Source organism: Pseudonaja textilis, chromosome 3 (genome assembly GCF_049901715.1).
Source record: "Pseudonaja textilis isolate UNSWEBS1 chromosome 3, rPseTex1.2, whole genome shotgun sequence".
NCBI classification, from domain to species: Eukaryota; Metazoa; Chordata; class Lepidosauria; order Squamata; family Elapidae; genus Pseudonaja; species Pseudonaja textilis.
Window position 1 is genome coordinate 90,901,531 of NC_141992.1, and position 144,179 is coordinate 91,045,709.

Here is a 144,179-nt window from a genome sequence, read left to right on the forward strand (position 1 = left end):
CTAAGAAAGTGATGAATATACAACCTTCCCTTGTGTTTAGATCAAAGTTCATCATTGACTGAATTATTTCCTAGTAAACTTTGCAACTGAAAATCAGCTTTTTAAAAAAAAAAATCTCTTCTCCCTCCTCATTTTGTTTGTCTTGAGAATTTTAAACACAGCAGGAGTTGTCTATTGTGACTTTTACAATAGAATATAATTAATCAGACCCTTGTTATTTAAACTTACAATATTGTATATTAAACTAAATCCACTGATTTTTTTTTTTTAATTTCAATCTTTGTCCTACCTCTTCTTCCTTCTTTTCACAGCTGTCTTGTACAAAATATCTTATCCTTAGAGAAAACTAAACCAAAATATGTTGAATAGCTCTACCTTTGTTGTTCATTTCAGGCTACGATCATGTAATGTTTCTTTGTGAGTATTTTGCTTCTTACTTCCTTTATGTAACTTTTTTGCCAGATTATAATATGTTTCTATGTAGATAAATTGACTTTCTTCTTTTTCATTACTATAAATCTTTTCAATTCTATTTCCTTTTTTAGGGAATCATATCCACTTTAAGCTATTCCTTCAGCTAGATTCTCTTATTAGGTTTTAATAAAATATGATTTCTTGATCTCCAAGACATTATTATTTCAGTTGTATACATCTGTCCCTTAAAATGTGGTCATTTTTTCCTTATGTTCCTGTTACTTACACTAGTCTCTAATATTTGTCCAAAATATTACTATTAGACACACTACTGCCAAATATAACAAACATTTTTCATTCCTGAAATGGCACAATCCAGAAAGTCAGCTGGGTCTTGATTTTCTGAAAGCTATTAAGTGCATTCCAGGATGAAAGGCTATTGAAACCGTGGTTTATACCTGCACCTCAACAGTACTATTATAGTACTGACTTCCTAACCACTTTTTTCTTCCAATTCTACACGGAAATTGTAAATCATTAAATGTTGTATGTTTTCCATGCAACAATTTTCTACCAAGTTTTAAATACTGTCTGCAAAAATAGTCAAAAGTACAGATGTGGCAATTGTCAGTTAGACCAGCAGTTGCCAACCGGTGGGCTGCAGCCCACTGGTGGGCCATGGAAAAATTTTGGTACCCCCAAAAGCAATTAATCTTGGCCATGCAGTTGTTTCACCTGCCGGCTCTTTGAGGGACCCCGAAGTCAGGTCCCTGAGATGCATGCACTGACCAGCTCCCACACAGGGCAGCGGCGGCAACAACAGTCGCCACCCCCAATGCCCACTGTTAGCTCTCCCTATTAGTTCTCTAGCTTTGAATTGCTCCCACCTTCCTTTCCTTCCCCCTCCCCCACACGTGCAGGCAGGAAAGGAAAGGGAGACGGAGCCACATGTAGCTCTCCGTTCTTCCAGCCCTTGCTGTTTCTCCCAAAATCGAAGCCTCGGAGACATAGCCAAAGTCGCTGCAGCGGTAGTGTCCTGGGTTGCCTTAGCATGCTCAGTTAGTTAAGAATCACCTTACCCAGAGAAGGAGGTGCTGGAGGAGGAGGAGGAGGAGGCAATAGTGGAGAAGCAAGCAACTCAGGGCGCTACCGCTGTGGCGGCTTTGCCTGTGTTTCCGAAGCTTCGATGTTGGGAGAGGCAGCAAGGGCTGGAAAAGTGGAGAGCTGTGCACAGCTCTGTCTCCTTTTCCTTTCCTGCCTGCACATGGGCTCGAGGGGGGGGAGGAAACAGAGAGATCCGGGAGCAATTCAAACTAGAGAACTAATGGGGACAGCTGACAGTGGGCGCTGGAGGAGGGTACTGTTGTTGCCGCCACCGCCGTGTGTGGGAGCATGCATCTCAGGGATCTGAGTCAGGAGGTGTAGAAACTGCAAGTGGGAATGTTTGGTGGTTCTTAAGATCTCCTGGAACGCAGTAGATTGGTGTTTTGTACGTCTCAGTGAAAGAATGAGTTTTGTTTCACCTCCTTTCCTCCTCTGGTAATGCGAGAGATGCTTTCTCAGTCTCTCTCTCTCTCCCCTCCCCACCCCCAAATAATCACTGGCTGTGGCGGGGTTTGACAACAAAGTGTTAAAGCAAGTGAAGTGCCCCCAGGACCCCTTTCCTTGCCTGTCTCCAGGTGAGGCTGGAAGAGCCACCTCCCCCACCCCACCCCAGCTTTTCTTCATCTGCAGATTTGAGCTCTCTCAATCCTCCACCTGGAATCTGAAAGGGTCTTCTATCTCCTTGGAAGGTGCAGGTGGGGGGATGCTTCCAGCCTGGAATGTTTTATTTTGTTATCATTAAGCATTTACGTTTTTGTTATAATTAAATAAGTGTGTCTGTGTGTATAATTTTATATGTGTGTGTGTGTGTGTTTTCTTAAGTTTTCGCGGGTACTTACATGTATGATATTCAGCTTTGTTCGGGTATTTTCCCACGTCATTATAGTTGTGCTTTTAAAGTTGTAGCAACGTTTCAGCAGAATCTCATCTGCCATCATCAGGCTTCTGTATTGTGTTCGTCTATGAGTCAGACTTTCACAGCCATTTCAGTTTTAAATTTGGGGCTAGCTTGCTGCTGTGCCAGAATGGTTTTTTCTTCATCCTGATTGGTTGGGAGTCTTGGTCTGTGTTTATTGGTCTTGGAGTTTGCTGTGTTCTGCTTGATTGGTGTTTCTAATATCTTCTGTCTGATTTGTAGTGTTTTTTGTCTTGATTGGCTAGCAACATTGTGTTCCTATATTGGAGGCTTTTGATGCAGCTTGGCTCCAAGTAAATGGACGACTATCATTTATTAGGAAGCTAGGTTTCATCTGAGTGCCTGGTTGGGGTGTGTTTGAGCTGGAGGTATCAGGGGGGATCTGTTTGTGCCCAGGTGTTTGCCTGGCTAGTGGTGTGGAGATGTTTTTGTTTGTGAGTGCAGGCTTCCAAATAATTGCCAGTCTGGTGGAATCATCTCTTCTATTCATGCTTTCAGGTCTTTTTTCAATCTCTATGGTTCTCTGATAATTCTGTGGCTGGGGTTTTCTATAGTGGCTAGGGTTTTGGTGCCATTGAAGTCGATGCTATGACCTGTGGCTTTCATGTGTTGGACTAGTGAGGAAGTGTGTTCCAGCTTTTTTACTGCATTTTTGTGTTCATCCAGGCGGGTACTTATTCTTCTATTGGTCTGTCCAATGTATGTGGCTGGGCATGGTGCACAGGGGACTTCATATATGCCTTGGTTTTCCAGGTCAATTTTATCTTTGGGGTTTCTTAGGATGGCTGCTATTTTTCTGTCTGTTTTGAAGGCAGTCTTGATGTGATGCCTGTGTCTTACTGATTTTGTCTGTAGTACCTCTTATGTAGGGCAGGACAGCTGTTCCATAGGTCTTTTCATCTTCTAGGTCTCTGTTATGTCTCAGTGTGTTTTTGTGGATCAAGCCGGTGATTTTGCTTTTGTGGAAGCCGTTAGCTGTTGGTATTTTAGTCAGGGTGCATAGTTTAGTCTTTATGTGTGTCTTGTCTGCCAGATGTTTGGTTCTGGCGATTGGTGTTTTGGCCATGGAGTTTATCTGTGCTGGGTGGTGGTGGGATTGAGCTTTGAGGTAGCGGTTGATGTGTGTTTTCTTCTGGTATATGGTATGTCCTAGTGTGCCATCTGTTTTTTTGTAGATTAGTACATCTAGGAATGGTAGTTGTTTGTTTGTTTTCATTCCCATGGAACGAAATAGGATTTTGGGGTGTGTGCTGTTTAGGTGTGTTAGGAAATTGTTTAGGTTTTCTTTTCCATGGGGCCAAATCACAAATGTGTCATCAATGTATTTAACCATAGTTTGGGTTTGTGAGTGGCATTAGCTAGGGCTCTGGATTCGAATTCTTCCATGAACAGGTTTGCAATGATGGGTGACAGTGGTGATCCCATAGGGGCTCCTTCAATTTGCTTGTATCTTTGTATATGAAATATGTGTTGGTTAAGCAGTGTTCTGCTAGTTCCATGAGGTGTTTAGCTGGTTGGTATTTATTTTTGATGATTTCAAGAGTTTCTTTTATCGGGACTTGAGTGATAGTGAAACCTCGTCGAAACTTACAAGAAGATCTTCTTGTTCTACGTGTAGATCTTTGATCATTTCCAAGAAGTGGTATGAGTTTTGTACATGTGAAGCTGCTGCTTCAGCTGCCATATACCCCAACCCCCAAACCAAGCAAACGGACACACACCATGAACACATATCCAGGCCTCAAACTTGGAGCCAAACCAAAACCCGGAACATCACATCACAGCCAACCACTCAGGATATCACATCACAGAACTCAGAAGGTTACACCACAAAACCTCAGGATGTTGCAACACAGCCAACGACCCAGGAGATTACAGCACAAGACCCAGGATGCCACAACAATAGAACTCAGAAGGTCATCACACAACCCATTACCCAGGTCATTACAACACAGGAGGCTGATAGACACACAGCCAACGCCTCAGCCACACATGTTCTTATGAAAAAGCCAGCCAATCTGCAAACATCAACTCCATTAACCAATCAAGAAATGACAACACAGCCAACCTCCCCACCAGTACATAAAGGAAGATGGCAGCTCCGATCACACTTTGCTGGCACAAGCATGAAGCTGAAAGCACTAGCCTGAAGATGGCGAGTGCTTCATCGAAACATTGCCAAGATGCTCTCAATCTTACATGGGAAAAGACCTGAACATGCCAAGACCTGCATATATATATATATAACATTTTATATTAAATATATTAGCTTTTTTTAAAAATTCATATTAGTGGTCCTTGGGATTTAAAAGTATGAATTTGGTGGGCCCTGGGATCCAAAAGGGTGGCAACCCCTAAGCTAGACAAACTGAAACCATTATTCAAACCTTTGAAATGTCTACTGACATTTTCTCTCTGCTTGCAATCAAGAAAAAATGGTCAGCATTTGCTCATTAAATTCACTAGAACTCAAGCATATAAATGAAATTCTTTGATCCATTTGATAATAATATCCCTGTTTTGTTTTTGTTTTGTTTTGTTAGCATTGATCAGAAAGCTCTTTTTTTAAATACAGATGCAGGACCAGCCTTGCCTTTATACCATCCAATATCATCTGATTGCCAACAGCATATGTAATGCCTATAATCTCTTGTGCGCATTTTTAGAACAATATGAGCAAATCGGCAAGCTTTTATGAAAAAGTTTTAAACTGTCACGGAAGTATAAAAGTGGATGGATCAGTATATTTTCAGAGCTTATAATGTTACCATATGTTCTTCCATGGATGAAACCTATCCTTTCCCTGTATTATCTTTATTGTACTGTATAAAAAGAAATCTGATTCAAAGGTTGGATTTAGTGCAAATCTGTACACATATGCCTCTCTCTCAAAATATACAGATTAACTCTTCTTAAAAGCTTTTAGACAGCTTCAAACAGCAATGCAATATTCAGAGAAATGCAAACATTGGTGAATAGCTCACTCTGTATGTTAGAAGGCCAGAAATCAGCTTAGTGGATATTGGAATGGACAAATCACAAAAGCTGTCTTTCGTGATCAGAATATGAATTTGTGGAAAGTAATGGGGCCTCCTTTTGCCCTTCCAAATTCTCCATGCTGATGAGGGAAGGAGATATCACCTCAATCAACTAAATGTGCTTACAATTAGAAATAGGGAAAAATTAATAATTTTTAGCATGCACTTGAATATAAATATATTTAATTGATCATTTCAAATCAGTGCCTGATTTGCAAAGTAGTGTACTATGTTTCAAACTCACATCATTCAAAATGTTCTGAAGTTTACAGTGAAAAAGTATATTTTAAGCATTTTATGAAGAGTCTAATATTCTATTACAAAAATATATAGACTCATGAAGATAATGCACAAAAGTTACTATGTTAGGAGAATTATTTTGACCATTAAATAATATTGCAAGCAATAACCAGTCTAGAGAAACGCATAGCAAAACACCTAACAATTCTAAGGCAAGCTTTGAAAGGAATTTCTTAGGTTGGACAAACTGAATTTTCACACACACACACACACACACACACACACACACACACACACGTACCATGTTTTCCCAAATATAAGACCTGGAGTTATTTTCTTTTGGGCCTCAAAAGCAGCACTAGGACTTATTTTCAGGGAAACATGATTTCAGGATGATCAGCCTGGCTGGACACCCGTCCCCCAGTGTGCACACAAGAGCTGGCAAATGCGTGGGGACTGATGGTATCTAGCAGCAGCTGTAGCCTGCTGTCCCTTGGTTAGCGCACTTTGGGGCTGCTTAGAATGGAAGGCACAGAGTGGAAGGCAGGTGATCCTGATGTGTGGAGCAGAAGGCAGGAAATCCCGATGCACTGCACTGGCTACAGCCAAGCCAAGAAATCCAAAGATGAGCCTCCCACAGATGCCCATTGCTCCAGGCCATCACTTATTGGCTTTCCCGTGGCCCATGTGACATGTCCAGATTATTTGCCTTTTCCCTATGCCTCTGCCTCTGCTGCTGGTATTGCCACATGAAGACGAGCTTCCCATGGATGCCTGTCACTTTAGCCCGCCACTGCTTGGCTTTCCTATGGCCCACACAGCACATCTGGATTGCCTACCTCCCCCTCTCTGCTTCTACCTGCTGCTTGCACAGGTACTCAGCTCACCTGTGTTATGCAGGCTGCAGCTGCGGCCAGACACTGTCAGCCAATGTGCACTTGCTGCCTCATATGCAGGCTTTGCCCACACCACTTCACTAGGGCTTATTTTTGGGGTATGGTTTATACTAGGTGCACACACACAAAAACAAGCCAGGACTTAATTTTTGGGTAGGTTGTATTATATTGTACATACATACACATATTTAAATATAAGAAAAGAAAGACAGACAGACAGATAAAAAGAAAAGAAAGCCTTATTTAATCAATTAGTAAATATGAGAAACCAGAAGTAGCCTATTCACCCATTCCTAGATAAAGCCATCCATAGGATTGGGAATCCAGGGCAACCAGGATTCCCCTTTTGTGAGAATTTATTACTCTATTATGATTACATCTCCCCACCTTAGATCTTTCCTGAATATGGAAACTTCAGAGGAGAGGACACTGAGACAGCAGCATGTATCTATACAATTCTTCCATATTTTTTTCTACAACAAGGTTAATTTTTTCAAGCAATTAGAAATAATCATGATAAATATACCTGTCAACACTATTTCAAATAAAATCCACTTGACCTGGGCCATAGGAACCCATGAACACAATACAGCTTCTTTTAGGAATTGCTGGAAGATGCAATGCACATACCCACACATGCTTTGTTTTTCTTTTCCAAATTGCAGTACTGCTATCATACTTTCCTTTTATTTGAGGAAGGATAATCAGCATGATGACATCAGGGTACAGCATCCCTAACACAAGACAAAGCTGAATTGGTTGAATTTAAAAAAAGATAAAGGATCAATTCAAAGGTAGTCCAAATCATTTTGCTACCCAAAATTAAGTAAATAATAATAATTTTATTCTTTGACACAAAATAATTCTGGCACATGACACAAAATCCTACATTAAGAAATAATGTGCTATTTTTTCATGAAAAATGAGGTTCACACATCTCAGGGGTTTTCAAACTTGACAGTTTTAAGACTTGGGGACTTCAACTCCCAGAATTCTTCCTTCAGTCATGTTAGCTCAAGAATTCTGGAAGTTGAAGTCCACAAGTCTTAAACTTGCCAGGTTTGAAGACCCTTGATACATCTTAGCAGACAGAGTTTATTATATAGTCATGGCTAAACCAGACTATCGCTTTCTTACTTAAACTACATTATTAGAAACAACCATCCTCCTCTGTCTAATGAAAGAGAATCATAACAGTTAAAATTTTTTTTAAAAAAGATCCTGTTGATGTCAGGATTTATTTTCAAGGTTTTGGCATAAGGACATATTTACTGGAAGAGATTTCAAGCAGCAGAGTTCATTTAAAAGGGAAACATGAAAGAATGCATAAACATGTACATCTTCTCTCTAAATAGTCTCCTTTGACATATCATGTGTGCATTACAAGAAATAAATAATTGATGCATAGCAGATTCTTTTAATACAAAATGATAGATTTTAAAAAATAGAAGGAAAGTAGGAATTTCTTTTAGCCTGACTTACAAATGGTACACCAAGCAAAATTTCCATTTTGATTCAGAAATCGAACTAATTAACCTTATACCAATGCGAAAATGACCAAAGCAAAGTCTAAGCATGCATCCTCAGATTTCAGCAACTTCAGAGGTTCTTATTTTTTTAACTGACTTTGGCTTTACTCAGAATTGCAAGGTTAACCTTTTCTTGACCCTTATAAAGTAAAACGTAATTGTGGATTCATATCATATGAATCAAATGGTTTTGAAAGTGTAGTTCTATGAACATGTACTTGGAAGTAATTCCCATAGCCTTCACATAAGCACACACAGAATTGTAGCCCTAGAGATGTGTCAAAGACACCAAATTTAAAAGTTGTTTTAACCATACATTTTAAATCCTCTCAATGCCAAATGCTGCTTTATTTTTTCTAATATACTTTTGAGTCATAGCAGAAAATTAAGAGTTGAGATTCCCATGCAATTCGCTTTAGTTTATTGTTCCTCATTGATTTTCAAATTAACTTGAGCATCCAAGTGTATGCATGAAGTGCATCAGAAATGTCACTGTTTGGTATTGGCTTATTCCAACTGCAGTTCCTTAATATCTTTCCTCCAAAAGTCACCACTTCTATCCCTGCCTTCTGATCACATGAAAATGATGGATATATGATACCCACCCCTTTTCAGCAAAACTGATTTAGTTTCTATATGTAGAATCAGACACCCATTAGAAACTCAAAGTGTACAGATAATAAAAGCAACAAATGGATATTCAAGTATTAAAAAGAAAGGTAAGCTGTTTGATTCATTGTTCATCCAGTGAAAAATAAGGAAGAAATTGTACAAATGTTTTAATAGAATTTTAATTTCTTAGACTTAACTTACTAATCAACAAGTTAATGGCTTGTTTGATGGTTAAATGTCAAGAGAGAGGGGGCAGTATTTTTTTTAATGTGTTAACAAATATACTTCAAGCTATATTGGTAATATTTTTCCCTCTGTGGAAAACTATAATTAACAGTGTATTAATACGTATCATTCACTTCGCAAAAGAAGGGCAACAATAAAGCTGGTATATTTAACCTTACTTATTATCAGACAATGGAGAAAGAATGCTATCTTAGCAATTTTTCTGGCATGCAGTAATATTTTTCTTCTTCCCAGCCACATGATTGAGGATTTACAAAGTCTTGAATTCTTCCAAAAGTCCTAGAAGACATTTTAGAGTACTGGCATCCTGTTTTAATACATCCCTCACACACATGCACTTGGCTTAATCCAACCATGAAACTTTGCATGGAAATAAGCTTCCAAGACTGTCATTTTTTAAATTGGGAACCATAATTAAATTTTCATTCTCTACCCTAAGTCCTTGAGAATCAATTCTCTTTAAAAACACAAGGGGTCTCTCTAACATTGAGGCCAAGAACGGCTTAGTATAGTAAGAAGGTACCAGTCAATATAAAAGAAATCAAATTAAAGAACAAGTGATTTAAACTTCAACTCCAGCTGTGCCCTGAGTATTGGGTCTATTTGAGGTGATGTGAGTCCTTGTGTTGAGGCCCTGAATTGAAGATATTATTTGCAATACCCGGAGGTCTTCTGCTTCCAGAGCTTCTTGTTACTGGAAGCCTCTTTCTAATATAAGGAATCCAAGGGAAGTCTTACCAGAAGTGAAATCAAGCAGCACAATTGGTTTGTGTTTCTTCAAAGTGATCCTTTGAAAATCAGACAAACCTTAATAGAATGCCCTGATGTGGGCTAGGCCTGCTTTTACTGCTATTTTCCTCAATAGCTTTAGAGGAGGGCCTGTGTGCAGAATAAATAAAAAAATCTCTAGCAATATTAAGTGTTCTTAAAGTAACAATTATGCACATGGGTTAATAATCCACTTTGATGTATCAATTGACTATTGCTCACTAGATTTCTCTGTCAACTGTTCTATATGTAAGCTGACAAGAATAGAATAGAGAGGATGGGATGGGATGGGATGGGATAAACAAAATTGGAAGGGAACTTGGAAGTCTTTTAGTCCAAACACCTGCTCAAGCAAGAAATCCTATACCATTTCAGTTCAGTCCTAAGGGCTTTAAGATTCAGATTCTATGGTTGTTCAATCTCCTCTTAAAAAGTTCCAATGTTGAGGCACCCACAACTTTTGGAGGCAAGTCATTTCCCTGATTAATTGTTCTGTCAGGAAATTTCTCCTTAGTTCTAGGTTGGTTCTCTCCTTGATTAGTTTCCATCAATTGCTTCTTGTCCTACGTTTAGGTACTTTGGAAAATAGGTTGACCCCCTCTTCTTTGTGACAGCCCCTTAGATATTGGAACACTGCTATCATGTCACCATTAGTTGTCCTTTTCATTAAACTAGTATACCTAATTCCTGGAATCATTCTTAATATGTTTAGCATCCAGGACCCTAATCACCTTTGTTGCTTTTCTCTGTACTCGTTCCAGTCTCAACATCCTTTGTATATTGTGGTGACCAAAACTGGATGAAAAGTTTTATCTCTTAAGTATTCCCTCAAGTATTGTTCTATATAAGCCATAAAAGACTGTAGAAACGTCAAAAAAAATGTGTATCGCAAATTAATTTGGCCCTTATAGCAAGATATCTCAGGAAAGCAAAGCTAAATCTTTCTTAAACAAGTTTTGGATCTGGATGGAGGGTGAGACAAAAGATTTGTGTTTATATGTGTTAAGTAATAATTTTATTTAAAGAGGCTAAGAATTTCTTCTGCCTATCATTTCATTTGTTATTTTTATTCTAATGTTGGCTTGTTACATGTGTTGGTAGACTGATTTTAAACAGAGCTGCTCACAAATAGCCTTTCAACATTCTCCATCAAACTTCAAGTAGCAAAATGAATGGGTGATTGTCCTGAATTCTCCAAGAAGTAGAAATTCTGTAAAAATTTCCAAAGGACAAAACTCTCACCTAATAGTAATAATAGCACCACTACTTAAAAAGAGGTTCCTTTCCCAAATCTTTCCTTGGGATTTAACTGAAGCACAAGAAGCCTAAAAGGATGAAGATCATTAGTTTGTTCAATGACCAATAAGCCAAAGAAATACAAATTGAATAGGCCTTGGATTATGAGGTCACGGCTTCCATCATCTCTTTGATGGATCCTGTTTTGATTCCTTTTGAGGGTGCCCCTGCAAACCACAACAGTGCACCAGTGGTCAATTGACTTTTTTTCCCCTCGTTCTGAATGAATTCCTGGAAGAAATTATAATTGAGTTTAATGGGAAGAAATAAGGAGTTAGGGAAGAATGTAAAATAATTTTTCTGCCTGTTCTACTATAATTTATAAAGGACTATTTAAAAGAAAAGTGACTGTCAAGGAGCAAACTTCTTCTTAAGTAGGGATCAAAGCTCCAGATAGATATAAGTCTGCCTCTTTCTTCTTTTTGGAAAATAAGGAAAAAATAGCACAGGCATCCTCCTTTCCTTTTTAATTATTACTGGGCTTATTTTTTTTGATATGGATAAAGCATTGAATTCATTACAGATTCACATTTTAGTGGCTCTCTTGCATCACTTCATAGACAAAATAAAATGGAATGGACTATTAAAGAAAGATAACTTTTCTCTCTTAGGATGTAAAATAACATGATTACTCAGAGCCATTATGACACAAGAATATGATAAGACTACCCACAATGAAGTGGCAAGTGTCTTCCAGATAAATTTCACAGAAATTTTAATAATGTGGAATAAAAGATATTTGTTCTGAGCATCACCTGCAGTGATCTCATCTAATTCTCAAGTTATTAGAGTCTAAAACAGCTGCAATATTTCTGTTCACCTTTGCAGTTTCTTTGCAAGAAACAACAGAAATTAATTTTTCATATATATGTAATTTCCCTTTCAGAAGCTAAATGCTAATCGTAGTAAGTAATGTCATTTTATGAGCCTTTATTTATATGCCAATCTTACCTATGTCCTTTGTGACGTAAATGCTACTATGTTTAATAGGACTTACTTCCAAGCAAGTGCACAGAGAATAGCAGTTTTCATCTGGCTTACAGCCTAGGATCATAATAAAAATGTCACTGTAAAGATTGCATCATTTTATTCAGAGTATTGTTCTTAGAGTAAAAAGCCTAACTTAAGACTTGTGCACCTGCTAAAGAATTATGCCCTGCGCATTTGTTTTTCTGTGCAAGTTGTTTGTTTTACAAGATTTAAATATCAGGGACAAGATAAAGCCAGAAAAACAACACTTGGTTGCAGAATAACATTTGTTATACGCTTGTACTTAAAGGTAAGTCCCATTTAGTTCAGCATGACTTACTGCCAGATAAATGTTCGCAGGCTGTTATAAATGTCCTTTCTTGTTTTTGTTTTCCTTTAAAAATCAAAGCATGATACCATTAACCTAGAGGTATCTCTAAAGCATCTATTGATTTTACTGCCACCATCATACCTTTTCCTGATTTTAAAAGTTCTTTTTGTTTTGTTTTTTCCTGGGTGTAAAAATGCAAAATCCATTGCCTGGATGACAAGGACTGAAACATATTTTAATTTCATAACAGATTTATAATATTTGGTAGTGGATCAGACAGACACCTTAATTCTCTGAATGATGGGTTGGAAGAGGAGGTACAACAAAATTAGGCTTGCAAGTTTCTGTTATACTAATCTCAAAGTAGTTTTAGTCTTCCTGTGGAGTTAATTTCTTGGTCTAATCCAGGGGTATCAAACACACATCATTGTGGCAGCATCATGTGATGTATTAGGACTTCCCCCTCTTTGCTAAACCCGGCATGGATGTGACCAGCACGTAATGCATCTAGCCCGCGGGCTGGGAGTTTGACAGCCCTGATCTAGTCTATTTAGTGGGGCTGACAAATGGCTTAACTACTTGGACTACTATAACACGTGGATTAGTATAACATGTTCACATGGGATATTATATGTTCAGACATTCTAGAATACAGGAATCAGGTGTTTTTTTACATTAAAGAGCATTATTGAATTAGATTTCTGTACCACCATAATTTCCAACAAGTCCTGGTAGTTAAAAGTAATAATCATAGTTACATTCAATTGTAGAAAACTTCATAATTTTTTTCTTTATAGATCTACTCAAACTTTAGGAAGAGGTAGGATCTTGAGAAGATTCTACTAACAACAGTAAAAAGTTACAGAGATGTGAGATACAGCATTCTTGAAAGTACCCCAACTTTGAAAGTTGTTCCCAAGCAATTACCTTAGCTTTCTTTCTCTAATATCCCTTTATCTTCCTTCAAAACAATTACAATTAAACTTTGGTGGAAAGAAAACTCTTAGACAACCAAGTTAGCTAATTTTAATTGTATTTTGATTGGTGTTTTGATTACAAATTTCACTTTTATTTTTATTGCTAGCCTTTTTAGAAATTTAGGCTCTTAATTCAATAACTAAATCACATGTGGAGGATCAAATGCAGTTTATGAAGCTTCCCAGTCTCAAGTGTCAGAATCCAGAGAGAGGTTTCTGCCCTTCCTTTAGGGCTAGATAAGTGCGTACATATTTTTGCAGTGGCTGACAATTGCTTTCCTGACTTAATTCGAGGATTTAATTTTTTAAGCTGTAATTAGCAAAAGATCTAGCTATTGGTCTCTAGAAATGCCTTTGGGAAAATGTTCATGTGAGAAACAGTTTTCTTTGGTATCACTCTTCCCAGATGTAGTATGTGATTACCCTACTGTTTTACATTTTAGGAAAGGTTATGATGTATCTTTAATCAACTGGGCTTTCTGAAATAATTTTAGCATGATTTTTATTGAAAGTCTTTTAGAATTGATTTCCTATTGGTTTGTGTTTTTATATTTCATATTTTTTTTTCTGTCTTGTATGTAGTTTTAGTCAAACTAGGCTAAAAGAAAAGTGATGTAAAATATTAACAATAAATTACATATTTGCTTCATTAATTTTAGTGGGGCCAAAATTCCATAGAGTTAAATTGGATAAAAATCATTATCTTCTCATGGTTCATAGATAAGCAAATGGATCATAAATGCAAGGTGTCCAATAATGAGGTATCTGGGAAGCAATAGAGAAGACTACTTACTTAGAATCTTTCAGCAGAGAGAAATCAATATTGGAAAATCTGTAAGAGTTATTTTCCTAGCAACACCATGTCTGATGGCACAATCCAGCCAATACCTAGATAAAAGCAAAACTCATAAAATCCACAGAAAGTTTTGCTGCCACCACGTAGTCATTTAGATTTTTGCAGCCCAGATATGGTATGTCTGCATTTTCCTATAAAGTTGTTTTATAGTTATTTGTGTTATCATTTGTCTTGACTAGAGTTGGCATGATTTCTATTTGTAGAGACATCCCCTTTGTAAACATCCCCTTTGTAAATAAATTTAAGAAAGCAGTTCTTATGGGAATTGCTTAAGCTCTTCTGTACTATTAGCATGGTACTCTGACAGCATAAAGTATTGGTGAAGAAGAGCAGTAATTAGCAGTAACAGTCATTTCAGCTTCTCAAAAGTGGCTTGACATTCCATGGACCACTCCAGTGGTTTACTAGACTTCAGTTTCACCTCCCCTTTGGTTTTTAGGGGATTTGTGATAGGCATTGCAATCTTCACAAAAGCAGGGATAAATTGACGGTAAAAATTAGCAAATCCCAAGAAACTTTGGAGTTGTTTCCTGGTGCGGGGAGGGGCCTATTCCAAAACGGCATGAACCTTCCCCAGATCCATTTCTATGCCATCATGTGAGATGCGATAGCCTAAATGGTCAATTTTTTCCTGGTGGAATTCACACTTTGACAACTTTGCATACAGCTCAGCAGCTCGAAGTTTTTCCAGAACTGACCGCGCTAGTTTCACATGAGTCTCCATGTAGATAAGAATATCATCAAGATAAACCAACACCCCTTTGTATAAATGTTCATGCAACACCTGATTTATCATTTGCATGAATACTGCACTGGCCCCCTATAGACCAAATGGAAGAATGTTGAATTGGAAACAACCCATGGGGCAGTTAAAAGCAGATTGCCATTCATCCCCTTCCTTAATTTGAACTTGGTAGTATGCTTCTCTCAAGTCGAGTTTTGTAAAAAAAAAATCCCTTTGGCCAAGTGGGCCAACATATTCTTCATCAAGGGGATGGGGTACATGTTCTCCACTGAAATACTATTGAGGTTTCTGTAGTCAACACATAAATGAAGGGAGCCATCTTTCTTTTCATGAAACAATACTGGGGCTGCTACCCAGAATAATGTCCTCTGGTGCTCCATTCAAAATCCAAGAAAGAAATACTTAGACTCCTTTAATCAGAGAAAAGATATCTTTTACTGGAAATCAAGTGGTAGCAACAAAAGAATTCTGAATCTGAGAAAATGGGCATGTAAATCACATATACAAAGCAATGGCAACGTTCCCACCCCCAATAGTTCAATTGGCTCATCCAATTAAAAGTTGTGTATATCATCATGTGGGCATCTCCAGGTGGTGATGAGGCCTCTGTCCATTGACCTTGACATATTTTGATAAAGAGTTGCAGCTGCGCATAGCATAGGATAGAAACCTAAGCAAGCATCAACCCCCCCAGCTTATACAATTCTGATTTGTAACACCTCCAGCTCACTTCCCATAACCATTCCCCCCTCCTACCCCTGTTACTTAGGACAGCCGAAAGATGCAAAACAAAGGGAGAAAATCTTGAAGGCTGACATTATTTAAGTATGCCATTTCTAGTACTATAGCTATTAAACTAATTTAACATCACTCTCTAAATTAGGATCATCCATATAGCTACAGAGTCTCTCTAGAGTTTCTTCCATAGGCCAAGCAAAAGAGGAGGAGGAGCTCTCTATAATTTTTCTTAAATCATGGTGGTTCCAAAGAAGTTTAGGGGGAAAAAGTTTTGGTAGCTTTTTACTCTGCTTATATCATGTTCACTTAAACATTCCTTAAGCTGCCACTCTTTCTCCATCAACAGAACTCACTCACCCAATAATCTTTGAAAGAGTCATCAATTCTGCTAGGTGCATAAGCAGGAACATCCTGGAAACTTATGGAAATGTTACTGAAGCAATTGGAGCTACCTTGCCATTATCATTATGATCTTGGTCATTGCAGGTTAATTAGAGACATTCTTCTGACTCTCCTTCAAAGGCTTTTAATTATATCAGGCAATTAGCTGCAATATTGGTAGTAGCTAGGTTAGGACATCTTTCATGAAATACACCATTTTATCAGTAATTCAAAATGTTATTCCATATTTTTCTGGTGAATAGGCAGATAGGATTTTAAAAAGAAAGAAACTAGGATAGAACTAGGCAGTTGAAAGATGCAATTTTGTTTGATGACATAGCTAGTCTAACTACTGACTTGGGACGAAGTCTCTGTTTAATGTCTCCCATATAAGGAAAGGTATTCACTCATGTGGCGGAACCTTTAAAAGGAAAGCAATTCACTTATCTGGCAACCATCAAATGTATTAATTACAACTCCTGTGATTTCCAACTTACAAGAATTTTAATCCAAGCTAGCTGAGAGTTGGAGAAAACTACAGCAAGGGGGGGAAGATTTTTTTTCACTGATTAATACATTATATCTTTTGTTTATTAGCATTGTTGTGACCCAATCCCCCACAAGGACAATAATGAGGAACAAATACATTTCAAGACAGCATTTATGCACTTAAGCAGTATGTTCATACAGGCCATTACATTAAACCAACATAGTTTTTTGCATATTGGCTTCATGTGTCTGTGACTATTAAGCTACTGCACTTTGAAGTTATGGCTTGGCTTGTTGTACACCCAATTAGACTACACAAATTTTACAATGCAGTGTATTAAACCTAATCATAACATAGTCTTGCAGTAAAAGTAGTTCATATTTAGGCTGTACCTACTAGGATATTACCATGCTCCCAGTACTGCAGAAAATGATGCTGCCATCTTGTTTTTCCATAGCACATTCTTACCATACACAGGAAAGAGGTTGATGTGCTGCTATCCATACAGCTTTAACATGCAAAACTCTAAATTTTGATCAGTGCTTCCATTGCAACTTCACTCACTATAATCTACCATGTGATAGTCTTCCTCCAATTGACTTGGCCAATGTTCTGAGTCCCGTCAATCAATGCCTTTTCTTCCCATTGTTACTGTCATCTGAGTGATTTCCCCCTTTTTAGTCCTTGAAACTAAGGGACAGCCAATTGATTGTTAAATCTATCAACCACAAGGTGGCAGCAAGGAGAGGGTTTTGGGAGAATCTCTTGGTGCCATTGAAAAGTTGCTTAGATAATTGCTGTTCAGTCGGAGTTTGAGAAAGAGATTTAACTGTGGGAATCAGTACAAAAGTTGTAAACTATCCTAAGAAGGAATTGGTATAAAAGTTGTAAACTATCCTAAGAAAGAGAGGAAGTGAGAAGTTGAGACTTCTGGGAGCAGCAGCCAAGATAAAGGGTCCCTGTCACACAAGTTATCAAAATCCTTTCTGATTTGGTTTCAATTATTTCGAGCCATCCAATCACACTAGTCAGTTGCACAGCTTTGTATTCCAACCAAATCATTTTAACAAAGGAGAAAACAGTGGCTACTAAAGATAGTATTCCAGTCTCCCTCACTGCTAAAGGACAATTGAGTGGTCAATAACAGATCAGAGGGTAATCCTATGGAAACTAGGAACCATTTACCTAGTGTCAGCCCTACAATGTAGATCAGGGGTGTCAAACTCGCATTGTCATGGCATTGTTAACATATCACAACTTTTTCCCTCTTCGCTAAACAGCATGTGACATATCCAGGCCATGGGTTTGACAGCCCTGATGTAGATACTACCAAGAAATTGATGCCCAGTGTGCATAAAACTAATTTTATTAAGATTGGCTATGGCAATATAATCTTGCAACTCTGAATATGCTTACCCTCCTAAGTCTTTTACCTTTATGTGAATTTGGGGGTGACTATCTGAGATGTACCTCTGTCTCCCTCCTCTGGGTTGTTGCGGTGTTTATCTACTTTATGCCTTGATAATGGACCTTCCCTCTCTCCATCAAGTTTGTCCTCTCTTTCAAGTCCTTCTTCATGAGCATTAATACACTCTACATGGCTCATGTAAGCAGATAGGAATACAGCCTCAGCTACAGTAAGTGAACAATGACATACAGGTACTGGCATACAGAGCTGTTTTGTGAAAGTGGTCGAAAGGCTGTGCTTGTACTGGGCAATGAAATAGTGCAGTTTTGTGTAATTGGGTATTTAGGCACACACACACACACACACACACACACACACACACACACACCAGTGGTGAAATGCTACCAGTTCAGACTGGTTTGGCTGAACAGGTAGATTTTTTAAAAAAAGCTCTGACGATCAACTGAGAGGAGAAAAAACAGGAAAGCGCAGAATCAATCCTCCCACTCATCCCTGTGCTTTTCTGTTCTTTATCCTCTCAGTTGATTGGCACAGCAGAGCCTCAGCTGGTGTTTGGAAAGCTGCATGTGTTAGGGTGCATGCACACATACACATGCGCGAAGTGCGCAATCACTGAACCAGTAAAGAAACTGTAGAATCCCACCACTGACACACACAGACCAAGCCTACTGATATGATCTTTGAATTCATTGAATGAATCTCTCACTTTGGTTCAGAACAATAATTTAGGCTGTCATTTTCATTCTTTGTTCGGAAAAAAGGGAGGTCTCCTTTGTTTCATTTGTCTTGTGACTCATGCCAACTGAAAACTACTGCTAAAATTGGGAGGACACTTGTTTTTCCATGCTACAGGGGATTTTTTATTCTCTCCAGCAACATCTTTTTTTTTAGATCATACACAATTTGGGGATTATATGGCATTATATTATTCAACCTGGAGATCATAATCAGAGCAATGATGTTGAAATTCATTGTTATCCCTGCATGTGATTATCTCTGACAAGACGAAATTGGTTAGACTTGCTTAAATCATAAGAACATTGTTTTTCGTTCTTAATCGGTGAATAGCTTTAAAAAAGGTGATCTGGATTGTCTGCTCTGCCTACGGGCATAACTGGAATGTTCACTATGTACACAATTAAATAACTGTATCCTGAAGATTGTACTGGAAGTCAAATAACAGTGCATTACAATCAAAAGGAGTGGTTGCATTAAAATATTAATATTTTAATAAAAATAAAAAATTAAATATAAATGTTCTTTAATATTAATAAAATCTTCTATAAATGCTCTTCATCTAGATTTACTGTATCATAACAATTGTCAGCCCTTTTAAAACAGGTAGGAATCACAATTCAATTACTTAATTCTATTTTATTATAAAGCTGCATTGATAGAATCTGACAATTCTATCCATGTAGAATTGCATTACCGCCCAAGAAACTAGAGAGGGTCTCTTCTGAACCTCTTGCCCTGTCCACTGTCTAGCTATGGGCCATGATTCCTCTTATCTGTTCTTTATGCACAACCAGTGGTGGGATTCAAACATTTTTACTACCGGTTCTGAGGGTGCAGGTTAGTGGACGTGGCATGGCTTGGAGGGCATGGCAGGGGAAGGATACTGTAAAATCTCCACTCCCACCCCACTTCAAGGGAAGGATATTGTGATGACCCAGGGTGGGATACAAAATAAACACAGTCACAAAACAGGTGAAGCCCCTTTTATTCCTTCACTTTGCTTCAAAGCCCCAAATAGGAGACAAAAAACTCCCCCACAAGCAGTTACGAAAAGAAGGAAATGCCATTTAAACTAAAAATGCTATAAATTATAAAGAGTAAAAACAACACAAACCACACTGAAGCAATTAAGAGAACCAGGCAAGATAAGGGCTTGAAGATGTCCACAGATACTGGAACACACACTGGGAAGGATGCTAAACTCAGAGAGGAATGACAGACTAGAAATATTTCCATGCTTTGTTTCCAGCACTGGCCCATATGCATGGCCATCTCCAGTTCTCACAGCTGCAGCCCATGAAGAGAATCAAGGCCCTTTCGTCCCCTGTAGACCATGCCATTCACATCTCTCCCTTATCCTCTCCTCCCTGCATGCCCTAGGATGGAGAGGGGATGGGCCTGGGTCTTCCTCTGACTGCCCAGACGGCCTCTGCCCTTCCCCAGTCTCCTCCATAACCTCTGGAGCCACACTTCCACTTCCTGTCATTGTTCCTCCTCTCCCTCGGAGTCAGTCTCCAACAGAGGCATGACAGATATTGTAACATCTCCATTCCCTCCCCACTGCTGGGGGAAGGTTACTGTAAAATCCCATTTCCTCCCCATCCCTCTAACCTGCTTTCCAGCTCTGTTCTCCTGTGCAGGGCAACAAAATAAGACCCAGCCAATCATCTAGGACTTTGAAAGCAGAGAATAGGTGGGGGTGGGGCCGGTCAGAGATGGTATTTGCCAGTTCTCTGAACTACTCAAAATTTCTGCTACCAGTTCTCCAGAAGTGGTCAGAACCTGCTGAATACCACCTCTGGGCACAATATCTCTTTTCCCAGGCTCCCAAGGTTTTTCCCACATACCATTAGATCAATGAACATTAGCCATCATAGCAAAAGTCAACTATATATGTGCAAAGGTTGCTTAAGCAGTGCATCTGGCTCCCTTAGATAGCGTCATGCAAGAGCTATGTTTAACAATCTTTTACATCCCTCCAGTAATAAAAGAATCCATATGGAACCATTCAAGCATCATCAGTTACATCTGCCCATACCTTTCATTCTAGCTTCCTGATTTCAAGGCACTCCTGACTGGCATCCTGGCTGAAAAACTCTGACAAGGAGGTCAGACAGTTCAGACAAGGTTTTAATGGTCTGTAATTAAAAATGTATTTCTGCTGCAGCCTCTGCTTTTAGACTCTTTGCCTCTGACTAATGTAAAACATTTCAAACATAAGCATGCATGATTTTGGTCTTTTCTCCTTTCTTCTCCATTTACTCTCAAGTCTCTCCCATACTGTCACCATTTTAAATCTGGAAATCCTCTAAAACATTCTGGAATCCAGACTTTCCTTGGTCTTCACTCTTGCCACCCACCAAATTTTGAGAATAGCCAAGAAATGATTGATTGACTGGTTTTCAATGTCTAGCAACCATGTAAGCAGATTTTTCTCCAAGACGGAATAATACCACGAATCAATTGATGCTAACCAATTGGAGTTTGCAAAGACTGTCAATCAAAGCCCCATCCTGAGCTATGGTAGCTCTTAGCACAAAAAATATTATTGTCCTTTTTACAAACAGTGCAGAGAAAATATGAAGTGTCATATTGTCTTCCTCTGTGATTTCAGTGCATTGTTTGTGTACTTGTCCAGCTGTTTTAGGGGAAATGGGCAGTTGTATGAAGGGAAAGCTGTCTGCTATCAAGGTTCATCCTTTCTGTACATCAATTCCCACAGAAAGCCACAATGTTCTATGTTTGCAACTGCTAACATTCAAGTGGAGGAATGATCAAAATAAATGGCTTGCTTGAGCCCAGAGGCTAGAAAAGGGTATGAGTACAAATTCAATTCACATTGTTTATATACCTGTAGATGAAGCGATACAAACAAGACAACCTTTTCTTAAAAATCCAAGAAGAATTATATAGCTGACTGGAAGGAATAAGATGTGATTCTCTGAAAGGGTGTGGAAACAGATATAAGGGAAGGCAGATGTTCTTGTAAATGGGAAAACAACGCACCCCAAGCCCCATATAGCATTAGCATTGCAAAGGATAAAATAGACAATTAGCAACAGATGCCCTAGGAGGATTACAGAGGCATGATGCTGAAGCTGTGTCAAAACTCATTCATTCGTTTATTTATTCATTCATTCTTCATACAGTATTTATATAGTGAATAAGTGACTTTAGGTGGCATATAACAAAATTAAAATCAATCTATACAAACTAATATTAAAAACTTTAAAATTGTAAAAAGCACAAAACTAAAACTGAATAAAAAGAGATTAACAAAGAGTAGATGATAAATACACAGGAGCCAACTCAATATTTTGCGCGTGCCCTGGGATCTTTAGGCTTGCTGAAACAACTAGGACTTGAGGGACTTCTGGAAAGTTAAAAGGGATGAGGGCAAGGATGTTCCATAAATGGAGTTTATTTTGTTTTAGGTTACTCTTTTCTTGTGTTTGTTGTTGCTGTTGAATGCATGGTTCAACACAATAAATACTTCTTAATTTGAAAACATGTGGCATAATTTGCTATAATGCTATAATGAACGCCAGTGCTTGCTATAAGTGACATTTGAGTCAACACAAAGGGTCCACTTTCAATACCACTTTTTAGAGCAGTGGTGCTGCTGCTCAAAAATGTGGAGGCAAAACAGGGAGGGCAGAGCTGGAGTCGCAGCAGTACAGCATACAATCTTTAAGCTCTAAGATCACTGCTGATATCTATGTTGCAGGGCAGTCCCAATGGACCTAAAACGTCCCATAGAGACAGTGACTGAGGAAGGCACATCCTGTTGATCCCAGGGACATCACAAAGTCCCTGGTAGATCCAAGAGAAGCCCTTTTTTTCCAGCAGCGGAGAGGCAGCCATTAAAGCTGCTGAAACTGGGACAGCTCTGGAACGGAAGAAAGCTGGAAAGGAAGTGTGTCAGTTTGGTGAGATAATTTTCTACTTATTTTTTTCTGGAGAGAACACCCTAAAAGACTAAAAATTAAATTTAAAAGTGAAGATAAAAGTGCTTAAGCAGCGAGATTAAGCACAAATTAAACCTGAAGGTCTTTTTTTTTTATTGGAATTTTGGATTTTTGTAAAACCTTTTCAATTTTTAAACTGGACTGGTCTTTCCTTTTTAATTTTAATTTTTTCCTTTCAAAATAACTCTTTGGAAAACTTTTTTTTCTCTTGTTTTTTCTCTTTAATAATTTTAGACTCTTTTTATTTTTTATTCCTGCTTTTAATATTAGAGGGGAAGGGAAAGGGAAGGGAAATAAGTAGCCCTGCCACTTGGAGGCTTGGATACGCTGTTTTCCTTTCTTTGTTGTTGATACATTTGGTGTTACATTTGAGGACTCCGTGCTTTTCATTGAAAAGATAGTGGGAAGAGAATGTAGATTGTTTATGCAGGTGCTCTTCTGTGGAACTACTGATAGCTGGAGTCTGGATTTGGAATTGAAGAAAGAAGATTGAAGTGACCTTGAAAAAAGAACTGGAAATTTTGTTTTTTGATTTAGTAAAGAGCCTCAAACATATAGTGGCAGTGCTTTGCTTACTGACAGAATTGCATTTTCTCTTTTCCTTTTTTTTTCTACCCCCCCCCCCCTTCCCAGTTGGATTTTTATATTTGGACTTGGGTCCTTGATGCAAGAATAAGACTACTATTTTCCCCTCCCTCCTCCTTTTGTTCTACCTTTTTAGCACGGGGAATATACAGATTTCTGTCTTTTTAATTTTTTTCCTAATTTTTTTTTTCATCCTTCTTCCATTTTACTTTTTTTCCCTTTTTTTTTCTACATAATTGGAACCAATTGGATTAAGGTATTCAAGTGCCTGAATATTTTTTCCCCTTCCCTTTTTTATTTTTATTTTTTGCTTTTATTATTTTTTTTTACTGGAGTGGCAGTTGGCTGCTCTTGCTTTTTCTTCTCAATTTTCCTATTAAGTATTCTAAGATAAGCAGAAAGATACCAGCCTCAGCTTCTTCAATCCCGACTTCTTCCTCCTCACCATCTGGAGGACAACAATCAATACAGGTGATGTTACAACAAGAGAAGGAGAAAGAAGTGAAATGCAGATGATTATGCAAGGAATTCAAAAGATACAAGTAAAAATAAATAATATTGAAAAGAATGGAGAATATTGAACAAAGAACTGAAAAGACAGATGAGAAAATTGAAAATACCCAACAGATGATGATGCAATATGAGGACAGAATCAAGAAAATTGAAGAACAAGATGTACAAAGAGATAAGAAGATTGGAGATATGGATTTCTGATTGTGTGAAGTGAAAAGAGACAAGGGCAGATCTCTGCAATCATTGGGATGGGAAATTGATAGATCAGAATTTTATCTTAGATTTCAAAATATAGAGGAAGAAAAGGGTGAAAACCTTGCTGAAATGATGACAGAAATCCTGGCAGAAGCATTAGAGGTAACTAAAGAGAAGATGATGGATGGAATGAATGAGGTTTTTTTGTGTCTATACAAGATATGCAATGAGAAATAAATTGCTAAGAGAAGTTCATATCAGATTTACTAAGAAAATAGTTAAATCACAAATACTGCGGGCGGCAAGAGAAAAAACTCTAAAGTACAAAGATAAAGAAATAGTGGTACTGAAACAGGTACCGAGAAGAGTGAGAGAGATAAGAAGAGAGTATTTATTCTTGACCAAAGTGTTACTTAAGAGAGGAATAAATTACAGATGGCTGATACCAGAAGGTCTCATGTTTACCTGGCAGGAACAAAGACACAGAATTGATACAGTTGAAAAAGTTATTCTATCTGGAATATTTCAGAGGAAGGGAGGAAGATACAAGTAAAGAAGAGTCATTAATTGAATTTCAAGAGGAATGTATAGCAGTAATTGAAAAAGAAGAAGGAGCCGTAGGTGGTGTACCCAGAGAGCAACGAGAACCAAGATCTACTAGAGCAACAAATCCTTCTTATAAAGTCTAAAATGGATGAGAGAAAATATTTCAGAATTTAGAGAAATTAAAATTTGATATAATCTGCCTACAAGAAGTACATATTAAAAAGACAACATGATTATATATTGAAACAACAAAAATTAGGGAAATTATTTACAGCGTTGACACAGTGTAAAAAGAGAGGAGTGGTGCTATACATTAGAGATACAATCCCTGTGGGACAAATATGTACAGATGATGATGGAAGGATTTTGATGGTGGAGATAATAGACAATAATCTAAAGATACTTTTAATAGCAATTTATGCTCCAAATGATAATCAAGAAGATTTTTACAGGAAATTACATAAGAAAATAATTGAACTGGACTATGCTAATATCTGTCTGATGGGAGATTTCAATGGAATAATAAATGACAAATTGGATTATAAAACACAAAAAACAACAAAGAAAGCTAGAAAGACATTGCCAAAATCCTTCTTTCAAATGGTAGATGAGATAAATTTAAAAGATGCATGGAGAGAGAGAAATGAGGAAAATAAACAATATACCTTTTATTCAAATAGACATGCATCATGGTCTAGAATAGATATGATATGGATGTCAACAGAATTGCTTCCTAACATACATTGAAATAGAAGCAAGTACCTAGGCAGATCACAATCCAATAACACTTTTATGGAAAGGACAAAAAAGGAGATCTAGATGGACTTTAAATAATGCGATATTAAAGGAAAAAGACTTTAAACAGAAAATTGAGAGAGAATTGACTTTTTTCTTTAAAGAAAACACAAAAGAGGATACATCATTACAGAACCTCTGGGACATGATGAAGGCTTATACAAGAGGCTTGATAATGGACTATACAAGGAAAAGAAATATAAAACAGAAAAAACCTTTAAAATATTGGAAGATGACTACAAGAAGCTGGAAAAAGAACTACAGAAATTTCCACAAAAAAGGACATTAAAATTAAAATGGACATAACTAAACATAAAATGGGGCTAATGGGAAAAGAAGAAATAGCACAAAAAATTAAAAATGCTAAATGGAACTATTTTGAAGATGCAAACAAACCAGGCAGATGGCTAGCATACAAATTGAGAAAGAAAAGAGACTTGAGAAGGATAAATCAATTGATAAATGAACAAGGACATGTGTGCTATGGAAATGTGGAGAAGAAAAAAATTATTCAAGATTATTATGGAAAACTGTACCATCAAGAGAATGTTCAGGAAGAAAGAATTCAATACTTACAGGCAAATTTGCCTCAGATACCCAAAGATATTGAAATAATGTTAGAAAGTACCATAACAATGATGGAATTAACAGAAGCTTTAAAAAAGCAAAACATTGGGAAAGCACTAGGTCCGGACAGTTTGCCAGTGGAATTTTATAAGACATTCCAGGAAACATTGAATCTTCACTTATTAGAAGTTATGAATGAAGTTATGATAAAGAAGAGAATACCCAAAACATGGTCAGAAGCATATATCACACTTGTACTGAAGGAGGACACAGACCCACGGCAAGTAAAAAACTACAGACCAATATCACTATTAAATTCAGATTATAAAATTTTTGCTTCAATTCTGGCAGAAAGACTGAAAAGATACTTAAACAATTTTATTTATCTTGATCAAAATGGATTTCTGCCAAAGAAACAGATTAAAGACAATAGAAGAATAATTTTAGATACAGTGGAATACTATGAGGCGCATCCTGAAAAACAAATGGCTCTGATGTGTTTAGATGCACAAAAAGCTTTTGATAATGTGAATTGATGGAGGTACAATTGGACCAAATGGGCTTTGGTAAAAAATTTACTCAAGCCATAGAAACAATATGTCATAAACAAACTGCAAAGGTTATGATAAATGGAGAGTTTACAGACTTTACAGATATAAGAAAAGGGACTAGACAAGGCTGTCTACTGTTGCCTCTGTGTTAACACTGGAAGTGCTGAATAGGAACATCAGAGAAGAAAAAGAAATAAAAGGAATGAAAATTAAAAAAAGAAGAGTATAAATTACAAGCATTTGCAGATGATCTGGTATTTTTATTTGAGGATCCATTGGAGTCAGCACCTAAACTGATAGAAAACATAGAAGAGTATAGGAAAGTAGCAGGTTTGAAAATAAATAAAGATAAAACAAAGATTTTAGCAAAGAACGTGTTAGTAAGACGAAAGAAAGAATTGGAGGAAGTTTTGGGGATCCAGGTCACAAATAAGGTTAAATATTTAGGGATACACATAACACCAAGATGTAGCACACTTAAGGAGGATAATTATCTTAAACTTAAACAACAGATTGCAACAGACTTGATAAAATGGGAAAATTTACAATTATCACTGATTGGAGGAATATCTACAATTCAGATGAATGTATTGCCCAGAGTTTTATACTTATTCCAGACAATTCCAATCAGATTAGGGAAAGAATTTTTTGAAGATTTAAACAAAATAGAGCTAAAATACATTTGGCAGGGGAAGAAAGTGAGAATAAAACTTAAATTGCTACAAGATGCATGAATAAGAGAAGGGTTTGCTTTGCCCAATTGGAAATTATACTACCAAGTGACGAATCAGATGTCGGTAAAGGAGTGGATAACACTAAGGAATATGAGATTTTTAATATATATATAAATTTTATTGTTTTTTAAGACAAACATGGACAAACAAAACAAAAAAACATCAAGCCATCTTCCATATATATACATACAGTGTGTCAGTTGGTTTACAAATTGGTTTGTGCTTCCATTTCATAGTCTTCAATTACAATTATATTGTATATATTCTCATATTTTCAATCAAATATTAAATACATTAATATCATTGTTAATCAATCATTTGACTATACTATTATTCATTCATATTTTACGAGATAGTCCATATTTTGCTTAATTTGTTTTATGACAGTTCATATTATCATCTCAAATCTATCCTACAATCATTTTGCAGATATAATAAGGAAAAAAAATACTTCTTTATATATTTATTATTTTCTAAAGATCTACATAATTCATTAACCATGTTTTAATGTCTAACCATTGATAGAATAAATCCCAAATTTTATACAATTGTTTATCATCTTGTTCTCTGATTTCAAATGTCAATCTACTCATTTCAGCACATTCCAATATTTTCTTGATCATTTCCTCCTGTGGTAGTATTTTCTCATTTTTCCAGTTTTTGGCAAATACAATCCTAGCTGCCGTTAATACATTTGCAATCAGATATTTCAATTCTTTACTATATGTTTCAGGTAAAATTCCCAGTAAAAATATCTCTGGTTTCAAGTCTATATGCTTTTTTGTCATTTTTTCCAACCACCTGTGGATTTTAGTCCAGTATTTTTTAGCATCCGCACAAGTCCACCACATATGGTAATATGAGCCAGGTATCTGATGACATTTCCAACATTTTTCAGATTTGTTCTTGAACATTCTTGCTATTCGCATTGGGGGAAAATGCCACCTGTAAAACATCTTATACAAATTTTCTTTATATGCTATTGACATTGTCATTTTATAATTTTAAGACCACAATTTTTGCCATTTCTCTACATCAATCCCATATCCAAAATTCTTCCCCCAAGCAATCATAGTTTCTTTAACTTCTTCTTCTTCTTCTAGTTTAATTTCTAATAAATATCCATACAATTTTTTAATCAACTTTTCATCAGTACCTATCAAAATCTTATCTAAATCAGTCAGTTTATCATAGAAACCTTCTGTTTTAGAATCTTTGTCATACCTTGAATGTATTTGCACATATGAAAACCAATTCATCTTTATACCTTGTTCCTCTAATTTCTGCATAGATTTAAGTTTACCCTTTTCATTCAGTATTTCACCATATCTAACTGTTTGTTCCTTTTTGTATATTATAGGATAAGAAAATGCTTCAGTAGTCGATAGCCAGACTGGGATTTTCAAATAACATTGTCTTTTAGTCTTCTCCCAGTTTAACCACAGAGACTCCCATATATAATGTCTTCTAAAATACCCCTATATTTTAGTTCCTTTATGCCATAAAAAGCATGCCACCCCAACAACAAATCATGTCCTTCTAATGCCAACAATCTAGTATTTCTTAATGTTTTCCATTCCTCTCTTTTTTTGTAAATTTTATTTGAGTTTTCACAAAGAGAACAAAAATACAAATAAAACATTTTTTTTGAAAGTAGCGTAATCCTGGGTTACATTTCTTCATACAGACACAAATTCAGGTTCATGCTCATTTTTATATTCTATTCCATATCTTATTACTATTTTACATTTTCTGCATTGCTTCTCCCCTCTTTTAATTTTCTCAATTTTATTTTAATTATCTCATCTCAATTCAAATCATTGTATTTATATTTTTTGTCTGTCCTGTTTCAATTATCTATTATCTTTTCTCATTAAACAAAATTTCTCCTGTAGTTACTGATTGGAGTATGACGCCTTTATATCTTTTAAGTTTATCCATTTAACTCTTATTTAGGCTTCAATATATACCCTAAAGTTATAACATTCAATATAATACATAACTTCCATTCGGATTCTGCTTGGTACATTCTTAAAATACACACTATATTCTTAAAAAAGAAAAAAATTATAAATGTATGCAATTAAAACAACACATTCCATTCCAATTCAATTCTATCATTAATATTAATATTCATTAAAGTCTTAACTTCTGTAACATTACTTTTCAATTAAATATCATACTTCTATGGGAACAATTATAAGCTTTCCATAATTAATTCCCCCCCTCTTCACTTATATTTTATAAAACATTAACTAATTAAAATGTTCCCGTTCCTTCTTAATTCAATTTTCTCATTTATTTTATTTCACTTATTTTATTAACAAACACTTCACTAAATTACACTAACTATTTTATCCCTCATTTTAATCATAAATTGTTTCCAATTTTCTAAAGTTATTTCTATTACTAATATAATAATACAATCTTATGTACCTTTACAGAATCCCTTTTTCAGTTAGATTTTCACCCATTATCTCTAAATAGGTCCTGTTTCTTGCTCCGGTCCTTTGTAATTTCTTTTCCTTTCCTTCTTCCTTCTCTTCTTCTCTCTCCCCTTTTAACCTCTATTTGTCTCTCTACCTCTATTTCTCTCTTCTGTATTCCCCTTTTCTGTTGCTTTCTAGTAGTATACTTATTTTTTGAATTATTTTTCTTGTCTTTGGTTTTTTTTTTAAGTCTTAAATTCTCGATTCTCTTTCCCCCCTTTCCTTTTTCTTTCCCACTTAAAATTACTTGTTCATTAAAGATGGCTTCTTCTTTGTCCCAGTCTTCTTGTTTTGCAGACATTTCTTGTTGTTTCTCATAGTTCCAAATCTCCATTTCTAAGAACTGAAAAACGAAGCCAAAAGAACCCCTCCCTTCTTGTGCTTCTTCTTTGTACTTTTTAAGTTCCATTTTCAATTCATCCAGAAGTGGTGCCATTGTATAATTTTTTTAAAAACCACCCAATTAATTTTAGTCATTCAAATGTAATAACCAAGAATCCAAAGATCACCGAATAATCCAAATACACGCAAGCTGTTTCTTTTTGCTCTTTTTTTCACTTTCTCTTCCTAGGGTTACTGTTTAGTTACAAAGTTTCAGTTAAAATGTATCTTTTAGAAGTCTTGTTGAAGTTTTACTGTAGATTCTTTTTAATTTCAGGTAGTCTCCTCCCTCTTCCAGATCCTGCCCTTACTCTTTTTCTCTCCCTTCCTGCTTATGAAAAAAAAAAATAGTGTCTAGAAATCTTTATTATCCCTTTGACATTTTGTTTTATTTTCAGCTTAATTGCCTATTGATGTCAAAACGGATTTTTCTGATTTCTTATTTAAGTCTCTTAGTTGTCAGTATAGGGAAGAAGAAAAAAAAAACCTCAAACCTTTCCCTTTTCACTTTCTTTCGCTGCTTCTGACTCTTCTTTGGGAGTGATGTTATTTTTTTGTAAGTTTAAATTCCAGGGTACCTTAGTTGTTGCTTTTACAATTTAACCCAGTCAGCCAAAATTTTCACTTCCTATCTTCCTCCTACACATTCTTTTCCAGTTGAGTTCTTCTTTGTGGTGCCATTTCTGACCACCGCTGCAACCGCCTTCGGGAAAGGGAGTAATGGCCAGCTGAGGAGAGATGCGGCTCTCCTCAACCCTGCTGGCAGTCTCCCCCCTCTTCACCACCTCTACAGGGTGGCTTAGCCCCAAAACCAGCCGGCTCGGGGTGCTCCAGCGGCGAGCCCAGACCAAAACCATGCACGATTGTGGATTTCTGTCTGTCGCCGAAGAGACTTCAAACCAGAACTCCCAATGTTATCCATTCCTTGACCCACATCAAATTTGTAGCTTGGTAATACAACTCCCAATTAGGCAAACCAAATTCTCCTCTTATTCTGGCATCTTGCAAAAGTTTTAACTTTATTCTCACTTTCTTACCTTGCCATATATATTTCAACACAATTTTATTTAAATTTTCCAAATAATCTTTTCCAAGCCTAACTGGAATTGTTTGGAACAAATATAAAATTCTGGGTAATATATTCATCTTGATTGTTGATATTCTCCCTATTAATGACAGTTGTAAATTTTCCCATTTCACCAAATCTAGCACTCTCTGCTGCTTAAGTTTGATATAATTATTCTCTTTTAGTGTACTACATCTTGCTGTCAAATGTATCCCCAAGTACTTGATCTTATTCATGACCTGTATTTTCAATACATCCAACTGTTCTTCAATTTGTCTTGACAGCATATTCTTTGTCAAAATCTTTGTTTTATCTTTATTTATTTTCAAACCAGCCACTTTTCCACATACCTCTATCTTTTCTATCAATTTTGATGCTGTTTCTAGTGGGTCTTCTAAAATGAAAACCAGATCATCTGCGAATGCTTGCAACTTAAATTCTTCCTTTTTAATTTTTTACCAAAGCCCATCTGTTCCAGCTGTAATAACATGAACCGCCAATTCACATTATCAAATGCCTTCTGTGCATCTAAAAATATCAGTCATTTGTTTTTCCGGGTGTGCCTCGTAGTATTCCAAAGTATTCAGGATTATTCTCATATTGTCTTTAATTTGTCTCTTTGCAGAAATCCATTTTGATCAGGGTGGATACAGGTGTTTAGGTATTTTTTACATCTTTCTGCCAATATTAAAGCAAAAAATTTATAATCTGCATTTAGTAATGAAATAGATCTATAGTTCTTGATTTGTAATAGATCGGCCTCCTCTTTTGGGACAAGTGTAATATAAGCTTCTGAACATGATTTGGGTATCTTCTTCTTTAACATAACTTCATTCATAACTTCTAGCAGTGGAAGGTTCAATGATTCTTGTAGTGTTTTATAAAATTCTGCTGGAAGTCCATCTGGGCCTAGTGCCTTTCCATTGTTTTGCTTCTTAAGTGCTTCAGTTAACTCCATCATTGTTATATTGCTTTCTAACATTGTTTCAATCTCTTTAGGTATCTGAGGTAGATTAGCATTCTGTAAGTACTGTTTAACTCTATCCTCATCAATATTCTCTTGTGTGTATAGTTTCCCATAATAGTCTCGTATGATTTCCTTCTTCTCTTTACTTCCATAGCAAACTCCGCCTTGATCATCTATTAATTGCAATATTTTCCTTGATTCTTTCTCCTTTTTCAATTTATATGCTAACCATCTACCTGGTTTATTGCATCTTCAAAATAGTTTTGTTTCACACCTCTGATTTTCTGTGCTAGTTCTTCTTTTTCCATTAGTCCCATTTTATGTTTAATTATATCCATTTTTTACTTAATGTCCTTTTTCTGTGGCATTTTCTGTAGCTCTTTTTCAAGTCCTTTATACTCATCCTCTAATGTCTTAGAGGCTAGTCTTTTCATAGTATTTCTTTTCCTTGTATAGTCTGTTATCAAGCCTCTGGCATATGCCTTCATTGTATCCCATACGTTCTGCATTGATGTGTCTTCTTTTTTATTTTCTCTAAAGAAGAAAGGCAGCTCTTTCTCCATCCTCTGGATGAAGTCTTTTTCCTTTAATATAGTATTATTTAACATCCATCTAGATCTTCTTCTTTGTCCTTTCCATTTAATTGTCATTCGTTTGTGATCTGCCCAAGTACTTGTTTCAATGTTTATTTCTTGGATATTAGCTGACAATTCTGTTGACATCCATATCATATCTATTCTGGACCATGATAAATGTCTGTCTGAATAGAAGGTGTATTGTTTAGTCTTAGCATTTCTTTCTCTCCATGTATCTTTTAAATTTATTTCATCTATCATTTAAAAAAAAAATATTTAGGGAGAGTCCTTCTGTTTTGCTTTGTTGTTTTCTGTGCTGTATAGTCCAATTTATTGTCTACTATTCCATTAAAGTCTCCCATCATAACTATATTAGCATTTTCATATGTAGTTTTCTGTAAAATTCTTCTTGATTGTCATTCGGGGAATAGATTTCAATCAGGAGTGCTTTAATATTATTGTCCATTATTTCCACCATTAGTAATTTTCCATGGTCATCGGTATAGATCAATTTCGCTGGGATAATATCTTTAATGTATAACACCACTCCTCTTTTCTTGCATTGTGTCAAAGAAGTAAATATTTTCCCTAATTTTGGCTGTATCAACAATTGTTCATGTTGCTTTTTAATATGTACTTCTTGTAGGCAGATTATATCAAATTTTAATTTCTCTAATTTATGGAAAGTTTTCCTTCTTTTAACAGCTGAGTTAAGTCCATTTATGTTAATTGTAATCAGCTTTTTCTCTTCAAATAATTATATTTTAAAGTTAAGTTTAGCACCTCTTGTAGATCTTGGTTCATGTTGTTCTTTAACTTCCATCTTTCCGCCTACTGCACCGTCTTCTTTTTCAGTTGCTATTTGGCAGTCCTCCTGGAATTTAATTAGTGACATTTCTTTTTCTGCCTCCTCCTCTTTCCCTCCAAAATATTCTGTATAAAATAATTCAGCTTTCTCAATTGAATCATTTCTATGTCTCTGTTCTTGCCATGTGAACATTAAACATTTTGGAATCAGCCATCTATAATTTACCTCTTTTTAAAATAGAATTTTAGTCAGAAATCAGTATTCTCTTCTCTTCTCATCTCTCTCACTCTTCTGGGTACTTGTTTCAGGACCACAATCTCCTTGTCTTTATATTTCAATGTTTTCTCTCTTGCCACTTGCAATATTTGAGTTTTTATGGTTTTCTTTGTAAACCTGATGTGAACTTCTCTTGGTAAGCTATTTCTCATTGCATATCTTGTGAAAACTTGATAAACCTCATCTATTCCATCCATCATCTTCTCTTTGGTTATTTCCAGAGCTTCAGTCAAAATTTCTATCATTATCTCAGCTAGGTTTTGTCCCATTTCTTCCTCTATGTTTTGGAATCTGAGATAAAATTCTGATCTGTCCATCTCCCATCTCAACATCCCACTTTTATCTTGTTCAACCACAGTTAATCTGCTATCAGTATCTCCAATCTTCTTATCTCTTTGTTTATCTTCTTCTTCAATTTTTGGGAATCTCTCGTCATACTTCATCATCATTTCTTGAATGTTCTCCACCTTTTCATTAGTTTTTCCTATTCTTTGTTCAATGTTCTCTGTTCTCTTTTCAATATTCTCTGTTCTTATTTGTATATTTTGAATTCCTTGCATAATCATCTGCAGCATCACTTTTTCCTGTTCTTTTTCTTGCTGTAACATCATCTGTATTGAGCATTGTCCTCCAGATGGTGAAGAGGAAGAAGTAGAAATTGAAGGACCAGGCACTGTTAGTTTTCGACTCATTTCAGACAATTCAAAATCTTCAGGTTCTTCTACACCTTAATCCACTTGTGAAATAACCAATTGTAATTCCAAGTAAAAATAGTGGGAAAAAAGAAGCCAAATAATAACAATAATAATTTAAAAAAATCTTCAGGTTCTTGGATACCTTAATCCAATTGATTGGTTAGATAGCAGTAAAAACTCAAAAATGGAAGAAAAGACCATAAACAAAAAAAAGAGGAAAAAATTGTTAAATGCTGGAAAAGGTGGAAAAATAGAAAGTTAAAAACTAAAGAAAAAGAAAAAGAAGTTCTTCAGGTTCTTCAACACCTTAATCCAATTAAAAAGTCTCAGGTATAAAAGGGTGCATAAAAAAAGAAAGCCACAAAAAAAAAGCCAACATGGAAGGTAAATAGAAAAAAAAAAATACAAGGAAGAGAGAGAGAAAAAAGAAAAGAGACTACTCCCTTTAAAAAAAAAAGAGGGAAAGCATTAATACTAAAACTTTTCCTTTAAAATAAAATGCAAACGTAAAAATTAGACTTCAAAAACAAAAAGAAAGACAAAAACAAGTTCCAAAAGGCCAAAGATCCAAGTAGCTATTACAAAAAGTAAGCTAATAAGGAGGGGGTTTGTTAAAGTAAGAAATAGCCCAGCTTAAAAAAAGTAAAAAGAGCACACTGCACCTTGTTTAGTTATCCAAGGCTTTTGTTAAAATTTATAACTCTCTTCTCCAGAGTCTTTTCGTCTTTTTTTTTTCTGTAAGCTTCAACACCAGACTCCAGCTATTGATAGAAACCCAGAAGAGCACCTGCAATAATACTCTCCCATGCTCTTCCCTCTATCTTATCAAACAGGCAATGTCCTTGAAAAGAAGTCTCAGTTCTTTCTCAGCTTTGTCTGGTCAAGAAAAAAAAAAGAGAGAGAATATTTCCAAGCCTCTAGATGGCAGTGTTACAAAGTTTCTTCTGCTTTCACTTTCCCCCTCCTTTTCCAAACAAGATATAATAAAAAAAATAATTAAAAAGAGAAAGAGATATTTAAAAAGATGACTAGAAGGGAGTCTCTAGCCTAAAATATTATAAAGTCAAAAAGGAGAGAGAAAATAGGTAGAAAAAAAACCAGTCCAGTTTCAAAATATAAAATCATATATAAAAGTCCAGCAAAGTGAAAAAAATAAAAAAATTATAACTTTGACTTCCTGTTGAAAATTGCTGCTTAATCACTTCTGTCTAAAATTTTACAGATTCTTTCTTTTCCTTAGGGTGTCCTTTCCAATCTTAAAGTAATAAAAAAAATTCTCACCAAACCGGCACACTTTTTCTTTCCGTTCTCTTTGGTTTCGGAGCTGTCCCAATTTCAGCAGCTTTAATGGCTGCCTCTTTGCCGCTGGCAAAAAGAGCTTCTCCTGGATCTACCAGGGACTTTGCAGTATCCCTGGGATTGACAGGATGCGCTCTTTACATTCACCATCTCTTCGGGATGGTTTAGATCCGTTTGGACCATCCAGGAACAAAGATATCAGCAGCGATCTCAGACCTCCAAGATCACATGCCATATTGTTGCAACATCAGCTCCGCCCTCAGGAATACTAGACTTTTGAATTTAGAAGGACATGACTTGCTGTTAGGGTGGCATGCCTTCCTCTGGTATAAGGGAACTAAAATGCAGGGGTATTTTAGAAGACATTATATTCGAGAAGCATTGTTTCTAAACTGGGAGAAGATAAAAAAAGCAATATTATTTAAAAATTCCACTACGATTATCTACTATTGAAGCTTTTTCCTATCCAATAATATATAAAAAAGAACAAACAGTTAGATATGGTGAGATGTTGAATGAAAAGGGTGAACTTAAATCGATGCAAGCATTGGAAGAACAAGGTGTAAAAATGAATTGGTTTTCATATTTGCAAATACAATCTAGACTTGATAAAGATGTTAAAATAGAAGGTATGATAAGTTGACTGATTTAGGTAAAATTTTGACAGGTACTGATGAAAAAGTAATCAAAAAAGTTTATAGACATTTGCTAGAGTTTAAATTAGAGAAAGAACAAGTAAAAGAAACAATGATTGCATGGGGGAAAAATTTTGGATATGGGATCGACTTAGATAAATCGCAAAAATTGTGGTCTCACAATTATAAAATGACAGTGTCAACTGCATATAAAGAAAATTTGTATAAGTTGTTTTACAGGTGGCACTTACACCCAACGAGAATTGCAAGGATGTTCAAGAATAAATCAGATAAATGTTGGAAATGTCATCAGATACCTGGTTCATATTACCATATGTGGTGGACATGCTCGGATGCAAAATGATATTGGACTATAATCTACACATGGTTGGAAAAAATGGCAAAACAACACATAGACTTTAAACCTGAGATATTTTTATTGGGAATTATACTGGAAATATATTGTAAAGAATTGAAATATTTGATTGTAAATGTTTTAACACCAGCTAGAATTGTATTTGCCAAAAATTGGAAAAATGAAAAAATACCTATGCAGGAGGAAATTATTAAGAAAATCATGGACTGTGCTGAAATGAGTAAATTGACATTTGAAATTAGAGAACAAGAGGATAAATAATTTTATATGATATGGGATTTATTTTATCTATGGTTAGATAAAAAGACATGGTAAAGAAATAGATTAGTAAGCCTTACAATAAAAGTTAATAGATTGATATAGAATACAATATAAAATATATAACCATTGGATGAATGTATAAGATTAAACCATAATGAAAATTGGAATATCTTGTATAAAATGATGGAAAAATAGTTTAGTCAAATGAATGTTTAATAATTGATATTATATAAGCACAAGCTAGATTGATAAGGTGAGAATTTATATAACTTGTGAGTAATGGTAAAAAAAAGGACAGCATAAAAGATTGTAACCAACTGACACACTGTATGTATATAATTGAAAGAGGGTGTTTTGGTTTTATGTTTTGTTTGTATGTTTGTTGTAAAAAATAAAAACTTTGTTTTAAAAAAAATGTGGAGGCAAAACAGAGGATGAACTCACAGCTTTCTCAAGTCACTTGAAATATATAAATCTGTTTTATAGGGGAATGCTTTTTTTCAAAGCAACTTGGACCAGATTTTAGCAGAAATGTTAACTATCTTTCATTGGTGAACCCTATTTAAATCTGGACTTGACATTATTCTCCTTCTTCCACCCCATTAGTGCTGCTGAACTTTTGAGTGTGAGGCATACATCCGGAAAGACAAGATATAGTTCATGTAGTGCCTCCATGGGGTACGCCAAGGGCATTCCTGGTTCAGATTTCAATTCACTTAAAACATTTAAAGAACCCCAGCATTTCTTTTCCTGTGATAAGAGTCCATAATGCATCTTGAATAAGCCTTTGAACAGTTCTGCAAATCTCCCATCACCAGTTTAAGCTGAAAATGCACTTCTGGGTCCCTCCTGCTGAATTTGCTCATGCATTCTGCTATAACTCATCAGAGGAAACCTATCCAGGGTTTACATTTTAAAATAATAATAAATGCATTTTCTTGCTCTCTCCTATGTCACCTGTCCCCCCGCATTCTTTTATATTACCACCCCCCCCCCCAATTTTAGAGCTTCCAAATATAAGCACTTTTTCACTTCAGGGTATTTATCTTCACAGTCTTCTAAGGTAGATTTGATACTGGAAACAGCAGGGTTTCACCCTGCCTGCTGTTTCCTAGCCCCTGAGGAACACAGAATATAGAAGCCTGAACAAATTCAAAATGAATGCATCTCCTGCCTGTTTGATATTCATTCTCAATACCAGGAGGAAGAGTGACCAGGAGGGATAACCAAGTTCAAAAGGAAAAAAATGCTACTTAAAAAAGTACCTGACTGCTTTTAGCATGAGCCTGACAACTTTTAGTAAGAGTCTGACATAAGAATAATTTTGCAGTTGACTCTTTTTTCCCCCAATATTTATTTCCATATCTGGAAAATGATGCTCTGAGTTTTTTAGGTAACAGAAAGAGATGCATATGCAAAAAAAAAAGAGAAAGAAATGGAAACTAAAAACAGGATTCTTTTTTGGAAGGGTAGAAGAAAACAAAAACTGACAATTGCTTCATTTTTTGCAGAACCATTCTATTTTTTCCCCTAATTTATTTCTGCCAATTGTTTTATTTGATCTGAGGTATTTATACCTGTTTCCACACTGGTGATTTATTACTCAACCATTGCAGCAGCAACAGGTTATCTTCATGTCAGATATATGTCCCACTGGCAGCTGAAGGACACTACAAATCATGAATGTGAAACTACTATTTCTTCTACCTTGTCTAATTGCAATTCTTGTCTAATAATCAGAGCTCTGCAAATTCTCAAAGGATCTTCACCTTGACAAAGTTTCAGGAGATAATGTTGCCACATCACTTCAAATAGGTCTGATTTGCAACTTCTCTCTTTTTTTAATTTTTATTGGTTTTTAAAACAAACATAAACAAAAAAAACATAAAAACATCAGGCCATCTTCCATATATGTACATAGAGTGTGCTGGTTGGTTTACAAATTGTTTTGCGCTTCCATTTTGTAGTATATGATCTCGTATTTTCAATCCAATATTAAATACAATGGTATAATTATTAATCAATCATTTGACTATACTTTTATTCATTCATGCTTTAGGAAATAATCATATTTTACTTAATTTGTTTTGAAACAATTCATATTATCATATTATCATCTCAAATCTATCCTAATATATGTAATAAGAAAAGAATACATCTTTATATATTTAGTATTTTCTAAAAGTCTACATATTTCATTACTATACTTTATTGTCTAACCATTGATAGAATAGATCCCAAACTTTATAAAATTTGTTATCATCCTGTTCTCTAATTTCAAATGTCAATCTGCTCATTTCAGCACATTCCAATATTTTCTTAATTATTTCCTCCTGTGATGGTATTTTCTCATTTTTCCAGTTTTTAGCAAATACAATCCTAGCCGCTGTTAATACATTTACAATCAGGTATTTCAAATCTTTACTATATATTTCAGGTAAAATTCTCAACAAAAATATCTGTGGTTTCAAGTCCATATGCTTTTTTGTCATTTTTTCCAACCATGTGTGGATTTTAGTCCAGTATTTTTTAGCATATGCACAAGTCCACCACATATGGTAATATGAGCCAGGTATCTGATGACATTTCCAACATTTTTCAGATTTATTCCTGAACATTCTTGCTATTCTTGTCAGGGGAAAATGCCACCTGTAAAACATCTTATACAAATTTTCTTTATATGCTGTTGACATTGTCATTGCATAATTTTGAGACCACAATTTTTGCCATTTCTCTACATCAATCCCATAGCCAAAATTCTTCCCCCAAGTAATCATAGTTTCTTTAACTTGTTCTTCTTCTAGCTTAATTTCTAATAAATATCCATACAATTTTTTAATCACCTTTTCATCAGTACCTGTCAAAATCTTATCTAAATCAGTCAGTTTTAGTTCCTTTATACCATAGAAAAGCATGCCACCCCAACAACAGATCATGTCCTTCTAATGCCAACAATCTAGTATTTCTTAATCTTATCCATTCCTTAACCCACATCAAATTTGTAGCTGTGATTTGCAACTCCTCTAACCCAACTTCAGCCTGCCCTGGACATTTTTCTAAAGTTTTGGTGAGTGTTGCAGAGGACATGTTGCTTATTTTGTCTGAACTGAACAGATCCTCCCCATACACCGAATTGTTCCTTTATGGAACTGATTACCTGGTGCCTATTCCAAAAGTCGATTCTCTTGCTGTTATGCACATTGAAGGGTTAAGTCTGGAATAGCAAACATGGTTTATTTGGCACTATCCATGATAATGATCCACAGTATTATTTCCAGTAGCTCTGGAAAATTCTACTTTTTTATATAGATAAATATATTATCATCTAATTTCTTGCCAGTTACTAATACTAATTTCTCTCTCTCTCTCTCTCTCTCTCTCTCTCTCTCTCTCTCTCTCTCTCTCTCTCTCTCTCTCCTCCCTCCCTCCCTCCTCCTCCTCCCTCCTCCCCCTTCCCCTTCCCCCCTCTACCCTTTTATTTGTCTGCCCTCCCCTTCTGGAAGAATTTTTTTTGCCAGTTAACTGTTTCTGGTGTTCGTTTATATTTGTTGCTAACTGAATTGAGTGGCAAGTGTGCTTGCTCTGATACAGATAGAGTACTGACTAGGACTGGCTTGATTGCAAACTAAATTGAATATGTCCCAAAGTATTTTCTCAATAATACATCCTATCAGAATTGTGGAGGATGTTCACTTCATGTTTTTATTTTCTTATGCAACAGTATGTATATTAGTATAAAATGCAAAATATATACTTGCATGGATAGACATATTCCATAGACATTTACTGCATAGACATTTTCTCCATTTTATTACTATTTAATACTACAATATTGAGTTTCATCTTTTTTAATATGGAGTCAATTACTAGAGCCATTTGGGTGTAAAAAGCTGCTCAAATAATGGTCCATGTTCCAGGGGTGGGATTCCACAGTTCACACCAATTTGGTAGAACTGGTTGTTACGATTCCTGGTAGTTCAGAGAACTGGTAAAACAGGACACTGGCTGGCCCCACCCCTCTCCACCCACTCCTCCGCTCTCTGCTCAGTCAGTCCTTATTGCGCATGCATGACATCACACCCATGCACAACAATCACTGATGGCATTCTCCCACTCCACCCGTCCCACCCAATTACTCCTTATAGCACTTGTGCACTACATTGCTTCTCACATTTTCCCACCTGCCGCCATCGTTTCCAGCAGCAGCTAGTCAGCTAGCCAGCCAACCCTCCTTCCACCATCTGATCTCCTTAGATGAGTGAGGCTCTGCAAGCCCCAGTCACCTATATGCTGTTGCTGCCGCCAGCCCCAGTTGAGTCCCGACTCCTGGGCTGGCCTAGGCCACACACACACACCACCGCCACCACAAGTCCCGGCTGAGTCCTGACTCCCAGGCTGGCCTGCCACTGCCATATCGCCACCGCCCTGAGCACTCACGTCCTACCAAGCTTCCCCCCACCTCACTTGCCTGCCTTCCTTAGCCATGAGTGCCACAGCTCCCTGTGGCATTTTTGGCCTAGCAAACTTCCCACCTCACCCCACTTGCCTTCCTTGTTGATGGCCAAGAGGAAGGTGAGTCAGGGCTGACCCAACATTGCTTGGGTCCTGCCTGGATTCTTTGCAGGACCTGCCTTTCATCTCCGGGCCAGACCACCTCTTTGCTGGCAAGAGAATCCTCCAACTGCTGCTCCCAGCTTGGTTCTGGCCAGCAATCAATGGCTTCTGCAGGCCATTCATGCTTGCAAAAATTGGCACAATCACAATCCCACCGCACAATTTTTGCCTTCTCCCTGGGGACAACAGAATAAAGAAAGAAAGCAGCCAGGTGGCTACATGTTCTGGACCCCACCGCATGATTTCTGCCTCCTCCCTGGGGACAACAGAATGAAGAAAGCAAGCAGCCAGGTGGTGCATGCTCCGGACCCTGCCATGTGATTTCTACCTTCTCCCTGGGGATGCACCACATCTGACCTGGCCTGGCCAGTTGGTAGGCGGGTGCCTTTTGGGGGCATCTCCGCTGTGCTGGGGCTGAGAGGGGTGGTGGAGGTGTGCATGTGCAGTAGCCCTGGTACATCCACCCACCCCACCCTCCAGGAATATCACTGCTGCCATAGCCGCTCACTTTCTTTTCTCCCGGGGGATGAAATAAACAAAGTGAGCAGCATGCTCTGACTGCCAACCCCACCGCTTCTTTCTGCCTTCTTGCACGATAAAAAGGGACAGGCAGGGCACAGGAGCTGCCTTCCAACTCACGGCCGAGTCTCACCGTGTCCCTCTCCTCCTGCCAAGAAGCCTCCAACTGCCACCTCTTTGCTGGCAGGAGGATCCTCCAGCCGCAGCTGCTCCTAGCTCGGTTCTGGTAAACAAAGAAGTGGCAAAAAGATGCAATGTCTGGAGGCTTCTTGCAGAGCAAATTACCAAATTCTGGCTTCTAGGCGCTGACCATGCAGGCTCACCCCATTGACTGCTGCACTGCTTCGCTCAGACTTTCTTGGGCAAGTCCCTCCAGTACATCGAACTCAATGGGGTGAGCCTGCATAGCAGTCACCTAGAATGCAGCCACAGCAGTGTGTTGGAGAAATGGAGCAAGCAAAACCATCCAGCCGCACCAAAAAAAAAAAAAAAACATGTGGCGGATGCAGGCATTCGTGACAAGGGCAACATGGGCTGGCAGGGGACAACAATGGCTCAGCCCTAGCTTGCCTTCCCTGGCAGCCAGCCACAGAAGGAGGATAAAATCATGGCTGTGGGATGACGAAAGAGGCAGTCATGAGGGAGATCAAGGGCCAGGGCCTCTGAAGGGGGAAACAGGATGACGCGTGTGACTGGTAAAGAGAGAGCAAGAGGCATGCAGGATAAGCCCAGGCCTTTGACAGATTAGGCTACACTAGATAGGTTAGGGAAGGGAGAGAGGGAAAGAGAAAAAGAGAAAAAGAAGAGAGAGAAAGAGAGAGGGAAAGAGAGAAAGAAAGAGGGAGGGAGGGAGGGAGGGAGGGAGGGAGGGAGGGAGCAGAAAGTGAATGGGATATGGAAGCAGGGAGGGAGAGAGAGAAAGAGAGAAGGAAGAGACAAGAAAGAAAAGAAAGAAAGGGGACAGAAAGAAAAAGGGTGAGAGAAAGGAAGAAAAGGGATAGACAAAAAAAGGGGGATGGAAGGAAGGGAGAGAAAGAAAGAAAGAAAGAAAGAAAGGGAGGGAGGGAGGGAGGGAGGGAGGGAGGAGAAAGTGAATGAGATATATGAATGGATAGACAGATACATGGAAGGAGTGGGGGAGGGAGAGAAAAAAAGGAGATGAAGATAGGACACAAACCCTGGCTTCAGAAGACTCTTTGAAACAGCACAGCAATATAGGGCTGGCCTGCAAGGGATCTCAGAGGTCATCTTCTAGTCCAACCCCTTGCTCCAGCAGGGTTAGAAGGAAATGGGAGTGTGTATGTGTGTGTGTGTGTGTGTGTGTGTGTATGGCTGTCAGGTCAAGTAGCTCTGGGGAGGTCAGTCATAAATTAGAACACTAGCTAAGCAACTGGCCATTAAGCGAGGACCACTTGTATTTCATTTGTCAGTCACCTGGCCACCTGGCCACACCCACCCAGTCACATGACCACCAAACCACACCCAGCTGGTCGCATGACCACCAAGCCACGCCTAGCTAACAAGCCACACCCACCCAGTCACATGACCACCAAGCCACACCCACAAATTAAGCCACACCCACAGAACCGGTTGTTAAAAAAATTGAATCCCACCCCTGCTGTATTCTGATCAAAATTTGGGCAAACAAAAAAGGTCTTGGATTTTACTTGTTCCTTCATTTTTAGTTGTGATATGAAATGCTAAATGTTGTACATTCTGTGTGGAGAGGGATTCAGACTATAGCTTCTCAGTCAGGAAAATGGAATCTAAAAGCCATGAAATCTAAAAGCTTTCACCCAAGTTAGCAGTCAACAACCTGTTTCTTTCATTCTTGAAACATAATCAGCTAAAGAAATATAAACAGCATCAGCAACAGCATCTCTCTTTTTCTTTTTCTCATCTCCAAATGAAAGTATAAATTCAAAAAAAGTTTTTTTTTAAAAAATAGTCTCTTAATTAGATGTCTTTTTTATTGTCCTTGCTCTTGAAGTTCTTGCCCCGATTTCAAATTTCCTTGTGTATCCAATAGGTCCTTATAATTAATCATTTTGGTGATATCCAAATTGTTTGGGTGGATCATCACCTCCACTGTTGAAATCCAAATTGGTACTTTTATATAGTGTTTTTTCCGTATTTTCTTCCAATTAGTTAATAATGAGTTTCTGATTAGATGTCTGTGGTAGCATATAAGGAAAATGCCTATAAAATGTTTTATAGATGGCACCTTCCTCCTTCGAGGTTAGTGAAGATGCACCCCAATATGAGTCCGAATTGCTGGAAATGCAAAAGAAAAAGAAGGAACCTTTTTCCATATGTGGTGGTCCTGTACAGAAGCTCAAAATTATTGGAAGAAAATAAAAATTTGGCTGGAAGAAATGACAAAAGAGCAGATCGAATACAAACCAGAGTCCTTCTTGTTAGGGATCTTTGACAAACAAATATCAAAAAAAGCGAAATACATAACAATACACATTTTAACAGTGGCCAGATTAGCCTTCGCCCAATGTTGGAAGCAGCCTCAGGTTCCATCAGAGGAAACGATCATTCAAAAAATTTCAAGTTGTGCAGAAATGGACAAACTAACTTTGGCACTAAAAAACAAAGACACCTCAATATATTACAATAGCTGGAACTGCTGGTACAAATGGATTGACCAAAGATAGATTTTACACTATAAGGCAAAAGAGGATAGGATAAACCTATAGCAGTGCTATACAGATATATGTAAAGATTAGGTGTGTTTATATGGCATAAATTAAGGGTTATGGGGGAAAAAAAGAGATCTCACAAACTGTTGAAGATGAAAATGTTTTAATTGCTTTCTATTCTTTCTTTCTATTTTCTTCTCTTTCTTTTTTTTCCTTTTCTTTCATTTGTGTATGTGTTGTTGGTTTGTTTTAATTGCAAAACTAATAAAATTTATTTTTTTTAAAAGATGTCTTTTTTTCAGTTACATGAAAGGGATTCAGACGACAGCTGAAAAAAGAAATGCCACCTTGTTGTTTTTTGATATTCCCAGTCCACAATATCCTATTAATAGAGTGAAAGAAAAAGAAAAGATCTGTATAAAATTTCTTATTCTTCCATTCTTTTTTTTAAAACCAATCCTATTTTCTCCTTTAGAGCTGCTATGAACAAAATTAATGTGCTTCCATTGGTGTCTGTTAATAAAGATACCTGAAATCACTTAACCTTATTACATCTCTATCAAATGCTCCTTTTCTACCAATGAAATCTTATTAAATCCATTGGGACTTAATGCCTACATATGTAACCCTCATCCATTACTCAACAGTGTCACCATCAAGAAGTGCAAAAAGGCCTGAATATGTGAAAGAGGAATGATAAATACATCTCTGTTGCCTCTACCTCATGTACAAACCACTTGTGAAAATTGCCTAAACATATATACAAATCTGCCTAGAAAAGTGAAAGGGACCAATACAGGTAAATAGCATAAAAGCCAGAGAGTTTAAATCCCCAAATATTCTTATAAACACATATCTGAACAAGGTGACTATTAGCACACTGCTCCCTACCATTGGTGGTCATGTCAGCATGCTTCAAACAATGCAAAATTTGTTTTAATAGAAAAAGAATCTACAAGAGGCACTCTAGAACTTGCTTTGCTTTGCCTTACATTACCCAAATCTTGCAACTTCTTACCAAAAACTTGTGAAAATTATGCACGAATTTGTGAGATTTCATCTATGTTTCGGGTGTGGGCATTGGGCAGGCCATTGCAAGAAAATGTATCTTAACAACTGTGGTTTAGGAATGGTTGCCTAGAAATTATAGGAAATGTAATATATAATAGCGAGAAAACATCCTTTCCATCCAAATACAGATTTCCTTATACCAGTATTATACCAGTACTTTGAAAATCTATAGAATACTTCTCAGGGTTTACTTGCTCTTCTGCCCCACTTGAATCTCTTTTTAGTTTTTACTTTATAAAAATGAAATGTTATGCTACAAACATATCAGCCTCAGCTACTGTTTTATTTTATTTTTATAGTGCTTTGTGATATCTATGTATTCCACAAAATTTGTGAATCTTCTGATACTGCTTTTAGTAACTATCAGCATTTTGGATGAAAGCAAAGCCAATAACTCTATGATTTTTAGTCTTTTGGGGGGATTAGGAAAAAACTGAACACTTCCTGTCTCTTACACACAAACACACACACAATCCACCAAAACTGGATGCTGGCCCTGGCTATGTTTGGAAGTAGACCTCAATGCATCATGCAAAGTTTGACGCAGCTCTTGAGCTAATGGAGGTTGCATACTTCTGCCATCAACACACTTGGAAAATACACATTTACTGAGCAGTTGCAGCCCTGCTTTGTTTGGAAGACAAAGATAAACATCCAAGGGCAAGAGAAACCTTGCCTGTTTGTCTTCTGATAAATGAGTGCTTTGTGACAGCTCCTATGAACCATGATAGCTGGCTTATGAGAAAATTCACAGCATCACCCAATAGACTTTTTAAAAAATTGCCTATGATAGGTTTCCAAAATTCTGAATATGGCCCAGAAAGATTGCTGACTGTGAATGAACGGTCCAACAATCATTCATTAACATTTGTAGAATTGTTTATTTCCTGGCAGAAGAAATTAGGCAAAGGGTATTATATTCAGTCTCTCTTCCTATGTCTAACCATTAACATGCTTCTGTGACATTCCAAGACACTCTATTGCCTGAAAAACCCCACCTGGTATTCCTCTTCAGCAGAATCATAATCTTTAAAATATTCAATTATAGAGGTACTGAATTAGCATATGGCTAATTAAAACAAGTCATTTCATGCTGCTGGTAGTTACATTGAATCTAGCCTTCCCTTCTTCAGCCCAGTAGATATATGGGCCAGGTCTGCTTAAGATCTTTGCCAATTCTTTTTGTTTGTTTGTTTATATTTACCATGTTTATATCCCCTTGCAATCAAACTCAGGCTCAACATAAAAGAAATACAATAGAAATAAGGAAAATATTACAAATTAAACCAACCAACCAACCAACAAAAAAAGACAATTCGAAACTCCAAGGGGCAGGTGATGTCTACCTGAAACTCCTGCCCCATAACAGCTCTCATTCCAGAAGCTTCTAGAAGGTTTCCAGAGACTGAACTAAACATCTGAGAACATTCCAGAGGGTTGATAATGTCTCCAGGCCTTGCCCACCCACCCCAGACCTCCCAAAGATGGACAGCATATGAAATTGTTACTCTCAATATGGACAATGCTACAGATAATAGTAAAAATAGAGAACAATGGAATTACTCAGTATCCGAATTTCCTCAAGTCTCCTTTAGAATGTTTGATCATTAACTCTCAGTCATATTGTGCTTTTTTTAGTTATCCCACACAAAATGCCATTCAAATGTAGTAACTCTACTTTTTATAATAGAGTAATGGAAATGATATTTTCTCTGTACCTATTTTTATACAATGCATAATAGCTTAACCCTATTGCTACAACTGCCTTTCCCACCAAATCTGACCATTCACTCCCATCCTTATTACCTATCTGTTAGCCATTCAAGTTGGAATGTGTTTTGCTCATCTTAGATTGATTGCCTTCTTTCTAGCCTACAGAAACCTACCTTCCCTCATCCTTATTTGTGCATTAGCTTCAGCTCTTACTTTTTCAGCTTACCTGAAAAGGTAAGCAACCTATAAAGCACTCACATTCTAACCAGTGGTGGGATTCAAATTTTTTTACTACTGGTTCTGTGGGAGTAGCTTGGTGAGCGTGGCAGGGAAAGGATACTGTAAAATCTCCAGCCAGAGGTGGTTGTTGGATCGTGGGGAAAGAGAGACTCGAGACCAGTGTGACTTTCAGCTCTTTATTTAGTTCTTAAAATCTGCTCAAACCACGGAGCCACGGCAGCCTCTTTTATAGCCGCTGCTCGCGGCTCACAGCCAATGATGGCTCCTTGAATCTCTCGCCATCCAGATGGACCAATCATAAGGTGGTAATACGGTCCAATCAGAATAGGGTAAATGGGCCAATCAGTAAGCTGTATCGGTGGACCAATCAGATTGCAGGATCACAAGTATGTTAATATAGAACAGTGGTATTTGCTGGTTCTCCGAATTACTCAAAATTTCCACTACCGGTTCTCCAGAACTGGTCAGAACCTGCTGAATACCACCTATGATTCTAACCATCATCACTCCCAGTGACATTGAAGCTATTGAGCTTCTCCTCTTCATGAAGGAGACAGTTGCTTGAAATACCAAAACCCCTAATCAATTGAGTTATTATTACTTAAGAAGGCTTGCAATAAAATATTTCAACCAATTCCTTTCATGTGCCTTAAGACTGTGTTAATTAATTTTCAATACCTCATTTTAATTTTCCTGGGATGATGTGGATCTCATCATACAGAAAATAACCATAGGTGTTATGTCTCCTCTTGGAGATTCAAATGAACAAACACAAAGCAGCCGTTTCACAATCAAATCAAACTGAAGGAAAATAACAAGATAACGACTGGCAGAAACGGTTAGAACTCCTCTTCAAAATTCAAACAAACAGAGATCTCTTTGCAGAAACGTCCTCATTCAAAATAGTCATTTTGTTTCTGGCAAAAGGCACCAGCTCAGCTGTGTCCTTTTATACCCATTAAGGCAACGTGCTAATTAACTGGCTTGCCCTTCAGATTAACGTTTCCTGGTTCTGACGTCAATCCACGATCTAACAGTCATCAGATTCAAAACTCTTAACAGGACCGATCCTTTCAATCACAACACTATCCCCCACCGCAGGGCCCTTCCCCCGAGTCTGATGATTAACTCGACGATGTTTCGTTGACAACCCCACTCTTTCTCCCACAGCCAATGGAGGTGTCGCTCGTTCCAATTGTCTCAGGTGGTCTACACATTGGAGACTTGGAAAAGAAATACCGTTCTGCGACCAAGCCACCGACGGATTGTGCAAACGCAACCAGGACATTCCGAGCACCAAAGGGAGATGAAGGTTCGAGGTGATATAAAAACTTATCGCCTCCTCATGATCCCCAATGATCATACGCACTGGCTGAGTGGCAAAACGAATGGGCCCAGACTTGAGCTCACACCCATCCACGGTTTCCACCTTAATGGGTGGATGTACAGCAACCAATGGAATCCCATAGTGCTTAGCAAAAGCTCGGTCCATAAAGCTGGTTGTAGCCCCTGAGTCCACCAACGCAACAGCAGGAATTCCCTCCTTCTGTGACTGTAGAAAAATTCAAGTGTCCAAAAGTAAATGCCGAGGAGGGCCAGGATTTAGTTCAGCAATTTGAGGTGGGGATGTGAAATGTGTCCGACCTAGGGTTTCCTTGAGATCAGGTCTACCCTGTTTTCCTGACGAGACAAGAGTGGTTTCAGGTACAGATCTGCGGGTCCCTCTCCATTTGCAGGAATTAACAAAATGTCCCAGACCCCCGCAATAAAGGCACAAGCCTTCCTGGAACCTTCTCGATCGTTCTCGTGCCGTTAAGTGAGGGCGGAGTGCGCCTAACTCCATCGGCTCCTCAACATTAACCGTGGGTTGGAAAACTCTCGGTGGCGTGGGATGTGCACGAGAAAACGAAGATGATTCCATACTGAGCCGTTTGCGTCCACGTTGCTGTAAACGAGCTTCAATTCGTAAGCACTGAACTATCAATGCATCCAAAGTTAAAGCCCTCTCTGCATGGACCAGCTCATCTTTGATGGCATCAGACAAACCTTCCTGGAAAGCAGCCATATGAGCCGGTTCATTCCAATTGTAGTCCAAACACAGCAAACGAAATTCTGCAACGTAATCCTGCAGGGAACGTCTCCCCTGATTTATATCCCACAAACGTCTGTCCACAGTTTGTATCTTAATTGGGTTCTCAAACATCACTTTCATTTGCTGAAGAAAACCCTGGAAATCATTCAACAACGGGCTATCTTGAACTAACAAAGGAGTAGCCCAATTAGCAGCCTGCCCAGATAAAAGGCTAAGAATGAATCCTGTCTTGGCTCGATCATTTGGAAAGTTTTCAGGCCTCAAGGACATAAACAATTGACACTGCCCCAGAAATGCCGGAAACATGTCCGTTTGCCCAGAAAATTTCTCCGGCATGGATACTGGGCTTTTCCTCACAGGAGGGGCAGGAGGAACAGCAGCAGGGCTTGGTAAACTGGAAACATAATTCAGCAATTGTGTTACCTGATTCTGAAGCGTCACATTGCTTTGCAGTAGCTGATTAATTTGTTGTTGCTGTTGCTCTACCAAACGCTGCAGTTGATTTAAATCCATCTTGCTTGAAAGATGGTTTGTTTAGGCCAGAAACAATAATGTTATGTCTCCTCTTGGAGATTCAAACGAACAAACACAAAGCAGCCGTTTCACAATCAAATCAAACTGAAGGAAAATAACAAGATAACGACTGGCAGAAATGGTTAGAACTCCTCTTCAAAATTCAAACAAACAGAGATCTCTTTGCAGAAACGTCCTCATTCAAAATAGTCATTTTGTTTCTGGCAAAAGGCACCAGCTCAGCTGTGTCCTTTTATACCCATTAAGGCAACGTGCTAATTAACTGGCTTGCCCTTCAGATTAACGTTTCCTGGTTCTGACGTCAATCCACGATCTAACAGTCATCAGATTCAAAACTCTTAACAGGACCGATCCTTTCAATCACAACACATAGGTATTCTAATAGATATAAACTAAATTCTAACTTGGGAAATATAAAATGAGGGGTTGGATGTAGAGCTTTTTACATACCTCGAAGAAGGGACCTTCCACAGCTGAGAGAGTTTAAACATCAAACCTTCCCCCCTCCTAAAAAAAAAAACTTGCAATAGTTGAGATGGAAGGGTGAAAGAAAAGAAAAATGAACAGTTGCTTCTACTCGACAGTAACTGTAACCAGCTTGAGATCTGCAAGGGTCTTTCTTCATCTACTCAGTCCTCTCCCCTCCCTCCTATTTCTAAAAAGTATTTTGAGTTGGTTGGTGCATTTCAAATGCATGGAACAGTTGCATCTGGGATTCAAGAACACAAACTGACAAATTACCCTTATATATCTCCAAAATAAAATTAATAAAAAAGACAACTTTCAATAACGTTTGACTGATTCTGACAGGATCAAATTTTTAAATGAGCTTAGTGGCAACCAGAAAGTAATCCATGATAGTTGTCAGAAATAAGACAGGTTCTGACAAATTTTATGACATATGCAGAGAATTTAGATGTTTTCTGCTCATCTGTTTATCTTTTATAACGTTCCATGAGATTTTGAAGTTAGCAAGAACAATTTATTTGCTATGGGTTAGTCTAGTAATATACACTTGGGGGATAAGATGGGTGACCTTGTTTCTTTAAAGATATATATTTACTACTTTAAATAGTAGTCAGTTTGATCTAGGGATTAAGACTAGAACTCGGAGTCTCCTGATTTCTAGCCTGGTAACTTATCAGAGGTGATATTCAGCAGGTTCTGACCAGTTCTGGAGAACCAGTAGTGGAAATTTTGAGTAGTTCAGAGAACCGGCAAATACCACCTCTGACTGGAGATTTTACAGTATCCTTCCCCTACCACGCCCACCAAGCCACGCCCACAGAACTGGTAGTAAAAAAAAATTGAACACACCACTGTACCATATGTATAAAAGCCAGTAGGGTGACTTTGAGCCAGTCACTTTCTCTCAACCTAACCAGCTCACAGGGTTGTTATTTGGTGGAGGGGTGTGTGCGAGGGGAATAGGCAAAAGGATTATAAACTATGTTATGTTTGAGTTGCTTATAAAAAATAATAAAGATGGGATATAAATAAAATAATACATATAAATACAAACTCACTAGAGGAACAAGCTGTGGTGCTGAGGAACCAGATCTCAGCTATAGAAAGAAAAAGAGGAAACATGCTCACAAAGAAAAGAGTACGTACCATTGCAGGGTAAAATCTTTATTAGGATCAAATAAACTATCATCAGCTTTCAAATGATGAAGTCTTCATCAGTGAAAGTCTGACAAAACTTTTGGTAGGAAGGCAGGAAGAACCTAGGCTAGGGATCTCTACAACTTACAATATGGCCAAAAAGATCAAGATATGCAACACACATGAAAAACACACTGAGCTTCAGTTGCACCATCATGAATGCCATTTTGCCTTTTTTTAAAACCATACCCTATAGATGTATCTTAGCCAGATAGTACAGCCACAAGAACTGAAATTCAAAGTTGCTCTTAAGGCAGATGTTCTGAAATGAAAACACGGTTGTGGCCAAGTACTATTGATTTCAGATTAAACATAGCATTGATAAACAAAGAAAGCACTAGGTTTTCCCACAACTGGAAACACAAATACTGTACCCTAAACTGAAAACAAAACTTTCCTAAAATGTAGAAATGAGAGAAGTTATCTTATTTCTCATCTATTTTTAAACATAGATGTACAATGGTTAAAATATTGCGCTAGGAATTCAGCAGTAAAACTCACTGGGTTACTCAGTGAAGCCTAATTCACTGTGTTGTTATAATGACCACTCACACTGGGCTTGTAGAGGAAGGTGGAACATATATGTAATAAATAAAATGTAACAAGTAATAAGTAAAAATGCAAAATGTAATAAGTAAAAATATAGCGTACTGAGTGTAATACTCAGAATGTGTCTATAAATACAATAGACAGATTAGCTGGGGTCTTGAAATACAATTGTGTTGAATAAGAATGGGAGAAAGATTGTAGATTAGCTTGCAAATCTGGTATTGGGCAAAATATGACCCAAAAGAAGAAAACTGACCAAGAAAAACATTTTTTCTAGATCATTTAAACAGATTCCATAGCCTTAGCCTTATAGTAGTGGCTGACAAAGAAAACTGTACAAGTTCTGCAAAGGGAAAAATCCTTATTTCTGCCCTGAATAGAAGGAAGAGATGGATGTGATCAGAGATTTCCCACTGAAAATTACTAAAACAGCAATCTGACAGTCCAACAACAATGTTGCTGCCCTGGTTCACATTTGGGATATGAGAAAAAGGCTCTCAAGACAATGCAAGTGACTATGAAACATTGGATAAAAAAGGGGAACTGATTAAATCAAATTACATCCAAGAATTTGAAAGAACTTGCAGATATTATTCTCAGGGTGAAATACCATGGGGGCAGGAATGTTTCCAGGGAATTAGAGAACAGAAAATATTGTTCCTTTAAAAAGAGACAAAAAAGACAGTTTGATATCATTGTTGATGCTAGGAAAACTGTGGAACAGATTATTGAACAGTTGGTTTCAGAACACTTAGAAAAAGAATCCATTGCTTGGCAAGACGCAGCAAATTTTATCAAGAACAAGCCATGCCAAATCAACCCAATTTCCTTTCTTGATAAATAATTTGTTTAGTTGACATAAGGAATGTCATTGGGGTGGGCTGTAACTAGCTTAACAACCAGTTCTGTGAGCACGTGCTTCACACGCTCACATGCAGCATTCGAAAAACACCAATCTCCAGCTCACCTTCTAGCCTTCCCTAGTAAGTAGAATAAGCTGAGCTACGGTAAGCCATTTTGCCAGGCAAATCAGCTGAGCTGCAAAAGAAGGAAATGTAAGACAGAATAGCACAGGGGTGAGTGAGTAGGGCCAACTGATCATCATTCATGTGGGTTTGCTAGAACCAATCTGAACCTGCAGTAGCCCACTACTGAATGATGTACACATCAGATATCTAGACTTTTTTGGCATATTTGGCAAAGCCTTCCAAAAGTCCTAACAGAGAATATAGTAAAATATGGACTGATCCATTCTGCCATTTGATGGATATAGATCTGGTTGCACAGCACAGTCATATCCAATAATGTAGATCAGTGAGTCCACAATAAATTTGAATCTGTTCCAGTTCTGTTCCAGTTTTTGAACTGTTCAACTTATCTGCAACTGATTTGATTTAGGAATTTAAAAACTCAAATACCAAATGTGTGGATGTCATAAACCTAGGGGAGAGTGAACATCTTAGAAGATGAACTTGTCAAACAATGGCAAGAAAGTAAATTTTAAGAGGGAGAAATGCAAAGTTGTTCATTTGGCTGGTGGGGGGGGAATAAGAGGAATGAATATAGTATGAGGACCATACTGGGAAGTAGCTCATGCAAAAAGGATCCAATGATTTTGGTAGATAACAAAATATCAGTTGGGAGGGACATTGGGGGTCTTCTAGTCTAACCCCCCTGCACAAACAAGAGACTCTATTCCAGTGTTGGTGAAACTTTTTGGCATCGAGTGCCAAAACAGAAGTGTGTGTGCCTGTGGGAGCACCAGAAACTGGAAGAGCAGCTCCCCAATGCATATGCGTGCACCAGGAAGCTGAACTTCCAGTTTCCGATGCATGATGTGCGCCAACCACCTGGTCTTCCAGTTTCTGGCATGCATGCGTGTGTGAAGACCAGCTGGCTGTTGCCTATTGCTCTTCTGGTTTCCGGCACTCCCATGCATGCAATGACCAGCTGGCTGGCACACATGCATGCACCGTAACCCAGAAGAGCAATGGGTGACATCTGGCATGCCCAGAGAGATGGCTCTGCACGCAACTTCTGGCACACGTGCCATAGGTTCACCCACGGCTCTATACTATGCTAAACAAATGGCTGCCCAATATCTTCTTAAAAACCTGGTGTGAGCCAACAATGACATATTTCCCATTTCCCCCAGGAAAAAAAAACTAATGCAATCATACACTGCATCAACATACTGGTTCAAAATTCTCTTTAATCTGCATTGGACAACCAGCACATAAAATACTGCATCCTGCACTACAACACATTTTAGAAAGCTACTGACAAACTGGACCATATCTAGAGGAGAATAAGGAAGATGATAAGACAACTGAAAAGAAAATTTATGAGATGCAATTGGATACAAGATATGTTTAGCCTGAGGGAAATTGGGAAGAGATATGATAATTGTTTCCAAGGACTGAAAGATAGAAGATGGTATAAGACTTTTTTCAGTGATGTTCCAGATGATAAAACAAGAAACAATAGATGTAAATTACAAAGGAATTAACTTTCTCTTGGCTATCAGGAAGAATTTCTTAATGGTAAGAGATACTTAATCATGCAATAAATTGTGAAAGGAGGTTTGTGAAGTTTCCTTCATAGAATCATGGTATTTAAGCAGAGACTACATGCACCTGCAGCAATGGTTTCCTATATATAGCAAAGGGCAGAAGAAAGAATCTCCAAAATCTTTTCCAAATCTCATATTCTATTATTTTCCTGTTTCTATAAATATATTCCTGTGTATTGTATTTTTAAAGAAAACCTCTGTTTCACATTGATTTAACAATCATTTTATGTCAAGGAAAGATAATTTTGCAAACTGGGTGAACTACTGATATTCAGTACATTTGTATGATTTGGAATAATATGCATTTTTTATTTTTGCATTGATGGTCTTTTGCTTCTACAAAAATGTCTATATGATTAATTCTTACCAGGGCTATAATTGTTAATTAACATTTTCTTCATCTTGAAAAGAAAAGCAAGAAGTTAAAATACCATGTGGGACTGAATAAATATTATATCTATGCTTCATTAGTTTATTTTGCCTCGTGTTCATGATAAAGAGTAAAAAGAAAATGTACCCCAAAATTCCTTTGAGAGTTCTAACAATTGGAATGCAATGGAGAAATTAGTCTGCCACATATAGAATTAAATTGTTGAAAATAATGTACTTGGTGAATTACATAATGGAAAGAGAAACAGAAAGGAAAGAAAGAGGAGCTGAAATTGAATTATCTTAATGATTCACCTGAAAAGGTGTTTTTTTTTTTTCAGTAATACAAGATTACGATTTTATTGAGAAATAATGGAATATTATTTTTGGTAAGTCATTTCAGAGAAGGGATCAGAGTGCAAATTACTGTTATTTGGTGTAAATGGATCTCCATTAGAATGCTGTTAATATGAAACTATGTCAAAATTCATCAAGGAACTTCACAGTTGTGCCAGCTTTAACTATATTAATATAATCCATAATCACCAAAAGATTATATGTGCTTAACCATCTTCAGAATCCTATCTAGCTGAAGCCTGTGTGGTTGTTTTGCATGTTTTCTTTGATAAATCACTAGACCTATTTCTTAAACAGGAACAAGGCAAAAATATATATGTCATGCATATGGTAACTAAGCAAGCTGAATTAATGAGTTTAATTGGGGGCGGGGTTAGAAAAGAAAAACCAGACATTTCTTTGATTGCATAATTATTCAAGTTTATGTTGTCTCTCTGCTCCAAAATTCCAAAATATGGTAAAGAAAGATATATAATATACTGTCATTCACCAAGTAATAATAGGATGGTGACATTTCGGCAGAATCTCATCTGCCATCATCAGGCTCGTGTATTGGGTTCGTCTTCATCATGTCTGTCAGGCTTTCACAGCTGTTTCTGTTTTAAATTTGGTGCTAGCCTTGTGTTTTGTTAGAATGGTTTTTTCTTCATCCTGATTGGTTGGGAGTCTTGGTCTATGTTTATTGGTCTTTGAGTTTGCTGTGTTCTGCTTGATTGGTATTTCTAACTACTGTCTGTTTTGTAGCATTTTTTGTCTTGATTAGTTGGCAACATTGTTTCATGTTTTAGCATGGCTTGGCTTTGGGTGAATGGCTGGCTATTGTTTATTAGGAAGTAGGTTTCATCTGGGTGGCTGGCTGGGGTGTGTTTGGGCTAGAGGTATTGGGGGGGGTGGTCTGTTTGTGTGCAGGTGTTTGCTGGCTTGTGGTGTGGAGATTTTTTTGTCTGTGAGTACATATATTTATATATATATATATAAAGGCACCGAGTGCCAAAATGCACACCCATGCATGTACACAGGGGCTGGAAACTGGAAGAGCAGCTCCCAGTGCACATATGCATGCTGGCCACCTGGGTCTTCTGGTTGCTAACATGCATGCATGCATGAAGACCAGGTGGCTAGCACACGCATGTGTGCTGAGGAGGTGCTCTTCTGGTTTCCGGTGTTCCCGTGCATGCAAAGACCAGCTGGCCAGTGCATGCATGCACGCCGGGGAGCTGCTCTTCTGGTTTCTGGAGCTCCTGCTGGCATGCGTGCATGCATGAAGATGAGCTGGCCAATATGCACATGCCTGCTGGGGAGCTGCTCTTCCAATTTCCAGCACTCCTGTGTACACGAAGACCAGGAAGCCCAACAGGCAACAGCTAGCATGCCCGGAGAGATAGCTCTGTGTGCCAGTTCCGGCACGCATGCCATAGGTTCGCCACCATGGTTCTATATAATAAAACCACCATTTTAGGGAGAGAGGGAGGGAGAGAGATAGAGAGATTACAATTATTATCAATTTAAAATATTAACACATTAATATATTAAAAGGCTGGAAGGATTAAGTGTCTTTGGCATTAGAACTGGAACCATAACAGAGTAGGTGTCAAGAGTGCCATCATTAAGATGAAAGATAAAACTATAAAAATAAAAAGAACACAAAAATCACAGAGAAATTATCCAAGATTGTCTGCAAAAATAAAAGGCATGGATGGAGTACATTTTGATTCAGTGTTCATAATGACGTTATTACATTCTGTCAAGTATGACTCAGAAACTGAACAAATCAAAAGATTGTATGATTAAGTAGCTGCAGAATTTAAATGCAGTAACAGATATGCAACAATGGGGATTTTAGGGGAAGAAGAATATAACATTTATACCGGACTATTATAATTAGATGTTTATTATAGGAATATTAGCTCAATTCTAATTGCTAAAATAAATGGTTTATTTTCTGAAAACTGCTGAAAATGCAATGGTCAGGTCAGACCATTCTTCCTATGTTGTGGCAGTGTTGTAAAGCTCAAAAATGTTAGAAACTGATTCATATTTGAATGAAAGAATCTTAAAAGTAGAATTCCCACTTCACCTACAACATATTTACAGGTTGTCCTCGACTTATAACAGTTTGCTTAGGGATCATTCAAAGTTACAAGTGACTTATGGTGGTTTTCAGAGTTACGACTGTGGCAGCATCCTCGTGATCATGTGATCAAAATTCAGATGCTTGGCAATGGAGTCATACTTATGACCACTGCTGGGTGCCAAGGTCATGTGATGCCTTTTTGCAACCTCCTGACAAGCGAAGTCGATGGGGAAGCCACATTCACTTAGCAACTGGGTTACTCACTTTGCAACTGCAGCAATTCACTTAACAACTGAGGCAAGAAAGGTCATAAAATGAGGCAAAATTCACAACAAATGTCTCACTTAACAACAGAGGGTTGGGGATCAATTGTGTTCATAAATCGAGGACTACCTGTATTAGATTTTACTCATCCATATAATGCCACCGAGTATCTTCAATTCATTTTGTAGGAGTTATATGTTGTTTATTGGAAAGAGCATTGGATCCTTTATGTCAAAGAATGATTAACTAAGTGACGGAACTAGATATCAATGTCTGCAATAACTTTGTAGCTCAAAAGTAATTCAGTCACAGAATTTCATTCAAACTGGAAATTATTCCTACTTTATCACTGATTGTATGGATTTGTACCAGATCCACAGTTTGGATTTCTCTCTGCAGAAAGAGATACATTTTTATCTAATGGGACTTTTAGTAGTCTGAAGAGAATTTATAACAGTTCACAGTTTTATGTAATGATTTATATTGTGCTGACCATGGTTCATAATATTTATGCTTCCCTCAGCATTTAATAGCAATTTTCAAGCTTTTAAAATGATATATTCAGTTATTTATGATCAGTTAATGATATGCTGAAACAGTACAATGATATTTGTAAATCTCTTGTTTACTCATCTTAATTCAATTTTTTTCTTTCCTTTTTTTTTACTCTCTCTGTTGAAATATTAAAGAGTGAAAGTAAAACAAAAGTCTAATTTTATTTCCCCTAAAATGTCTAATAAAATATATGTTTAAAAAGAAGACACCAGATCCTTCCTAAGGAGGTAGCTTCATAGGAAGGATATTACAACAAAAATGTTAACTTGCATTATGTCATTCTTCTAAAATATATTTTTAAAAAGTACATAGCAGAAACAGGCTCATAACAGGAAAGCTATTCCATCAAATGCATATATTAAGGAAAGAGATATGAACAAGTGAGTTTGTATCTTCATGTTTTTAACATATAAATATTTATTTATAGAATTATATGACATTTCAATAGAACAAGTGTAGTATGGACTTTGAGTTTGTTTTTTGGGGTCCCTCAGAGGGATATAACTAACTTAGACCCTTGCCCAAGGAATGATACAAGTCCTTCTACCTGGAATTTTTTCCTCTAAGCATAACACTTGAAGAGATTGTTAAAAATAAAACTAAACTGAATGACAGGAGTATTTGCTCTAAAAAGTGTAAAGAGATATTAAATAGGAACTAAAAAGAGATTTGAAGAACATCCTCTTATAAGTTCTTGGGAAGGAAGATAATGTTCAGAAATAAATCAAGTAGGCTGCTATGTGATTCACTGGACTATAAGAAGAGGAAAAGATAAAGCACAGTAGACTTATTTTACAATACCCAATCTCAATCAAGTAACATTCTAGTCTTCCTATGGAGTTGATATTCTGACCTTCTTCTTGAAACTCCTCCATAAACAAAGTACTGTACTAAACAATGGTAGATTCCAAGAACAGCTTTAGAATCAGTGTGAATAGGATGACTAGAGAGACTTATGATAAAAGTCCCAAAAAAGTTATTCAAAGTTAACACAAGAGTATTACTCCAAAATGCAGAGGTAAATAATTAAAGGGGCTGAAAGAGACAATTCTTTTAATTCCCCAAAAGAAAACCATACTGACTTTCATGATCAGGAAGAAATCATCTTCTTAAATCATTCAACTACTTAAGTCAATCTGGTAAAAACAACCCAGGTATTTACTGATATGCTAGTTTTTAGGAACTCTTTTATAAGAACCGAAAGACCTTGTAATCAAAAAAAAAAAAAGAACATCCATTTTCTCAAACAGGTGAATAGAGAAATAATAGCTGCTATCAATCAAAGCAGCAGGTGAACACTGAAAAGTTCCAGCATGTATTGGATGTGTGGATAAAAGAATCGGAACAGTAATACGTACAAGCCCAATTTTATAGTTCAATCTACTATTACAATATGATGACCATCATTGGTGAGACACGGGATCTTTTTTCTCTTTTCAAAAGTTATAATTCATCTCTAATCACCCAGATGCCTTTAATCTGGGTGATTAGAGATGAATTATTCAAGATGTATGGTATGTAAAGAAGATTCTGAACTCAATATTACAAAGTTCAAAGTGGCATCAGATTTTATTTACCTCCACACCTGGAGATAACATTGATAGTTCAATCAAATGAACTTACTAAATTTTTGTAGTTAAACCCAAATACTTTTTTGATATCTGAGAAAATATAAGTTTATCATATAACTACCGGTAGCAATAAGTCTTTATTATATAATTAGCAATTCTAATTTAGAAATGTCTCAGTTTCCTCATACTATACTTTCTCAAGTCAGCTCAGTTCCATACAAAGAAAATGGGAAGATGGCAGCAAGGAACCAGTGGTGGGATTCTACCAGTTTCCCTACCGGTTCAGTGATTGTGCAGCTTTCCAAACAGTAGCTAAGGTTCTGCCGCGCCAATCTGCTGAGAGGATAAAGAACAGAAAACCACAGGGGCAGGTGGAAGGACCAATCCTGCACTTTTCTCTTCTTTCCCCTCTCAACTGATTGTCGGAGCTTTTTTGTTACTACGAGTTCAATGAAACTGGGCTGAAGCAGTAGCATTTCACCACTGCAAGAAACCCATGCAGATGACACCAAACCACAGAACATTACTACTTTCCTACAGACTTCATCTGAGATTGAGTTTCTTACACAATCTCAGAAAATAAAGAATTAATATGGTGTTTAATCTTTGTATAAATTTAGCAGTGCCTTATTTGTCAGTTTCAGAAATTTTCCCTCCATCTTCAAAGAAAGGATCTTTTCTTCTCTATGCTGATTATATGATTCTTTTCTTGGAAACAAGAAGTGGGTTGAAAGGATTGCAAAGAAGGAGGAGAAAAAGAAAGAAGAAAAAGGATACATTATATTGAGGAATAACTATAAAGTAATTATTCCAAAACAAAAGTTATGATTGTTCATAAACAATCTAAAATGATTAAATAGTCTACTGGAGAAGCTACCATAAAACAATGCAAGCAGATTAAATATCTGTAAATATTGTTTAATGAAACACGGAGTTGGAAGGCTCACACGGAGTATATTAAAACAATAACAAGTAGGACAATTGGGATACTACAAAAGAAAGCAGATTAATGGCTTCAACATTAAACTGTCTTGTGGGAAAATTATATTGCAAATTCTGGTTAAAAATTTAGGACTAGAATGCCCTTTATGTAAGGTTTTTAGAACATCAATCTCCTACTTTAATCAAGTTAAATTGGGCTTGGCATCAATTAAAGCTCCTGTTGATAAGGCCTATCTTAGCATTTATAAGCATACAGAGTACCCCAAAAGTATTTAAGCTTAATGCTTAAAACTGCTCTATGATTTGGGGGATATCCTATATTTCTCCAAGAGTCCAGGTCTTTGGTTAGACCATACTTGGATTTGTTAATCAGCAAAAGAACTGGAAATCTTTTTTTCATACACTGTTGGACAAGTAATCACTTTTCTATCAACTATTCTTTTAGAATCTAAGAACCTATGATAGTTGGTTTCTAATTTGGATTATCCATGGGTAAAAGAATCTTATAGTGATATAGCTGCCTTCATGTGGTTAAAACTGGACCATAGACCATAAACATTTAGTTAATATAATCTTTTACAAAGGTCAAGAAACATTTATAGTTTTAAGATGGCAACCTATACCTTCAGCAATGATTGAAGGTAGATAATTGGAAAATTCCTGTTTTATAAAGATTTTCCTAGCCATTTTCAAGTTCTACTGCTTACTTTTTATGGTGCCCAATATATTTATCAGTCCATGAGAAGTATATAGAAAAGAGATGGTTATACCACAACTCAATTGAGACAAAAACAAACGTAATGTTTTCATTCTTTTACCTAGATTTTAATAAGGGTATGCCATAGAATGTAGTCCTATTTGCACTAGCAGCACAAAAATATGTAACCTCCATCTTCTATATCCCTGCATTCTGGCAGGAAGAGTGGAGAGAGACATTATATTTGGCTAAGATTGGACTTAAGCATAATACATAAAATCATATGTTGTCTTACCAGTTAATGAATATTTCAGCTTTAACCACAGCAACAGAAGGGCACACAACAGACATAAACTAAATGTAAACCACTCCAAACTTGTTTTCAGGAAGTACAATTTCAGCAACAGAGTGGTCAATGTCTGGAACTCACTACCTGATTCTGTTGTTATATGCTCAAACCCTCACTCCTTTACCCTCAAACTAACCTCTATTGACCTCACCCCATTCCCAAGAGGTCTGCATGGGGTGTGCATAAGTGCACAATCATGCCTACCATCCCTTATTCAATAAATATATACAATTTTTGTATTGTATACTATTGCCTTCTGTGGTGATTGTGCCCACGGGGACAGAGATTCTGAGAGAGGAGGAAATGGTCTGTCTATATTTTATCTCTCTCAAGAATGAGAAAAGCTAACTAACTGAAAATAATGATAATACCTGGCCTTAAGCAAGATGGAGAAAGCTTGACAACAACTGTAAGAGCAAAGTTTAATTTTTGCCTCAACTGCTCTATTAAGCATATAAAAACACAGTAAAGGTCCAAACTCCATTTGCATTATAATTGCTTCCAAGTAATTATCAGAGGTCCAATCAAGGTCATGAAAGACAATTTTAAAAATAATTGAAACCTTAACATATAAAAGTTAGAAAAACTTTTCAAATCACAAACTTGAGGTCCAAACTGAATGCTGTCCACATGCATATCTTATAAACAGAATTAATAGATTCAAGAAGCAGTAGGACTTCACATTAGATGCCTCTTGCTGCTTTTCCTCCAGATTTTTTTATAAATGGAAACTGTCATAAAACCAAAGCAGCATGTCCAATGGTCAGGGATTATGGATATGTATGGATGTGTTGATTTTTAAATTAAAGGAAGCAAATTAAAGAGTAACCAAGAGGGTAAAAGACATAGCCACAGACATTGTTTATAAGCTCAAATTATCTGTCTACAGTAACTACCAAGGCAAAAATAAGCTAATCAAGAACATTGCAGGCAATAGTGGGTAGCATGCAGAAAATGGTCAACAATGTTTATTTTATTATTTTGGGCACTCTGTTTGCTGAAAGAGATATTTTGCCCCACTACTTATTGCTGGGGAGCTTCTGAGAGTCAATTAAATATTGGTTACCTTCAGGGGTGGGATTCTACCAGTTCTGCCCACCTCTGTAGAACCGGTAGCTCTGAAGAGCAGCAGACAGAGAGCATACATAGAACCAGTTCTATGTCTGCTGCTGTTTTGGCCCACCCAGCCACCTGGGTTCTTACCTGACCTTGATTCCTGCTTTTTCAACCGCAGCTGCTTTACACAGCACAGCTGCTGTTGAAAAAGCAGGGCAAAAGTGCTTTTTCAAACATTGCACACCCACGCGCAACACTGCTCAGCTGTCCAGGCAACTAGGTGACAACGATATACAATATGATGGCGAAGCACGCATGCACATGCAAAACATAAAATCACTGAACCGGTAGTTACACTGGTCAGATCCCACCCCTGGTTACCCTCAAGAAAAATAGAAGCAAAATTCATCCTTGCTATGCTCACACTGAATAATCATGTATTATCCAGAGTATTTCTCACAGGAATTGTCACACTGCTGACTGTTCCCTGTCCCCAAATATTATCTCATTTTCCTTCATATGAGATGAATTAAGGTAAAATGCCTAATTATCTTTTTTTTCTTCAGGATGCCAAAGAATGCTTTCCATGTTACCAGTTCCTTTTTGAATGAACTCTTGAATATAAGCTAAATATTGAGGCTTTCTTTTAGGATGACTTCTGAATGACTATTGGGTGCCCAACCAGTTCTATTGGTCTCTCAGTTGTTGTCTCACAAATTTTGAGATAAGAATATTCCCAACATTATCCTGAAAGCATTCATCATTTCAAAAATTTTGGAAGGGTAGCCAGGGAAGCTTTTCATAAAGCTTCTTAGGATACCCAAGTCTCCCCATAATTCATTTGAATGCAATTAAGTCAGATAAAAAGGTTTGGCTAGTATATGGAAGGATGTTTGGCATTTATACCAGCGGTTGCCAATCAGTGGGCCCATGGCCCACTGGTGGTCTGCAAGAAAATTTTGGTGGGCTGCAAAGAAATCTCACCCCCAGAGCAATCCCCAAAGCAATTAATCCAGGCTGCACAGAAACACAAGGTTGCCCGCCCACATGGCCTGCAGGAACCCTCCCTACCCACTCACTCCTTACCCAGCAAACTTGCCTGCTAAATTTCTATTTTTCCTTTTTCTGAGCATCATCTGTTCTGCTGTGCCGGGAGATTTAGATAAGCTAGAAAGCCTGTTTTGGGGCCATTTTCTGCCCATTCTCAGACCATTTTTGGACTATTTTGGCCAGCAGGTGCTGCAGGTGGCCATGGAGGGTAAAAATGAGGCATGGGGGGCACACACAGCCCATTTTAGCTTCCATATTTACAGACCCCTCACATCCCGGACATAAACTGTTTCAACTCCTTCCCTCAAATAATGAGTTTGCTTGCAAGCAAATTTTATGTGACAGACTGAGCTATCTGATGGCAGATAGATAGAACTCTGAATGAATCTGTGATTCTGTGAGCAACTCAATCTGCTGCCTGCTTTGCCTGATTTTGGGTAAAAGTTGCTCTTTTTTTATAAAAAATTCAATATTTATATAAATATTTATAATATTTACATACAAGCCATGCCCAGCTAGTCACATGACCACCAAGCCACACCCACAAATTAGACCACACCCACAGAACAGGTTAGTGGTCCCTGGGATTTAAAATTATGAGTTTGGTGGTCCCTGAAGTCCAAAAGGTTGGTGACCACTGATTTACACAACTGCAGTTGAGATTAGTTTCCAACCTTCTGCTAGAAGATGAAGTTCCTACAGCCAACAGAAGGCAAAACACGATATAGTTAAACAATAAGAGTAGATCTATGTCTCCACCTGTACCCATTAATCTAATTGGGTTTAAAGCTTTGGCACCCAGCTACTTCATTTATCTCTGACATGCAAGAGAAGACATGAAGGCACCTTAATTTTTCACTTAAATTCATTTTGTCAATAAGACATGCTACTTATTCAATTCTAACTCTATTGTACCCAGAGTTCTAAGGAATTAAGGTTACTAGGATTCATACAAGGTGCTGCAATACATCAACAATTTTGTTTTTGTTGGTCTCTGCTCCTCATTAGGCTGTGTCTAATAATGATAATTGTAGCTATAAGTGCTCCTTTCATTCTGCATTCCTCTGTGCAAATTTCATTCATAATGAGAAAAACAAATTCATTCCAATTATCTCCATCAGATTAACCACAGGAAGATGCCCTCTGATATAGGTAGCCATAATAAACTGACCTGCAAAATAGGAAAGAAAAAGCATTAATGAATCCTGGGAACCAAATAGGTGAATGGCTGGCAGTTCCGAGAGATCAACAGCATGAGACTATTTATCTGCAATGGTTAAAAAAAAAAAGATTCACTCAAGATCTTATAATAAACAACTTGGAGTAGTGCAACTAGGACTAATCCTCAGTGCTGAAATTCAGGATTCTGCAATTAATGAAGCCTGAAAATGATCACCCATGAAAGGGGGAGGAGGGCCATGGCCTGTTTCGGGGCCATTTTCAGCCTGTTTTGGGGCCATTTTCAGCCTGTTTTGGGGCCATTTTCTGCCCATTCTCAGATCATTTTTGGACTATTTTGGCCAGCTGGTGCTGCAGGTGGCCATGGAGGGTAATGTCAGTTTATCTCTGGGCAGGACTTCCAATGAAGATATGTACTCATCATAACTTTCATCCAATGAGGAAAGAATGATGTAAACTTGATGCAGCTCTGAAAAAATCAGTTCCTTTTTATATAGCTCTTGAAAAGTTCTTTTCATGAAGTTCAAATGAGTTAATATATTTCCACCTTTCAGAAGACGTGTTCTAAACAGTTTATGTGTAAGATGTATGTGTGCACTTACACTATCACGAACATAAATCCTCTTCAAATTCTCCCAACACCTAGCAGCAGACTCTTCTCCATGAATATGGACTAGCTGCTGGTCACTCAGTGTTAGTCCAATTATACAAAGAGCTTGTTCGTTGTTCTGTTTAAAGTCAGCTAACTTCTTGGCATCATCCTAATCATCTGGATCCCAAGCATTTACATCTGGTGGATTCTGAACTGCATTCCATAACCCTTCTCTATGCAGAAGTAGACTGCACTTCATAGACCAGGAAACATAATTTGTTCCATCCAACCGGGTTAGTGATGGGTCTTGTGTCATCTTTACCAGGACAGTAACCCACAATTAAACAGTAAACAGCTGTCTGTATATGGTACTGTGTATTCACACTAACTCTCAGTTATCTGAGTCTGGTATGGCCTGGGCCCATAACCAGTGTTGAGGTAATTCCCCGTTAGGAGAATGAGTGCACACAGGGAGACGTAGTGAGAGTGGTGAGGAATAACACACAACCAGCACACAGATACACTGCATAGTAAAATGTAGGTTTTTACTTCCAGTAAATGGTTAAGCAAAGTCCAACAAACAGTCCAAGTCATACACAGTTATAGCAGTCAGTTTTCAGTCCAGGGATAATCCAATAACAAAGTCCAGTATCAAAAACAGTTCAATAAAAGACTCACATCAAATCCAAGAATAACGATGATCAGCAACAGTCAATAGGGAAATGCAGGAATGGCAACACTCTCAGAAACCAGGTTTCTGGCTCCATCTTATGGCCATTTGAGGAACCACACCCAGTTACAATATTAGCATTCGCTTAAAGAGACAGCATTAAAATGTCTATCCTGGTTTATATATTTCCAACCCGACTGTCAGGTGACTTACATTCCTAACACACCCCACGAGCCAGATCCAGCCCACAGGCCTTGAGCCTGACCCCCCTGATCTAGTTGAATTTCAAAACACAACAAGAGGTACTCCTACTTCAGAGCAGAAGCTGCTGACTAAGCCCATTATCTTTTCTGGACAGATACTTCTTACTACAGAAGTTAAATAATTTCTTTAATTATAGCTATATTGTCAACAGGGAACTTAACCTGGCAGAAGTCATTTTCCTGCTTCAATGTTGCCATACTGCATGGAAGGGGGAAAGGAGGCTGGAATGCTTTGCTAGACACAACACAGATCTTTCTTGTGAGAACCAAGGCGAAGGAGGAAGGAGGAGATGAATACATGAGAAGTCCACAAATTAACCTAATTGGTCAATGTGATTGATGACACTGGGGGGAAGGGGTCAGTACTGGTTTTAACTATACTGTAACCATAGGGAAAGTCAGAACTGTTTTTCCTTCACAGTGTGCTGATATGATTTACCCAATAAAGAAGTTATTTGAGGAAATATTTGACCTCAGAGTTCTGATTTGCTTGGGTTCATTAGTCAGAACCTTTACAGATACTGTATCAGGAAGGAAATGCTAAAATGGATTGAAAAGTCTTCCTTTGACCAGGTGGAAAGAATATTCTCAGGCCAAGGACTGTCATAGATCAGAGATCTGTAACAAGAACCTCAAGAAATGTATTCTCCCCCCATTGTCTCCATTATCGAAACCTGTTTGATAAAAGCTAAAAGACTGCTCAGTTGGTCATTTCATTCTGAACATGTCTTGCCTTTGTCTTGGTAAAAATGAAAAACTGAGCCTAATGGCAGTAACTTGGGTAATTTCTTAATTCCAAACCAGTACCCAGGGAACAAACAGAATTCTTACATAATTTTGCAAGGGAAGGCTGAAATGGATGCCCACACTAATGATAGAAGCCAGCTTTAGGAAAGGGGAAATTTTAAGCAATTAACACATTTTACCCAACATTCTTGCTTCTACAGCAGCTGAAATCCTATAAGACAGGTAAGTAATGTGCACTACAGGCTCAATATCCAAGGCCAATTTTGCATTGCTCTGGACCACATTTCAAAACTCTAAGGGTTCAGACAGCTAGAAAGAACCAACCTTTTATCTGGCAGCCTGCTGCAGTTTGAAGACAGAGAGAAAGGTGTACTGAAAGAGAAAGGAACGTGATACCTGCTTCAACTTTTTTTTGATTCTGTACTCATCCATTCCCCTTCACCCTGTAGCAACCAATACTGTAGGGTACTTTGGGAGCTATGTCTATTGAGAGAAAAAGAATTGTATACCTTTGGGCTATTATGTGTCAATTCTTCCCCATGTTGGTTTCTTTTCTTAATCTTGTACTTTAATCCAACCTTCTTCCTTTCTCCACCTACACAACACAACATTCTCAGTAGGAAATAAGTGGCAGAAATCTTCTTTCACTTACAGTAATATAGCAGCTTTTCCTTGAGACCTAGTAATAACACAACAGCAGATCATGCAATAATAGTCTTCATTTGTTCGAGGTCACAAGAAACTAACATCTGAAATATTTCTCCAGTTAAAATATTGCTGCAAGACCAAATAACTTCATAGTTTTCTACAAAGAAAGCTCTTTTCAAATAAGCATACTTTGAATATATTTGTTGGACTTTTACTATTGTTTTTTTTACAAAGAAAGACTTAAGATTTTCATGGAGAAATGTTAATAGCCCATGACATAAGACTAATGTCACCAAGGGGAACAAACAATTAGGTGAGAACTGAAAAGATTTCCTGGGAATATTTGAAAAGGGAAAAACCATCAGACCTGGATATTGCTTTTTTTTTCCTGGAAAAAAAAGGAAATTACCATATTAAAAAGAAAGAGAATATGAGCATTTTAAGCAGGGCTTTGATCCAGGTCAATTTGTACTATTTTGAGACACACCCTCATGCATTTCTTTCTTTTCCTTTTTCTCCCATGTTTGGTTCATTTTGTTGAACTAAGATTGAACTGTACTTTTTGCTTCAGTACTTAGGAGCAGATATTTTTTTTGCCTGAAGCATGAAATAGTCTTGGACGATACTATGCAATATTTAGTACAGTATATTTGTAGTTTTCAACACAACTATTAAAGCACTACCACTTTTTACATTAAAAAGAGTTTTCAGCAGTAGCCATTGCTTAGCAGCTACTGTAGTAGAAATGCCTAAAATTGACATAGAGTGAAAGAAGCAGGCAACCATAAATATAAGTCAACAAGAATTCTTGTTATAGCAGCCTTGAGGTGGTCTCTCTCTTCTGAATGCCTGGTTCATTTCACATGAGCTCAAAATGGCACAAACAGATAAGAGAATGTAAGCTGATGATGTAAAGCTATTCAACACCACTGACAATGCTACTACCCTTCAAAAAGACCTTGACTATGTGTCAGAAACAAATGGCAACTTTAAATCTCAACAAATAAATGCTCTATCTTACATATTGGCAAAAAAAATCAAAAAATGAAATGCAAGCTGAATAGTCAAGATCTTGTTGATGATCCAAGCTCTGTAAAGGACCTTGGAGTACTCATCTCAAATGATCTAAGTGCTAGGGCCCACTGTAACCACATAGCCAAAAATGCATTAACTGTTGTTAACCTAATACTATGTAGCTTTTTCTCTGGTAATATCACTCTACTAACTAGAGCATATAAAACATTTGCTAGACCGATACTTGAATACAGCTCATCAGTCTGGAACCCGCATTATATATCTGATATTAATACAATTGAGAAAGTCCAGAAATATTTTACGAGAAGAATCCTCCACTCCTCTACTAAAAGCAGAATACCTTATGCCACCAGACTTGAAATATTAGATCTAGACAACCTAGAACTACACCGCCTTCGATTCAATCTAAGTATAGTATATAAATTTATATATTGCAATGTCCTACCTATCAATGAATACTTCAGCTTCAACCAAAACAATACAAGAGCACAAAATAGATACAAACTAAAGATAAACCGCACCAACTTGATTGCAGGAAATACGACTTCAGCAACAGAGTAGTCAATGTCTGGAATACTCTACCTGACTCTGTTGTTTCTTCCCCAAACCCCAAAATCTTCAACATTAGACTGTCTACTGTTAAGTTTGAGCAATGAGAGGCTGAACCAGAGCATGAGTGCAACAGTACTTTATTTTACAAATAAAGGGCTGACCGTGCTTGCCAAGCCTGGAACTGGCTCGCAGCAATCAGCAGCCAGTTGGACCCCGCAGCCTGCTTTTATAGCTGGCTGCTGGGGAGAACTGACCAATGGGAATGGGGGAATAACGCCCACACAAAGTGAGTGGACCTGAGTGAGAACTCCTTGAGTCCTCAGGACATAACACCCCTTCCCCCAGATGCGAACACGCATAGTCCTTGAGGTAGATGGGGGTTTGTGTTGGCGCCCGGAGCGGCGCAACTCGGGAACATTGTCTGACTGTTCGGTATCAGTCTGTGACGGTTGAGCTGGCATAGTGTCGCCAACACTCTCTCTGGACTGGGCATCCTCGGAAACCACCGGGTTGGTTTCTGGAGTCAAACTCGTGGGTTGGATCCGGTTGATCAACTCTCTGGGCGCTGTTGTCCGAGTTTGGGCTGACCGGGCGACGCTGGCGCAGACTGGTCACTGGGTGCGGTGTGGCTGGGTGGCGGATGGGACGGTTCCCCTTCGACTGGAGACTCTGGATTCTTGTTTGCGAGGTTGCTGAGGCGCCTTCTGAGTTGGTCTATGTGTCTCCTCCAGGCGCGACCATCCTCCAGCCTGACTCTATATGATCTCGGCCCGGTGACGGCGATGACCTCGCCCGGAATCCAAAGTGGGTCCCCAGCGAAATTCCTTGCGAATATCGGCTCCTGTAACATAAAATGTCTAACCCCGAAGTGGAAGCGAGGGAGAGTCAGGGCAGTATTGTGGGTGCAGTCTATCTAATACAGTCCTCAGGCGCCGGCCCATCAGAAGTTCCGCTGGGGACTTATTGGTGACTGCACAGGGGTTGAGTGCTGGCTCATCAGGAACCGTGAGAGTTTGTGGTGCCAGTCATCTCTGCCAAACCTAGCGAGGGCCTCTTTGGTGGTCCTGGCGGCCCTTTCAGCCAACCCATTACTCGCAGGGTGAAATGGGGCTGTGAAAATGTGGCGAATGCCTAGGTTGGCTGCAAAACGGCTGAATTCTACTGATGCGAACTGTGGGCCATTATCGGAGACCAAGGAGTCGGGTAGTCCATGGGGTAACGAACAGGCGCGTTAACACGTTGGTGATTGCTAGTGTGGTGGTCGTGGATAGCTGCGCCACGTCTATCCACTTGGAATAAGCGTCCCACGACCACTAGGAACATCTTTCCATGCACGGGCCGGCCAGATCGATATGGATTCTAGACCAAGGGCGCTGGCGCTCTCCCATCTGGTAGGGGGTGGCGATGGGGGAGCAGGACGGGATTCCTGGCAAATGCTGCAGGAACTTACCCAATTGACAATGTCCTCGTCTAGACCCGGCCACCACACGTAGCTGCGTGCCAACGCCTTCATTCTCACAATGCCGGGGTGTCCCTCGTGCAACGCTTCCAGGACTCGGACGCAGCGAGGTCGGGATGACCACTCGAGTGCCCCACAGTAGACAACCCTGCAAACTGGACAGCTCCTGCATGCGAGTCTTAAAGGGTGCGAATTTGTTATCAACATTGCCTCCCGGCCACCCCTCCTCACCCAGTCGAGCACCTGGGCGGCGTTTGGTCTGCCTTGGTTTTGGCGGCGATGTCAAGGGCGGTGATGGGCAGGTCCAACTGGGTGATTTCAAAAATGGCATTGACAGGAGCTGGGTCTTCAGCCGGAGCGGGTAAGGGGCAGCGACTGAGTGCGTCAGCGTGGGATAGAGTTTTGCCCGGGCGGTGGATAAGTTTGTATGAGTAGGCCGCTAGGAAAAGCGTCCACCTTGTCATCCGAGGGGAGAGGACTTGAGGTGTCTGTTTGTCGCCGGCCAGTAGGCCCAGGAGGGGCTTATGGTCGGTGACCAGTTCGAAGAAGTGGCCAAAAGGAATTCGTGAAACTTTTTCACGGCTGCAACAGCTGCTAGGGCTTCCTTGTCTATTTGGCTGTAATTTCGCTCCGTGGCCGAGGCGTCCTGGAGAAAAAGCGATGGGGGCCTCGGCGCCATTGGCGAGTCGGTGACTAAGGACCGCCCCAATTCCAAAAGGGATGCGTCTGCTGCTAGTACTAAAGGAAGGTTGGGGTCGAATTGGATGAGCACTGCCTCTGACGTAAGTAGTGATTTGACGGCGTTAAACGCCTGGTCTTCTTTGTGCCCCCAGTGCCACGGTGACTTTTTGTCTAGTAATCTGTGTAGGGGTTCGGCTACTGAGGCTTTATGGGGCAAAAAGGATGCATAAAAGTTTAGGAGTCCCAAGAAAGCTTGTAGCTCCGTTTTGGAGGTCGGTGTGGGAGCTTCGTGGATCGCCCTGACCTTGGACTCCAGGGGGTGAATGCCAGAGGCGTCAATTTTATAACCCAGAAAGTCCACCTGTCTAGTGGCAATGGCGCATTTTTCTTTTTTTAACTTGAGGCCATGCTGTCTGAACCTCTCTAACACTGCTCGCACTCTCTGGAAGAGTTGGGGTCTGTCCCTGGCCAAGACCAAGATGTCGTCGAAGTAGGGTACTACACCAGGGAGGCCCTGTAAAATCCGCTCCATGAGGGATTGAAAAATACCCGGGGCAACACTTACGCCAAATTGGAGGCGCTTGCATCGGAAGGCACCCCTGTGAGTGACGATGGTCTGAAGTTCCGCTGTTTGGTTATCAACAGGGAACTGTTGATATGCTTGAGACATGTCCAATTTAGCAAAAATACTGCCCGGTTCGAATGTGTGCAATAAGTGCTGAATGACGGGCACGGGGTAGGCGCTAACTTGTAAATATTTATTGATTGTTGTCTTGTAGTCCGAGCAAATTCTCAGGCTACCATCTTTTTTGAGGGTGTGACAATGGGCGTCTCCCACTTGGCGAAATCTGTTGGCTCAATGACCCCTTGTTTTAGTAGTTTATCCAATTCAGCGTCTAGTTTTGGTCGAATAGCAAATGGAACTCTACGTGGTTTTAATCTGATTGGGACTGCCTGGGGGTCAACGGTGAACGAGATGGGGGTTCCATTATAACACCCCAGCTCCTCGCTGAACACATCTGCGTAGTCAGCGAATAAGGAGTCAGTGTCTGAGGTTGAGACAGCATGGACTCCTGTTAACCCTAGGCCGAGGTGGGGAAACCAATCGAGCCCCAATAAGGTGGGTAGATTGCCGTTAACTACCACTAGAGGTAGGTGGCCTTTAAAAAGCTCTAAAACTGACAAAGAACTTGCCTCTGCCGATCACGGGAATGGCCTTCCCCTGGTAGTCCTTCAGACCGAACTGGCATCTCTGAAGCCGGGTAGTAGATAGGCTGGGGTGGAGTCTCTTGAGGGTGTTCCACGAGATTATTGAGAGCGCTGACCCTGTGTCAACCTCCATGTGGCACGGTTTACCTTCTAGGGAAACGGAGAGAGAAATTTTACTAACAGAGTGGCAAGTACGCCTGGCAAGGCGGTGCGTGCGACAGTTTAATACTTGCCTCTGTGGTCCCGAGTGCGAGGACAGGGGTCTTTGTGCAGCGCTTTGGGGGCTTGGCAGACTCTCGCAATGTGCCCCTCTTATGGCAGTTGTTGCAAACGGCTCCTTTAAACTTGCAGGTGGCCCTTTGATGTGATCCCCACAGGCTAGGCACAGGGTGATGTGCTTGGGTGGACCGGTGTATTCTTGTTTGGCCCCTACCTGCGACCGTCTGTCATTGGTGAGGCGATGGACATCGTTCTCATCGTTGTGGCCTTCCTCCGCTTCCACCTCTTCGGAATGGACTGGGAACGCTGCTAGCTTGGCGCTTGGGCCCTGAATTTCGGTGGCTGAGTTCGTTGCTAGCTCGGCTGCTAGGGCCTCCTCTACCGCTTGCGTGAGGTTGAGGTCTTTTTAGCTAGCAGTCGCCTCTGTAGGTTGAGATCCTTGACCCCACAAACCAATTGATCGAGGAGCATGTCCTCCAGGTATGTTCCAAACCCGCAGTGCAGGGCTGCTGTTCTGAGGCGGCCATATATTGGTTGATGGTCTCCTTACTTGATTGCTTCCTCATTCGGGCGTGAACCTCCTGGCGATTTGTGAAGGCCTGGGAGCGTAGTGGTTTGTGAGGATCTCAAGCAACTCGGACCACGGAACGTTTTTAATTCTCTCGGTGCCACGAGTGCTGCAGCGGTATCGTAAACGGTGGCTCCGCAGTAGATTAGGAAATAGGATTTTTCCGATGCTCTCCCGCATCCGCCAGGCCGACCGCATCGATGTAATGATTGAAGCAGTTCTTATACGATTCCCACTTCTCTTCGTCTGGTTTAAAAGCCGGGAATACTGGATTGGAACTCATGGTGCTGGAACTGCTGGGCTACCTGCGGAGAAATCTCTCTGGGACTACGAACGCTCGTGAGTTACTAGTGATATCAGCTCTGGAAAGGTTTTTTGCTACCCTCTCTTTCTCTCTCTCTGGGTTACCACGTTGGCTGCTAGCCGTTGGAGGTGTCTTGATTCGCGCCAAAAAAGTGGGCATTAGTGACTCTCTACAGCGCTGTGCTGTGATTCCTACTGGCTCGAAATTCAAATGACACCGTTTGAATTTCGCGCCAAATGCAGAGCGGCTGCGGCTCGGCGCTTCACTTTCCCGTAGCGAGGCTAACAAGCGGCTACAGGCGCTTCTAACTATTTGACTCAGACCGCTTTCTCTGGCTGCGGATCTGCGTTTGCTCTTTTTGATCGCTCGTTTCGCTAGCTGACCGCTCTCGCTGGCTGCGGATCAGCGTTTCCTTGTTGCCAGCCGATCGCTCTCTGGGCTGTAGATCGGTGGCTAGTGACTCAGCAGTTGCAAGGTGCTTCTGGTAGCCATCCCATCCTCGTCGCCAGTGTTAAGTTTGAGCAATGAGAGGCTGAACCAGAGCATGAGTGCAACAGTACTTTATTTTACAAATAAAGGGCTGACCGTGCTTGCCAAGCCTGGAACTGGCTCGCAGCAATCAGCAGCCAGTTGGACCCCGCAGCCTGCTTTTATAGCTGGCTGCTGGGGAGAACTGACCAATGGGAATGGGGGAATAACGCCCACACAAAGTGAGTGGACCTGAGTGAGAACTCCTTGAGTCCTCAGGACATAACATCTACTATTGACCTCACCCCTTTCCTAAGAAGTATGCAGGGGGCGTGCATAAGCGCACCAAAACATGCCTACCGTCTCTGTCTTATTGTTTCTTTTTTTTCTTATTTATCTTATTTTATCTTATTTATCTTAGTTATCGAATAATTGTTTGAGAAAATAAATAAATAAATAAATAAGAGAAAAAGTATTGAATGAATGACAGACTAGCCATAAAACCATGATTCTTGTTAAGGTACAGTCAAGAAAGTTTGATGGCCTCATACATGTGGAAAATGCTTTTCATTTAAATGATGCAATTCCCTTATAACCGAGGTCCCCAAACTTGGCAACTTTAAGACTTGTGGACTTCAACTCCTAGAATACTGCAATAATGAGGCCATACTTGGAATACTGTGTCCAGTTCTGGTCGCCGTGATACAAAAAAAGATACTGAACCTCTAGAAAGAATGCAGAGAAGTGCACCAAAGATGATAAGGGGTCCAGAAGCTAAATTGTATGATGAATGGTTAAGGGAACTAGATATGTTTGTTTAGCCCAGGGGTCTTCAAAATTGGTAGCTTTAAGACTTGTGGACTTCAACTTCCAGAATTCCTCCTCCAGTCATGTTAGCTCAGGAATTCTGGGAATTGAAGTCCACAAGTCTTAAAGTTGCCAAGTTTGGGGACCTCTGCCTTATAAGCACTATTATAATGACAATCTGGTGAACCAAAATCCACCAGGTAGCATTTTTTGAGGCACTCTGAAGTAAATCAAGTGTCTCCAAAAGTACTTTCTATGTAATCTCTTCAAGGTGATCCAGTTTGAAGACTAGCATTACATTAAGATGTTTAAACATCAAATTATTCTGTAATGGCTTATAGTACTAGCTGACTCATATCCTTTCTAGGTAAGTTAGAAGCCAGAAGGCTTATAAGAGCAATTGAATAATATGGCACTTTGACTTCTTCTTTCTATGACTACTTTTTCCAATACATTTTATTCTCACTCATTTTCCAATTTTAGTAAAATAGGTAATTGATGGAAGAACAGTCTATAACATCAGTTTAATCACTTTATAGTAGTTTAAGGTCTTGGGGTGAATCATGATATGAAACTTACTTTGGGTTATAATGACCACAATTCAAAGTTCAGATGGAACCAATGCATGAATTACACGTCTTTCCTGCAAGTGGAGAAAAATACGTGGATACAGCTCACATTATATTAGGAGTAGGATGACATAAGAAGGTATATCAGCTTCTATGATCATACTGAACTGAAGTGCCTCTTTTGGATGTGAATGGAAGCAAAGTGGGTACAGTGTGTTACCATGTGTCTAGTCTCCCTGGGGAGATATTGACACCAACTTTAGGATTTTTCCATGAAGGAACTCAAAAGAACTTAATCTTTGTAGGCTTTGTAGCTTTGTTCACAATTAGGAGGTTCTGGTAGTTATTTGGAATGGTAATTGCTCCTTAAATTTTTAATGCTATTGTTTTTTCTTAATAAATTTTTATTGGTTTTTAAGACGAACATAGACAAACAAAACATAAAAACATCAAGCCATCTTCCATATATATGCATACAGTGTGCCGGTTGGTTTACAAATTGTTTTGTGCTTCCATTTCGTAGTCTTTAATTACAATTACAATGTATATATTCTCATGCTATTGTTAGCGTCTTGTTTTGCTTAAGGTTTTACCTATATCAATTTTTTTTAATGTTATATTGTTGTAAACTTTCATGAGTTGTGAGAACAAACAATATACAGAAGTAAAAAGGGAGAAAGAAAATATCAGAACCAGTTATATTTTACTTTACTTGACCTGCTTTATTAATTTATGGGTCAATTTGCCATTGAACCTTAATCCAGTAAAAATTATGGCTAATTTAACCATGAATATTTATACAATACAAACACAGTTAAATGGCAACATATCAATCCAGCAATTGTGTTTGGAGTAAAGGGAGCATTGTAGCCTACATGTGTTTCCCATGATTATTTTAAAGAGGTGAAGACATTCATTTGAAACTTCCTAAGTCTCTTTAAAAAATGGCACAGAATTTCATTTAATGTCTTGCTTCTTGCCTATGACTTTCTTGAAAATAACTGAGTGCAACGTCTTTACACCAATGCATCTAAAGGGTTTATAAAAGCTTCATTGTTTACTTGCATTTTTTGAAGAAGTTTCTCCATGTGAGAGGACTTCACTTGCTAGCTGGGGAATTCTGGGTGTTGAAGTCCCTATATTTTGAAAGTGCCCAGGATGGGGAACACTATGTTTGAGGGCATTTCTCCACTTCAGTGAGGTGAAATACTTTGTAGCATAATTATTAGTATATACTGTAGTTCTCAATCTCCTTGATAGGTCAAGGTAGCTAAAGATGTTTACTATGACCTAAAAATATATAGGTGCTTATTTATTCTAGCTCACCAGAAAATAACTATGCAAAATAAGAGAGTAGTAACTGTGAGAGGGATATTGGAGTCCTAGTGGACAATCACTTAAATATGAGCCAGCAGTATGCTGCAGCTGCCAAAAAAAGTCAATATAGTTCTAGGCTGCATAAACAGAGGGATAGAATCAAGATCACAGGAAGTGGTAATACCACTTTATAATGCCTTGGTAAGACTACACTTGGAATACGGCATCTAGTTTTGATTGCCATGATGTAAAAAAGATATTGAGACTTTCGAAAGAGTGCAGAGAAGAGCAACAAAAATGATTAGGGGATTGGAGGCTAAAACATATAAAGATTAGCTGCTGGAATTAGGTATGTCCAGAGGTGGGATTCTACTGGTTCGGACAGTTTCAGGTGAACTGGTAGTTCCGGTGATCATTGGGCCTCACCCACCAACCCCTGCCCTAGTTTGTTCTTTATTTCCATGTTTTGCTGCTCAGCTGATTCATGTAGCACGGCAGATTGCCACGCCTCGGCTGTTTTACTCACCAGGTCTGCAGTAGAAGGTAAGTATTAGAGCTGAAAATGGGCAGTTTTCAAATGCCGCACGCACTCACTGAACCAGTTGTTACACTGATTGAATCCCACCACTGGGTATGTCTCGTTTAATGAAAAGAAGAACTAGGGGTGACATGATAGCAACGTTCCAATATCTCAGGGGCTGCCACAAAGAACAGGGAGTCAGACTATTCTCCAAAGCACCTGAGGGCAAGACAAGAAGCAATGGGTGGAAACTAATCAAGGAGAGAACCAACCTAGAACTAAGAAGAAATTTCCTGACAGAACAATTAATCAGAGGAACAACTTGCCTCCAGAAGTTGTGAATGCTCCAACACTGGAAGTTTTTAAGCTGAGATTGGACAATTTGTCTGAAATAGTATAGGGTTTCCTCTTTGAGCAGAGGGTTGGACTAGAAGACCTTCAAAATCCCTTCCAACTCTGTTATTCTATTCTATTCTGTAGGCTTGATGAAAACAGGTTATATTCCAATCAGGAATATAACAGGCACATTTAAAGTTCATTCTTTGCTTTAAGCAGCTAAACTGAGGGCCTGGCCTTAATTTATTAGCAAAACTGTAAAAGGGCTTTTGCAAGTGAGCCATGAATTAGCTTCAACCAGTGCTAGTCCATCTTAATTACTTTGTCTATGCATTTGTGATGGCATGGCCATTATTAGAATTAGCAGTTAGATAACATTTACCAGAAGAAGCTAAAGAGACTGACCGCAAACACTAGTTATAGGAAATATTAGTCTACCTGGGTGATTGTGATTTTGTAACTGTGCAGAAGAAAATTGTAAGTGAGCACATTATTGGAACAAAGAAAAATAACCTGAGATGGATGGCAAAGAAATTTAATACATAAATAGAAGTTTTTAAAATGTGGCATTTAACTTAAACTGGGATTAAGGATGTCTGGGCAAAGGTATAGAGGTAAAAAGTTCATCATTGGCATGATAAAACACATCCAGAGATGGGGAGCTTAGCTAATTAATTGCACTCCCATGCTTATTGTTAATGTAAGCTGCCCATGTCTTCAATAAATCAGGAACAACTGGTGACATACCAGGAAATTCTGGTGTGGATATGCATTTTATAATACCAAAATTGCTTGTTGCTGGCAAGCTTCATTTACATTTGGCTTCCAAGCTTATTACTCTTTAATTCTGTCCAGAAATAAAGTGTTGAACCCGTTTCCTCTCTCAGAGTGATTATTGGCTTCAATTGTGCCAATAAACAAACTGATTCTTGACTCATTCTTCCACAACTGTGCTAAGAAACAGACCTGTGACATATTGAGGCATTTTTAACATTTTGTTTTTTGTTTTGTACATAAGCATTTTAGAAACTTGGCTGTTATATTTAATTCATTCGTTAACTATAACTAATTAACTAAATAAAAAACAGCACATTAACATTTGTGTTTTTAAATTTTAATTCTAATCACTGCTACTGAAAGAATTCTGATAAAATGAACTGAATATTTTAAAGTAATACATGTATCTTTAGATGGCAGCCAAACCAACGAAACCTGGAACTACTTTACAGTCCACCCCCTCCTCTAAAACCCCCAAGAACATGTCTAAGGATACCAAATGTTATAATATTATTAAATGTCTAATTTCAGCATCAATTAAATAAAGGAGTGGGAGAAAAGCATACAATATCCATCAGCATCATTTTAATTACAGTTGCAAATTTAAAATGACCACATTACAGCTACAGAGCAATTTAAAAGGGAGCCAAAATAAAATGTGCTAACAAGAATAATTTAATGGGGCATTCTTGGACTGTTGCAGCCATCCATAAACCTCATGGGTTATTGCACTTTCCAAAAAAAATCCAGCCAATAAAAGGCTACATAAAAGTAAACACATCATAGGTATTAAAGAAAGACTACATAAAAGTAAACACATGAGAGGTATTAAACATAATAGTAAACATATAATAAGTGAATCAAAAACTTTTTTAAAACGGTATTTTTTTTTTCAAATAATGATCTCCTGAAGCTATCTAAATGGTTGAGTCCATGGCAAAAGTTTGTCTAGAACCAAGTTGCTTAGTATTTGGTAAATATGAACCCAATGAATTAAATTTAGGATTAAATTTTAATTCTACCGTTCCTTATGTTCATTCTTACTCCATCATTGTTACGTTTTGCATAAGATTAGAATATTGTGTTTGATGCTGACACACTCTTAAAACAAGCATCACAAACTTTAACTAGTACAAAATGCCATTGTTTCTTTTCAAGAAACTAGTGAAGAATGGTCTTCCGCTGTCATTATCTGTTGTTCTTCATTCAGTATGTTAATTCTTATTTTTAATCCTTAGTAGTTGTAGAACTATTATTGAAGGTTGGCTTCCTTCCATATGTTATCTACCATATACTTCATGAACTCTCTGAAATCTTATTGTTATACAGGTTTTTAATGAGTGGATGTCCACTAATTGCATGAATAATCAATTTGGGGGGGGAAGACATCTTATAGACTCCCTTACTTGAAAACCCACTTAGCTGAATCATTCTGGAAATATAGTGGAGATTAGACTTATTGCATGAATGGTTAATTACTTCCAAAAAAGTAAACTCTTTTTTTTATAGGTATAGATATACTGTACTATACTAGATACACTGTATTTGAAAAGATGGGGATCAGATGGAGATCAGACACTTTTTAATGAGCATTTCTATGTATAGATTGTAGAAGATAAAATACAGCCTTAATCCTACTATATATGCTGAAAATGAATAATGAAAAAGAGTCCTTCTACCCGAAGTTTGTATGAAGTCTATATATAAAACAAGAGTTGGACAATGAGATTCAGCTTGTTCTGAATGGGAATGGCCTGCCATATTTGGTCACTGAGTTGCAACATAACATTTTAGAAAGCGTGTTTGGTACAGTGATAAAGCTGTTATATGGAATCTTAAGAATAACTTCCCTGTAATATTGTGAAGAGGAAGAAATAAATGGTTGCTTCCCAAAACTCTTTGTCACTCAGGTGTTGCTTCCCTGTATAATTTAATAATGTGGAACCAGGATTATCAAAACAGTCCAACATGTGATGTTTTACTGTAGTATGGCATCTAAAGGGACATCAATTGTATCTATACTCTACTTCTGCTTTGTTACTACCCTGAAGATCAGAAAACTCTATGATTTTAATCGTTCATACTGCAATCTCTCCACAATTTGAACTGTAGCAAAGTATTGTCCAGTAATAATGGAAATGAGGTACCAATATCTTCCATAGTTAGTTTTTTATTTATTTAGTTAGTTAGTTAGTTTTATCGTTTTATTTACTTGCTTATTTATTAATCAAATTTATTTTATTCTTGACATTTATATGGATGCCCGAAGGGACTCTGATCAGTGCACAAGAAAATTATGAAACACTCAACATATAAAAACCATTATGATTAAAATATGTTTATTCATTCATCAACTTTATATGGCCACCCATTTCACAAACAAATGGCTCTGGGTAACATACAGTAAGACTGTAACACAGTTGTCATATAAAAAACAATTGTTATTGAAATATGCTGGTTACATGCTGATCACCTTAATGTTATTCAATGTTAATTTTTTAAATATTTCAGTGATATAGTTTCTGGCCCACAACCATAATAAAATTTACCTGCATATGTCTATTGCATATATATTTCACTAAATGCATCACATCATAGTTTCTTAGATCCTTTCCCCAAAACTATAAGCAAAGTTAGAGATTATATTGAAGAAACTCAATTGGATGATGTGAGTATCAGTATATTCATGTGCGGGTGGGGGAAAAGGTGGAAGATACTGCAAAATGCAAGTATGATACATGCTGCTTTTTAATTAACCCAGTCTTAATCTATTTGGTAATCCCTGTAAAAATGTAATTTAGCTTGATATATTTTTTTAGCCAAAGAGTATTTTTACAGGGGATATAAAACTATAAAATACAGACTAATATTTGATTTGCTATTATATTACCTATGTAATCAGTGCAAAATCTTCCAACCCAGGCAATGAAAGGCAAAGAGAAGAAAGAGTTATTCTTACAAATGGAAAAACTTCACAATCTGTCCCAAGTTCCATGGAGCTCCATTGCTGCAATTTGAGTTGTACCATTTTCGAAGTGGAAGAAAGCTGGCTTGACTGCCTAAGCAGTGACCAAACAAGTATCAATAGATAGGCCTTTTGGGGCTCCTGTGTCAAAAATTGTGTGTGCGCTGGCGCTCGCATGCCAGCACCCAGAAGGCAATGTGCCCCTCTCATCGCCTGCACATGCACACGTAATTCCCCATGCCCCCCATGCCGTTCCCCCCCTTACCTGCACTGCACCTCACAGCTAATTTTTGGATAGCTTGAGGCCTTTTTTGGCCTCCCAGGGGCTTGAAAAAAGCCTCTGCAGGCCAAATAGGTCTGTTTCATCACTTCTGGCATTACAGGAAGTGACGAAACAAGCCTATTTGGCCTACAGAGGCTTTTTTCAGGCCTCTGGGAGGCCAAAAAAGGCCTCAAACCAGCCAAAAATCAGCTGTGAAGCACATGCATGCGCAGTGAGGTAAGTTTGCCTCGGCTTGTGTGTCAACACAAATGGCTCTACGTGCCACCTGTGGCATGCGTGCCATAGGTTTGCCATCACAGAGATAGGCCCTCTTAACTAACTCTAATGGAGTTGGTCTGAAAAATATGAATGCCCAACAGATGGTGACTGTTCTATATTAGCAGGCTTGAAACCCTGCATCCCTATTGGTCCAGAAAGACAGCTACCTGATTGGACAGTCAGGACGGCTGTGATTGGCTCGCTAGGAGTCTACCGTGATTGGATGAAACCAATCGCGGGAAACTCAAAGCAATGTCATTGGCCATCTAGCCGCGGCCAGCTCTATAAAAAGAGCCACCACGAGCGCTGTTTTTACCTGGGACTAGCCTGTAAAATAAAGAGCTGTTGTTCACTTAACCTGAGTCTCTCGTCTCTATGAGCCCAACCTGCTGAACTTAACACTGGTGATGAGGATGGGATTGTGAGACAACGATACAATCCAGCACGTGGCAAACGGCACAAAAACAACCATCAAGATGGCCAGCAATGCCACGCCACTCGCACCTTTTAACCCGGCCACTGAGGACTGGCCACTACATCGACTGGTTTCAGAAGTTTTTGGAATGCAGCAACCTGAAAGACGCCAACGGCAATCGGAAATGGGCTGTATTTCTAACACACTGTGGGCCCGCCCTGTTTAAAATGGCCAAGGCTTTGGCAAAACCAGTGGACGTCAAGGCAATGGATTGGGACAACCTCGCACCCATCCTCCGAAACCACTACGCCGCAGCTGTGCCTACCCTCATTCGCCGGCACGATTTTTACCGATGAGACCAGAGTGAGGAGGAGAGCATCAGCAAATTCATGACTGATCTAAGGGACCTTGGAGGTTTGTGCGGATTCACTGACCTAGATGAGGCCATGCGAGACCGGGTCGTCCTCAGCCTAAAAGACCCCATACTACAAAGCAAGCTGATAGCCAAGGGCGATATCTCCCTCACTGACACCCTAGCCGAAGCAACTGCAGCAGAAGCCACCCGCAAATCGGCAGCCCGATGCGGCGATCAAACGGAACCAACCACCATCCTGTCAGCGAGACGGTTTCATCATTGGAGAAACACACCACCACCACCCACCACGGCAACATCGAATTCCCCTCTGACAGCGACTACAAGGAGGAAGAGATTCACCGACTCCAGTCAGAGCGCGATCGACGGAACCGGCGGGGTCATATGTTGGGGTTCCAGTGCGCCAGCTGTGGAGGCAATCACCCCCGTTCTGAATGCCGTTTCCTTGACGCCATTTGTCGGCATTGCGAGAAGCGGGGGCACATCGCAAAAGTATGCTGAAATAAACGTAACCACAGTCCCCGGCATCGAGGTGGCAGCCCTAGACAACGACATGGCACCCCCCCAAGCATCGGGATCACCAGACTGACAGCTGATGGAGCCAAGATGGCTGGAACAAACGATTCAACGAGGCGCCGAGAAGAGACCCACCAAACGGTTATCATCGGCCATTCATCAACCATAGATGCCTGAAAGGTACGCGTAGTGGTGGACATCGAAGACCAACCATGCACCATGGAGGTGGACTCTGGATCCTACCTTTCCATGGTCTCGTGGCACACCATCAAACGCCTAATACCCAGCATTCACCGACATGTGCTAAGCGACCAAAAGCTGACCCTCAGAGACTACCAAGGGAACCGCATTCCCGTAGCTGGCATCAAGCACTTCAAAATCACATTCAAAGGCCACACCAACATACTGCCACTCACCATCATGGACAAAGACCACCCCAGCCTGCTCGGGCTACAATGGTTCGTGCCTCTAGGAATAGAAATGTCAGGCATCCACCACACAAACAAAGAAGATTGGGAGGCAACACTCACATGGGATTTCCAAGATGTCTTCAATGACACTTTAGGCAAGTACAAGGGGTCCCCAATCTCTTTCAATCTCAGCCCCGATGTCGCCCCCATCCGTCTCAAACCACGGCAAGTGCCTTTCGCTCTCAAGCCCAAAATCAACGAGCAACTAAATAAGCTCATCGCGCAAGGGGTACTAGAGCCTATTGACCATGCCCGCTGGAAAACGCCTATAGTCACCCCTATCAAGCCAGATGGCTCCATAAGAATCTGTGGGGACTATAAGGCCACCCTCAACCATGCCCTACAGCAAAGTGCCTACCCCGTGCCAGTAGTTCAGCACCTCCTGCACTCACTGGGGGGAGGCCGGATCTTTGCGAAGCTCGACCTGGCACAAGCCTATCAACAGCTGCCAGTTGATGCAGAAACCGCCGAGGCACAAACGATTGTAACACACCAGGGGGCATTTAAATGCAACCGCCTCCAATTCAGCGTCAGCGTCATGCCCGGGGTCTTCCAAAGCCTCATGGAAAGGCTGCTACAGGGAATTAAGGGAGTAGTGCCTTATTTTGATGACGTGCTAGTGGCAGCGGCTAATAAAAAACAACTAGAAAAACGTCTAAGGGCCGTACTACAAAAATTCAAAGACTCTGGCCTGAAAGTTAAAAAAAAGAAATGCCAACTATGCACTGAGAGAGTTGAATTCTTGGGGTACCTCCTAGACAAACACAGAATTCACCCCACCGAGAAAAAACTCAAAGCCATCAAGGAAGCCCCCAGACCGAAAAACAAGATGGAACTTCAGGCATTTTTAGGACTCATTAACTTTTATAATGTTTTCCTACCCCAAAAGGCGACCGTGGCAGAACCATTGCATAGACTGTTGGATAAAACCACCTCCTGGACTTGGGGAAAACGGGAAGAAAATGCCTTTCAACAGACAAAAAACCTCTTAACCTCTGACGCAGTCCTCATCCAATATAGTGAAACCCTACCGCTAACAGTCACATACGATGCATTGCCTTTTGGAGTTGGGGCAATTCTCAGTCATACCTTGCCAGATGGGAAAGAGGCACCCATCGCCTTCTTTTCAAGAACTTTGTCCAAACCGGAAAGAAACTACAGCCAGCTGGACAAGGAAGCCCTAGCGATTATTTCCGGAGTGAAAAGTTTCCACGAATACGTCTACGGTAGGACCTTTTCAATCATTACTGATCACAAACCCCTGCTTGGCATATTGGCAGGCAACAAGGCCACCCCAAACATCCTGTCACCTAGGATGACTAGGTGGTCCGAGTTCCTGGCTGCCTATAATTACCAGCTCACTCACCGACCCAGTAAGGACATTTTGCACGCTGATGCTTTAAGCCATTCCCCCCTTCCAGACGAGCAAGACGACCCAGCAGCCACGATACCAGTCCTTCAAATAGAAACTCTACCCAGCCCTCTCCTGACTGCGCCAGACATTGCCTGTGAAACAAAATAAGACAAGCGGCTGGTGAGAGTCCTGAGCTGGATAGAGAGGGGTTGGCCAGAAAATGACAAAACCGAACCTTTTAAAGCCTTTAGGAACCGGCAAACTGAACTTTTCTTGCAAAAAGGGTGCATACTTTGGGGAGACCGGATGGTAATACCAGAGACCTTACAAAAACGAGTACTGGACATGTTGCATGATGGGCACCGAGGCATCGTCCAAATGAAAGCCCTGGCCAGAAGTTACACTTGGTGGCCAGGGATGGACAAGCAGATCGAAACATGGGTAACCGCCTGCAACAGATGCCAACAAACACGATCCAATCCCCCCACAGCACCACCCCTGGAATGGGAAACCCTGAGAGGCCCCTGGTCACGGATCCATATAGATTTCGCCGGCCCCACTAAAGGACACACATTTCTGATTACCATCGATGCTTATTCAAATTGGCTGGAAGTTAGCACTATGAAAACAACAACTACTGAAGCCGTCATAATGAAACTAAACAAACTCTTTGCCACACACAGTTTGCCAGACATGCTAGTGTCCGACAATGGACCACAGTTCATGGCGCTGGCATTCGAACAATACCTGGCTGACCGAGGCATCAGACATGCTTTAACATCGCCCACTCACCCAGCGGTGAATGGGCGGGCAGAACGAATGGTTCAGTTTACCAAAAAAACCATACAAAAAATAGAAGACGGCAACATTCAGATAAAAATTAATAAAATGCTACTCATACAACATATCACGCCTAACACAACCATGAACAAATGCCCAGCGGAATTACTTATGGGCAGAAGACTCCGTTCACCACTAGACCATTTACACCCCACATATAATCCGGAGAAACCCCCAGGCTCCACCAGCCGACACCACGCATTCAACATCGGCGACACTGTTTTTGCAAAAAGTTTCACCAGAGATCCTCTCTGGGTACCCACACATATCACCCAAATAACCAGACCCCGGTCATACCGCCTAGAAACAACCGATGGGCGAAGCTGGAAGCGACACATCAACCAGTTACGGTCAAGGCTAGCCAGCACACCTCCCACAGACAGTAATAAAGAAATCAGAGGGAGGGGGAAACCTCAAACATTGAAAAAGAAAAACTCTTAACGCAAACAGAACCCCCAATCAGAAACCAAACAATCAACCAATCATACTCACCTGAAAACGCAGGACCATTGCAGATGGGTGCTTGACCTGAAAGGAGTAGCCGGACAAACTCGACCAGCCCAGAGAATCCAGGCAGGAGTGGCAGAGCGAATCACTTGACCAACCCGGGCAGACCAGGCAGGAGTCGCAGCTATAGGCCCGGCTCACCCTTCCAGGCGGTTCCACCAAGATGGTTGAGAGCGACGTGGAGCCCGTCTGAACCAGGTGACGACCAGAGACCTACTAAGACGCGCAGGTCAAGTAGGCAGGTCTGAAGACCCGCCTACCTATGCAACTACGTCACCCCACCCCTTGGACGAAACCAAGAGGGGAGGGGTGTTCCATATTAGCAGGCTTGAAACCCTGCATCCCTATTGGTCCACAAAGACAGCTACCTGATTGGACAGTCAGGACGGCTGTGATTGGCTTGCTAGGAGTCTACCGCAATTGGATGAAACCAATCGCGGGAAACTCAAAGTGATGTCATTGGCCGCCTAGCCGCGGCCAGCTCTAAAAAGAGCCACCGCAAGCACTGTTTTTACTTGGGACTAGCCTGTAAAATAAAGTGTTGTTGTTCACTTAACCTGAGTCTCTCGTCTCTATGAGCCCGACCTGCCAAACTTAACAGTGATGAAGATCTACAACAGGTCTATTCAACTCTTTGCCACCATCTATTCATCATTTGTACCATTGCAGCCCAGATCTTTAGATTTTTTTTTCAGCTTATTTCTCAGATAGTGTTAATAGCAAATTAGATTTTTAAAAATTAATACATGATTCAGCTGGGTATATATCTCAATTTCATTTTCAGACATCCCGCTTAATAGATGTTGGGAAGAGGAAAGCAACATTTGGGGAACTAATTAAGTATGCTTTCCCTTAAAGAAGTAAAGCTGAATTCATATTCAAAGACCTATTTGTGTATTTCAGAACATATAATATGAACACACAGAAATACTGAAGTTTGAACATTAAATAAACAATGCAATAGTTTTAAATTTGGTCACTTACTAGCTCTTAATCATACTCAACAATAAAATCATTTCTGACATGTTATACTATAATATTTTCACTCTGAGAACCTTATCAAAATTTGACTCTCATAGCAGCTGTTCTTAGAATTAAGCTGTCCTTCCATGGATATGTCTGTCCTCCCAACTACTAGCAGCAAAATCCCTTCAGGGAAATGCTAAGTCCATCATCAATATGCATTTAAAGTATAAATGCTTTATCTCTCATTCTTACACTTCATGGGAGCCTACAAATCAAACATTAATTCAAGCATTAGAATTCAAAGAATGGTACAGCTCACCCCCACATTTTACAGAAAGTAAGGCAAATTCTTTCCATTATGAACTTGGGAGAAGACCTTTCCTGAAAACAAGTTTCGTTGAGTTTCACATTCAGTTACAGTCTAACAGAGTTGGGCAAAAATCAGGAAGGGAATACGTGAATCACCTTGGGGAATTCTGAGAATTATAGTTCTAGTACATATAAAAGACACTAGGTTTAGAGAAGGGAGTTCTATGGCAGGAATGGTAAGGTGATGCACTCCAGACATTGCTATGTTTGACCAACCCTGGCCATAATAGTTAAAGATACAATGTAGTAGAGTTTCTACCTGATATGTGATACCTGAACTATGACACCTCAGATACCAGTTCAGGGTATCTGAGGAACTGGCTTACCCTGATGGGACCCACTTCCCCATTCATTCCAGTGGAAGGGGCCTACTTCGGATCCAGAGATGGTATTCAGCAGGTTCTGACCAGTTCTGGAGAACCAGTAGTGGAAATTTTGAGTAGTTTGGAGAACCAGCAAATACCATCTCTGGAGATTTTACAGTATCCTTCCCCTGCCATGCCCACCAAGCCATGCCCACAGAACCTGCAGTAAAAAAAAAATGAATCTCACTACTGTTCAGATCCCCTTGGCCAAAGAATTTCGGCAGTTGGAGTCTAGTACCAAAGAGTCATTCCTGCTGTGGCCTAAAATCTTGACTTTTCTGCTTAGCCTGTGATTCCGATAGGGGCCTGCTACATTGGAGGTGGCTGACAGGGTAGAGAAGATTCTCATCCTCAGGCAGCTTGTCGTCTTAGTTCTTAACTTTTAACCTTTTTATTCTAATTTGGCTGGGGGGGGGGGGTTGCCCTTTTTATCTTTTTATTATATTGCAAGTTGCCCAGAGCTGCTGTATAACTGAGATGGATGATATAGAAATTTGTTAAATATATAAAAATACCCGAAAGCCAAGAAAAATGGTAGAAAGGAAGTGGGGAAAAAGTAAACTGTATCATAGCATCTTGTGTAAACCAAGCATGGTAAAAGGGATACATTGGAGGGATTGGAGGGAGGAAATATGGTGTTACTTTCATCAGGAAGAACTTAAAAAGAACTCTTTGCTTTCCATGCTAAACTCCAGATCAGGTCATTGACAAGAGTCCTAATTCTGCAACTATGAGCAAAGACTAACACCCTCCCTCATGGACTTATGCATAGGTATACTTCTATAACATCAAAAGATTACAGCAACAATTGCAAAGGTCTCCGTGCTTGTTTATCACTATCAACCCCTAACTTTTAACAATTTGCTCCTCCCTTCCATGCTGGAAGTAGCTTTGATCCTGCTTCAGGAACAAAGCTCATAATATGAAAGAGACAACTTAAGCAGCTGGTGCTATATTTTTGAATAACGCTGCACAAAAAAGTCAGTCTTTTATTTTGTCACTTCTTTTCTTTTTAAGGAGGTCCCTAGAAGAACAAGGGAGCCCTTGCTTGGAATGCAAAGGGTCCCAGAGTCAATCACTAGCCCAAAAGCCTGGAAAACCTTTACCATATGAAGTTAATGCCAGACTAATAATCAAATTAATGATTATTTCTCTTTCTCAGCTCAGGTCTGTTAAAAAATAATTGCCCACTTGTTTTATACAAAAAGGAAATATGGACATATGGTATTTGATATCAACATTTTGAGGATCTAATTTTAACAAAGAGGAGAGAACTATGGTGCTACTTTCATCAGGAAGAAGTTAGTAAGAACTTCTAGAAAGAGTGATGCCATCCTTATTCCTAGTCTGTGCCATGAGGAAATAATTATTTTTAAATCCCAGTGATCATGGTTACCATATTATCTGTGGTAAAGAAATTAAATTTTTAAAAATCCTTGCTTGATTAATTGTAGTTGATTGGAATTAGACTAACCAAATTGAAGCCAACATGTTAGTCATTGCTTGAATTCTATGATTTCTCATGAAGTGGAAGCTTTATTGAATTCTACAGGAGTTGTTATATACTAAATCCATATAACATTACTGACCAAGTCATGGATAATTTCTATTTTAATTTTATTAGGAGCTAATCACAGCACATTTAGGCTAGATTCAATCTTTTTTTTTAAATTTAAACAATCAAGTTATTTCATTTAAAATGAAATGAAACTGAATATGAAACTGAATCACAAGTGCTAATTATGTCAAAAAAAGTTTTAAGAATTTGTCTTTTTCAGTTTTATAATTTTACCATGAGTCTGAGTTAGAGATTAAAAATGATACATTCTTGATAGATTTATATTGCCATTCTCATGTAAAAGAAAAATAGTACTAATATTGAATGTTTTAGTCTTGAGTTGATGGATGTAAAAATACAACTGGTTTTTTTAAAAGTTCTTTTTTCATCTTATTATTTCTAAAGATATTTAGTTGCATCACTTACAAGAAAAAAAGGAAAAGAAGAAAACTAAGGATGGAAAATTGAGAAAAGAGACATAATTTTAATCAGAATACAATTTTTAATTTTTCTTTGTAAAGAAAAATAAAATAAAAAATTAACACATATCCCTGTAGTTTTCTTGATAAAATTTTGCAAGTGGTTTGTCCTTGCCTTCTTCCTAGGGCTGAGAGAGAGTGACTGGCCCAGGCTACCAACTGGCTTTGTAAGTAAGATAGGACTAGAATTCATCCAATTTCTTGCCCAGTTGATGTCTTAATGTCTATATCACACTGGTTTTCTAAATAGATACTGGTTAGAAACTTTCTATCTCTGAATAAAAACTGCTCAGCTATAAAACACTAAACTGACCATTTCATGTATGTCTATATTTGTTTGTGCTAAGATCAATTATTATGATGTGAATGCATTAGTAGGGAAAGGCGCGAAGTTTTTTAAAAAGGACATCCAAAGGATTTTATATGATGGCAAATAATTGAATACAAAAAGGATTGGATTAGCCATTGCAATGAGATTTAAGTATTTGCCTTCCTGGAGAGAACACCACCTAATCAAGGTGCAAAGAAAAAGATGTGTATTGCAAGAATAGAGAATAATATGCTTTTCTCGGATCATAATTATACATTTTTTATCTCTTGGCATGTTTTTGCTTTTCTGAATGTCAGGCACTCTACATGGATTAAAGGGTTGTACAGTAGTATGATAAAAAAAGAATTGGATGAATTAAAAATGACAAAAGAGCAGCATGTTACTAGATCTAGAGAGTCCTTCACATTTCATTTTCTGAGAGGTTGGTACTTTTGGAAGAAGATAAGAGAGGGAGGGAGGGAGAGAGGGAGAGCACCCCTTTGAATACCTAAAATTCATCTATGGTTTAACACCCTGCAAGGCACAAGTAAGTAACACTGGGGAATCTATTAACTACTTAATACTTAACTGCTTAAAGAAGAATGGGATTAGTTGCAGAATTGTGCATTTCCTCCTTTGTTTCCCATTGTCCTAAGAAGGCCCTCCTTTTTCAGAAGTGAGACTTTCACTATAACAAAGAACAAAACCACAGAAAAGAGCAAACCACAGAAAAAGTTAACTTTTCTTTTCTGATGTACAAAATGTGCCAATGCAAATTAGCAGTTAGCAAACAACCTAGATAGAATTTAATGTAGTTTGTAATGGGAACAACATGATGCAGAGAAGAAAAAGGATGAGTTATTCCCATCAGAGACAATAGTCTAGGAGCATTGTGATAACATTTTTCTTGCTTAGAGAACCCCAAAATTCAAGGGTTACCTTTCTCACCTCCGTTTAATTCATTTCTGTTGCTTGTGGTGACCCTCGTAAGACAAAATCTGGAATTAGAAAAATAAAACAAGTGGGGGAAAAGAAAAATGAGATATTCAGAGGAAAATGCAATGATACTTGTTAGCATTTTTGAACATACTATTTGAAGCAGGACATTTGGGGAATGAATGATCTTAAAAATCAATTTTACTTAAATAGGCTAGCATTAGCTAGGGGCTAATTTTTCAATTCAGTTTAGCATGAAAGCTAAACCAAAGTAAATCCCAGGTGAGATAAGAGAAATCTCAAGGAACAGTCTTTATAGGTAAGCTAAAGATAATGCTGGAAATCCAACAAATTGCTGTTTACAGTAAGACAAGAACAAAGATATCATAATATCAGAAATAGAGTCAAGATTATTAATGTTAACTCTGGTGAGTTAACAGATGTTTCCAATGGAAACTAACATATACTTGAAGAGATTGGATGCAATATAATACTGACATTCCCCTGATTATGGCAAATGCATGTTTTTCATGGCTGACTTCAAGGTTTTGTGGTCTACAGAGTCAAAAGCCTTTGTATAATCAATGAGGCCCAACTAGAAATATTGTAAATGCAAATTTAATGTAGTTTGAGAACTATTTACAACTTTTATTTTAGTTTTGGAATATAAATGTATATATTCCAGTCTCTTGATTGCTGCTTTGCTTTTCATACCTGTTTTACAGCCCATTTCTTCAGCTGCAGTTCGAAATTATGATGGTGTTGAATGAAGAGACTTTGGATCCCTGCTCAAAGCTCCAACTATTGTAGCACCCCTGTGATCAAGTAATCAAAGTTTAGGTGCTTGGCAACACACCTGTCCTTAGCATAGCAACTCCTCCCCCCCACACACACCTACATACAGGAGCCTTGACTATTTAGGACATTGGTATGTGAGTTTCCTCCCTGGTCTGCCACTCATAATAGGCCTGGGCTTCCTCTCTACCCTAGAAGTCTGACTGGTTTTGGCTATCAGCCCCAATGGTGTGCAAAAACTTGCCCAGGCTAGAAGGTCTTGGATTGCTAGGCCCATTGCTACACTCATGAGAGTCTGGGTCCTTCTCTCTGCCCTGCATGTCTGTATGGGAAGGCCTTGACCAGTTCAACCCATCAGTGCCAAGAAATTTGGCACAAGCTGGAATGCCACAGCCAACTAAGCAACCTGTATACTGGCCTTCTTTCTAACCCTCCACTCCTGGGAAGTTGGGGAATTCTCCCAGTCCCATCACACCTGGAAAGCCTTGGCTGATAGGACCACTGTGTGTAGGCTTTCTCATTGCTCTACCATGCCTGGGTCCACTTACTTTTCTCTTTTCCTGTAACTTCTCCACATAATGCAAAGCAGAGCTAGAAAGCTAGCAAAAACAATCTTCCTCAAGTTTAGAGGGGTCTTTTCAGTCTTGAGGAAGATTGTTGTTGCAAGCTTTCTAGCTGTGACTTGCATTGGCTCGATGCATCTGTCAGCAGTCAGAGAGAAAGGCAAAGGTAAATTGACTTCCACATGGTGGGAGAAGGAGAAGGCCCAGGCCTCTTGGGTATGGTGGAGCATGGAAAAGCTTGCCTTTTGACCCACAGTTTTTTGCATGATAGTGGGCACTGGGCCTCCCAGGGCTTTACCCACCTCCTGAGGACCCTTAAAAACCTGTTTGGTTGTTTAACAACCTGTCTGGTTGCTTAATGACAGCAATGGAGTGAGCTGGGATTGCAGTCATTAACCCAAGTTGTCACATATCTTTATTAATGACTGTAACAAATTATGTCCAAAATTCCAGACTCGGTGCAGCCATAAGTTGAGGACTACCTGTAATACTTTCTGTATCACCTTTTTAAAATTCCATACCCCCAAATTTAAGTCCTTATGGAATTATGTTAAAACTGTTAGACTTCCTAAAGTAGATCATAGCATTATGCATCCACCAACTACCAAGATGATAAGAATCAAGAAATTATATCATGCTAACAGATTAAAACCATTTAGTACTATTGTAATTTACATCCCACTTACCCACTCATGGAATTAAGAATGGGACAGGGCACAGGAAAAGGTAATTCTAAAATCTGCATTGGAATCCCTTGCTGGTTCAAAAGTAGTCCACTATTTGATCAAAAAAGGAGAGAGTATTCTTCTTGATTAAAAGCATGCTTTCATAATGACAGACATAATGACATCCATTTTCCCAGACATTCAAGTCAGAGCAAGTTCAAATGCATTAGCACTTAACTGCAGAAGTCCCCAAACCATCAGATGTCATTTTTAATTAGGTTTGCTACTATTCCACTTGTCTCTCAAGTTGAAAAGGGAAAAGTTGAAGTCCATTTCGTGCACTTTTTTCAGGTTTTATATTTTTGAACCTATAGGCCTTTGGTAGTGCCAATGTTACAAGAACTATAAGACTATTACTTACCAGTTCCAGATTCAGAGACAGAAGTAATAAATCTTGATCTTGGCAAAAAATTACTAGTAGATATAATTTGTAAATATTTTTTGAGAAAACATCCAAGTTTATTTCATTTTTTTCAGGAGGCAAAATTTCTAACAAGGTAATAAAACCCATGGGCTCAGCCAAGGATTACTTTATAGAAAAGAATTAAATCACATATTCGAATTGTATGGAACAGCATGGTAAAGTTAAAATTCAAAATAACAGTAAGATCAAGTGCTGCAAAAGATTAAGGTGCTGTATTATAATACTTCTCCTATTTTGTTTCTGTAATTTAGAGAATAGGAGACTAGACTTTTCTTGAAGAGAAGTGGCACTAGGGATTTTATTCTGGGAATATTTTGTTTAATTATTTATTTTTATTCTGGGCAATTCACAGGGTTAAAATATAATTTGATAAACCTTGCTTGATTTGATTCTTTTATACGGAAATGGACTGCTGTAAAACACTTAAATGAGTAGGCAAAAGCAAAACTATGAGACTGGATGACCTTGAAGGGAAAAGGGGACTGGTAACATAAAGGCTACTATCTTTTCTAGAAGTCTAAAGGTGATCACTGGATGAGTTTAATAAAGAACAAATTTATGTTAGCTAGTATTGGTATTCTAAGGGAAGATGGAAATGCAGAAATGTGAAGATATCAAAATGGCCTCCATAGTAAGGTGACCCCCCCCCAACCTTATAGAATGTACAGGTAATTTCCATTACTTTTAAAATTTGTTATATATTCTTGAAAGGCATATAATCTGTAATGGTGTAGACTCTGGGGCTTTTCAACATTTCTATGGCCAGGAGCCCAATAATCACTGTAGATTTGTGCAGGCCTATTAGAAACCATACTTTGTCACAAGATATTCAGGTGCTTTGGTTCCTTATTTAGTGAGCATTTTTCCAATAACTATTCCTTGCAAAAACAATTCAGGCACCAACAATCTTTTGGAACAAATGGCACACTGGAAATTTGAGAGTAAGTTGTAGGCACATGCACCAAGTTGTAGTTATAGGTGTCTTAGGCAATCACAAACTCTCCTATACCAGAATCTAAGCAAATAATTGGGCTGTAAGCATCTGCCATTTTTGTTTTTGTTTTTAAGACTATCGTTGAATCTATGTAGAGCATAGATAAGATTGAAGCCCTTAATTTATTTTCTCCTTGAATTAAAACACTGTATACAAACCAGGTCCAAAAAGTGAAATCCATATGCAAGCAATGGTTTTACATCTCATTGCATATTTATACGATAATATTCACCACGCCATAAAAATTGATTGGTGGCAACTTTGGATGTAGATAAGCATTCACTGAAAGAATAAATTGCTGCTTATAACCTTCCTAAACATAGCCAGATTTGAATTGAGATGTGTATATTACAGTTTCCAGTGCTTGTTTCCAGCATGCTTAAGTGATCATGTTAACAAGAGGTTACCTGAACAAGGCCACCATAAAATACTTAATCAGGTCTGAAAATCAGGCAGTTTGTTACAAGTTAGAAGAACACCAATTTTATGCCCTTGCCTGTTTTTTCCAGCCTTCAGTGAATTTTGATTTATAGTTGAGCACTTTGTGTTATAACATAAATAAGCCAATCACAGACACATTCAGGCATCATGATGAATACACAGCATTTAAATGTATTGTAGGAACTTAAGATCATTATTTTCACTCTGAAAGAAAAAGGTAGTTTGTTTTGCCTCCAAATGAATAATTAATAGAATAAATTATTATTTATCTGAATGATTTATGAAAGCTATTAACCTCCGCAGTTGGAAGAACCCTTAAAATCACCAATATAATCAAACAATAGATGAACAAGAAGACTGAATACAACAGTTAAAAATCAAATAGCCTTGTTATTTAGCTATCAAATTCACTAGATGACCTTCGGCTAGTCACTATATATTTCAAGACTGTGGCATGGATAAAATGATTGAGGTTTTCTGGAATCACATATTTTGCCTTGAGATCCTTGAAGGAAAATCAGGGCATAAATTTAAATAAGCCATCAACAATGTGTCTATAGAACCATGCTCAGCTATCATTATCCCTTTGAGAAATAATCTAGTAAGTTTTACAGCCAAGTGAAGCTTTCAGCTGGAGCGATCTCAGATCCAACATTATAAATACTAACCCACTTTAACTCTACATTTATCTCCACCATGAGCTTTCCAGGTTCATTTTCATGCAGACATTTGTGGTGAGGAAGAGAGTAAGGACTTTCCATGTCTAATTGCCCATGTCTTCATTCATTAATTCTAAATTAATGCTGTCATTACCAAGCACTTGATATTTTTCACTTTCCTGTACATTTTCCCAGTCATTCAATTTGATAGAAATAAACTTTTTTTCCTTTTTTCCCCATAAAAAAGAAAACTAAAACAATTCAAATGAGTAGGATGTGATATTCTGATAATAATCTAAATCATGAGGCATGTGTGAGAATCCAATATTTTCTTCCACACACATTTTTCTAGTATTTTGAATTCTCATGGTTTCATGAAATCCCAAGGGAAGATGTCATGAAAAATCTGGAGCCAGTTTGGTCTAGTGCAGGGGTGTCCAACCTTTCACCTTCTCTGGGCCACATTAGAAGATGAAAATTTGGTTTGGGCCGCACATAAAATAAAATAACAGTAACGATACCCGATCATCCCAAAAAAACATAGAAAACATAGTTAACATATTAAATTTATTTGGAAATAAAGTTAGTGAGATGTTTTTATTATTTATTATTAATTGTTTATTAAAAATTATTTATTTTTTATCACGGTTTTTTTATCACAGTTTTTTTATCACAGTTTATTTTCCGGCCAAATTTTGCGGGGGGGGAGGGGGGGAGAAAGCTCGCCTGCCTCATGCCTACCTCTCCTCCTGCAAATAGCCCGGCTGGATGAGGCAGGACTGGAAGGCAGAAGCAGCAGCAGTGGGGGCAGAAGCCTTCCCCGCCGCGCTTCTGCCCCGCTGCCGCCACTGCTTCTGCCCCGCCGCCGCTGCTGCTTCTGCCCCCGCCGCCGCTTCTTCCCCGCCACCGCTGCTGCTTCTGCCCCCGCCGCCGCTGCCCCGCCACTTCTGCCCCACCACCGCTGCTGCTTCTGCCCCCACCGCCGCTGCCCCCGCCACCGCTTCTGCCCCCCGCCACCGCACCCGCTTCTGCCCCTGCCGCCGCTGCTGCTTCTGCCCCCGCCGCCACCACTGCTTCTGCCCCCCCTTGCGCCCGCTTCCCCTGCCACCGCTGCTGCTTCTGCCCCGCCCCCGCTTCTGCCGCCGCCACTTCTTCCTCGCCACCGCTGCTGCTTCTGCCGCCGCCGCTTCTGCCCCCGCCACCACCCCTGCCGCCACCGCCGCTTCTTCCCCCACCACCGCCGCCGCTTTTTCCCCTGCCGCGGGGGCAGCGGCGGCGGGGGCAGAAGCAGCAGTGGTGGCAGGGGCAGAAGAGGCGGCGGCGGGGGCAGAAGCGGTGGGGTGGCGGCGGGAGAAGAAGCGGTGGCGGCGTGGGGCAGAAGCGGCGGGGTGGCGGGAGAAGAAGCGGGCGGCGGCAGGGGCAGCAGCAGCTGTGGGGGCAGAAGCAGCAGCAATGGCAGGGCAGAAGCGGCGGGGGTGGCTGGGCAGAAGCGGCGGGGGCAGCAGCGGCGGCGGGGGCAGAAGCAGCAACGGTGGCAGGGGCAGAAGTGGCGGCAGTGCCGGTGGCAGCAACAGCAGGAGGTGGTGCTCTGACACGCCTACCTTTTCTCTTGCTGCTTGGCCTGGCACTCGCCTCGCCCCACCTCGCGCCTACCTCTCCTCCTCCTTCTCACTGGCTGTGGCACGATGGTTGGGGTGAGCACTGGGCCGCATTACGAGGTGACCTGGGCCGCATACGGCCCATGGGCCGCGGGTTGGACAAGCCTGGTCTAGTGGTTAAGGCACCAGGCTAGAAAGCCAGAGACTGAGTTCAATTCCTACTTTATCCATGAAAGTTGGCTGGGTGACCTTGGGCCAGTTATTCTCCCTTGCTCCAATTCACTGCACAGGATTGTTATTGTGGTGAAAATAGAAAGAGGAAGATATGTTCAATGCCTAGAATAATAATAAACTAATAATTAATAAAGGCAGTATATAAATTAAATAAATAAATTATTCTCTTGGGCCTTTCTGTTTTCACAAGAAGCATGGGCATCCAAAATCTATAGAAAGATGGAAAGAAATGTAACACATAACAGTCTTACTACTATAATATAGATTCACAATTGCAACTGAAATAAATCTGGAAGTAATACTTTTTTAAAAATTTTTATTGGTTTTTAAGACAAACATAGATAAACAAAACAAAAACATCAAGCCATCTTCCATATATATATACATACAATGTGTCGGTTGGTTTACAAATTGTTTTGTGCTTCCATTTCATAGTCCTCAATTACAATTACATTGTATATATTCTCATATTTTCAATCAAATATTAAATACATTAATATCATTGTTAATCAATCATTTGACTATACTTTTATTCATTCATGTTTTACGAAATAATCCATATTTTACTTAACCCTGTGACAGTTCATATTATCATCTCAAATCTATCCTACAATCATTTTGTACACATAATAAGAAAAAATACATCTTTATATATTTATTATTTTCTAAGAATCTACATATTTCATTACCATGTTTTATTGTCTAACCATTGATAGAATAGATCCCAAATTTTATAAAATTGTTTATCATCTTGTTCTCTGATTTCAAATGTCAATCTACTCATTTCAGCATATTCCAATATTTTCTTAATCATTTCCTCCTGTAATGGTATTTTCTAATTTTTGCATTTTTTGGCAAATACAATCCTAGCCGCTGTTAATACATTTACAATCAGATATTTCAATTCTTTACTATATATTTCAGGTAAAATTCCCAATAAAAATATCTCTGGTTTCAAGTCTATATGCTTTTTTGTCCTTTTTTCCAACCACGTGTGGATTTTAGTCCAGTATTTTTTAGCATATGCACAAGTCCACCACATATGGTAATATGAGCCAGGTATCTGATGACATTTCCAATATTTTTCAGATTTGTTCTTGAATATTCCTGCTATTCTTATTGGGGGGAAATGCCACCTGTAAAACATCTTATATAAATTTTCTTTATATGCTGTTGACATTGTCATTTTATAATTTGAGACAACATTTTTTGCCATTTCTCTACATCAATCCCATATCCAAAATTCTTCCCCCAAGCAATCATAGTTTCTTTAACTTGTTCTTCTTCTAGTTTAATTTCTAATAAATATCCATACAATTTTTTAATCACCTTTTCATCAGTACCTGTCAAAATCTTATCTAAGTCAGTCAATTTATCATAGAAACCTTCTGTTTTAGAATCTTTATCATACCTTGAATGTATTTGCAAATTTGAAAACCAATTCATCTTATACCTTGTTCCTATAATTTTTACATAAATTTAAGTTCACCTTTTCATTCAATATTTCACCATATCTAGCTGTTTGTTCCTTTATATGTATTATAGGATAAGAAAATGCTACAATAGTCGATAGCCAAACTGGAATTTTCAAATAACATTGCCTTTTAGTCTTCTCCCAGTTTAACCACAGAGACTCCCATATATAATATCTTCTAAAATACCCCTGTGTTTTAGTTCCTTTACACCATAAAAAAGCATGCCATCCCAACAGCAGATCATGTCCTTCTAAAGTTAACAATCTAGTATTTCTTAATGTTATCCATTCCTTAACCCACATCAAATTTGCAGCTTGGTAATACAACTCCCTATTAGGCAAACCAAATTCTCCTCTTATTCTGGCATCTTGCAAAAGTTTTAACTTTATTCTCGCTTTCTTACCTTGCCATATATATTTCAACACAATTTTATTTAAATCTTCAAAATAATCTTTTCCAAGCCTAACTGGAATTGTTTGGAACAAATATAAAATTCTGGGTAGCATATTCATCTTGATTGTTGATATTCTCCCTATTAATGACAGTTGTAAATTTTCCCATTTCACCAAATCTAGTGCCATCTGCTGCTTAAGTTTGATATAATTATTCTCTTTTAGTGTACTACATCTTGCTGTCAAATGTATCCCAAAGTACTTCATCTTATTCATGACCAGTATTTTCAATACATTTGACAGTTCTTCCTTTTGTCTTGATAGCATATTCTTTGTCAAAATCTTTGTTTTGTCTTTATTTATTTTCAAACCAGCCACTTTCCCATATACCTCTATCTTTTCTATTAATTTTGATTCTGTTTATAGTGGGTCTTCTAAAATGAAAACCAGATCATCTGTGAATGGTTGCAACTTAAATTCTTCCTTTTTAATTTTCATCCCTTTTATATCCTTTTCTTCTCTAATATTTCTGTTTAACACTTCCAAGGTTAACACAAACAACAAAGGTGATAGTGAGCACCCTTGTCTTGTTCCTTTTCTTATATCAATAGAGTCTGTCAGTTCACCCTCTATCATTACCTTTGCCGTTTGGTTATGATATATAGCTTCTATTGCTTGAATAAATTTTTTACCAAAGCCCATCTGTTCCAGCTGTAATAACATGAATTGCCAATTCATATTATCAAATGCCTTCTGCACATCTAAAAATATCAAAGCCATTTGTTTTTCAGGATGTGCCTCGTAGTATTTCAAAGTGTCCAAGATTACTCTCATATTGTCTTTAATTTGTCTCTTTGGCAGAAATCCATTTTGATCAGGGTGGATAAAATTGTTTAGGTATTTTTAAGTCTTTCTGCCAATATTGAAGCAAAAATTTTATAATCTGAATTTAGTAATGAAATAGATCTATAGTTCTTGATTTGTAATGGATCGGCCTCCTCTTTTGGGACAAGTGTAATACAAGCTTCTGACCATGATTTGGGTATCTTCTTGTTTCAATCTCTTTAGGTATCTGAGGTAGATTAGCATTCTGTAAGTACTGTTTAACTCTTTCTTCATCAATATTCTCTTGTGTGTATAGTTTCCCATAATAGTCTCGTATAATTTCCTTCTTCTCTTTACTACCATAGCAAACTTGTCCTTGATCATCTATTAATTGCAATATTTTCCTTGATTCTTTCTCCTTTTTATATGCTAACCATCTACCTGGTTTATTTGCATCTTCAAAATAGTTCTGTTTTGCACCTCTGATTTTCTGTGTTAGTTCTTCTTTTTCCATTAGTCCCATTTTATGTTTAATTATATCCATTTTTAACTTAATGTCCTTTTTCTGTGGCATTTTCTGTAGTTCTTTTTTCAAGTCCTTTATATTCATCCTCTAATGCCTTAGAGGCTAGTCTTTTCATGATATTTCTTTTCCTTGTATAGTCTATTATCAAGCCTCTGGCATATGCCTTCATTGTATCCATACGTTCTGCACTGATGTATCTTCTTTTTTATTTTCTCTAAAGAAGAAAGCCAGTTCTTTCTCGTATGTAATTTTCTATAAAATTCTTCTTGATTGTCATTCGGGGCACAGATTGCAATCAGGAGTGTTTTCATATTGTCCATTATTTCCACCATTAGTAATCTTCTATTGTCATTGCTACAGATCAATTTTGCTGGGATAATATCTTTAATGTATAATACCACTCCTCTTTTCTTGCACTGTGTCAAAGAAGTAAATATTTTCCCTAATTTTGGCTGTATCAGCAATTGTTCATATTGCTTTTTAATATGTAGTTCTTGTAGGCAGATTATATCAAATTTTAATTTCTCTAATTTGTGGAAAGTTTTCCTTTTTTTAACAGCTGAGTTAAGTCCATTTATGTTAATTGTAATCAGTTTTTTTTCTCTTCCATGGTTATATTTTGTACTTAGGTTTAGCAGCTCTTGTAGAACTTCATTCATGTTGTTCTTTGACTTCCACCTTTCCACCCCCTGCACCTTCTTCTTTTTTAGTTGCTATTTGGCAGTCCTCTTGGAATTCAATTAGTGACATTGCTTTTTCTGCCTCCTCTTTCCCTCCAAAATATTCTGTATAAAATAATTCAGCTTTCTCAATTGAGTCAATTCTATGTCTCTGTTCTTGCCATATGAACATTAAACATTTTGGAATCAGCCATCTATAATTTACCTCTTTTTAAAATAGAATTTTAGTCAGAAATCAGTATTCTCTTCTCTTCTCATCTCTCTCACTCTTCTGGGTACTTGTTTCAGGACCACAATCTCCTTGTCTTTATATTTCAATGTTTTCTCTCTTGCCACTTGCAATATTTGAGTTTTTATGGCTTTCTTTGTAAATCTCATGTGAACTTCTCTTGGTAAGCTATTTCTCATTGCATATCTTGTGAAGACTTGATAAACCTTGTCTATTCCATCCATCATCTTCTTTTTAGTTATTTCCAGAGCTTCAGCCAAAATTTCTATCATTATCTCAGCTAGGTTTTGTCCCTTTTCTTCCTCTATGTTTTGGAATCTGAAATAAAATTCTGATCTGTCCATCTCCCATCTCAACATCCCACTTTTATCTTGTTCAACCACAGTTAATCTGCTATCAATATCTCCAATCTTCTTATCTCTTTGTTTATCTTCTTCTTCAATTTTTTGGGAATCTCTCATCATACTTCATCATCATTTGTTGAATGTTCTCCACCTTGTCATCAGTTTTTCCTGTTCTTTGTTCAATGTTCTCTGTTCTCTTTTCAATATTCTCTGTTCTTATTTGTATATTTTGAATTCCTTGCATAATCATCTGCAGCATCACTTTTTCCTGTTCTTTTTCTTGCTGTAACATTGTCTGTATTGAGCATTGTCCTCCAGATGGTGAAGAGGAAGAAGTAGAAATTGGACCAGGCGCTGTTAGTTTCCGACTCATTTCAGACAATTCAAAATCTTCAGGTTCTTCTCAACCTTAATCCACTTGTGAAATAACCAGTTGTAATTCCAAGTAAAAATAGTGGGGGGAAAGAAGCCAAACAATAACAATAATAATAAAAAATTCTTCAGGTTCTTGTATACCTTAATCCAATTGATTGGTTAGATAGCAGTAAAAACTCAAAAATGGAAGAAAAGACCATAAGCACACACAAAAAAGAAAAAAAAAGTTAAATCCTGGAAAGGGTGGAAAAATATAAAATAAAAAACTAAAGAAGAGAAAAGAAAAGTTCTTCAGGTTCTTCAACACCTTAATCCAATTAAAAAGTCTCAGGTATAAAAAGGATGCATAACAAAAAAAAAGAAGCCACAAAAAAAAAATATAGAAGGTAAATAGGAAAAAAAAATAAGGGAGGGAGAGAGAAAAAAGAAAAGAGGCTACTTCCTTTAAAAAAAGAAAGAAGAAGGAAATCATTAATACTAAAACTTTTCCTTTAAAATAAAATGCAAATGTAAAAATTAGATTTCAAAAACAAAAAGAAAGATAAAAACAAGTTCCAAAAGGCCAAAGATCCAAATAGCTATCACAAAAAGTAAGCTAGTAAGGAGGGGGTTTGTTAAAGTAAGAAATAGCCCAGCTTAAAAAAAGTAAAAAGAGCACACTGCACCTTGTTTAGTTATCCAAAGCTTTTGTTAAAATTTATAACTCTCTTCTCCAGAGTCTTACCACCTTTGTTTTCTATAAACTTCAACACCAGACTCCAACTATTGATAGAAACCCAGAAGAGCACCTGCAATAATACTCTCCCATGCTCTTCCCTCTATCTTATCAAACAGGCAATGTCCTTGAAAAGAAGACTCAGTTCTTTCTCAGCTTTGTCTGGTCAAGAAAAAAAAGAGATAGAATATTTCCAAGCCTCTAGTTGGCAGTGTTACAAAGTTTCTTCTGCTTTCACTTTCCCCCTCCTTTTCCAAACAAGATATAATAAAAAAATTAATTAAAAAGGGAAAAAGATATTTAAAAAGATGACTAGAAGGGAGTCTCTAGCCTAAAATATTATAAAGTCAAAAAGGAGAGAAAGAATAGGTAGAAAAAAAAACCAGTCCAGTTTCAAAATATAAAATCATTTATAAAAAATCCAGCAATGAGAAAAAAAATAAAAAATATTACTTTGACTTCCTGTTTAAAATCACTGCTTAATCACTTCTGTCAAAACTTTTACAGATTCTTTCTTTTCCTTAGGGCAGGCTTGTCCAACCCGCGGCCCATGGGCCGCATGCGGTCCAGGTCACCTCCTAATGCGGCCCAGTGCCCACCCCAACCATCGTGCCACAGCCAGCGAGAAGGAGGAGGAGAGGCAGGCGCGAGGTGGGGCGAGGCTAGCGCCAGGCCAAGCAGCAAGAGAAAAGGCAGGCGTGTCAGAGCGTCACCTCCTGCTGTTGCTGCCACCGGCACCGCCGCCGCTTCTGCCCCTGCCACCGTTGCTGCTTCTGCCCCCGCCGCCGCTGCTGCCCCCGCCGCCGCCGCTTCTGCCCCGCCGCCACCCCTGCTGCTTCTGCCCCCGCCGCCACCCCCGCCGCTTCTGCCCTGCCACTGCTGCTGCTTCTGCCCCCACCGCTGCTGCTGCCCCCGCCGCCGCCGCTTCTTCTCCCACCGCCACCCCCGCCGCTTCTGCCCCCGCCGCCACCGCTTCTTCTCCCGCCGCCACCCCACCGCTTCTGCCCCGCCGCCGCCTTCTGCCCCTGCCACCACTGCTGCTTCTGCCCCCGCCGCGCTGCCCCCGCGGCAGGGGAAAAGCGGCGGGCGGTGGTGGGGGAAGAAGCGGCGGTGGCGGCAGGGGTGGTGGCGGGGCAGAAGTGGCGGCGGCAGAAGCAGCAGCGGTGGCAGGGGAAGAAGGGCGGCAGAAGCGGGGGGGCAGAAGCGGTGGTGGGAAGGCGGGGCAGAAGCGTGGTGGCGGGGCAGAAGCGGTGGCGGGGCAGAAGTGGTGGCGGGGCAGCGGCGGTGGGGCAGAAGCAGCAGCGCTGGCGGGGGAAGAAGCGGCGGCGGGGCAGAAGCAGCAGCGGTGGCGGGGGCAGAAGCAGTGGCGGCAGCGGGGCAGAAGCCGCGGCGGGGGGAAGGCTTCTGCCCCCACTGCTGCTGCTTCTGCCTTCCAGTCCTGCCTCATCCAGCCGGGCTATTTGCAGGAGGAGAGGTAGGCGTGAGGCAGGCGAGCTTTCTCCCCCCCTCCCCCCCCGCAAAATTTGGCCGGAAAATAAACTGTGATAAAAAAACTGTGATAAAAAAACCGTGATAATAAATAAATAATTTTTAATAAATAATTAATAATAAATAATAAAAACATCTCACTAACTTTATTTCCAAATAAATTTAATATGTTAACTATGTTTTCTATGGTTTTTTGGGATGATCGGGTATCGTTACTGTTATTTTATTTTATGTGCAGCCCAAACCAAATTTTCATCTTCTAATGTGGCCCAGGGAAGGTGAAAGGTTGGACACCCCTGCCTTAGGGTGTCCTTTCAAATCTTAAAGTAAAGAAAAAATTCTCACCAAACCAACACACTTTCTCTTTCCATTCTCTTTCATTTCACAGCTGTCCCAAATTCAGCAGCTTTAATGGCTGCCTCTTTGCCGCTGGCAAAAGGAGCTTCTCCTGGATCTACCAGGGACTTTGTGGTATCCCTGGGATCGACAGGATGCGCTCTTTACATTCACCATCTCTTCGGGACGGTTTAGATCCGTTTGGACCGTCCAGGAGCAAAGATATTGGCAGCAATCTCAGACCTCCAAGATCACATGCCGTATTGTCATGACGCCAGCTCCACCCTCCCTGAAATAAATTTGGAAGTAATTCTAAAGTACTCTAGGAATGTGATAGAAAAACAGATGCTCCTTTAGTGAGCAAAGGAAAACTGAACAAGTGGATTACTATTTATTTCTAACAGCATGGCAAAAACACCAGTCAATACCTGCCATGATTTTAAATGGCCAATGGAGGGGGGGAAGACACATTTGACTTTACCTATCTTGCCAAACAAACAAACTTGAGATTTGTTTCCTAAGGTTTCTAAATGGTGAAAAATGTATCTGAAAAAATGTATCTTTTCCCCATGACAAGATGCTCCAAATAACCACTTTACTGTGTCGTGGTTGTTATCTGTTTTTGCCCTATACTCCATTTCATCTACTGGTTAAAGGGAAGATGAGTATTTGTGCAAAACCAGGGTATATTAAATGAGTGCATTGGTTTCTCCAGTTACTTCCTTTTTGCATAGCAATGCATCCACAGTTTTATCTGATTCCTCCACTTTGTTATCTGCCACATGCTGTAGTAATTTAATCCTCTTCAGGCTACATTAGTTTTAAAAACATGGGCATATTGCCAGGATGGTGCTTAATGGTCCAACATCTGTAGAGAATCCCAACATTTCTAATCTTGGCTATCTGGATTACTTATCTTTTCCCATTTCTATGGGTTCTTTCTGTTCCTTTCATTTATTCTGGTTAAAGTGAGTTTCCATAAGAATGATGTTCACCTCTTGTTACATTCATAGCTGCCTGCTTTCATATCCACACACACACAATTCAATGATACAACTTTTTTTTTTCATTTTCCATATCACACATGGATTCCACCCCACCCCACCCCCAAAGATAGAAAGGGAATGACCTTGCAGTTAGATCGAAACTGCAAAAGTATATACTGCAAATTGGGCTACAGGAGCCCAATTCCCAAAGTGACTCCAAAACACTAGGTAACATTGGAAAGAAATTGCAAAAGTATATTAAATGATAGAATGCAAATGTGTTATTTTATTTGAAATGTTTTCTCTCATACAGAGCCAAAACAAAAATCAAAATATATTAAATTATTGTCTATATTTTAAAGGTAAACTGTTTTTAAAGCATAACTATTGTCCTACCATCATTGCAAAATTAAAATTCTGTTTTTAAAATAATAAAATCCAATTTCTGCCTTTTACTGTGTAAAACTTATTAGATAACTTATTTTAATCTGGTTAATTAATTTTCCTGCAGAAGCACATATACATAAATAAATGCATACATCTGGCATTGGTAGGTTCACCCTAAAATTGGCACCCTCCAGATGCATTATTAGTATAAGTCCCAACTAAAATAACCATATTAGTTGAAAATTCTGGAATTTCTACCTGTAGGGAAGAACTGAGAAAAAGAGGTCCAGGAGAAGAGAGGATAAATTCCAAACTTCTGACACCATCCGGTTCAAATAAATGATTGGCAGGACCATTAAGGCATGAGCCCCATGGCCTTACTCCATCCTAGGAAAGGAAATCCATGTAACCAGGATCTTCTGCGCAAAATGATTGTGTCCTAGCTTACACCATTGAAATGACTGCTTTAATTTTATTTAACTCAAGACAAGTGATATATAGAGGTCTTCTTATCCATCCTCATTTTCATTCCCTAATGTTCTTTGAATGCTTTTATGGTTTTTGAGTAACTGAAGTCTAAACTGAAAAGGAACTTTCATGTTCTCGATATTTTTTGCTAACTTTAAGTCAATCTTCCCTGACCTGTTACATATTTCATTTATCGGAATTCCCAGCAGCTTGGCAGAAGGCTGAGATTTTATGACCTGCAGGACTAACATCCAAAACATCTGGAGGGTTTCAGAAGGCTGATCTAAATTCCTGAATAGTTAACCATACAAAATGTCTATTGAATGCAATATAATTTATTCTTAAATAGAAACAGAAACAGTTGCACTGTATGACTTTAAGAAGCAGAAATCATGCTTATTAATGTTTAATTGTAACCATGTTGAGTATCTTACACACAACTATTTTCATTCCCCTAGGCAAAAATGCAATGGCACTCTATTATATGAGTAATGCTTAAAAGATGGAGATCCTTTTAGCAAAAATTATCCTTATTTCAGAACCTCTAATCCTTGAACTTATGTGTGTACAAAAAGTGTGCAAACATTTTTAACCATAACTGCTGGCCATGTTTTGTGTGATTAAAAAATTAGATTATGAAACCCAGGTAATTTTTCAAGGCCTTTAACACAGATCTGAAGATGTGTTGGTTTGTAAATAAATTGTGAATTTGCATGTTTGCTATCTCAAATCGTTTAGAGATTTCAGTTATTTTCAAGGTACTTTCCCCTTGTGTCCCATTTACGAAACCAATAAGAGCATCCATGAGAAACTGTTTGCAGTTTTAGAAAACAGTATTATTTTTATTGTCCTCTTGGACAGTTGGCAATGGAATATACAACTTGCTATATAACAAAGGCATTTGGAATGAGAGAGAAAAATTAAATTTTTCCCGATATCTTGTAAAGTAAATTGATATACATATTTGTTTCTGCCTCAAATTTCAAATTTTCTGATGTTAAGTTAGAGAGTGTGAACGTGCAGGATATAAACAGAAGCAAATCTAATAAAAGAAAAGAGAAGGGTTTCCAAGCTGAATTAAGTAGAGATATAGCATACTATAATTGGCTTTTCCTGCGACGATTGATCACGAGGAAGCTTATAAAAAAGTAATTGTACATACATATACTTTCTTCCTCTGGATCTGTGAATATTGGCACGATGGACCATTCATAAGGCTGCAGCTTTCTCAAATTCACTCAATAGCCTCTTAGCATAAATATTTATCAGGCATTAGTTTGTTTATATAGACAATCTACATTCCAATAAACAAAATATGAACATGACAGCTAGTGGCTGAAAAAAGCTGAGCATCATGCAAGAACACTGGTCAGCAGTGAGTTGGCAGTGAATTCTGGTGGAAGTGAATTCTGCACTGCAGCCTAAGCTGCTTGTCTCCCATAGTGGCAAAAATCAAAAGGGTGCCCCCTGCACAACGTAAAGCTTGAATCAAGCATGAGCTTCTGAGATTGAGGATACTTCATTGGCTTAATGGGGCATTGATGAAGCAACTGAATTTTTTTGTTATTGTTGTTGTTGGTTTCATGGCAACTACCAACTAGCAGAGAACATAAGAGCCTGGCAGCCAAGTTGAAATAGCTGCTCGGGGCAGAAATCAGCTGGTGGAAGGAAAGGACCATGCCAAGCATTGCAGCTAATCCAAGCTGGAGCTGATGCTAGGTTTGAACGAAAAACTGAAGACCATCTGTTCTGAAGGGTTTAAGCCAGTTCAGGTTGGAAAACAGCAGAAATGTGTGTGTGTGTGTGTGTGTGTGTGTGTGTGTGTGTGTGTGTGTGTGTGTGTATTTACCTTCTCAGTCAAATCTATAGTTTTGAAATTTCCTAGTAGGGTAGTTTCACATCCAAGCACTAACCATGTCTGATTCTGCTGCTCTCTGAGATCAGCCAAAGTTGCTCTATGCTTTCACTAGACAGAAACCTCTTTTCTGTTCAATCATGAATAAATTGTGTTCCAAGTACGACATTGAAAATGACTCTCACTTTTACTAATATAGAAGAACTATTAGCAAAGATGTCCATTGGGGTTGGCCGGGTGGGGGGGATAACGAAAGCAGTGTCATTTCACTTGTAATGCAGGGTCCACCCTTCTATTTTTATTGTACTCATGTTTGTATGAAGGGAGGTGAGGCTTGCACTGAAGCTTTGGGTCCTGGGGATGTTTTTGACTGTTAAGATTTTCCCTCCCATTCTCTATGAAGTCAGGAGAGAGCTGAACTACATTAGTGGTAAGAAACAGATCGAAGACAAACGGCTTTTATGTCCTCAAGGCTGGGGAAGTTACCCTTTGCTTTATTCCTAACCTTCTATAAAACCTGTTTATCAACTCTTGACAAATGCATTGGGTCTGCTAGCATAAAGATGAATCTGACACATGGATGAAACATCTGGCCTAATTTGTTTTGCTTCTTTCCCGTCACCTGTTTGATCTAAATTGGGCCCGTTGAAGAATTGTAGACAACTCAAGGCACTGCATACTCTTTCATGTGGTTATATTTGATCCTCCCAAATCTATCATCCAACTGCGGATTTTGGATTTTATTTTCTGATTCATGAGACACCGGTTCCCAATGTGGAATGCATGCAAGCAAGAAGTCAATGAAACTGGGACTAATTATCAAATCAGAATGAAACAATTGTTTCCAAAACTGTTACGGGAGCAAAGGAAGTCGTCATAGTTCTGAAGAATGAAATCCTTGTGGACCAGCAGCCAGGCTGCCAGCCAATCATCTCAGCACTTTATGAGGTAAACAACCTCTGCTTTTGGGGGAAAAAAATCTGCAACAGTCATTCATGTTGTTTTCATTACTTGCCAACCGCTGTGAAAATTGTCAACTGTTTGCCTGTCACCTTTTGCAGCTTCAACTTCAGTGCTCAGTATACATTTGAATTCAGAAAATAGGCCTGGCATTAGTATCTTGGAAATAAAAATCAAACCACTTCTCAATAAATGCATTCATCTTTCATCCTGCAATAAAGATATCTTAGGTCCTCTGCACAACGTGAATCCTACAACTTCTCTTGTCTGCTCCTGGTCTAACTGCCTTGTTACTAAAACTGTAACAAACATAAAGAGCTGGAAATGCAGCACCTTCTGCCCAGCATGAGTCTCTGTAGATTACTGAGTATGACCCAACCTCATACAGTCAGAGGCCTGTAATACAATAACATGTACGTAAAAGCCCTGTAGCAGAACTGCTGGTTAATTCTATCATTGTTGGAAACATTTGCTAACGAGAAAAAAAAAAGGTACGAGGTACAATAGGTACAAGAAACTGGCATGGGAGGCTCCAAATAACATGCAGAATGAGAGAAATCCAACCCAACTTGTTTATTATGCAGCAATAAAGAAGTATGTATCCAAGTGATTTTTACACAGGGACTGTGCCCACTTCTTGTCACTTTAGCCTTTTCATACTTTATTCAAAGAAAGAAGGAAAACAATTGGTCAAAACCTGGAGTGTAGATGTGATATCTTATTTGTCTCATAATACATGAGTGGTGCAATTATAATAAATTGCAATAGCATTGGAGGTGTATTTTTAGAGATTTTTCATCAGAAGGTAACAATAATTCATCAGTCTAAACCATCCAACCAGTTTTCTCTGGTTCTAGCTATCAGTCCTGGTGGTTTTCTACCTGCTTCTTAGTTTCATAACCTATTTTCCACCCAGCAACAGTCAATACAGATTGTCAAAATCTTTGCAAGCAATTACTTGAAACAATAAAGAAGGAAGGTGCATTTGCACAATATACCAAACCACAGGCTAGGCAAGCAGATTTTAGTCCAGTGAGATATGCCAAACTAGCCCATGTGATATTGTGGTACGTTTATGGTACAATGTGTTGAGCTAATCTGGAAAATGTTTCATTTAATCATGGTGAGTGTGTAGGATTAACCCAGCTAATTTGAAGCTCACTTAGTCAACTGCCTGTAGACCAAGCTATGGATATTCAAATTATCTGGCAGACTATAGCAGTTCCTGAATCAGATGACAAAATCCTACTACCATCTGCTTAGATTTTCACCTGCTGACATGTCAATGGAGAAGAAGAGAAGCAAGTTACTTAGATGGTTGTAAACCTCATAGCACGTATTCAAAACTCTCTGAATGATTGAAGTAGCAACTACAATCAGAAAGCGAGGGTCACTGGCTGGGATAAACCCAAATTGAACTCATTTGTGTGTTACATGCAGCCTAAAACAAGCAAACAAAAAATGCCATCACACTATCACACTATACAATCACACTAATTCTGCCTTGTGAAACTCTGTAAATATAGTTACGCCTTGTTGAAAACCTCTTGCACTTGAATGCTTACAGTAAGGAATTCTATCTTAATTGGTTTTCCCACTCAGGTAAGAAAAGGGGAGCAAAAAAATGGTCGCTCTTCAGTTCACTTTGTGCTGTGTTAAAATTTAAGTATAGCTTCTGAGAATAGCAAGCTATAGCAGTCTCACCAAGTAAGCAAGCATGTAGCAGAGTTTCAGTTCTGTATAAGGTTTCAAAAGGAAGTTGGTCAGACAGAACTAGCAGAAAGTTGTTATTTTCCATTTGACAGGTGCAGTATGGTGTAGCTCTTTTTGAGTATGGACTTCTCTGTACCCAATCATATTTTTAACTCATCTGTAGTTCCCCATTGTCTGAAAATAAACGAACTGTTTCCGCAATGTTTGCAATGTTTCTGAACATATCCTGTAAGTATGATTGGGTTTTGCAAACCATTTTCGATAAAGTTGCGATAAAGTCTTGATATTGAGAAAAGTATCAAAAGTAAAGAAAAGAAACTTCTTTATATTTCATGCAATTGGAAAGGAGGAAACTTAGGTGTAATATTTTTATATGTTTTATTATTTTACTTTTATTTGTTCATTTGTACCCCACCTTTATTATTTTTACAAAGAAGTCAAGGCAGCAAACAAATCCAATACACCTTCATCCTCCTATTTTTCCCACAACAACATTGTGAGGTGACTTGGCTGAGAGAGAGTGACTGGCCCAAAGTTACCCAGCCAACTTTCATAGCTGAGGCATGACTAGAACTCACTGTCTCCCACTTTCTAGTCTGGTGCCTTCACCATTAGACCAAACAGGCTCTTGCTTTTCTCCATCAGTGGAAGACCGGCCGGTGAAAGACTGTCTAAGCCCAGAAGATGGAACTTATTTTCCATCAAAATTTATACTTTTCAATTGGTTTTTCTGATCCTCACACCAGTGACAAAACTTGACATAGAAATATCCATGGCAGCTGACTCTGTTGGAAATGGGTCAATATTATTGGGGAGAGGGCAGAATTCTGATTAGGCAGCTCAAAGCGAGTGCTCTTAAGATGACTGAACAGTGCTTGTATTGGTGGTAATATGACAATTGATCATTTTAAAGTTGCCTGAAAAGAGTGTCATCTCAGAGGACCCTCTCTGGGAGACTGATGTAATGTGATAAGAGAAGGAACTTTTGTCCTTTCGCAGATTCCTTCGCAAAGTTTCATATAAAGTGAGCTTGCAAATGATGATTCCCATTTCCCAAAGTTCACAGCCAGTTGCAAATAATTCACCAGCCTTTCCTGGACTTGCAAAGCAGGACACACAGGTTCACTGAATAAACTAAACCCTAAACACAATCAGTTTTAAAACAACAGCAGCAGCAGCAACAACAACAACAACAACAACAACAAGCAAAATCCAGGCCTGGATCTCTTGCTGTAATCTGATGCAGACATTTTAAGCAAACTCATATGAACCTTCAGAAATGACTTTGCTGGTAAATTAGCAATAGCACTTAGACTTATATACCACTTTATAGTGCTTCACAGCTCTCTTTAAGCGGTTTACAGAGTCAGCATATTGCTCCCAACAGTCTGGGTTCTCATTTTACTGACTTGGGAAGGATGGAAAGCTGAGTCAATCTTGAGCCGGTGAGAATCAAACTGCTGATGGAAGGCAGAATTAGCCTGCAATACTGCATTCTAACCACTGCACCACTATGGCTCTTCAGAGAGAAATTCAGAGACAATTAACCTGCTCCCATGCCCAAGATACTGAATTTGTCTTAACTGTTTGTTTTGTTTCACATCCATAATCTATGTGCAGAGAAAACCAAAAACTAGCTTCTTTGCTTTACTAGAACACTCCTATGCCATTGCTAGGAATTGTAAGAAAATATGCTAGAAATATTGCTAGAGCAAATCCTCACGTTTCACTACTAGTAGCATGAATGCCAGATAGAATGAAGCTTAGAAAGCATCATTTGTCATTCCTCAGAGGAAAGGAAAAAAATCAACTATGACAACAAAGGAAGGTTGCACTTCCTTAAAATTTAAGGATATAGCCAGTAAGATTGTATCCATAATTGACAATTTATAAAGCATGCAAACTATAACGATAAGGCTAGAGGGACCAGTTAAAGAGCAGTTAAAGAATATTGAGAAATCATGAATGTTTATATAATCATTTTTCTAATAGTCTGCAAGCTTTCAATACAATTCCTAGGAAAATATCTGGAGGAACATATTTTTTTTTCCAGCTTAGTAAGGTAGCACAGTGATGGATGTGTGGGTAGGAGAGAAACAATGGCAGCAATATCTTTAGAGATTCACTAACAGAGTTCAAGTCAAGTTCAACTTTGCAGAACTTGTGTACATATAGATTGCTGGCAACACAATGGCAATGTCTTTTTCCCAAAATGCTTTCTTAATGCTCTCTCAGCCAGCAATGAACAGGAGTTAGTTAGGGATTGCCATGCAATTGGATGAATTCTCTGCAATATACTTGCAGGATAGAGGAAGGAAGGAGCAATCATATTCACACAAATCTGATTATCAATCATACTGAACCCAAATAAAGTAGAATAGATGATTATGCAAAAAGTGGAGACCCATGATTAAAACAACTGAAAAATATCAAGTTATATCAATTGTTTTATTTATTTATTTGATTTGTCAATCACTTACAAATTGTTTTGTTTAGTTTTTTTTCTCTCTCTCTTTGAGAATACAGCAACCAGCATTAGCTTGTTTTTAGAATTGCTCATACAAGTACATTACGTTCATAGAATCAGAGAGCTGGAACAGAAGTAGGAAGCCATCTAATCCCACTCCCTGCTTAGCACAGGTTCTGCTAGTATATTTCAGATAGAACTATCCAGCTTCTATTTGAAAAGCTCCATTGAAACAAACTAACTGATAGACATGGATGCCCATCATACTCTTTCCTTTCAGGATAACAAATGTGGTATGGTATATGTACTATAGAATGTGGTGGTATAGAAAATGTAATTATAAATATGATGTAAAAAAGGGAGCAAGGAATAATGTGTTCATTGTGTTAAGGCAATCAATCTCTTTTGCAAATGCATGAGTGTGATTCTGTTTCTTACATTTGCAAAGCGAGATCAGAGGTTTGCCCTGAGGCCTTAACTTGAGAAAAGAATGCTAACAGGTATGTTGCAGTGATGTGTCTATATGGAAGATAAGATAGGTAGATAATAATCAAAAAGCATTCCTATCTGAATATTTCTTCCATTAAGCTAAAGATGGGTGCAAGCTGCAAGTATGTTGAGTGAAACTGAAACAGGCATATAAAGATATGAATTTGGACCAGTGGTGGGATTCAATTTTTTTTACTACCAGTTCTGTGTGTATGGCTTGGTGGGCGTGGCAGGGGAAGGATACTGTAAAATCTCCAGCCAGAAGTTGTTAAGTTTGAGCAATGAGAGGCTGAACCAGAGCATGAGTGCAACAATACTTTATTATAACAATAAAGGGCTGACCGTGCTTGCCACGCCTGGAACTGGCTCGCAGCAATCAGCAACTGGTTGGACCCCGCAGCCTGCTTTTATAGCTGGCTGCTGGAGAGAACCAACCAATGAGGAAAGGGGGAATAACGCCCACACAAAGTGAGTAGACCTGAGTGAGAACTCCTAGAGTCCTCAGGACATAACACCCCTTCCCCCCAGATGCGAACATGCATAGTCCTTGAGGTAGACAGGGGGTTTGTGTTGGCGCCCGGAACGGCGCAGTTCGGGAACATTGTCTGTCCGTTCGGAATCAGTCTGTGAGGGTTGAGCCGGCAGGGTGTCGCCAACGCGCTCTCTGGTTCGGGCATCCCCGGAACTCGCAGGGTTGGTTACTGGGGTTGAGCTCCCGTGGACTGGATCGGGCTGGTCAACCCTCTGGGCGCTGTTGTCTGAGTTCGGGCTGACCGGAACGACTGTAGGTGCGAACTGGTCGTTGGGTACGATGTGGCTGAGAGGCGGATGAGGCGGTTCCCCTTCGTCTGGTGACTCTGGATTCCTGCTGGCAAGGGTGCTGAGGCGCCTCCGCAGTTGGTCTATGTGCCTCCTCCAGACGCGACCATCCTCCAGCTTGACCCTATACGATCTCGGCCCGGTGATGGCGATGACCTCACCTGGAATCCATAGTGGGTCCCCAGCGAAATTTCTCGCGAAAACTGGCTCCTGTAACATAAAATGTCTAACCCCCGAAGTGGAAGCGAGGGGAGAGTCAGAGCAGTATTGTGGGTGAAGTCTGTCCAATACAGTCCTCAGGCGCCGGCCCATCAGGAGCTCCGCTGGGGACTTATTGGTGACTGAACAGGGGGTTGAGTGCTGGCTCATCAGGAACCGCGAGAGTTTGTGGTGCCAGTCATCCCTGCTGAACCTGGCGAGGGCTTCTTTAGTGGTCCTGACGGCTCTTTCAGCCAACCCATTACTGACAGGGTGAAATGGGGCTGTGAAAATGTGGCGGATGCCCAGGTTGGCAGCGAAACGGCTGAACTCTATTGATGCGAACTGTGGGCCATTATCGGAGACAATGGAGTCGGGTAGTCCGTGCGTTACGAACAGGCGCGTTAACACGTTGGTGATTGCTAGTGTGGTGGTCGTGGATAGCTGTGCTACGTCAATCCATTTAGAATAGGCGTCCACAACCACTAGGAACATCTTCCCATGCAAGGGGCCGGCCAGATCGATATGGATTCTAGACCAAGGGGCGCTGGCGCTCTCCCATCTGGTAGGAGTGGCAATGGGGGGAGCAGGACGGGATTCCTGACAGATGTTGCAGGAACTTACCCAATTGACGATGTCCTCATCTAGACCCGGCCACCACACGTAGCTGCGTGCTAATGCCTTCATTCTCACGATGCCAGGGTGTCCCTCGTGCAACGCCTCCAGGACTCGGGTACGCAGCGAGGTCGGAATGACCACTCGAGTGCCCCATAGTAGACAACCCTGCAAACTGGACAGCTCCTGCATGCGAGTCTTAAAGGGTGTGAATTTGTTTTCAACGTTGCCACCTGGCCACCCCCTCCTCACCCAGTCGAGCACCTGGGCGAGCGTTTGGTCTGCCTTGGTTTTAGCAGCGTTGTCAAGGGCGGTGATGGGCAGGTCCAACTGGGTGATCTCGAAAATGGCATTGACAGGAGCGGGGTCTTCAGCCGGAGCGGGTAAGGGGCAGCGACTGAGAGCGTCGGCGTGGGACAGTGTTTTGCCCGGGCGGTGAATAAGTTTGTAGGAGTAGGCCGCTAGGAAGAGTGTCCACCTTGTCATCCTAGGGGAAAGGACCTGAGGGGTCTGTTTGTCCCCGGCCAGTAGGCCCAGGAGGGGCTTATGGTCCGTAACCAGTTCGAAAAAATGGCCAAAAAGGAATTCGTGAAACTTTTTCACGGCCGCAACAGCTGCTAGGGCTTCCTTGTCGATCTGGCTGTAATTGCGCTCCGTGGCCGAGAGCGTCCTTGAGAAAAAGGCGATGGGGGCCTCGGCGCCATTGGGAAGTCTGTGACTAAGGACCGCCCCAATTCCAAAAGGGGATGCGTCTGCTGCCAGTACTAAAGGAAGGTTAGGGTCGAATTGGATAAGCACCGCCTCTGACGTGAGTAGTGATTTGACGGCATTAAACGCCTGGTCTTCTTTGTGCCCCCAGTGCCAAGGCGACTTTTTGTCCAGTAATCTGTGTAGGGGTTCGGCTACTGAGGCTTTATGGGGCAAGAAGGATGCGTAAAAGTTCAGCAGCCCCAAGAAAGCTTGTAGCTCCGTTTTGGAGGTTGGAGTGGGAGCCTCGTGGATTGCCCTAACCTTGGACTCCAGGGGGTGAATGCCAGAGGCGTCAATTTTATAACCCAGAAAGTCCACCTGTCTAGTGGCAATGGCGCATTTTTCTTTTTTTTAACTTGAGGCCATGCTGTCTGAACCTCTCTAACACTGCTCGCACTCTCTGGAAGAGTTGGGGTCTGTCCCTGGCCGAGACCAAGATGTCGTCGAAGTAGGGTACTACACCAGGGAGGCCCTGTAAAATCCGCTCCATGAGGGATTGAAAAATACCTGGAGCAACACTTACGCCAAATTGGAGACGCTTGCATCTGAAGGCACCCCTGTGAGTGACGATGGTCTGGAGTTCCGCTGTTTGGTTATCAACAGGGAACTGCTGATATGCTTGAGACATGTCCAATTTAGCAAAAATACTGCCCGGCTCGAATGTGTGTAATAAGTGCTGAATGACGGGCACAGGGTAAGCGCTAACTTGTAAATATTTATTGATTGTTGTCTTGTAGTCCGAGCAAATTCTCAGGCTACCATCTTTTTGAGGGGTGTGACAATGGGCGTCTCCCACTTGGCGAAATCTGTTGGCTCAATGACCCCTTGTTTTAATAGTTTATCCAATTCAGCGTCTAGTTTTGGCCGAATAGCGAATGGGACTCTACGTGGTTTTAGTCTGATTGGGACTGCCTGGGGGTCAACTGCGAATGAGATGGGGGTTCCATTATAACACCCAGCTCCTCGCTGAACACATCTGCGTAATCAGCGAATAAGGAGTCAGTGTCTAAGGTTGAGACAGCATGGACTCCTGTTAGCCCTAGGCCGAGGTGGGGAAACCAATCGAGCCCCAATAAGGTGGGTAGATTGCCGTTAACTACCACTAGAGGTAGGTGACCTTTAAAAGTTCTAAAACTGACAAAGAACTTGCCTCTGCCGATCACAGGAATGGTCTTCCCCTGGTAGTCCTTCAGGCCGAACTGGCATCTTTGAAGCCGGGTAGTAGATAGGCTGGGGTGGAGTCTCTTGAGGGTGTTCCACGAAATTATTGAGAGCGCTGACCCTGTGTCAACCTCCATGTGGCACGGTTTACCTTCTAGGGAAACGGATAGAGAAATTTTACTAACAGTGTGGCAAGTACGCTTGGCAAGGCGGTGTGTGCGACAGTTTAATACTTGCCTCTGTGGTCCCGAGTGCGAGGAAGGGAGTCTATGTGCTGCGCTTTGGGGGGCTTGGCAGACTCTCGCGATGTGCCCCCTTTTATGGCAGTTGTTGCAGGTGGCTCCTTTAAACTTGCAGGTGGCCCTTTGATGCGATCCCCCACAGGCTAGGCACAGGGTGATGTGCTTGGGTGGACCGGTGTTTTCTTGTTTGGCCCCTACCTGTGGCCGTCTGTCGTTGGCGAGGCGGTGGACGTCGTTTTCATCGTTGAGGGTTTCCTCTGCTACCACCTCCTCGGAGTGGACTGGGAGCGATGCCAGCTTGGCACTTGGGCCCTGTATTTCGGTGGCTGAGTTCGTTGCCAGCTCGGCTGCCAGGGCCTCCTCGACCGCTTGTGCGAGGTTGAGGTCTTTTTTTGCTAGAAGGCGCCTCTGCAGGTTGAGGTCCTTGACCCCACAGACTAATTGATCGAGGAGCATGTCCTCCAGGTAGGTTCCAAACCCGCAGTGCAGTGCTGCTGTTCTGAGGGCGGCCATATATTGATTGATGGTCTCCTTACTCGATTGCTTCCTCATACGGAAAGTGAATCTCCTGGCGATCTGTAAGGGCCTGGGAGCGTAGTGGTTAGTGAGGATCTCAAGCAACTCGGACCACGGAACGTTTTTCAACTCTCTTGGAGCTACGAGTGCTGCGGCAGTATCGTAAAGGGTGGCTCCGCAGTAGATTAGGAAATAGGATTTTTTCCGATGCTCTCCCGCATCCGCCAGGCCGACCGCATCGATGTAATGATTGAAGCGGTTCTTATACGATTCCCACTTCTCTTCGTCTGGTTTGAACGCCGGGAATACTGGGTTGGAACTCATGGTGCTGGAACCGGCTGGGCTACCTGTGGAAAAAATCTCTCTGGGACGACGGGCAAGGTTTTAGTGCTCGTGGGTTGCAAGTGATATCAGCTCTGGAGAGGTTTTTTGCTATCCTCTCTTTCTCTCTGGGTTAACCACGTTGGCTGTTAGCCGTTGGAGGTGTCTAGATTCGCGCCAGTGTGGGCGTTAGTGACTTACTACAGCGCTGTGCTGTGACTCCCTTTGGTTTGAAATTCAAATGACACCCGTTTGAATTTCGCGCCTAATACTGAGCGGCTGCGGCTCGCAGCGCTTCACTTTCCCTGTAGCTGTGCTAACAAGCGGCTACAGACGCTTCTAACTTTCGAACCTGACCGCTTTCTCTGGCTGCGGATCAGCGTTCGCTTCTCTTCGCCTGCTGACCGCTTTCTCTGTCGGCAGATCAGCGTTTGCTCTTTTTGTTTGCTCATTTTGTTGGCTGACTGCTCTCTCTGGCTGCGGATCAGCGTTTCTCTTATCGCCGGCCGATCGCTCTCTCTGGGCTGCGGATCGGTGGTTAGTGACTCAGCGGTTGCATGGTGCTTCTGGTAGCCATCCCATCCTCGTCGCCAGTGTTAAGTTTGAGCAATGAGAGGCTGAACCAGAGCATGAGTGCAACAATACTTTATTATAACAATAAAGGGCTGACCGTGCTTGCCACGCCTGGAACTGGCTCGCAGCAATCAGCAACTGGTTGGACCCCGCAGCCTGCTTTTATAGCTGGCTGCTGGAGAGAACCAACCAATGAGGAAAGGGGGAATAACGCCCACACAAAGTGAGTGGACCTGAGTGAGAACTCCTAGAGTCCTCAGGACATAACAGAAGTGGTATTTGCTGGTTCTCCGAACTACTCAAAATTTCCGCTACTGGTTCTCCAGAACTGGTCAGAACCTGCTGAATACCACCTCTGATTTGGACTGTGTAAGTGTCACATTTGCTGATGGACTCCCTAGAGATCTTCTCAAGCAATAGATTTGGCTGGGTTTAGGGATTTTCAAGTTTTATCTGTTTAACTTGTAGATGTATATGTATATATACATGGCAAAAGGCTAATTAAATTTGATATTTTTGAACCAAAACTGAGCAAATATAAGTCTCTGGATCTTTTCATGTAGACAAAATAGAAAATATATCAGTGCACTCTATTTAGCAGAAATAGGAAGCTTAGGGAGGAAAAATATAATCTGCTTCCGTTATTGCTTTTTTAGTGATCCAAAACCTTCCAAATATAAATGTCCCCCATTGCAGGGGAAAGATAATATTATTTTCATGTAAATAATTTCATGTAAACGTTATTCAGAAACAACTCCTGTTCATTGCTGCTCAAAGCCACATTTTAATCAATATTAAGGCAATAGTTTTGCTAAGTCAAATCAAGTTCAGAAAATAACAAGGAAGCTTTGGAAGTCTTTATCATATAATATCATAGGATAAATCAACAGGGATTAGCTTTGTCCCTGCCATTCTGCTGATGGAGATAAATTGAAAGCTATGCAGCAGTTTGTGACCTTGAGTTGGCTTATTAAAAGTTCTGTCTTAATATGGATTTTGCATCTTTCTTCTTAAAAAAAAAAAGACATGTGATGACCCAGGGCATGGCACAAAGGCAACACAGTCAAATAAACAAGAAGAGTCCCTTTATTATCTCCAACTTTACCACCATTGTTCGGCTGGGGAAAATTCAGTCCAAAACAAAATACATACAGATTGTAACTAAAAATCCAAACAAACCAAGCTGTAGTAATTAACTTGACAGGGCAGAAGGAATTTCAAACTTGAAAGCACGGCAAAACTCACACAGTTGGGAAGATGCCAGGAACACAGATAAGCCACAACGAGACCAGATAAATTCACAATTGGCTCCCAGCAGTTTGCTGTATGCAGTTTCCCTTTTTAAACACTGTGTTCCCAGCTGCAGCTAATGAAAGGAATTAGGGCCCTTTCCTCCCCTGTAAGCCATGCAATTCACGTTGTTCCCTTCTCCGTTCCTCCCTGCATGCCCTAGATCAGGCTTGTCCAACCCACGGCCCGTGGGCCACATGCGGCCCAGGTCGGCTCGTAATGCGGCCCAGTGCCCACCCCAACCTTCGTGCAAGAGGACGAGCCAGCGAGGAGGAGGAGAGGCAGGCGCGAGGTGGGGCAAGGCGAGCGCCATGCCAAGCAGCAACAGAAAAAGCGGGCGCCGTCAGAGTGCTCCTCGTGCTGAGGCAGCCACAGCCCAAGAGTCCTGCTCCGCTACCTCCTGCTGTTGCCGCCGCCGCTGCTGCCACCAGAGCTGTTGTAGTGGCTTCTGCCCCCGCTGCCGCTGCTGCTGCTGCTGCACCGAGCCTCCCAGTCCTCGCCTTCCAGTCCTGCTGCATCCAGCCAGGCCATTTGCAGGAGGAGAGGTAGGCGCGAGGTGGGCGAGCTTCCCCCCCCCCCATGTTTTCTATGGGTTTTTTGGATGATCAGGTATCGTTACTGTTATTTTATTTTATGTGCGGCCCAAACCAAATTTTCATCTTCTAATGTGGCCCAGGGAAGGTGAAAGGTTGGACAAGCCTGCCCTAGATTGAAGAGGGGGTGGGCCTGGGTCTTCCTCTGAATTCCCTCTTCCTTGCTCTACCTCTTCCCTGCTCTGCCCAGCCAGACTTTGCCTTCCCCAGTTCCTTCCATGCCAACAGAGCCACACTCCCACTTCCTATCAGCTGTTCGGCCTCCCCCTCCGAATCAGATTCCAACAGGGGCACGACATGGCAACTTTACTATCCTTGCACCGTGTCCATTGCCTTCTTTTAACCCCCTCAAATATGATAATAGTTCTCAGATAAAGTGTATCCTCTTTCAAAACATGTTTTGCAAATATTAAGAATTCTTGGCTGCCAAAAGTCACCGTTCCTGGCACTCCAGATGGTTCATTTGTGTCTTTATGTATGCATGGATGTTTGTAGATTTGTTTCTAAGACACAGCAACAAGATGCGGGGAATGTAGAAACAGATCAAAATTTGCCCTGCAAGAGTGGAGTTGTATAAAAAAGCTCATTTTTATCACAGTTGTCATAGATTAATGGCAATCCCACTTTTTATCCCCAGTATATTTTAGTGACATGGTTTTATCAGATGTGGGTCTAGTGAGAAACAGATCAACCCAGGTGGGTGGGAAATCTCAGATTAAGTTTGCCCTTTTGCTTTGTGTATGTTTCTTGTCTTTCCAGGTCACTTGGCAGACTCTGGCCCACCTACTTCTTCTGGCCTTAATGTGCAAGCAAGTTTGTTATGCCTCCCAGTTCAATGTGTCAGACAGTGAGACTTCACTGTTAGGCTTTCACCACAGGCACACTTATCAGCAGAGAGGCAATCCATGGGAACAGATTTCATTTCTTCTGCAACCAGCCAAAACAACAGAGCACATTGGCAATGTTGCAAAGGAACATTACTTGGAGACAAATAGAGTATGTCCAACTGATAATTTCTCTGAATATGGAGTCTGCTCGTGTACTCAGGCCTTAAGTCCCCATTTGAGCAAGGACTTTAATCTTCAAAATTCTGCCATTATAGTATCTCCTCTTATCAAGGAGTACCTTTCCTAGACCTCATGCCTCTATCCCTCTTTTACAGCAATATACTATGAGAAGGAATATTCCTCCACCTTAGAGGGTTTCCATCCTATTTATCAATAGATGCTTCATCTAACATCTATTATGCTTTCTGTGACAAGTGTCTGCAGCAGCTGCAGAGAATCTATAGACTTCTAAATAGAGGCATTTAATATGTGAAAGCAAATGTAAAAGAAGTTCTTGTTGAGCATCAGAATGAAGCTTCATATAGTTCATTTTATTTAGCAACATGTCTCCATATTGGTAGATGCCGCAGCCTTTCCCCATTATTTGCATCCTAGCAACTGATAAACAGAGGAATGTTGCCTATAACATTTTGTAACCTATACCTGTATTTACACATCAGTTGTACAGCAACATTTTCTTCTGTTTTTCTCCCCAACTTGTCACATTCAATTTGATGAAAAAGAAATAGCTTCTTTAAAAAAACCAGTAATGGAGAAAAACTATTAACCTTTCACAGGCTATTGAAGACCTGGTTGTTTGTCCAGGTCTTTGGGTCAGGTGGAGAGATGAGCTCTGTTGTTATTGATGGGCTTCTTCTGTGAATGGGGTTATTATTTATTCTTGGGCACCCAGAATTCTATGTCATTGGTTTTTCAGTTTTTTTAATCGTAAGTTGCTCAAAGTTATATGGGTGAGATGAGTGGTTATGTCAACTAAACAAATAGCAATAGCATTTAGGGTTATATACTACTCCACAGCATTTTATAGCACAATCTGGGTAGTTTACAATGTAATCTTATTTGCATATTGTTCCCAACAATCTGGGCCCTCATTTTACTGATCTTGGAAGGATGGAAAGCTGAGTCAACTTTCAGCCCCATCAGGATTGAACTCCAAGCTGTGGGTCGAGTTTGCCTGCAATATTGCACTTAACTACTGCTCCACCAGGCAACTAAAAAATAATAATAATAAATAAAATATATCCTGAGTGCCTAGCACATGTATTTCTTACAGGTACCTTGGTTATGGGATGACTGAAAATGGTCTTAAAGTAGCCTATTTTCACTACAGGTCATCTTCTTCTATAGGAAAGAACAGCATGTGGTAACTATGGTGACTATAGAGCAATGGAGATCAATATCAAACTTTCCACCACTTCATAACTTTAAAAATAACACAAAAATAACACAACTAAGCAAAATTTTAAAGCACGCTGAAATTGTGACACAAAAGAACAAGGCTCTTTTGTTTTTTTTGGGAGGTGGGGACAGTTCCAGACAGATCCAAGCACAACTTTGGCCTGGAGAAGCAGACATCTCTCCTGATTGGTAAAAAGATACAGATTTTCCCCAGTTGAACTTAACTCCTGGTGACAACTTGGATGTGGCAATGCAATTTTTTTAAAAAAAATACAGGAGTAGTTTATTATTACCTTCTTCCAGGAGATTTTTTTTTTTAGTTTTTACGTCTTAAAAGTAGACTAATCCAACAAAAACCTTGAAATTCTGCCTACCATATCAAAAGACTACCTTTTGCCATTTTAAAAAAGGATTTAGGGAGAGTCTTTCTATTTTGTTTTAATGCTGTCGCTGTATAGTCCAATTTATTATCTACAATTCCATTAAGATCTCCCATCATAATTATATTGACATGGTCCAGTCCAATTAATTTCATATGTAACTTTTTATAAAATTCTTCAGGTGTTCTTTGGAACTTCTATTATTGAGTTCAATCCATTTATATTCATAGAAATCAATTTTTTTTCCTCCATGGTTATGTTTTATATTTAGGTCTAACAGTTCTTGTGGATCTTACTTCACATTGTTCTTTGGTCTCCATTTGTCCACCTACCGCACCTTCTTCCTTCCCCGATCTCATCTGGTCTTCTTGAGGCTCAATTGCAAAGGTTTCTTTTTCTGTCTCTATTTCTCTTCTTCCAAAAAATTTGTTGTGGAATATTTCTGCTTTCTCAATTGAGTCGATTCTGTGTCTCTGTTCTTGCCATATAAACATTAATCCTTCTGGGATCAACCATCTATAATTCACGTCTTTTTCCAATAATTTTTGGTCAAAAATCGATATTCTCTTCTCATCTCTCTCACTCTTCTGGGGACTTGTTTTAAAACCATAATCTCTTTACCTTTATATTTCAGCCCCTTATCTCTTGCAACTTGTAATATTTGTGTTTTAATAGTCTTCTTAGTAAATCTGACATGGATCTCCTTGGTAGCTTATTCCTCATTGCATATCTTGTAAAAACATGATATATCTCATCTACTCCGTCCATCATCTTTTCCTCTGTTATCTCCAAGGCTCCAGCCAGAATTTCTATCATTACAGCCACCAAATCCTGTCCTTTTTCTTCCTCAATATTTTGAAATCTGAGATAAAATTCTGACCTATCCATCTCCCACTTCAACATCCCATTTATATCTTGTTGCACCGTTGTTAATTTGCTAACAATATTTCCAATTGTCTCATCTCTTTGTTTATCTTTCTCCTCGATTTTTGGAGTCTCTCCTCCTGTTTTGCCATCATCTGTTGAAAGTTTTCAATTTTTTCATCAGTCTTTGCAATTCTTTGTTCAATACTCTCTGTTCTTTGGTCAATGCTTATTTTGAGTTCTTGTATTCCTTGTATAATCGTTGCTAGATCCATTTGTACTTTATCTTGCTTCGCCATTATTGATAGTCGCCCTCCAGTTGATGGAGAAGCAGGAGCAGAAGTTGAACTGCCAGAAGGTAAAGTTTTCTTACTCATTTGAATAACTCAAGATCTTTAAGCTCCTTTAATCCAATCAGTAGGGTAGCCAATTATAATCCAATTGGGAAGAAGAAAAACATTTTAAAAAAAGCCAATAAAAAATAAAGAGTCCAGGATTAAAAAGAGAGGGAGAAAAAGAAGATTAAAAAGAAAAAAAGAAGGAGATTCTTCAGGTTCTTCTAGACCTTAATCCTATTGTAAGATGGCCAATTATGATTCAAAAATAAAAATTAAGAATAGTAAAAAAGAAAAAGAGAGTAAGACCCAATAATATTAAAAAACAATGATCAAAAAAAAAAAGGAAAAAGAAAGAATTCTTCAGGTTCTTCACACCCTAGTCCAATTGTAGGATCTCAAAAAATAAAAAAAAATAACCATAAAAATAAATAAAAAATGAAAATGAAAAATAGAAAAGGCAAAAAGCTATTCTGAGGCTATTCTGAGGCTTTCCCTTTAAAAAAAAAAAAGTAAGTTTAAAAATTAAAAATAAAGTCAAAAAAAAAGAAAAAGAAAATAGAATATACAAATATTACAAAATACTATGGGGTTGAGGAGGAGGGATGAAACAGCTAAAGAAAGATAAGAAAAAGAGCACACTGCATCTTATTTAGTTATCCAAGGCTCTTATTATGGCTTCTCCACAAATTCCAAAGCCAAACTTCAAGTACTCAATAATAGAAGTTCCAAAGAACACCTGAAGAATTTTATAAAAAGTTACATATGAAATTAATTGGACTGGACCATGTCAATATAATTATGATGGGAGATCTTAATGGAATTATAGATAATAAATTGGACTATACAGCGACAGCATTAAAACAAAATAGAAAGACTCTCCCTAAATCCTTTTTTAAAATGGTAGATGAATTAAATTTAAAAGATATATGGAGAGAAAGAAATGGTAAAACGCAGCAATATACTTTTTATTCAAATAGACATTTATCATGGTCCAGAATAGATATGATTTGGACCTCATCAGAACTAATATCTAACATTCAAGAAATAAATATAGAAACGGGTATATGGGCAGACCATAACCCTATGACAATTAAATGGAAAGGACAAAGAAGAAGATCTAGATGGACATTAAATAACGCTATCTTAAAGGAAAAAGACTTTACACAATGGATGGACAAAGAATTGGCCTTCTTTTTCATTAAAAATAAAAAGAAGATACTTCAATGCAGAATGTTTGGGATACAATGAAGGCATATGCGAGAGGATTAATAATGGACTATACAAAGAAAAAAATATTAGGAAGAGGCAAACTATTAAAGCTTTAGAAGATGATTATAAAAAATGGAAAAAGAATTGCAGAATATGCCACAGAAAAAAGATATTAAATTCAAAATGGATATAATTAAACATAAGATGGGTCAGGCGGAGAAAGAGGAGTTGGCACAAAAATTAGAAGTGCTAAACAGAACTATTTTGAAGATGCAAATAAACCAGGTAGGTGGCTAGCATACAAATTGAGAAAGGAGAAAGAATCTAGGAGAATAGTACAGTTAATAGATGATAAAGGTCAAATTTGTTATGGTAACAAGGAGAAAAAGATAATTATCCAAGACTTTTATGGACAATTATATAAACAAGAGGATTTTGATGAGGAAAGAATTAAGCTTTATCTACAAAATGCTAACCTACCCAAGATACCTGAAGAGACTGAAAAAATGTTAGAAAGTACCATAACAATGATGGAACTAACGGAAGCACTTAATAGGCAGAATAATGGAAAAGCACCAGGCCCAGATGGGCTCCTGGCAGAATTTTATAAAACATTACAAGAATCGTTGAGCATTCCATTGTTAGAAGTTATGAATGAAGCCATGTTAAATAAGAAAATACCTAAAACATGGTCAGAAGCTTATATCACACTTATTCCAAAAGAAGGGGCTGATCCATCACAAATTAAGAACTATAGACCTATTTCTTTACTGAATGCAGATTACAAAATCTTTGCTTCCATCTTGGCAGAAAGGCTCAAAAGATATCTAAATAACTTTATTCATCCTGACCAGAATGGATTCCTGCCAAGGAGACAAATTAGGGATAATATGAGGGTAATTCTGGACACTTTGGAATATTACGAGGCACACCCTGAAAAACAAATGGCTTTGGTATTTTTAGATGCCCAAAAAGCATTTGATAATGTGAATTGGAGATTCATGTTTTTGTTATTGGAACAGATGGGCTTTGCTAGAAAATTTATTCAAGCAATAGAAGCCATATATGACAAACAAACGGCGAGAGTGATGATAGAGGGAGATTTTACAGATTCTATTAATATAAGAAAAGGCACAAGACAAGGTTGCCCATTATCACCTTTGTTATTTGTATTGACTTTGGAAGTGCTGAATAGAAACATTAGAGAGGATCCAAATATAAAAGGAATGAAAATTAAGAAGGAGGAATTTAAATTGCAAGCCTTTATGGATGATTTGGTTTTTATTTTGGAAGATCCTCTAGGAACAGCTTTAAAGCTACTGGAAAAGATAGAGATTTATGGTGAGATGGCCGGCTTGAAAATAAACAAAGATAAAACAAAGATCTTGACAAAGAATATGTTATTAAAACAAAGAGATGAACTGGCAGATTTATTGAAAATTCAAGTTACGAATAAGGTCAAATATCTGGGGATATATTTGACGTCAAGCTGTACTACATTGAAAGAGAATAACTATATCAAACTTAAACAACAGATAGCATCTGATTTGAAAAAATGGGAAAATCTACAATTGTCATTGATAGGTAGAATATCAACAATCAAGATGAATATTTTACCCAGAATTTTATATTTATTCCAAACCATACCAATCAGGCTTGGTAAAGATTACTTTGAAGAATTAAATAAAATTGTGTTGAAGTTCATATGGCAAGGTAAGAAAGCCAGAATAAAATTAAAACTCCTGCAAGATGCTAGAATTAGAGGAGGTTTTGGTCTCCCGAATTGGGAGTTGTATTACCAAGCTGCAAATTTAATGTGGGTTAAGGATTGGATAACATTAAGAAAGACTAGATTGTTGACTCTAGAGGGGCATGATTTATTACTGGGATGGCATGCTTTTCTGTGGTATAAGGGAACCAAATCGCAGGGCTATTTTAGAAGGCATTATATAAGGGAGTCTTTATGGTTGAATTGGGAGAAAATTAAGAGAAAATGTTATTTGAAAATCCCAGTCTGGTTATCAACTATTGAAGCTTTTTCTTATCCTGTAATATATGAGAAGGAACAAACAGTTAGATATGGGGAAATATTGGATGAAAAGAGTGAACTTAAAACAATGCAAAAACTAGAAGAACAAGGCATAAAGATGAATTGGTTTTCATATGCGCAAATACATTCAAGGTATCTTATAGATTCTAAAGCGGAGGGATTTTATGATAAATTGACTGATCTAGACAGGATCTTGACAGGTACTGATGAAAAAATGATTAAAAATTATACACTTATTTGTTGGAAATTTTATTAGAGGAGGAACAAGTTAAAGAAACGATGATTGTTTGGGGAAGAATTTTGGATATGGGATTGATTTGGAGAATTGGGAAAAATTGTGGTCTCAAAATTATAAAATGACAATGTCAACAGCTTATAAAGAAAACTTGTATAAGATGTTTTACAGGTGGCATTTCCCCCCGACAAGAATTGCAAGAATGTTTAAGAACAAATCTGAAAAATGTTGGAAATGTCATCAGATACCTGGCTCATACTACCATATGTGGTGGACTTGTGAGGACGCTAGAAAATATTGGACTAAAATTCGCATATGGTTGGAAGAAATGACAACGACACATATAGACTTGAAACCAGAGATTTTTTTATTGGGAATCTTACCGGATATATATAATAAAAATTTGAAGTATTTGATTGTAAATATATTAACAGCGGCTAGGATTGTATTTGCTAAGAACTGGAAGAGTGAGAAAATTCCATCAGAAGAAGAAATTATTAAGAAAATATTGGATTGTGCTGAAATGAGCAAATTGACATTTGAAATCAGAGAACAAGAAAAACAATTTTATGAAGTTTGGGATCTTTTTTATCAATGGTTAGATAATAAAACATAATGATAGAATATTCAGATTTAGCATAAAAAATTTTTTTTTTTTCTTAATATTATCTTTATAAAACATTATTAAGGTAGATTTGGTATGATCTTATGATTTATTGCAAAATAAATTAAGCAAACTATAGTTATCTCGTTAAAATATGAATTAACAAAATTATAAATGATTTTTTTTTTTTTAGTGATGATATTAGGTTATACAATTATTGATTGATAATATGAGCTATTATGTAATATAATTATACTGGTGACTAGGAAATGGATGCACAAAAAAAAGTGGTAAACCAATCGATGCACTGTATGTAAATTTATGAAGAAGGATCTTTTTATGTTTTTTGTGGTATGTTTATGTTTATTTTGTTATGTATGTTTATGTTTATCTTGTTATTAAAAAATAAAAAAAAATATTTTTTTAAAAAAAGACTACCTTTTGCCAGATAGAGAAAAAATGTAATCTATCCATTTTGTGATTATATCTAAATGGCCAAACTATCTTTTTTCTGCAACAGAAGGTTTCCATATTATAGCTATAGCAATAGCACTTAGACTTATATACCACTGTATAGTGCTTTACAGCTCTCTCTAAGTGGTTTACAGAGTCAGGATATTGCCCCCAACAATTTAGCTCCTCATTTTATCCACCTCAGAAGGATGGAAGTCAACCTTGAGCCTGGTGAGATTTGAACTGCCAAATTACAGGCAGCCAACAGGCAGCAAAAGTAGCTGCAGTACTGCACTCTAACCATTGTGCCATAGTGGCTCATATAGTAATATCAGTAGCCAAAAAGAGCCATTAATGATACTTTATACAAATATTTACTAGCTATCATGGAGACAGTTACCTGACAGGATCTAAACAAACCAGGATACAATACCAAGATACTCATGATAACATATTTAAAGAAAACTGAAGTTCTACTTTAAAAAAAGCACTATTTTATGCCCAATGACTGCTTAGATATGAGTAGCAGATAGTGTATATTTCAATCACAAATATTAGGGCCAAACATTCTTCTCTTGACAATTTTAACATATATTATCAGTTAAATTCTGAGTTCTCCCTCTCACTTTCTCTCTCTCTCACATACACACATTTTATTAGCTCTTCATATCTCTGAGTGAAAATATTTGGAAAGTCCCCTTGTCTCTCACTTGTTTGCATATGCTAATTCCTTTGAAGGTTGGAGTCCTTTATCATCTCTTGGTACCTCAAACTGACATTCACAACAAGATGCTTATTAATATTTTTATTATAGCATGCACATAGCTGTTCTTTCATTGGAACTAAATTTTGAGTAAATCAGGTGCATGGGAAGCAAAGCTGATGTGATCCTGCACTTAAACTGTCAAAAGCTATTTTCATTTTTTAAAAAGCCCACACAAATGGCACCAGATAGTTGGCGGACACATGTAAGTCCTGTTTTAGTGAAACATGCTTTTCCACAATTTTAATATAAGATTGCTCCTTCAAGAAACTAACTTCTCCCAGACTTGCTAGGATTGGCACATCCAACATTTGTGAATGGAAAATTTTAGTGAGATGGGAACCATAAAAATTTATTTATTTTTATTTTATTTATTTGTCAAGCGATTATAAGATAACAGGTATAAGTATAAACTTAGTTATGAATACATGAAATGGATACACATAAGAAAAATAAAAAGAAACAATAGGACAGGGATGGTAGGCACATTGGTGCACTTATGCATGCCCCCTACAGGCCTCTTAGGAAAGGGGTGAGGTCAACAGTAGACAGTCTAAGGTTAAAGTTTTTGGGGTTTGGGGAAAAAAACTACAGAGTCAGGTAGAGTATTCCAGACATTGACTACTCTGTTGCTGAAGTCATATTTCCTGCAATCAAGTTTGGTGCAGTTTGTATCTATTGTGTGCTCTTGTATTGTTGTGGTTGAAGCTGAAGTATTCATTGACAGGTAGGACATTGCAATGTATAATTTCATATACTATACTTAGATCAGACCAAAGGCGGTGTAGTTCTAGGTTGTCTATGTCTAGAATTTCAAGTCCGGTGGCATAAGGTATTCTGCAACGAGTAGAGGAGTGGAGAACTCTTCTTGTGAAATATTTCTGGACATAATGTGGATTTCAGACTGATGAGCTGTTTTCAAGTATTGGTCTAGCAAATGTTTTGTATGCTCTAGTTAATAGTGTGATATTACCAGAGAAAAAGCTACATTGGATTAGGTTAACAACTCTTAATGCCTTTTTGGCTATGTAGTTACAGTGGGCTCTAGCACTTAGAAAATATGTAAATGGGCCCTACTGGGGCTGTCCAATGCTCTTACTTTGGTTTCTCTATTTTCCCAACTGTAATTTCAATCTCATCTTCATCAATGTTTTTGCCAAACTAATGAAATCTGCAGGTAGGTTTATGAAATGGATATATATATATATATATATATATATATATATATATATATATATATATATATATATATATATGGATCTTTGGTTGTTCGGGTTTTCTCCCGCGTGAAGATTCGAAGTATCTAAGATTCGAAGTATCTAGGCAACGTTTCGATCTCCGGCTCTGTGCTTCTTAGAGTAAGTAAAGAAAACCCGAACAACCAAAGATCCACATACAAATACCCGCGAGAACCTCAGAAAACAAATATATATATATATATATATATATATATATATATATATATATATGTATGTGTGTGTGTGTGTGTGTGTGTGTGTGTGTGTGTGTGTGTGTGTGTTTTCTCTGGAGCTCAAAAGGGAAGGTTTACTTTAAAGGTTTGCATGAATTACTCTTTTGAAATTGCTTCATGTAGCTAAATGGCATTGCCCCACTTTACTACATCTGGAGTTGTAATAAGCAGAAGAGAGTTGTGTACATTTCCTGCATTTGGAAATCCTGACAATTCCTTGAATTATGCAAACTTTATCTGTGAGGAAAGTTTGTTGCTTGCCTGGAAAGAAGTTTCTTGTCAAGGAAAAATCTAATTTCCATTTAGACCCTGGCATTCTGTATGCAAATTCCTTATATGCATTTAATTTTGAAAATGATTTCCCCTCCCCAGCATGTTTTGTATCCACTGTTCCTGACTTTAAGCATTTGTGTGTGTGTGTGTGTGTGTGTGTGTTTGTTTCATCTACATATTTCTGTGCATGAAAAAAATACTCACACATTGCAAAACTGAAAAATATAGTTTTGGGGATAAAGTTTTTGGGATTGCAACTTCGTTTGAGTTTGCCTATTGATTCAGAAGTGTGAACTGAGGGGGGAGAGAGAGAGGAAGAGGGAGAGAGAGAGAGGCATAAACATCATCTGCATTTTCTCACACATTTTCTGGCCTTTCTGTTAAAATAAATGTATTTCAAGTTGGACACACCTACCTATCATTTCTTTCATCAAAGCCAGCTTTGGCATCAAGAATACTGCAAGCTGCACAAAGCATGCAGATAACTGCATTACCACACAAAATGTATTTTCTACAAAAGATGCCTCTATAATCACATACATAAAAGTATCTGACAAAGAAGGTGATCATCAGCACAACTGCCCTCGCTTTTTTATTGCAGCCTTCATGTGACACAGGAAGGAAAGCCAAGAATTTATTCTCCTGTTCAGTTCTAATCAAGTGGGTGGAAAGAAAATCTGTTTAGGGTTCCTGAATTATTCTTAAGCACAATTAACTCCCACAGATTCTAAACAGAATTACAAGGGATAATGAAATAGTATAAACACTTCTCCTACTTTTTAAGGATGGAAACCAAGCAGGAAGCAATCTGTTTTTACTGAGAATATGAGAATTAGGGCTTTTTTTCCACTGCTGAGTTGAAATGCTCTCCACCGGTCCATGAATTGGTAGAAAACTATACCTGCATGAAATTTGCTTGCACCTTTGCCAATACTTATGTTGCCTCTAATCCTTTTGTTTCAAGTTACTACCAGTCACTTGTCTTTCCCCAAATTTATTTTTTTTATTATTTTTTATTCAAGAAAAAAATATTTTAAAAAGAGAATCATGCTCTCACATTTTACAGTGTTTTCATAACAGTGTACATCTCTATTAGTGTTAATTGAAATCATTTACTACAAAAATATCTTAAATCTAATTCCTAATTTCTTACTTATCTATGTTATTAATACGTCATGATACATTGTTTGTTTTTCTATGTTACACTACTACACCTGTATACCTAGCTATACTATCCATATATACATAGCTATACATTTATCCTTATTTCTGTTGTTCCATGATATTTCTTTAATTATTTTCACTATACACCTTTATTTCCTTTTCATTTAACCATTTGTACCATGTATTCCATGTTGTAAAAAAATCTCTCTCTTCCTTGTTTTTTAATATCATAGTTCATCTAATCATTTCTGCGCATTGGTAAATTTTGTTGATTATTGCTAGATCTTAACCATTGTTAATTTCCAATTTGGGGCAAAGGCTATTCTTGCTGCTGTGATGATGTGTAGTATTAGATGCTGTTGTTTTTTACTCCATGACAGTTCTGATATTCCCAATAAGGTTTCTGGATTGAGTTTGATCTTTAATTTTGTCATCTCTTCCAGCCATCCCTGTATCTTAGACCAATATTTTTGAGCTTTGGGGCATGTCCACCACATGTGAAAATATGTTCCCTGGCTATGATTGCACTTCCAGCATTTGGGTGACATATTGGGAAACAGTTTTGCCAATCTTACCGGTGGAAGGTCCCAGCGGTAGAACATTTTATAGATATTCTCTTTATATGATACTGATAATATTAATTTATAGTTGGTTTATGATATTCGTTCCCATTGTTCTGATGGATGTTATGACCACAATTTTTAGCCCATATTATCATATTCTCTTTAACCATTTCCTCTTCCATTTTAAATTCTAATAAGCAATTGTATAATTTAGTAATCATTTTTTTCACTTCCTTGTAATATTTTGTCTAGTTCCTTTCTTTGTTGTAAAATCCAAATTGTTCCCTGTTATGTTTTGTTTGAATTTGGAGGTACGGCCACCACCCAATTTCAATTCCTTGTGTTTTTAGTTGTATCTGTGATTTCAGGTCACCTTCATTTTGTTATGAGTTCTTTGTATTTTATTTGTGTTTTATTCAGATCCATGGCATTAGGATATATTAATGCCTCCATTGGAGATATCCAGAGAGGTATTTTCACATAGTGTTTTTTTAATTGCCTCCCATACACATAATAGAGTGTCTCTTATCCAGTGTTTTTGAAAGTAACTATGGGTTCTGTTTTTCCCATCCCAAAGAAATGCGTGCCAGCCAAGCTGTAGATCAAAACCTTCCATTGTCAAAGTTCTTTTGTCCTTCAAATTAATCCAATCCTTAATCCAAGTACTTGCTGCAGCTTGGTAATATAGCTCAAAGTCTTTCCCCAAGTTTAATGGGTGGCAATTTGTACATCTTGAAACTATTCTTGGACAGTGTTGGAAAAAAATATTAGTTTAACATTGGTAATCCTCATTTAGCTGCTTCCTTGTTTAAAGACCATTTGCAGGTTTGACAGTGATGCAAAGGTGACCAATTCTCGCATTTAGAACAATAAGCACAAGTGTGATTATACTAATTGACCACTTCACTTGACCATCTAATTGCCTGTCCCAATTGTGATCAACAAATGAGGACTACCTATGTTCTATTTTTCAGTGATCTATTAAGCAAGGATAGATCTTTCATGTTTAGATTTTTTTTATCTTCATGATCTTCACTTTGCTAATTGTCACTGATGTTTATCTCCTAATCAGATTTCAACAATAACCTTCCATTTAAAAATTGACAGAAGATATTCACCTATGTAAAACTAATGAAATATTGAAAATTCTTATCTAATAACTTCAGTTGTTAATCCTATTATACTTGTAAGGAGATAAGTACTGTATATAACAAGACAGGCAGGAACATACATTATCACTGTAGCATATAATAGAATTTTGAAAGCCTGCCAGAGCTACCCTCTATCCCTCTTGTCATAAAGTGAATAAAGAAAGGTTTATTATGAGTTTCTTTCTTATGTTTCCTCTTTTCCAAGAACTGAATTGTCATTTACCTTTTCTTACTGGTTCTTCTATTCTTGAATTTTGCTAACATTTTCCCTACTCTCTTCTACAAGAGTATATAAAGGAACTATCCAACAAGATGCAGTTCAGTGGTGAGAAAAGTATGACTCTGCACTTAGGCAGGAAAAACCAAATACACAGATACAGAATAGGCAGTACCTGATCAACAGCACCTGTGAAAAGGATCTAGATATCCTGATGGACCATTGCTTCAGTATAAAGCAGCAGTGTGCTGCAGCTGCCAAAAAAAGTCACAGCAGAATAGCATCAAGATTGTGGGAAGTGATAATACTACTCTATACTGCAATAGTGAGGACATATTTGGAATACTGTGTCCAGTTCTGGTCGCCATGATACAAAAAAAGATACTGAACCCCTAGAAAGAAAGCAGAAAAGTGCACCAAACATGACAAGGGGTCCAGAGGCTACATCGTATGATGAATGGTTAAGGGAACTAGATATGTTTGTTTAGCCTAACAGAGAGAAAGATTGGAAGAGATATGTTAAGCATTTTCCAATATTTGAAGAGTATCACAGGGAAGAAAGGGTTGATTCATAGCACCTGATGGTAGGACAAGCAATGGGTGAAAACTCATCAGAGGGATATCCAACCTGGAAATAAGGAGGAATTTCTTGACAGTGGAAAGATTAATCAATGGAATAGTTTGCCTCCCGGAGTTGTGGGTATCCCATTGCCTGGTTTTCAAGAAAAGATTTTTTTTTAAATGTCCAGAATAGCATAAAGACTCCTGCCTTTGGCAGTGGGTTGAACTAGAAGATCTTTAAGGTCCTTTCCAGTCCTATGATTCTATTATTTCCATCATTGCCTGCTTTTATTCTTTTGCTCTTTTCTTATTTCTCTTTGCAAAAATGTTTAATGAAATATAATAAAAATCACAAAAAGTATCTGACAGTCAAACTACCCCAGCAAGAATGTGATATATTCCTCTTGAAACTTGCTTTTCTCCAATATACCCTCCTGTTCCTGTCCTTCATATTTTCTGTTAATTAAAGCTAAATGATCCCAAGGTATATTCAGTGGCTAAAAAACATTTTGAATCTTCATTGGGCTATTTTTCCCCACTAGGGAATTTGATTCCTGTTATTTATTAGAGAACAAGTGTGTGGTTAATAATCAGCATCTGATAGCTGTGGAAGCAGTAAATAGTGCCAGACAGAGAATTTCTGCATTTTTTTGCTAATGCTTCTCACCCAGTTTTCCACAAGACAATTTGCTGTAGAATTTTTTTCAAGGGGGAAAAGAGCTTCAGAGAAATCCTCATGAGTATTATTAGCTACCTTGTAATTGAATTACAAGATGGCCAAAGAACATGTGTTAGTGTCCATCTTTCATTACGCAACTATTTCTCTAGGAGGTAGCTACCTCCTCAGTTCTTGATGTTAATTAAATCTCAAGGGACACTATCAAAAATAAAGTCCTTTCGTTGGCCTTGTTTCCTTGCGGTGCTATTGTTATAATTAAAGGAGAGTCCCACCTTTGAAAATTGCTGAAGCATTTCTCCTTCTGAAAACCGTTTATGGGCAGCTTTTTCATTGAATAAAATTTTGCTCCGTTTTATTGTTTTTCAAAACAATTCTATACCTTGATTTCCACAGGGATAATTGCCAGCCCAAGTATGTTCAGGATTGAAATCTCAGCCAGCCAGCCAGATAAATAAATGCCAGATTCTGGAGTTAGAGAGGTTAATACTGATATTCAGCAATCCCACTATCTGTGACCAGGATTCATAAATATATAAAAACTACCCAAGTTCAAATCTTTTGAATTTTATCTGTGACCAGGATTCATAAATATATAAAAACTACCCAAGTTCAAATCTTTTGAATTTTAAGTTTCATTCCTTCCCAAAGCTGTTAACAATGACTGACCAAAAATAATTGTTAAAGTCCCTCTCCCCATCACCTTCACAGATGTAAGAGAGACATACAAATGTATGTTTTAAAGATTTGAAGGTCCAGGTTTTGAACTATCTGGCATGTGTACTCACATAGCCGAGTCTCATCAAAGAAGTTTAGATATCCCACAGGGAATACACAGCAGGGATTGTTTGCAAGCTTTCTCTCACACAGTGGTAATTGCATTATGGTGAGGGCAAAGGGAGAAAAAAAGCCACCCGAGTTGCTATTATATCAAATGTGTGCTGTCAGTAATGAATTTGGACTGAAATGTCTCTTTTGCTGATAGTTATTTATCCTTTTTCCTTTCTTATAAAGAGGCGAAAGGAAACCATTTGGTGAATTAAACCCCAAAGGTATACAACCACCTCAGCATGAGCGAAATTAATCTCATACATCCATTATCCACCAGTCATCTCTGGGTTCCTATTTATTAACAGTAAATTACATCAACCAGCTTGATACAATACGCCCTTGATCAACATAATTAACTATAACGTGAATCCTCAATGCCAATAGTATTCCTCTCTATGCCACTGTGCATATTATTAGGCTGTCTCCCCTGAAAACTCAGTTTGAAAAACATAAACACACATACTTACACCCTGGTCCCAGATTATTTCTCAACTCTACTACCACACTTTAAAGCAGTGTTTGATCCTCTGACCTCAGACATTGACTACACATAAAGTCATGCTGGCTGTGTGGATGCTGCAAAGGGGGACTTAGTATCTAGAGGAAATAAATAGTAATAATCACAGCCCCGTCTCTTACTTTCCACATGTTCTATGTGCAATTCACATGGATTCCATTTTTATTTTTATTTTTAACCATCTTCCATTGGATCCCCTGAATGTGTATACTTCTACAGGGGGTCTAGCTTCTCAGCTTTCATTTAAGAAACATGCTAGTTTGTAGGCCTTCTAATACTGAAGGTACAAGGCAAAACTCTGTTGTTTCATTTCTCAACCAAATATATGTATATTTTAAAAAAGGCTTATGTTCTTGCTTTTCAAAGATTTTTCCCAGTGAGTGAACAATTCTAATTCTGGCAGACATATTCATGACAGGAAAGTCATTTACAAATGTTCTTTTACAATGTCAGACCACACTGTAAAGACCTACATTTGCCTGCCATTTCATATAGTTAATTTAGCAATAGTTTACTCAGTCCAATTTTCTACAATCATATAATACATTCGTCAATAAATTAACCATATAGGCAGTTGCTTGTCTGCAACTTCCTTCCTTCCTTCCGTCCGTCCATCCTTCCTCCCTTTGACACATAAAAACACAGTGATAAAATATCATTTTGTGTGACTGAGATTACTTGACTCCTAATCTCTGGGTTGAAAATGCTGTTAAACCAACATAATAGTTTGCCTCCAGAAGTTGTGGGTGCTCCATCACTGGAGTTTTTAAAAAGAGACTAGACAACTATTTGTCTGAAATTGTTAAGGTCTGCTGCTTGAGTGTGGGTTTGGACTAGAAGACGTCCAATGTTCCTTCCAACACTATTATTTTACATTCTATGTTCTAAAACACCAATTTAACTGGGAATCTGCTGGTTATGCCTTTTACAATAGTGCAGGGGGGTTACAGTCTTGGAGGGAAGATCCCCATAAGTTTTTAAACTCTGCTCAGGCTGGCCTGGGGGGGTGGGAAACCTTGAATATTGACAAAACTCCTCATTTTACCTGTTTGTTCCCACAAAGCTGGAGAAACCCTGCAATATATCAATATGAAATCATTCCAAGTCAGGTATATATATATATATTCCCAATGAAATAGCCAGTTTAATTCATGAGGTATAGGCCAAATCCATTTTACATTTCATGGGGCAGTCATAGTAATATAACATTTGAACACCCTTGAGAATAAGTGTTTATTCAGACTCAGAAAATGGTGTGAGTATAAAATATAGAAAGGGCTGTTCTCTTCTAATCCCAACCGAAAACATGTTTTCATCACCTGGCAACAGATGTGATGATAAGACAATGACAAAAACTATTGCAAGGGAATATTCAGGATAGGGAACATGTCCTGGCACACTTGAACTTTTCCAGTTGGAAGGCAGGGAATTACACAGGACACATTTCCATACTATAATTGCTAAGTAACTGCTACTTTAATTTCAGGATGGAAACGAGGGTGACTTTTTACTATAGTCCAATTTCCTTTTGTCATTTCCCCTCATCACTTTCTGATTAATGGGATTTACCACAGATAAAGTTTGTTGGGATAATTCTACAACACACCATTAACATATGGGTGAAATGCCTTTCAATCTTCCTTGTATTGTTACTATACTTGACCTCTGTGGAGAACCGTTCTTATTTTTGTATGTGTGGCCACTTCATAACACCTGAGAGAATAACAATAGTAACAGCACTTAGACTTATATACTGTTTCACAGTGCTTTTACAGCCCTCTCTAAGTGGTTTTATAGAGTCAGCATATTGCCCCCAACAATCTGACTCCTCATTTTACCCACCTCGGAACGATGGAAGGTTGAGTCAACCTTGAGCCTGGTGAGATTTGAACTGCCAAACTGCTGACAGTTAGCAGTCAGCAGAAATAGCCTGCAGTACTCCACTCTAACCACTGTGCCACCATGGCTGCTACTTTGCTGAAACTCAGATTAAATGAAACATAAGCCAGCATTAGCCTTCTTGAAACGTTCTCTGTAAGGAGTTTATTTGCAATCCTTAAGGGTGTCCTCATGTTTGGTTCATATTTTTATTTTTCTAATTTATGGCATATAAGAATCAGCTCAGCATACTGTTGCTTTGAACTTGGTACCCAACAGCCTATTAAGATTTGTAATGTTTTTGGAAAGGCAAAGCAGCTTTGGATCCCTATTATAAAGCAAAAATAGGCATTTCTCAAAGGAAATGAAAAGATGAGTCAGCCCAAATGTAGTAGCTACTGAGATCCTATGGATGGCGCTAGATGCTAGCAGCAAACTGCAGCTGTCTAAAAAACCTATATGGGCCTCTTGGCTATTTGTATGATCTCATTTCCTATATATTTGTGAAGGTGGGAAGTCCCAGACTTTCTGGACTTATAGGTGACCTCATTTACTAACATCACCACTAGTCTTAAGGATTGGTTGGGAGGTTGTACCAATGTGGATGGGAGCTTTCACCCATGTGGGATCTATTCTTCAATCCAGATGCTGTATCTATGTTGCCTTTGTCTTCTTGTAAGCCTTATAAATGTAATAAACACTGCCCATGCAGTCAGACATCTTGGCACCCTGCACAATGACTGGTTTTTGAAATCCATCATTTTGGCGCCCGACCAGGGACATCAACCCTGCAGGCCCTCCGGGATGGGCAACAGCCAACATGCTTACCATCATCTGGAACAGACCCCTAAGGTGCGCACCTTCGTCCTATGGGACCCTGGGTCTTTCAGGACCCATCAATGGTAAGTATGAGTTGCAATCTATCTCAGCATCAGCAGAAATATGTTCAGGAAATTAGATTCCTGTTACATGAATCAGGTGCAAAAGTACACTGAGGCTAGACAAAAAAAAAAAGCTGGTGGGGGATAGGGAAATGGTATCCTGAGCCCAATAGAATAGAATAGAATAGAATAGAATAGAATAGAATAGAATAGAATAGAATAGAATAGAATAGAATAGAAGGTTCAGGATACCCAAGGCTCCAGTCCAAATATTACATCGATGGTATCAATGCTGTCATGCAGTGGAAATATCTGGCTCTGATGTCTCAGTACAACAATAATTGGGCTCTGATGTTTCAGCAAAATAATAATTGACTATAAGACCCCTCCTGATTATGATCAGGTAAAAATTGTCACTCCAAAATCTTCTCTTATTGGACTTTCAGCTCCTTCTGAGCAAGCTAATTTTTTTTATTCTCCAAGGCCATTTTACACCCCCATAAGGCAAATATTAAAGGAACAATTAGAAAAAGGGGGAGATTTAAGCAAGAAACCCAAGGCAGAGACACATAAATTTATTTGTTTAAAATTTTTATGTTGAATCTTTTTTATTTATTTAATGCTTAAGGAGATAGAACAATGGGTGTAACTAGAATGCGGGCAATTGCTCTCTTCTGATGCACTGGATGGCAGAATTGAATGTAGAAAGCATGCCCCATTGAGTTCAATGGTCTACAGTGAGCTCTGCTGTTCAGAAGCATGGAACAAGACACAGATATGTGTTAGGAAGCCCCTCCATAAAGTACATTGGGGTTGATCAAGGAAGATAGGGTTAACGTATGCTGTTATGTATAGTAGAAAGAACTAAGAGAAAAAGAAAATGTTTACTATTCTTTTCAGGATGTGATTTCCGTTAAAACTTCTTAGATGTATGTGTATGTATAATAATGTATAATAATTGCATGCAGAATAGAGCTTAGCTGTGTATGTATGATACTGTAAAATAAATGTATGCAGAATTGAATAGGATTGAATTGAAGAAAAATATCCTTTACCTGTGTATAGCCCTAATTGGAACAGTTGCAGCTCAAAATAAATTAATTGTAACATGTTTGGCATCTGGAGAATTAAATTGGCTTTTTGGATTGGGCTTAGAGTTGTGGGAGGCAGATAGTCAGTGGTTCAGGCTCCCAATCGCCTTTGTGATTGGAACCACTCCTTGAGTTCTCCTAGTGCTCTGAGAACAAACTATAGGTTGTCCAAAAAAAGAAAATGTGAAGATTTAAAGGGACAAAACCTTCCCAGGTCTGGAAATGTTGTGTGTGAGAATGTGTCTGTATGTAATCATTTCCAGCCCTGGAGGGTGAGATCCTCTACAATGGAGCTTATTGGGTCTCAGAAAAGAATTGTAGGTATGCAAGTAGTTTGATTACAGTACAAATTTGTGAAAATGTTGATGATAAAAAAGTTGGTGTGGATGTTTGTGTGTTGACCCCCATCCTAGATTGAAAGGAGAGTAAGAAATAGAGTGTGTAAGGAAATGAGAAAAGTTCGGATGAAATGTATGTGATTTACTGGAAAGAGAGGATTATTTGTGTGTGTTTTACTGATAATGAAAGTTATTTGTGGGTGATTTCTCCCCCTTCTTGTCCTCACTGGTTGTTGTAAAAGCAGAGGCAGGAGAAGGGGCAGGGAGAGTGAGGCTTTCGATCACTTTAACAATTTTTTCCCTCTGCTTTGAGTTTTTGCCTCAACAAAGATGAGGCTCGAAAATAACTTTTTTATAGGTTACATAGCTTCATCTCCTGATTTGTTTTTTCAATTTTCAAACTAAGCAGCCTCAGATAGCTAGGCTGAGACTGGCAGATTGCCTGGAATGTTATCTGTAAAGGTGGCTCAGTTCCCAGATTGGCAGTTGGCCTGGAACCATTATCTTTGAAGATGGCTCAATTCTCAGTTTCAGCAAGAGGAATCAAAATTTTAAATTAGCTGCACTCTGTGCATGCTCTTAATCCATATTTTGATTAAAGCAGAGAATTAACACTAAAATTTGACTCCATCTGGAGGGTTTACAACAAGAATGTGAAGAATGCATGGCTATTGCCAGCATAACAGGTAAAATCATGAAAGGTTTACAATGGGCTTTGCAAATAACTTCTTTGTAATTTTTGATAAAGTGCAGTAAGGTATACATGGTGGAGTTGTGTAAATCTGATTTTCAATTTTATTTTTAGAAAAACTTATCTCTTCAAT

General features: G+C 38.8%; 1 long non-coding RNA gene across 1 annotated transcript; it reads right to left on the reverse strand.

The window, feature by feature from the left end:
- Window positions 1–7,328: 7,328 nt before the first annotated feature.
- On the reverse strand, window positions 7,329–93,131 carry LOC148126210 (uncharacterized). The gene is made up of 3 exons (XR_015742585.1): window positions 93,095–93,131; window positions 92,393–92,442; window positions 7,329–7,342 (listed from the first exon to the last, which is right to left on the reverse strand). It is a non-coding gene; the product is annotated as an uncharacterized LOC148126210 (long non-coding RNA).
- Window positions 93,132–144,179: the final 51,048 nt, after the last annotated feature.